The sequence below is a fragment of the Cebidichthys violaceus genome, unplaced genomic scaffold, assembly GCF_023349555.1.
Source record: "Cebidichthys violaceus isolate CVI_PGR_0920_01 unplaced genomic scaffold, fCebVio1.0.p SCAF_14, whole genome shotgun sequence".
Classification (NCBI taxonomy): domain Eukaryota; kingdom Metazoa; phylum Chordata; class Actinopteri; order Perciformes; family Stichaeidae; genus Cebidichthys; species Cebidichthys violaceus.
In genome coordinates this window covers 16084882-16227297 of record NW_027176307.1, presented here as the reverse complement: position 1 = coordinate 16227297, position 142416 = coordinate 16084882, and the positions used below count along the sequence as shown (strand labels likewise).

Sequence of the window (142416 nt, the reverse complement as noted above, 5' to 3'; positions counted from 1 at the left end):
AGTCATCCTGCAGACCTGGTCCTCATGTGAACCTAGTACTCCTGCAGACCTGGTCCTCCATAAGACCTGGTCCTCATGTAGTCCTGTAGTTTCAGTCTGATGATTCTTAAAATATATTTTTAGTTTCTGATGGTTCTACAGAACAGATTTTCATGTGGAGTCATCAGGACTCATGTGGACTCATCTAGATTCATGTGGACTCATGTGGACTCATGTGGACTACATGATGAACTTGTGAACTCTGATGAGCTTCCTCCTCTGAACTGAATTATCTGATAAATTGAACCCGGTGTTTTCTCGGTGGACTCTGATGACATCAGACTCTGATGAAGCAGCTCGTGCTCTGATTGGACGCCTCAGGAGAGCCGAGGGTTCGATTCCAAGTGAGACCAGAACCAGAGAGTTTAGGACTCATAATCAACATAATCCTATCTTTATACCTTTTATCTCTTGATGACCAGCTCAGATTGAGACGCTGTGTCTTTGATAAGTGAATTAAAGTGTTAACAGGAACATCTGGAGGTCAGTGTGTTGACAGTTATTATTATTAATATTAATATATATATTATACGTATGACATCGTTCAGACTGAGAGGTGATGATTCGCTCCGCTGACTTGCAGCGACGCCTCGTTTAAAAACTGTTGAGTCTCACGTTGAACTTGACCTCGTCTCCTCCGGCGGCGCCGACTCAGCGGCTTCTGGACCAGATCCAGAGGTCAGAGGCTGCTGGTCTCTGGAGATGAATTCAGCAGATTTGATTATTTTACATGATTCATATCAGATGATGTCACTATTAATGATGAACAATGTTTCTTTTTTTGACTCCATGAGATAAAGTCGTCATTTTCTGCATCGTCAGCATCTGATTTCATACATCCTCTCTGATGTGGACTTGGTGGGCCTCCTTGCTCTCTGATGTGGACTTGGTGGGCCTCCTTGCTCTCTGATGTGGACTTCCTGTCTGTCTGCAGGTCCGAGTGATGGTCCGGATCTGCTCGGTCCACAGCAGCGAGTCCTCAGAGTCCGTGTCCCTCCTCAAAGTGGACGGCAGGAATAAGCTGCTGACTCTCTGCGAGACACCATCCGGCGGACAAACCGCCGGCGCCCAGAGACGCTCCTCCACCTCGGGTCCCAAGACCTTCACCTTCGATGCCATCTTCTCCCATGATGCATCACAGGTGAGACGTGATCAACGGCACCTTTAATATTCACCTTCACGTTCCTCATGTAACCTAATGTAACGTTACATCACTACATATGTACATGACGTATTGTATCATGAGCGGAGGTATTGGATGTTATTGAATATAAAATAAAATAAAATAATATTTATGTTTTATGTCATGAGCTAACTTGACCTCAGGTTACCTAAAGTTTCATAATGTAACATAAGTTGAAGAGTAATCTTAATGTAACAGTGTACTAAAGTATCAGACCATTGATGGACAGTTAGTACACGACCTCCCTGTAAGGAGACGGTTCTGTGACGGGATTGGTGGATCTTAACTGGATCTGGCTCCTGATAGGCCGAGGTGTGTTCGGGGGCGGTGGCTGAGGTCATCCAGTCGGTGGTGAACGGAGCAGACGGCTGCATCTTCTGCTTCGGACACGCTCACCTGGGTAACTACACACACACACACACACACACACTTTTCTGAGTGTCACATGATTGTTGTGTTGACTCCACCCCCTCTCCACTAGGTAAGACCTACACCATGATTGGTCGAGACTGCTCCACCCAGAGTCTGGGCGTGGCTCCCACAGCCATCTCGTGGCTCTTTAAGGTGATCGAGGAGCGGAGGGAGAAGTCCGGAGCTCGCTTCTCCGTCAGAGCGTCCGCCGTGGAGATCTCCGGTCGGGAGGAGACGCTCACCGACCTCCTGGCTGGGCTCGCCTCCTCCTCCTCCTCCTCAGCGGGGGGACACCAGGAGGCCCCGGGCCCGGCGGTGTCCCTGAGAGAGGACCCTCTCTGTGGATCCCAGGTTAGAGAGAAACTCCTTCATCCTCCACTTCCTCTTAACTCATCTCTTTATTTCATTCCTTCACCTCTCAGGGGAGCGGCACACTGACGAGATTTTCAAAATAAAAGCAGGGTCAAACCGGATTAATGATCCGGTTTTCTCTTGTGTCACTGAGGATGTCTGGTATCAGACGACCATTAGACCGCTGTAATCATGTTTATTTGATAAAATGATAAAAAGCATAAATACATGCAGGAAGCAGCGTCCAGTGAAAACCAGATGTTTCTTATCTCCTCGCCTCCTTCCCTTCACTCCCTTCCTCCTGTCTGACCTCATCTTCACCTCCTGGGACTTATTCTCTGTCCAATTAGTCGTGACCTCCTTCCTTTTTACTCTTATATTCTGTTTTATCTCCCCAGAGCTTCTTCTGTCTCACACTTTTTATCTCCTTTCACTTCATTTTCTTTGCTTCTTTATCAAACCTCATTCTGTTCTCTTCTCTCACTTTCATCTTAATAAAATGTCAGTCATGTCGTTTTCTCGTTGAGACGTCTTTATGAATTCACAATGACGTCTTCATCTCACCTGCAGAGTGACATCTTTTTCTTCTTCTGCTCTGCAACTTAGCAGACTTTGGGCCAGACTTTACGGCCTTCAGAATGATGGTTTATGTGAATCTGACGGCGTCAAACCTCGAGTCTACAATCTCAAGTAGTGGTCAGGTTTACTAGCTCTAGCTCTAGCACTCAATAGCTCTAAAACTAGCACTAGCACTAGCTCTAGCTCTAGCACTAGCATTCAATAGCTCTAAAACTAGCACTAGCATTCAATAGCTCTAAAACTGGCACTAGCACTAGCACTAGCTCTAGCACTAGCACTAGCTCTAACACTAGCACTAGCATTCAATAGCTCTAAAACTAGCACTAGCTCTAGCTCTAGCACTAGCTCTAGCTCTTGCTCTAACACTAGCACTAGCATTCAATAGCTCTAAAACTAGCACTAGCTCTATCTCTAGCACTAGCATTCAATAGCTCTAAAACTATCTCTAGCACTAGCATTCAATAGCTCTAAAACTAGCACTAGCATTCAATAGCTCTAAAACTAGCACTAGCTCTAGCTCTAGCACTAGCACTAACACTAGCATTCAATAGCTCTAAAACTATCACTAGCACTAACATCGCACTAGCACTATAGTCACATAGCGTTAACTTAGCACTATAACTAGCGCGGCCACCTCCACTTCCCTCCGTCACATGTTGTCTCTGCCTAACAGTATTTTTATTATAATATTATTATTTGGTTCCCCTCTGGGTTCTCTTTGATCTCCTGATCGTCTCTCTCTCCATCAGCTGCAGAACCAGACGGAGCTGCGCGCGAACAATGCAGAGCGAGCAGCGTTTTTCCTGGACGCCGCCCTGACGGCGAGGAGGGGCAGCCGGGCGCCGAGCGACCAGGAGGCCCGGAGGAACTCTCACTTCCTGTTCACCCTGCACCTCAACCAGGAGAGGCCGGACAAAGGCAGCAAGGCAGCAGGTCAGTGTGTGTTTACCTGGTTATTAACTTATCTGATGTTATAGAGTATATATCTGGTTCTTCGGCTAAAAGTCAAAACTACAAGAATCCTGTGAAGATAAAAACTGAAAGAGGGAAGTCAACTATAACTCCCAGGATGCATTTCTCTAACACTGTAGTTTATCTTGACTCAATCACACATCCATCATCCTGCCGCCATAAATACTCACTACAACAAAGTCACTATTTCCTCCTGTTTGTTTGGTAGAAACTACAGATTTTAGTTTTTAAAGATTCACGTCTTCAGTGGGAACCAATGGGCTTGGAGCAGACAGACAAACACAGGAAGTCAGACCGTACCTAGTCAGGTTCCACCCACAGACATCATCCACAACCACAGACACCATCCACAACCACAGACATCATCCACAACCACAGACACCATCCACAACCACAGACATCATCCACAACCACAGACACCATCCACAACCACAGACATCATCCACAACCACAGACACCATCCACAACCACAGACATCATCCACAACCACAGACATCATCCACAACCACAGACACCATCCACAACCACAGACATCATCCACAACCACAGACACCATCCACAACCACAGACATCATCCACAACCACAGACACCATCCACAACCACAGACATCATCTACAACCACAGACATCATCCACAACCACAGACACCATCCACAACCACAGACACCATCTACAACCACAGACATCATCCACAACCACAGACACCATCCACAACCACAGACACACAATCTACATTTAGTGATGGTGCAGCCATTGTTAGCATTAGCATCTCTTCTTCTTTTAATTTGCTATTAATTTCCAAACACGTAGCTGCTAATTAGCGTCATTGGGAGCATTGACGAGCAGAGAGGCTACGCTAACGCCACCTCCGCCCACGTCTGCCTCTCACAGCAGAGCCATTTCCACAGTTATTAGTGTTTCACTGCGACTCTGTCCACAGCTGGAATAAATCTGCATAGCTAATGAGGCCCGAAGCCTCCGTGTCCTGCAGTGTTTATAGACCGGCGGGTATAAACTAAGCTGCTCTCAGCAGTTTGTAAATCTTGCCGATGCCGACGTAATGAAATGAACGAAGATAACAGAATGATACTAATCCGAGTATCTGATCTGAGCTGCAGAGGCGTCTGGAGGAAATGAAGAAGATGCAGGCTGAACTTTTATCAAACAACATATTTATACATGTTTGTGGTTAAAAAAAAATGTCTGACTTGAGACTCATGACATGACTGGGTAGCTTTAACTTGGAACTTGTCGGTCTTGACTTTAGACTCTGACATTGGGGCCTGCCAGTCTTGACTTGGGACTTGTTGGTCTTGAAATGATTGGTGTTCTTGGTCTGATTGTCATAAATGAATCAATTAATTGACCAGACCTTTCACCAGCCGATTTATTCCAGCACTAATAATCAGTTAAACAGGCTGTATTGTAGTTTGTCTTTTAAAAAACGTCCTCTGTGTCTCTCAGTGTCTGGTGGGAGTCGTCTTCACCTCCTGGATCTGGGAAGCTGTGAGACAGACATCAGCGGGACCAGAGAGGGCGGAGGAGGACAGTGTCTGTCTCTGTCTGCGCTGGGAAACGTCATCCTGGCCCTCGCCAATGGGGCCGAACACGTCCCCTACAGGTACCAGAGCTAAAAGACCCAACCGGTCACGTCCCCTATAGGTAATAGAGCTAAAAGACCCAACCGGTCTCGTTCCCTACAGGTACCAGAGCTAAAAGACCCAACCGGTCCCATTCCCTACAGGCACCATAGCTAAAAGACACAACCTGTCCCGTTCACTACAGGTACCAGAGCTAAAAGACCCAACCGGTCCCGTTCCCTACAGGTACCAGAGCTAAAAGACCCAACCGGTCACGTCCCCTACAGGTACCAGAGCTAAAAGACCCAACCGGTCCCGTTCCCTACAGGTACCAGAGCTAAAAGACCCAACCGGTCCCGTTCCCTACAGGCACCATAGCTAAAAGACACAACCTGTCCCGTTCACTACAGGTACCAGAGCTAAAAGACACAACCGGTCCCGTTCCCTACAGGTACCAGAGCTAAAAGACCCAACCGGTCACGTCCCCTACAGGTACCAGAGCTAAAAGACCCAACCGGTCCCGTTCACTACAGGTACCAGAGCTAAAAGACCCAACCGGTCACGTCCCCTACAGGTACCAGAGCTAAAAGACCCAACCGGTCACGTCCCCTACAGGTAATAGAGCTAAAAGACCCAACCGGTCCCGTTCCCTACAGGTACCAGAGCTAAAAGACACAACCGGTCACGTTCCCTACAGGCACCATAGCTAAAAGACACAACCGGTCCCGTTCGCTACAGTTACCGGAGCTAAAAGACACAACCGGTCCCGTTCCCTACAGCTACCAGAGCTAAAAGACCCAACCGGTCACGTCCCCTACAGGTAATAGAGGTAAAAGACCCAACCGTTCCCGTTCCCTACAGGTACCAGAGCTAAAAGACACAACCGGTCCCGTTCCCTACAGGCACCATAGCTAAAAGACACAACCGGTCCCGTTCGCTACAGGTACCGGAGCTAAAAGACACAACCGGTCACGTCCCCTACAGGTACCAGAGCTAAAAGACACAACCGGTCACGTCCTCTACAGGTACCAGAGCTAAAAGACACAATCAGTCACGTCCCCTACAGGTACCAGAGCTAAAAGACACAACCGGTCCCGTTCCCTACAGGCACCAGAGCTAAAAGACCCAACCGGTCACGTCCCCTACAGGTACCAGAGCTAAAAGACACAACCGGTCCCGTTCCCTACAGGTACCAGAGCTAAAAGACCCAACCGGTCACGTCCCCTACAGATACCAGAGCTAAAAGACACAACCGGTCTCGTTCCCTACAGGCACCATAGCTAAAAGACACAACCGGTCCCGTTCCCTACAGGCACCATAGCTAAAAGACACAACCGGTCCCGTTCGCTACAGGTACCGGAGCTAAAAGACACAACCGGTGACGTCCCCTACAGGTACCAGAGCTAAAAGACACAACCGGTGACGTCCCCTACAGGTACCAGAGCTAAAAGACCCAACCGGTCACGTCCCCTACAGGTAATAGAGGTAAAAGACCCAACCGTTCCCGTTCCCTACAGGTACCAGAGCTAAAAGACACAACCGGTCCCGTTCCCTACAGGCACCATAGCTAAAAGACACAACCGGTCCCGTTCGCTACAGGTACCGGAGCTAAAAGACACAACCGGTCACGTCCCCTACAGGTACCAGAGCTAAAAGACACAACCGGTCACGTCCTCTACAGGTACCAGAGCTAAAAGACACAACCAGTCACGTCCCCTACAGGTACCAGAGCTAAAAGACACAACCGGTCCCGTTCCCTACAGGTACCGGACCTAAAAGACACAACCGGACGAAATTTTTCTGTGTTCCATTTACCTCAGAAATCAGAAGTTGCAGATGGGAATGACGTCAAACCCAAAGGCAGTTTTCTCTAGCCAGGTTAGCCTTCATTAGATAATGAATGATTCCATCACCAACACGACTAAATAATAAAAGATAAATAGTTTTTCAGCTGAAAGAAGACGTTTGGAGGCTTAGTTATTCTTTATATATCTTCACATAAAGGGAGCTAAAGGGGAGGTACCAGAGCTAAAAGACCCAACCGGTCACGTCCCCTACAGGTACCAGAGCTAAAAGACCCAACCGGTCACGTCCCCTACAGGTAATAGAGCTAAAAGACCCAACCGGTCCCGTTCACTACAGGTACCAGAGCTAAAAGACCCAACCGGTCACGTCCCCTACAGGTACCAGAGCTAAAAGACCCAACCGGTCACGTCCCCTACAGGTAATAGAGCTAAAAGACCCAACCGGTCCCGTTCCCTACAGGTACCAGAGCTAAAAGACACAACCGGTCACGTTCCCTACAGGCACCATAGCTAAAAGACACAACCGGTCCCGTTCGCTACAGTTACCGGAGCTAAAAGACACAACCGGTCCCGTTCCCTACAGCTACCAGAGCTAAAAGACCCAACCGGTCACGTCCCCTACAGGTAATAGAGGTAAAAGACCCAACCGTTCCCGTTCCCTACAGGTACCAGAGCTAAAAGACACAACCGGTCCCGTTCCCTACAGGCACCATAGCTAAAAGACACAACCGGTCCCGTTCGCTACAGGTACCGGAGCTAAAAGACACAACCGGTCACGTCCCCTACAGGTACCAGAGCTAAAAGACACAACCGGTCACGTCCTCTACAGGTACCAGAGCTAAAAGACACAATCAGTCACGTCCCCTACAGGTACCAGAGCTAAAAGACACAACCGGTCCCGTTCCCTACAGGCACCAGAGCTAAAAGACCCAACCGGTCACGTCCCCTACAGGTACCAGAGCTAAAAGACACAACCGGTCCCGTTCCCTACAGGTACCAGAGCTAAAAGACCCAACCGGTCACGTCCCCTACAGATACCAGAGCTAAAAGACACAACCGGTCTCGTTCCCTACAGGCACCATAGCTAAAAGACACAACCGGTCCCGTTCCCTACAGGCACCATAGCTAAAAGACACAACCGGTCCCGTTCGCTACAGGTACCGGAGCTAAAAGACACAACCGGTGACGTCCCCTACAGGTACCAGAGCTAAAAGACACAACCGGTGACGTCCCCTACAGGTACCAGAGCTAAAAGACCCAACCGGTCACGTCCCCTACAGGTAATAGAGGTAAAAGACCCAACCGTTCCCGTTCCCTACAGGTACCAGAGCTAAAAGACACAACCGGTCCCGTTCCCTACAGGCACCATAGCTAAAAGACACAACCGGTCCCGTTCGCTACAGGTACCGGAGCTAAAAGACACAACCGGTCACGTCCCCTACAGGTACCAGAGCTAAAAGACACAACCGGTCACGTCCTCTACAGGTACCAGAGCTAAAAGACACAACCAGTCACGTCCCCTACAGGTACCAGAGCTAAAAGAGCCAACCGGTCACGTCCCCTACAGGTACCAGAGCTAAAAGACACAACCGGTCCCGTTCCCTACAGGCACCAGAGCTAAAAGACCCAACCGGTCACGTCCCCTACAGGTACCAGAGCTAAAAGACACAACCGGTCCCGTTCCCTACAGGTACCAGAGCTAAAAGACCCAACCGGTCACATCCCCTACAGGTATCAGAGCTAAAAGACACAACCGGTCACGTCCCCTACAGGTACCAGAGCTAAAAGACACAACGGTCACGTTCCCTACAAGCGCCATAGCTAAAAGACACAACCGGTCCCGTTCCCTACAGGTACCAGAGCTAAAAGACACAACCGGTCCCGTTCCCTACAGGCACCATAGCTAAAAGACACAACCGGTCCCGTTCCCTACAGGTACCAGAGCTAAAAGGCCCAACCGGTCACGTCCCCTACAGGTACCAGAGCTAAAAGACACAACCGGTCCCGTTCCCTACAGGCACCATAGCTAAAAGACACAACCGGTCCCGTTTGCTACAGGTACCGGAGCTAAAAGACCCAACCGGTCACGTCCCCTACAGGTACCAGAGCTAAAAGACCCAACTGCTCCCGTTCCCTACAGGTACCGGAGCTAAAAGACACAACCGGTCACGTTCCCTACAGGTACCAGAGCTAAAAGACACAACCGGTCCCGTTCCCTACAGGTACCGGAGCTAAAAGACACAACCGGTCCCGTTCCCTACAAGCACCATAGCTAAAAGACACAACCGGTCCCGTTCCCTACAGGTACCGGAGCTAAAAGACACAACCGGTCCCGTTCCCTACAGGTACCAGAGCTAAAAGACACAACCGGTCACATCCCCTACAGGTACCAGAGCTAAAAGACACAACCGGTCACATCCCCTACAGGTACCGGAGCTAAAAGACCCAACCGGTCACGTCCCCTACAGGTACCGGAGCTAAAAGACCCAACCGGTCCCGTTCCCTACAGGTACCGGAGCTAAAAGACCCAACCGGTCACGTCCCCTACAGGTACCGGAGCTAAAAGACCCAACCGGTCCCGTTCCCTACAGGTACCGGAGCTAAAAGACACAACCGGTCACGTTCCCTACAGGTACCAGAGCTAAAAGACACAACCGGTCCCGTTCCCTACAGGTACCGGAGCTAAAAGACCCAACCGGTCACGTCCCCTACAGGTACCGGAGCTAAAAGACACAACCGGTCCCGTTCCCTACAGGTACCAGAGCTAAAAGACACAACCGGTCCCGTTCCCTACAGGCACCATAGCTAAAAGACACAACCGGTCCCGTTCACTACAGGTACCGGAGCTAAAAGACCCAACCTGTCACGTCCCCTAAAGGTACCAGAGCTAAAAGACCCAACCGGTCCTGTTCCCTACAGGTACCGGAGCTAAAAGACACAACCGGTCACGTTCCCTACAGGTACCAGAGCTAAAAGACACAACCGGTCCCGTTCCCTACAGGTACCGGAGCTAAAAGACACAACCGGTCCCGTTCCCTACAAGCACCATAGCTAAAAGACACAACCGGTCCCGTTCCCTACAGGTACCGGAGCTAAAAGACCCAACCGGTCACGTCCCCTACAGGTACCAGAGCTAAAAGACCCAACCGGTCACGTCCCCTACAGGTACCAGGGCTAAAAGACACAACCGGTCCCGTTCCCTACAGGCACCATAGCTAAAAGACCCAACCGGTCACGTCCTCTACAGGTACCAGAGCTAAAAGACACAACCGGTCACGTCCCCTACAGGTACCAGAGCTAAAAGACACAACCGGTCCCGTTCCCTACAGGTACCGGAGCTAAAAGACCCAACCGGTCACATTCCCTACAGGTACCAGAGCTAAAAGACACAACCGGTCCCGTTCCCTACAGGTACCAGAGCTAAAAGACACAACCGGTCCCGTTCCCTACAGGTACCGGACCTAAAAGACACAACCGGACGAAATTTTTCTGTGTTCCATTTACCTCAGAAATCAGAAGTTGCAGATGGGAATGACGTCAAACCCAAAGGCAGTTTTCTCTAGCCAGGTTAGCCTTCATTAGATAATGAATGATTCCATCACCAACACGACTAAATAATAAAAGATAAATAGTTTTTCAGCTGAAAGAAGACGTTTGGAGGCTTAGTTATTCTTTATATATCTTCACATAAAGGGAGCTGATTCAAACATTCACTGATTCACATTGAATTTCCACCGATTCACAGCTTTGTTGTTGTGGTTAAAAGAAGCTTGGATTGCAGTATGTAGATTCCTTATATGATCCTTGTAGCTCTTCTTTTCAAAGGCAGGATTTCATCTACATTTCCCTCCATTTCTGACTACAGCTCACATGTGGCGTGAAGTTCAAAGTGGGCTTCATTAATGTGAAATGAGAGATCATTCCTATTCCCTTTTTTGCTTGTCGGTGCCCAACTGTTGCGTGGGGGTAATGAATGGTTTCTGGGATCCTGTGGGGGGGTTCTCAGGCCCGTCTTTGCTCTCTTTCCCCCTCTTTTCTTTTGGCTAACGATCGGTTTCTTGATGTATTATTCAGGGACAGTAAGCTCACCATGCTGCTCAGCGAATCCCTCGGAAACATCAACTGTCGAACCACCATGATCGCCCACATCTCCGACTCCCCGGCCAACTACATGGAGACGCTGACCACCGTGCAGCTGGCCTCCCGCATCCACCGCATGAGGAAGAAGAAGTCCAAGGTTCTTCGCCTTTCATTCGGGTTTCCTTTCTCAGTGCTAAGTGCAGGGTTAAAAGAGATGAGTGTTGGTTTGCTGATCAGGACACTTTATGTCTGTGGGGATTTTTAAAATTATTATTTTTCATTCATGGACATTTAGAAGATGAAAATGTTATTTTTCATGGTGCCAAAAATGAAACTGTAAAACAAAACAACAAGATACATATCAGAAATTTAAATTCTGAATAATAAATACTTTCATTCATTCATTCATCTTCGTCCGCTTATCCGGGATCGGGTCGCGGGGGCAACAGCTCCAGAATAATAAATACTGTTTCTTAGAATTCCCATATGAGGCTTTCCTTCTTCTATTTAATCCAAAATACTTAATTTGCCCCCTCAAAGGGAAATTTAAGAGAAGCAAGTTTGCAAACACAAATCCACATATAAAATAATCTAAAAATACAGATTGAGATAATGACATTGTGCACTAACTGTTGGGTGTAACTACAACAATATTATGTAAAACAAAGAGTCAAAAAGGTAATTTATAATTTACTCTGACTGTTCACAAGTCTGATGTTTTCTGTAATTAATTTTAATGAGGCGTAAAACATTTCACTGTGAACTAAACAATAGTTGAGTTCTTTGTCACATGGATACAAAATGTTGGCAAGAGATGTGGTGTGATGACCTTTTTCTTGTCTTGAAAAATGTAATATTTCATACGAGATGTTCGGAGTGATGTGACTCCCTGATTTCCTCGCTACCATACTGATGTTTCCATGGATACCAGATATGTTAAAATCACAGGGAAATGTGACATTTAAAAGAAACTGGAACCGTTGGTGACATTTTACAGTTTTGAAAAGCACATTTATAACATAAAAATCGAATTTAAAGGGAATATTTTTATTTATTTTTATTTATGGTCAGTCTCTGAATGAGTTTTATTTCCACGATGCTGGTGTTGAGAGAAACGTTCCAATCTATAATGTAAATCTGTGACGGGGTCGGAGAGTCACACGGTCATAATTCAGAGTTATTTCTTCTCTGATATGACAGATAATCAATATCACTGTTCCCATGGGGACGGCAGTGAGATGAAAGAGGCCCTCGCTCTCATTACTGGCTGTGTTTGTGTTTTATGGATTGAAACAAGCCATATGGTTACAAGCTTATATATCTCATTGACATGCATTTGTTTATTCAGCCCACAGTTTGAACTTCTAACCTCACAGTGTATCGACAACGTCCGCTCCGGGAATGGATTTGCCTTCAAGTAGTTCAGGCCTCTCTAGTATGTTAATCCTGTGTGATTTCCTTTTTCTATCCAGCAGAATTCCTCCAGCTCATCCGGAGGGGACAGTTCCTGCGAGGAAGGCCCGTCCCATCGACCTCCTCATCCTCGACCGTTCCACCCAAAGATCGTGGCCCTCGACCCCGACACGCCCCTGCTGCTGCTGTCCGGCGACCCGGACTACTCCTCCAGCAGCGAACACTCCTGCGACACCGTCATCTACATCGGACCCGGAGGGGTGGCCGTCTCGGACCGAGAACTCAGCGACAACGAGGGACCGCCTTCCTTCGTTCCCATCATCCCCTCGCTGACCAAAAAGTGGGTCAATGACGCACCCAGGTCCGATGGCAATCACTTAAAGTGCAACACGTTCGCAGAGCTTCAGGAGAGACTCGACTGCATCGACGGCAGCGAGGGTCCGGACGCGTTCGGCACGGAGGGTAAAGCAGCACAAGCAGCTGCGCTCAGAACTCAGACCGGAGCCACTAAACCCACCGAGGCAACATCTTCACCCAGATCGGATAAGATTCCCTCCCCCGGGTTCTCAGAAAGCACATCATGCACAAATAAACCCGATCAGGGACAATCCACATTCCCTTCAGCCGGTGGCCTCATGGACTCTTCCAAACGGACGAGTGCAGATGGGGAGAAACTCACTAACCCCTTTCATCCATGTGTGGTGAAACCTAGTGGGAGTTTTTCCCAGGACTTGGAGCCTGTGGTGAGAGAGAAGGTCTACCTCAGAGGAGGTGTTCCCAAGCCGTCAGCCTCTCCGCCCTTACCCAGGACATCCAGGGCAGCATCTCAGCCTCATGTTGTAGGTAGGACGCCCCCTGTGGGAATGAGTCAACAAGCACTGAGGCAAGGCCACCCCCTGGGGTCTCCTAACATGGAACGGGCCCAAAGTCTTCGGGCAGCTCTGTTCGGAGGACACCTTGACAGGGATTTTCTGAGGACTACTGTCACATTGCAGCAGCCCGTGGAGTTGAACGGGGAGGACGAGCTTGTGTTCACAGTCGTGGAGGAGCTTCCTCTCGGCCTCGTCCCAGACAACGGCCGCCCCTCCAACCTTCTCGGCTTCAACGGCGACCGCTCTACGCGGGGGTTGTCCTCCGGCTCTCGGCCTGTCAGCATCATTAGCAGTATTAACGACGAGTACGATGCTTACACGAGTCAACAAGGAGCTGTGGGACCCGGGGCCGACGTTGGCACCGACTGCCGGGAAGGGTTGTTTCCTCAAAATGGCGACAAACGGTCGGCTGTCGGCTCACGGAGTGAAGTGAGTGCTGATTCGGCTGAAGGCACTCATTCAACAAGCAGGCTTTACTTGAGGGACAAAGTCATTGCATCGGAGAATGCATCCATGCTAACCTCGCCAAGTATATTGCATAAACAGACGTTTTTGCAGCACGGCATGAAGAGCTCCCTGAATGACAGTGGCGTTGGTTTCTCAGAGCTGGACTGTGACCCTGCTACTCCAAACAAACCTTCTTTTACCAAGTGTCCTCCAGCCCCTGACTCCAGCAAAGCCTCTCTCGCGGTGAGAGCCAGTACTCTGAACATTTCTGCATCAGCCCAGATTCCATGTCCCGTCGCCCATTCCAGTCTTCCCAGGAAAAACAAGCCTACCTCATCTGCAGCTGTGGTCTGCAGCAGACAGGAAGAGAGACACGATGATGTCGTTTTGCTTCAGGGAAGCAGTCAGTTCGATCCCAGAGAGGTTGCGTTTCTCTCTGCAGGTAAGCCACCAAGAAGTGGCACGAGTAGTGTTTCCTCTAAGAGGCCCGGTGGGAACAGCAACAGCGTACCTCGGCTACCAAAGACGACGATGTCGTCTTCCGCTCAGGGGGTTGTGGATGGTTGTGAGAAGTCCAGCAGCAGGAGGGGAGATACTCTCATCAAGCTGCCACGACTCACCCGAGGTGCGACGACTCTAGGAACCGTTTCCGTTCCCCAGAGTTCAGAATCAAAATGGGGTCACAAGGGCGCTTCGGTGACGGGTACCCTGAGGTTCTCCTCCTTGGGGAAAAGGTTGAATGGGCAGAAAAGCAGTGTGATCTCTAGGTCTGGATCTGGAAACATCTCCCCTCCTGCTTCACCTGTTAGACAACTGAGCCAAGACCTAAAGTCTGCACTGTCTCCAAGTGCCTTAAAAACAAGCAGCGAGATTGGAAAGTTTTTATTCCCTAAAACATCAACCTCAGAAGAGGAATTCAACATCAGGCTGCGAGCAGATTCATTCAGCCACAGAACAGCTAATTTAAAAACCGAACACAGTTTCGCCAGGACATCTTCCAGCCTGAAGACACGAGGAAGCAAAGCGGAGTCTTCCAGGTACTACGGGAGTCTGATGTCTCAAGAGAGTCAAACTTTAGCTGGGTCCAAGCTTGAGCTGTCCAGGGAGAGCAATGCTGCTACTTTAGGGAGCAACAGCAGATCCAACAGATCGGTTCCAAGACTCGGGGTTCCGGCCTCCACCTCCACATCTGGTTCTTCCTCCCAAGTTTCTCCTGGCGTCTTTGCAACTCCAAGCAAACTGGGGCCGGTCAAAGGCAACAACAGCAGCTCTCGAGCAGCAACGTCTGGTGGTTCAAAGGTTCGTACTTTGTCCACCGGCAGTCCCAAGACCCCACCCTCCTCACCTAAACCTCTCGATCACTTAGCCGGACGCAACACCGGCCTCCCTCCAACTGGGAAGTCCCCGGCTCGGTCGGGAGCAGCAGCCAAGACAGGAAGAGGCACCGTCATGGGCACCAAGCAGGCCATCAGCAGGGCGGCTAACAGCCGAGTTAGCGAGTTAGCCACCGGTAGCCAAAGGAAGCAGCTCAACAGGGGATCCAGGGCAGAAACGGGAAGCGATGGGACGACCGGTTGCACCATCGGGTTGCCGAGCAACACGCTGCTACCGTCGCCTTACAGCAAGATCACGGCGCCTCGGAGGCCGCAGCGCCACAGCAGCGGGCACGGCAGCGGGCACGGCAGTGACAACAGCAGCATCCTCAGCGGAGAGCTGCCGCCCGCCATGGGCCGCACCGCCCTGTTCTGCCACAGCGGGGGCAGCAGTGGCTACGAGAGCGTGATCCGGGACAGCGAGACCACCGGCAGCACGTCTTCGGCGCACGACGACTCCGTGAGCGAGACCGGAGCGTCGTCGTCCTCCAATAGGAGCAGAGTTTCTAAATCGCCCAAAAAGAGAGGAAATGGTGAGTCCGCTTTGCACTCGTTCACTTCCCTCCTGTCCTGTTATTGCTTCAGAGCTCAGAATGTCTACAAATTAAGGCGCATCATTTGTGTACGTTTTGCTACAAATTCTGAATGAGAAGGTGTTGATTTAGGACACAAACGTGACCAGATACCATGACTCAGCAGTCTAAAGCTCTGCTTCCTTTAATGCACACTTGCAGCCTCACACCTTGTAAAAGTGACAACATTCGGATCAAAATCTACGGCCTTTTATCCTCTGGTTGGTTTTACACGGATGTGATCTGGACTTTTCACCACAATCAGCACAATATATTTTAATATTTTACAAGTTAATGTGCACATTTTTTTAGCATGATGGTTAAAGCTTCATCAGGATTTATCTAAAAATATCCACAAATCTGAAACTTTCACAGCAATGTGGACACTTAGTGGTTGTTAAATACATCTAGTTATGTTGTAGTACACATAGTAATGTGTATATATATATATATATATATCTATATCTATAGATATAGATATATATAGTATAGTATATGTATTTGTTGCTAGAGCACAGTAGCGTCTTTTATACAGTTTGTTTTTCTTTAGATAGATTAAAGACTGTATTTCTGTGGGCTTTAAAACAACAAACAGTTAATGTAGAGAATGTCAAAATGTATTTATTTATTTGTTTGTTTATTTTGCAGGGACAATGCACACCAACCAACAGTCACACTGTAAGTGAGCCAGAGTTATCCAGAGAGGCCAGTTTTCACCTGCTGTCCCCAGATAACATGATGTTTTATGTATTAAAGTTTCTCAATGTGTTGATTCAGAATGTGTAAGAGCCATGAAGCTCTTCTGGAAGCTACAGCATGTATATCATATACACATTAACATGTATATATGATTTACATTAACATGCTGTGTGCTGACTGGATGAAAGCGGCTGTTCAACATCATATTTTCATGAATGCTGAGCACATTGAAGCCTTCAGGTATTACATCTCTCTGATGTTTCACCGCATGCATCTCTCTGTCCGTCAGTTATCGTCACATCTACACATCTACACATTATGTGGGACGATGTCACCTTCCAGCAGCTGATTGTGATTCATGCAGCAGGTCAGATGTGATCCACCTCATGAATAATTCATGAAGCCGCTGAGATTCCCCGTGTACATAACCAACTCCAATTATCACCCACACACTCCCTCCTCACACAGAATGTTTTTAATAATCAGTAATGGCTTTTTGTTTGTGGTGCACGCTGTTGCTTCTGGTTTTCCTCTTCGCAGTCATGATGATGATGATGATAAAATTAATCTGTACAGCCGTTCTCTGACAGCCATGTGTTTAAAGTCATTAAGATAAGATGGAGGTTGAGTGCAGGATTTTTAAACGTTATCAGCAGCACAAATGTTTGTTGAAGGTTTTGCTCGTTATGAACTGACGGAGAAGATGAGGCTAATTATAAATAATGAGCTGTGTGGGCTGTCATTAAGATATCAAAAACTACATATAACACGACTTCATCTGTTGTGACTTCCTCCAGGTTTCCTGCGGCGCCGTCTGATCCCAGCTGCTCTCCCGGACGCCTCCTCTCTGGGCAGGAAGGTGGGGCGTCAGTGGGTGGACCTGCCCCCCCTGGGCGGTACCCTGAAGGAGCCCTTTGAAATAAAGGTGTACGAGATCGACGACGTGGAGCGCCTGCAGAGGAGGAGGGAGCTGGTGACGGGGTCAGAGGTGAGGAGGTCTCCATCTGCTCCGCTCTGTCTTCAGGAGAATAGTAAATAATGTCTCCTCTGTGCTGGTCCAGTCATCAGAACCAACAGTAAATAATGTCTGCTCTCTGCTGGTCCAGTCATCAGAACCAACAGTAAATAATGTCTGCTGTCTGCTGGTCTAGTCATCAGAACTAACAGCGAAACTTCTGCTTCGTCAACAAAAACTCACTTTTGAGAGTTTTGTTAATGTTTGCAGAGAAAATCTTTCAGAACATTTTTTATTGTGTTGTATTTGTTGTAAATGTAGAATGAAAGGAAGTATGTAAATCTGTTAACGCCTTGTTAACCTTCAGTGTGTTGATTTATTGTCTTTGTCTTTTGTCTGCAGCCGTTCCACAACGTTGAAAAGGTGAGTTCTTCTTTTAAAACAAATCTTAGTGATTTCTCTGAAAATATGAAGAATATCTTTCAATAAATCAGAAGATCAAACGTAGAAATAATCCCTTTACAAGTATTTATATTTATCTGAGGACCAAACATCTTTATTTGGAACAAAATGTTCAGTTCTAAATGAATAAACGAGTAATAATAAAATAAAAAGCCACATGAATAAATACTATAAAATATATAAATGAAGCAATAATATGTGAACAAACTCATTATTACACAAATGTATTTGATAGTTTTATAGGAGTTTCTTTTTATTCAATAATGTACTTTTTGTATCGGAGGTAGCAGGTGCCGAGCTTGCTATCTGTAGGGGTGCAGAGCACCTGATTGGCTGAGAGGTTAGGGGGCGGAAACCATAACGCTGTCATTAACAGTCATTTATATTACTGTAAACATAAAAAAGCTCTGACTTCTGGTGAATGTGTTTTTAATTTAATTTAATAATGAGCTTTATTGTGAAACGTCTTCATAATAAAGTTTTATCAATCTAAATGCAAACAACTAAATGTTCTCATGGATAAAAATAATACCTGCAGCATGAACAGAAAGGTGTCAGCGTTACCTGGTTCCTCCTCCTACACCTGTAAGTAGAGGCAACACTGATCCACCTCGGTGTCACCTGGTCCTCTTCAGTCCTTAATCCTCCTCCAGTTAGCAGATTAGCGCTCATGCAAATTTGACCTGCTAATTTGTATTTGCTGCTAATCAAACTCGGAGTGAAGCGGGTCAGCAGGCCCCCGTTCCTCCTGAGATCCTCTACAGACCAGCGGACGGTCTTCAGAGTCTAAAGGGGGACCTCAGCAGCTTGTGTTTGGTGTGTTGGGGGGTCCTCAGGGTCTGGTCTACTTCAACACCCGGCTGAGGATGCTGGAGAAGAGGCAGCAGCAGATCAGAGAGCTGAAGAGCAAACACGAGAGGCTGAAGGAGGAGCTGGAGGAGACCAAGACCCGACTGATGCTGGACCCCAGCAAGTGGAGCGGAGAGTGTGAGTACAGTCCTGTAGACCTGTATCGTGTTGACCTGAAGTCCTGTAGACCTGAAGTCCTGTAGTCTTGTATCCTGTAGTTCTGTGGCCCTGTGGTCCTGTAGTCCCGTGGTCCTGTGATCCTGAATTCCTATGGTTCTTTGGCCCTATGGTCCTGTATCCTGTGGTCCTGTATCCTGTAGTCCTGTATCCTGTAGTCCTGTAGTCCTGTAGTCCTGTATCCTGTAGTCCTGTATCCTGTGGTCATGTAGTCCTGTATCCTGTAGTTCCTTATAAAAAAATGTCAGTGTATCCCAGAATGCCCTGCCACGATCCCTTTTATTAAATGTTTTTAACACTAATCCATCTCTTCCTGTCTGTCCCCCTCCAGTCGACGTAGACCAGGATCTGGACCGGGAGTCCCAGGAGTACCTGGAGGCTCTGGCTCAGTCCACGGCAGAGCTGGAGTACTGCGTCAACCTCTGCAAGTCCCGCGTCATGATGGAGACCTGCTTCGACATGGCGGTGACGACGGCCGCTGCCGCCATGCAGGGAGGACAGCAGGAGGTGGAGGTGTGAGGGACCTGGTTCTGTCTCCTGTGTCTTCTGCAACGAAATTTCCCCATAGACCTCCATTAGAACCACTCGCGTGACTAACGACACTAACGACTCACGTGACTAAGAACACTAACGGCTCACAAGACTAACGACACTTATGACTCACTTGCCTAACAACATTAATGACTCGTGGCTAACGACAAAATGTCTTCCTTTTAGTTACACACGGGACATGAACAGCGGTCTCTGACTGTCCAGCTGTCCTCCATGTGTGGACTCTTTACACTGACCGTCTCATAATGACTCGGCTGGTTTCCGTTGGGACCAGTTAGTCAGACGGAGAGGGGCAGCGACCAGTCTTAGATGAGACTGTAGAACCAGGTCCATTATGGAGTCTGTAAGTCCACGAACAACGTTGTCTCAGTGATGCTGGTTCACTGACACGGCAGCTGATCGTCAGTTACTTCCCATTAAAGAGGAGGAGACAGCCTCTGCAGCCTGACGACTAAAGACATGATTCGTTGTCCCAGATGATGTCACAGAGACACTCTGACATCATAGGATCAGCTGACTGAACAACCCAACAGCTTCTTTCAGACGAAGTGAAACCTTCTGGAAACCCAGAAGAAGAACTGGTTTGTGGAGACGAACGCGTTGGGGACGACTGGTGGACGTCTTTCTGATGGACTCGTGGTCTTTTGTTGTCGTCCAATCACAGCGGAGGAACAAACTGCTCTGGAAGTGCCTTTTATATTTAGTATCTCGTTTAATACGTGAAGCTTTATTTTCCTTATTTATTAAGTTTTACGTTTTTTATGGTGCTGATGTTGAAAACAAACTTCTAATATATCCTTATGCAAAAAGATGACGTGACAGTTTATATGATAAATAACAAAAGAAAAGGAGAAGATTCATAATTCAGTTCTTTTATTGCAAACCGTTCGTCTTTTGGATTATTTTGATTCACTCCGAGTTTCACAATGAAATGATCAGAACGTCTTCAATTCAGAAACCATGAAAAAGAACAGAGGGACAAAAAGACAACGAGGTCAATTTCCTGTTTGACCAGAGTTACTCCTTTACCTTCTGAGAGCTGTCTCTATGTCTCTCTATGTCTCTTTGTCTCTCTCTCTCGATGTCTCTCTATGTTTTTGTCTCTGTCTCTCTTTGTCTCTCTCTCTGTCTCTCTTTGTGTCTCTCTCTCTCTGTCTCTCTCTCGATGTCTCTCTATGTTTTTGTCTCTCTGTCTCTCTTTGTCTCTCTCTGTGTCTCTCTTTGTCTCTCTCTCTGTCTCTCTTTGTGTCTCTCTTTGTCTCTCTCTCTGTCTCTCTTTGTGTCTCTCTTTGTCTCTCTCTCTGTCTCTCTTTGTCTCTCTCTTTGTCTATCTTTGTCTCTCTCTGTGTCTCTCTATGTCTCTCTCTCTCTTTGCGTGTCTCTCTCTCTGTCTCTCTCTGTCTCTCTTTTGTCTCGTTTGTCCACATTCAAACATTCTCAGGTTCTTTTTAAAGTCTCTGAATGGAAGGTTTTCTTCTTCTTTGAGTTTCATATTCAAGTCTTTGTTCGTTAAAGAAGAGAAAGACATCTGTTTATGTTTTAAAGTGATGAGACCTTTAATGATTGTTGATTTCTTTTGTTACTGTACAGTTTTCTAATTGTTTGTAAAGAGAAAAGTCCAACATGTTAAAGATCAGTTACACACAGTGTTTTTATTAATAATGTCTTCATCCAGGGAGACAACATGGACATACTGTATGAAACTATACACTTCCTGTTTACACTATTTTAATAAACTCAATAAGAAGAGATGATGTTGAACACTTGAATCTACTCAAACCTTTTATATTTATATATATATATATATATATATATATATATATATATATATATATATATATATATATATGTGTGTGTGTGTGTTTGTGTGTGTATATACACACACACACACACACACATATATATATATATGTGTGTGTGTGTTTGTGTGTGTATATATATATATATATATATATATATATATATATATACACACACAACGTGTGTATCAACGTCTCCATCTTAAAGAGAAGTGACTAATTAGACGCAGGAGAAAAACACTGAGCTTCAGTGAAAGTCTTCAGGACTTGCTGGTTTGGTGGATCTGAACTCTGGCTGAACTGTTCTGTCACCACTTTAAATAAAGTTTTGATCAAACAGGAAGTGAGGCGGTGCAGGTCTCCTCCCTGAAGGCTGTCATGCATCTATTGTTATTGTTATTGTTATAGCAGAGCTGCTGCTTCATAAACAGACCTGAAGATCTGAACCCTCAGGTTTGACTTCTTCGGTTCGGTTTCAACACTCTCAGGACGTCTCATCTCGTCTCACGTCCTCTCAGGACGTCTCATTGTGTCTTTATTATTAATCATATTAATATTCTTCACCTCATCTTGTCTTTTAAGACAAACTCTCAAACTGCTGCTCGGTTGTTCGTCTGTCTCTCTGCAGGAGACACATCTTCTGTGGTGCTTTGATCTCTCGTGTTTCCCTGCAGACTTCCTGTTTCCTCTCACTCTTCACTCTGCTGTCTGAGATCAGACGATGAAGACAATGAAGACGTCTCAGCCTTTGCTTCCTTCCTGCAGTCAGGATGGGAACTTCATAAAGACGATTCCTGCATGCAAAGTAGCTGCAAATCCTTCTGTTATTAACCCGTTATTAACCTGTTAAATAATCTGTTATTAACCCGTTATTAACCTGTTAAATAATCTGTTATTAACCCGTTATTAACCTGTTAAATAATCTGTTATTAACCCGTTATTAACCTGTTAAATAATCTGTTATTAACCCGTTATTAACCTGTTAAATAATCTGTTATTAACCCATTATTAACCTGTTAAATAATCTGTTATTAACCTTTTTTTACTTTTCAGGTGAGGCAGAGCCTCACCTGAAAAGTAAAAAACAATTAATGCTAAAATAAATTAAATATGAATATTTCTCTACTGATCTGTGCTATAAGTGTAATTTCTGTATGATTCCAATCATTTCAGTCATTTGTATAATCAGAACCTCTGAATGATGTCATGTCCTGTTCAAACAGAGGAGACAGTGAGGTGAGAAGTGACGTCTCCTCACACTGTGAATCCTCACTAACTGTTGAGTCTTTTTCTGTCTCATTGTTTGTCACCACTGTAATATCTGTAGACTCTTTTATTAGATCTCCTTTCTTTACATAGAATAATGTATTTCACGTCTGTGTAGAACATGTTTAGTGTTGATCTGACATTAAACCTCAGTGAAGAAGCACAGAGAGACAAACAGTACCTCTGACTCACTGAAGGGGGCGAGAGAGAGCCCACGGGTCGGGTTATGCTGTTCTGTCGGTGCTCTTCTTCTACACTTCTCTTCCTCTACACTTCTCTTCTTCTACACTTCTCTTCTTCTACACTTCTCTTCTTCTTCTACACTTCTCTTCTTCTACACTTCTCTTCTTCTCTTCTTCTTCTTATATTTTGCTTTGACCACAAACATGTAAGATTCTATATCTAAGCTTAAAACTGCTCAACAAACAGTGAAATATGAACAAATCAGCATCAGTTCATCGTCGGACAGTTAAAGTAACCTTTAATGTGTTTGTTCTTCTCTTTATACATCCTGGTTGTTACACAGATTATCACTGACACATAAAGACTACAAAGAGACAGAAAGACTACAAAGAGACAGAAAATAACTAGAGAGACACAAAAATACTACAAAGAGACACAGACAGACTACAAAGAGACACAAATAAACTTCAAAGAGACAGAAAGACTACAAAGAGATACAAATAAACTTCAAAGACACATAAAGACTACAAAGAGAGACAGAAAGACTACAAAGAGACAGAAAGACTACAAAGAGACAGAAAATAACTAGAGAGACACAAACATACTACAAAGAGACACAAATAAACTTCAAAGACACATAAAGACTACAAAGAGAGACAGAAAGACTACAAAGAGACAGAAAATAACTAGAGAGACACAAAAATACTACAAAGAGACACAGACAGACTACAAAGAGACACAAATAAACTTCAAAGAGACAGAAAGACTACAAAGAGACACAAATAAACTTCAAAGAGACAGAAAGACTACAAAGACACAAATAAACTTCAAAGAGATACATAAAGACTACAAAGAGACAGAAAATAACTAGAGAGACACAGAAATACTACAAAGAGACACAGAAAGACTATAAAGAGACACAAATAAACTTTAAAGGGATACATAAAGACTACAAAGAGACAGAAAATAACTAGAGAGACACAAAAAGACTACAAAGACAAAAAACTACAAAGAGACATATAAAGACTACAAAGAGACACAAAGAGGCTACAAAGAGACACAAAAAGACTACAAAGACAAATAAACTACAAAGAAACACAAAGAGACTACAAAGAGACATATAAAGACTACAAAGAGACAGAAAGACTACAAAGAGACAGAAAATAACTAGAGAGACACCAAAATACTACAAAGATACACAAATAAACTTCAAAGAGATACATAAAGACTGCAAAGAGACAGAAAATAACTAGAGACACAAAAATACTACAAAGAGACACAAATAAACTACAAAGAGACAGAAAACAAAAGAGTGATGAAACTTATCTTCCAGACCTCTTTGTCTAAAAGTACATCAGTAGTTCTGAATGTATTTATACTTATTATTTATATTATATTATATTTATGTCCCGTATTTCTGTGAGACGTCTCATCTGAACATATAAACTTTATAATCAATCATTATTTCACTTCATGAACTGAAGATCTTATTTTAGTCAAAGTCCTTCGTTCAACATGAAGTAAAAGTACAACATGTACTTAAAGTCAATGCAGCCCATTACATTTACTGAAGTACTAAACTCAAGTACTATCTGAGGTACTTTTCTTTAGTATTTTCATCTTCTGCTATTTTCTACTTCTCAGAGTGAATATTGTACTTTTACTGATAATGCTTGTGTACTTTTACTTCGATGGGATCGTAAGGGAACAGTGTGTGTTGTTCTGCAGGAACCTTCAGCGGGTTCTGCACAGAGCTTTGTTCCTCAGTGACAGAGGAGGAGGAGGAGGAGGAGGAGGAGGAGGTCACTGAACGCCTCCTTTGTGTCCTCCGGGTTCTGCAGCGAGGGGACGCAGCGATCCTCCCCGACAGCAGGCGGAGAATCCCGGCTTCATCACCACCGCGCCCCGCTGGAGGAGGAGGGAGAAGTTGAACCCACAGAGAGAATAGAGGAGGGGGGGGCAGAAGTCTGGATCTCCAGACGCATCATTGTCTCTGACAGGACCGGGATCGATCTGATCCGCATTAATCCCGGATCATGGATCTTCGGTCACACCTCGGATCCGCTGCCGACGTGTCGCGTCTCATCAGCGCGGAGAACTGCTACGAGCTTCTGACTAAAGCTAAGAGCGACGGCGCGGACGGCGTGAAGGACCGGGTCTACGGCTACATGAGCGACCACTACCTGGAGGTGCTGCGGACCCCCGCGGTGTACGGCCGGCTGACGGCCGAGGAGAGGGAGCGCATCCTGACCCGGAGGATGGAGGGGACGAAGGTGCTGGCGGTGGCCGAGAGCAGCGAGGGGAGCCGGGAGAGCAGCCCGGAGGACTCCACCCACCGGCGGGTGTTGTTCCTCCACCCGGAGACCCGGCGGTGGGAGGTGCTGACCAGCCTCCCGGAGGAGATCCCAGCTAGGGGCTCCGGGATGTGCACCCTGTACAACTACCTGTTCGTGGCGGGGGGGATCTCGGATCAGGACTTCTGCTCCAAAGCCTCAGACCGGGTCTCGTGCTCCAAAGCCTCGGACCGGGTCTTCTGCTTCAACCCGCGGACCGGCCTCTGGAGCCGGATCCGCCCGCTGACCCAGCCCCGCTGCCAGCTCAGACTGGTGTCCATGGACGGACACCTGTACGCGGTCGGAGGGGAGTGTCTGTTCACGGTGGAGCGCTACGACCCGCGCGCGGACCGGTGGACTCCGGTGGCCCCGCTGCCCAAAGGCTCCTTCGCCGTGGCGCACGAGGCGACGTCGTGCGGCGGCTCACTGTTCGTGTCCGGAGGCTCGCTCTTCTACCGGCTGCTCCGGTACGACTCCCGCCGGGACGAGTGGGAGGAGTGTCCGTTCAACGAGAGCCGGCGGCGGTCCTCCGACATGGTGGCGCTCCGCGGCCTCGTGTTCCGCTTCGACGTGGACCGGGAGCGCGCGGAGGTGAACGTGTACAAGTACAACACGGTGGTGAAGGTGTGGCACGGAGGCGCGTGCTTCGCGCTCCGCGACCCGCTGCCGTTTCGCTGCGCGGTGCTCGGGGACCGGATCTACTGCGTGAACCGGAGCCAGACGCTGCAGTTCGAGGTCCGGGAGGACCGGGAGGACTTCCTGCCGGAGGTGCTGCCGCCCCCCGCAGAGACCAGGGGGGCCCTGGTGCCCTTCGTCCTGTCTCTGAACCGGGACCCCTGATTCTTCCCGGACTCTCTGGTCCTGGTCTCAGACTTTCAATAACTGCTGTGCCTTTCCCCCATGCGGCTGTAGCAGCTGACCTGTTGTTTGTTTTTAATAGTTTTGTTGTTCAGAAGATGAAAACATCACTGTGATGTCACTGATAACTGATCATGAATCAAGTGATGTCATCGATGATATTGATAAAATGAAATATGATCTAAACAGCTGATGAAGATAGAAAGCTCCAGATCCTGAACGCACCTTTAGTGGGACAAAGGGAACTCTCTCTGGAGCTTTCAGACACATCTCGTGGTCTTCTCGTGGTCTTCTCGTTGTCATCTCGTGGTCTTCTCGTGGTCATCTCGTGGTCTTCTCGTGGTCTTCTCGTGGTCATCTCGTGGTCATCTCGTGGTCTTCTCGTGGTCTTCTCGTGGTCATCTCGTGGTCTTCTCGTGGTCATCTCGTGGTCTTCTCGTGGTCATCTCGTGGTCATCTCGTGGTCTTCTCGTGGTCATCTCGTGGTCTTCTCGTGGTCTTCTCGTGGTTCATGGTTTGAAACATAACACACACAAAGAAGAATGTCATCAAATCATCTGATTCATGTTCAAATAAAGAAAACTTTATTCAACTTCAAATGTTTCATTTATTGAACGTTTGGGATTAAAGGGACTTTAATGAACCAATGAGAACGCAGCATGTCACATGACCAGATGATGCTTCCAGCTGAAACAGACATACAAGGGATTCTGGGAGGTTTCTTTAATATTAAGCAGTGTTTCCACCGTTAATAATCAGAAATGATGTATTCAGATTTACTTCGTTAGAAATACTACAATGCAAGTATTATCTGTAAAGTACAAGTAGTTACTATGTTGTTGTTATAAATGTTTGTTCAATCAATAATAGTATTTCATGTAAAATGAATTATTAATATTTGTTTATTAGGAGAAGAATCAAATCAAAACAGTTTGAAGAAACAGGTCATAATGTAGATTCAATGTAGAAGAAGTTTAAAATATTACAAAACAAAGTTCTATGATTAAGAAAAAGTGGTAATATTTAACAAGAAGACGTTCTAAATGAAACGTTAACTGTAATACTTAAAGATTAAGAATATTAATTTATTTCAGGTCGTGATGCTGCAGAGAACCGTAGCAACCAATGAAGAGGAACCTGAAGCTCTGATGTTAAAACCTGTCACAGAGACACTGCAGTTCTTTAGTTCATGTTGTTCGTGGCCACTAGGGGGCAGAAGATCTTCACTCTGACTCCTCTTCACCGTCCTTTAACTATTATGAACAGAACAGTGACTCAACGAGTAGTTAAAGGACATAGAATCTATCTTTTCATCAGGAAACTAGAGCGCCTTCAAAATAAAGTGCTACCAGAGAAACGTTTGCTCAGACCCACTGAACAGTCCTGTGTGGTGTTCAGGGTACTAACCTGATCGTGGGGCATCAGGGAATTAAACTCATGAGTAGTATATAACCTCCAGCTTTGTTTTGATGAAACCTTTTGGACCTAAAGTCAGAGTTTTTAAATAGACACTGAACATTTATCTTTATCTTTTACCTCTTCATTAGAATCACAGAGTCAGAGAAGTTTAGAGAACAATTTAACATTTATTCTGTAATGTACAAAACGTGACCCATAGTATTACATTCATCAGGTTCAATGTTATCAACACAAACAGGAAGTTCAAACAAAAAGTACAAAATAAAATCATCAATCTCACAGTTTTAACGTTTCCTTCTCAGGTTGTTTCATTTCAACATGATCTAAAGAGAACAAAGTTTCACAATAAAAAAGATTAAAGAAATACAAAATAAAAGCTTTTTTTCTTTTTGTTTCATTTCTTACATTTGAAATCTCTCAGATTGAACTTGAACCATAGCTTGAAGCAAAACACATGATTTACAGATATGAGTCAGGTTTAGGACCTACAGAGACCAGCAGTCTTCAGACCCTGGTCTTTAGGTCTCAGGCCTCAGACCCAGGTCTTTGGGTCTCAGGCCTCAGACCCAGGTCTTTGGGTGTCAGGCCTCAGACCCTGGTCTTTGGGTCTCAGGCGTCAGACCTAGGTCTTTGGGTCTTAGGGAGGAAGGTTCTGGTCCTCACATGGTGAAGGACGAACCGTTTTCACTGGATCCGTCCACCGAGCGGCGGGTGGACACGTAGATCTCTGAGGTGACTCTGGAGAAGCGTCGCGGGGCGATGTACTTCTTCCCCAGACAACACAGGTCCAGGACGATCCTCCTGAAGTGGTTCCTGAACTTCACCCCGACGAAGGCGTACAGCACCGGGTTCAGGCAGCAGTGCAGGTAGGCGATGGTCTGTGTCACCGTCTTAGCCGTCTGCAGGACGTCCGACTCCTCGCAGGTCCGCTGCTGGAACATGTCGGCGGTCTCGTAGAGCAGCGTGAGGTTGTAGGGCAGGTGGCAGACCACGAACACCACTACCACGGCCAGAACCACCCGCACCGCCTTGTGCCGCTGGAAGTTCTTGGCCTTCAGCAGGGTGGCGACGACGGCGCTGTAGCAGAGGACCATGACGAGCAGCGGCAGGAAGAAGCCCACGGCCAGCTGGGTGCTGGGGACCGCCACCTTGGTCCTCCAGGCCGTGGCGTTGTCCACAAACTGGAACTCGCAGACATAATGTGGAGGTTCGGAGGTCAGGTTCATCTCCTCCTCCTCGTACATGAAGGCGTCCCTGCTGTGGGACGGCTCGTACCAGTTGTAGAAGTAAAAGGTGGGGACGGACAGCAGCAGCGCCGCGGACCAGACGACGGCGCAGATGAGACGGCTATAGGGCAGTGAGCGGCGCCCGAAGCTGCGGCGGGCCTGGACGATGGCGACGTAACGGTCGGCGCTGATGCAGGCGAGCAGCAGCATGCCGCCGTACAGGTTCACGCTGTAGGAGCCGCGCAGCAGCTTGCAGGCCACCGGCCCCATCGACCATGACGACAGCTCGTTGTAGACGATGAGAGGCAGCGACGCCACGAACAGCAGGTCTGCCACAGCCACGTTCAGCAGGTACACGTCCGTCATGGACTTGGTCCTCTTGTAGAAGGCGTAGGTGACGATCACCAGGCCATTGCCCACGAAGCCCAGGATGCAGATGATGGAGTGGACGTACGGGCCGACCACCAGCTCCACGCTGGTGTTCTTCTGGTGGGAACAAGGTCCAATCAGCTCGTAGTCGGAGTCGTTGTAGTCCACGTAGTAGTCGTAATCCGATTGGTTGGACATTTTGTCCTCCGAGTAGTTCATCTTGTTTCTCCTGTGAAGAACAGAGAGAGAACGGCAAACATTCAGTCGTCTGACATCAATGTTGCTTCTGTACAACTGAAATATTAGAAAAAGATTCAGAGAGCAACAGCTAAAGTCTACTGCTGACCACCAACATATCTGTGTAGTTAGTGTGGTTTTTACAGTTTAAATCAAGTTTGACTGCCGCTCATACTTTCAGGCACTACGTCTCTCAGAGCTACAGTGAACACATATAAAGCAGTAGTGTGTTCAGTGAACGGAGCAGCTTAGAAGCATTTAACGGTGAAAGTCACGGTGAGAGGAGGAGCTTCAGAAGCTCCGACGTCATTTAAGTCATTTAGTCTTCAGTGGAATGTAATGTGAAAAATATATTCTTATATCATGAAATGTTTTAAAAGATGTACAACTGAGAGGGAAAGTGAGGAACACAAACACTGACATAACACAGCAGTCCTATAGAAGTAGTTAATTAGTTTTATTGAACACAGCGTCGTGTTTCTCACGGCTGGTCACACACTCCCACTTCAGAGAGAGGAAGTGAAGACACAGTGTCTGACAAGTTTGAGACAGACCATAAAACCATCACTGATTCCCAGTTAACACACCTGGCATGTGTTTAGATAAGAACGATAGCCAGAGCACAGAACATCTACTCCCTGTCTATGATTATCCCAGGGCCTAAACTCATGTGTGCATAAAATGGTTTGGTATCTTGTACGATGTTGAACTTTTCACCACAGACACTGACTGAGGTGGCTGTGGTGCATCTTTCCCTTGCAAGCGAAATAAAATAGAACAGGACAACTTTGAATCATTTGAAGACTTCATTATTTTCTTTGAATTTGTGAACAAAACTCTTCTCCCGATTTATAATTAGAAGTTTTTCCAAAACAGTAACTCATGATGAGGATGAGGGCGGTGGACAGAACCGTGTGTAGACGTTGTTTAAAGAGAAAGACACACGACAACGGTAACGCAGCGGACATGTCCACACATATGAAGACACACCATCACAGTATGTCAGTGACGGGGGCCAAGCCACAACAACAACAACAACAACAACAACCACAACAACAACAACAACAACAAGGTATCATCGCGGCATTTAAGCGTTTGTGGCAGAATCAGACATTCTCCGTTGTGGAAAACAAAGGATTTCAAAATCTGGTGAAAGTGTTCTACGAATCCCCCTCACTCAGTATGAAGATCGTTCACTATGAAGAGGAAAACACTGACAGCTCACACAGTGGGGATTCAAAGTCCAGTGCTGTAGACACGCCCCCTCTGAGAGTCACACAGACAGGTGCTGTAGACACGCCCCCTCTGAGAGTCGCACAGACAGGTGCTGTAGACACGCCCCCTCTGAGAGTCACAGACAGGTGCTGAAAATAAACATCTTCAATATGTTTGATTTTATGTAAGACTAAAGCCCAAAGTTCTTTCTTCAAGTGTTCTTGGAGTTCTTTAATTAATAAATGTATAGCAGTTCATATTTGACTCCTCCCATTTTCTTTGCTGATCTGAAAATGATCCGTGAGGTTTGAGATCTGTTGCACCTCTAATATAATAAATAGTAATATTTAGTGACTGTTGATGGATGCAGGTCCTCATCTTCACATTTTAGAACAAAGTTTATGAATAATACATATCGTGTTGTAAATACACATTGCTAGCACTAATGTTAATTGCTAGCATACACATATTCCCAGCCTTGCATGTAAACTCAAATCAAAAATGTTTATTGGAGTTTAAATTCGAATTTGTCACAATAATGGACATTTTACAGCAGTTACACAACCATGGTCAGCAGGCTTGCTAGTAGCATTAGCTATTAGCAAAGGTTAATTGAAAGGGTAATGGGTATCATAAACGGTAAGTTAAGTAACGTAGACCAAGACCAGCAGTTCATGTGTTGCTGTCTTTATGTAACTGTAGCTGTAGCATGACATCATGGTGGAATTAGCATGCTAGCTAGGTAACTAGCCAGAAAAGTCTCCTGCTGTGATTGTAAAGATTCTCTGGTTACAGAAACGTGAGGGGTTGTGTCTTGTGTCTAGTATATATAACATAACATAACATAATATATAAAAACAGGTCCTGTAAAACCACAGTGTTGATTGTTACTGTGACTTCTTCTCTGGTTGGTAACTGAGGCAGCTAGCCGTCAGTTAGCCAGCGGGTTAACCTAGTGGGCTATTACTGCAGGTTAGTAGCGCAATGCTACCGGTTAGCTGACATGTTAGCGCTCGGCTAGCTGCCACAGAAGTTCACCACATCGTCACCGTTTGTCTGACCATCTTTTAAATCTTATTTTTTGACATATTTGAATTTACTTTGACTAAATAAAAAAAAAGGAAAAATAATTTGAAATATTTATTATTATTATTTTATGCTTTTTATTGGACAGACAAGAGAAAAAAGAGATGATGACCTCACCTATAGCTCAGCTGAAATAATATTAAATAATTATATATAGACTGACGGCCCTTATTCTTAATTATGATAAATATATATATATATATATATATTATACGCATTATATATACATTATATATATAATTATATACATACATACAGTATATATATCAATTATATATATATATATATATATATTAATAAAACAGCATTTAAGACCGTCTCAGGGTGAATCCTGCAGCTTCTTATAAAACCTGTTAAAGAGTCAGAATCTAAAGTATTTGTTCGTCAGACTCTTCAGGTTCCTTCAGGACTGGTTCTCACTCTGACTTTGTCTCACCTTGATGGAGTCAGATGTAGTAAAGCATAAAACAGAGATATGGAAATGATGTGAAAGTGGCACAAAAGAGCCCGTGTTTGATACGAGTGTTCCAGTTGTGGTTGAAGGAGGCGATGAGAGGGTGAATGTTTGTTCTCAGGTGTCTGAACACTGAGAGGAAGTCTGCAGAAAAACAGGTCAGCAGAGACGAGTGACCCAGATAAAGAGTTCCTCCTCTTCATGCTCATGGTTAACATCAGAGACGCGCTCTCTTTTTATTAGTTTCAATGTGCCATCTCTTCTATCAGAAGACAAAGACGAGATTCAAGTTCACAGGTGTGGAGCCTCACAGCTTGATGAGAGAAACGTTCATAAAAAGAAAAAGGAAATAAAATAAAAGCAGCTGAGAAAGAAACCTCACTTTATATATATAAATAAAAATAAATATATATATATATATATAAATAAATATAAATACATATTTATTAGTGCTGGGCAACGATTACAATGTTTAATCTTGATTAATCTCATTGTTATGCGCAAAGTTCAACAATGAATTCAAAAGTAGTGTATTGCTCACTTGTATTTTAAAGTACTGCTGTATGAACTAAAGTACAATAACATTTGGTTTGAATCACTTTAAACAGATCAGGTTCTTTTTAACAGCAGTATTCTTCACACAGTATCAGTTATATTTCTACTATCTGTGCTCAGTGTGTGACTTTATTTAAACGTTCCACTGCTGTGCAACATGAATACAATGTTCCACACGTTTCATCAGAATGTGTGTCTTCTGTCTTCATACAGTCAGAGCATGTGAACGCAGCTCCCACTGTTCATCAACATAATGCACCGTAACTCAGAGGTGACGACGGTTACCCGGTGATGTCCGGTAGTCTCCGGTGAGAGAGACGGTCGGTGCGCGTTGTGACTCCGTCTCTGTTGTAGTCCTCTCCTCTTCGTACGACTCGTGTATATAAATATATATACAAAACAACAATGCTAAATAAACAGAGAGAACTTAAAAGTTAAACTTAACCTCAATAATGTAATAAAATATCCTGACTGCTGTTTTTTTTTTTTTTTTACACTTTATTAATTTTGATTTGAAGACGTTTTTGCATTAAAAGATATTTCATCAGATGTTTACACACATTCAATAAGGATCTCTGTGACTCTAACGGACCAACCGACCGACCGACCGACTGACCAACCAATTTAGTTTAGTTTCTAAATCTTCTTTAATCTTATTTATTTCTCAAACACTCTACTTAATCGTGTTAATCAGCTGATCTCTGATCAGATTATTTGACTAATATTTTATATATTTTATATTATATAATATTTGTATGTATTATATAATATTTATAAAATTTGTATATATTATATAATATTTTTATGTGGAGCTTTAAGAGAGTGAATCCTGGTTTTCTTAAAGCGACAGTGACACAGACTCTGCTGAAACAGATTCACTCTTCACATTTAGGTTTTATTAAACGTGCTTTACAAAGAGAAGTATAAACGTTCTCACAAATACTACATTTAAAAAAACTTTATTGAACAAAAAGCTTTCCTATTTTAAGACTGGAGATAAAAGTGTTCCTCAAACACCTCGTTGTTCTGCTCTCCACTTCTTTTTGTCCTCTCTGACTTCCCGTATTTCAAATGTCAACAACAACAACAACAAATCTTCTTCTTCAGGTTCTAGTTCTTTAAATGTCACGTTTCAGTTTAACCTGCTGAGTCACCTGTTCAGGTACGACGTGTTTAAGGACTTCCTGTAAATCACAGTACTTCCTTAAACACCTGTGTACAGGCTGAGCTTTGTACTATATGTATACAGAAGTATTCAGTATCAGTACACATGTAGAAGTACACTGCATTCAGAATCCTACTGACTACTGACATATACAGTATACACATACATATATACATGTATACATGTATGTATATATATATATGTATATACTGTATATGTATATATATATACATACATATATACCTGTATAGAGAAGAAAAGTCAGTTGTGAGACATATTTTTTCACTTCTTTGCTTTTCTTTTATAAAATATTGATCATTTGTTTATCACTTTAGAATGACGTCATTGGTGTCCTTTCAAAATAAAATTCAGTCCACACAGGAAAACCATAGTTTATTCTTTGAAATCAGATTTAAAATGAAGTACTATGATGTAGTATGAAGTAGTATGATGTAGTATGACGTAGTATGACGTAGTATGAAGTAGTATGAAGTAGTATGATGTAGTATGAAGTAGCATGAAGTAGTATGTAGTATGACGTAGTACGGGATGTATCAGAAATATATTCTTAAATTCATAATTAATTATACTAAAAAGAAGCATAGAGTCAGTTTGTTCACTTCTTTTCTTTTATAAAATATTGCTCATTTGTTCTTTAAATGAAACAGTTTCATATAAAACTTGTCTCATCACAGTTCTTTACTTTATTTACCTGCTGCAGCAAACTAAAGAAATAAAAACGGTTCTGAAGAAAGTTGTTTCTTTTATTATTGTTTGTTTGCGTTGGTCTGATATGATTTCTTTAATTTTTGAGTCTTATTAGGGCCCGAGCACCGACGTAGTCGGAGCGGAGGACCTATTGTTATTCTAATGTTTTTTATTATTATTATTATTATTATTATTATTATCGTACCAGTTTCATCGCAAAAAGGAGGTGCTTGGGATACTGGGAATCTTTTGAAATTTGGCACAAAATTCAATCGTGGTGAAAATTCCAGTATTATTGTGGTGTCCAGCTGCGGCATGACATTTTGGCTCGATAGCGCCCCCTACAGAGTAGCCCCAACTTTGGGTTTCACCTAGCTGTATGAAATTTGGTAGGTATGTGAAACGTGATGGGACGCACAAAAAAGTCAAAAGGAGGTATATCCTAAACCAAACAGGAAGTCGGCCATTTTGAATTTTATGACGTTTTTGGACCGTTTCAAGGCGCCGTACTTTAACAAACTCCTCCTAGAGATTAAACCCGATTGCCTTCAGATTTGGTCAGTATGCTCTTGAGACCTTGGCAGTGAAACGATACTCAAAGATCAAAAAGTTATCGAACTATGTGTCCGTGGCGTGGCGGCAAAAAAACACCATTCGCCATGAAACAGGAAGTTGTTGTAACTCGGCTGTACATTGCCTAATCTGCTCCAAATTTCTCATATGTCATAACATCCTGACCCTGAACACATGTATATGACAATTTAGAATCATAGTAATAGCGCCACCTAGTGGCAACAGGAAGTCATAGGTTGTGTACTTTGACACCCTACTGCTCACAGATTAATCGGATCCCTCTCAAATTTTGTCACAAAAGCCTTAAGACCTTGATAATGCTTCATTGTGAAAATTGTAGGAAGTTGTCGAAGCATGGCGACGTGGCGGCTCTGCGAATTTCGATCCTTCGCCATGAACGAATAAACTGATGTAACTCGACTCCGCATCATCAGATCTTTACCAGATTTCACATGTTTCATTAAACTCCAGGCCTGAAGACATCTGCAAGCCAATTTTGAATCATAGTCATAGCGCCACCTACTGGCAACAGTAAGTAAAAGTCTTTATACTTTGGCTTGTTTCTCTTAGTTGGAAAATCAGATCAACATCAAATTTGTTCCACACAAATGTAAGAAGTTCATAATGCCAGTTCTCTAAGCTTTTGATGTTTTGTCGAACGCCGTTGCCGTGGTAACGCAGTCTTCGCCGTGAAAAACGATGGTCATTTGGAGAGGTTAAAAAAGCTCGAAACACAAGCAAACTTGACACACAGATCACAAGGCCAAAATGTAGTTCTATAATATGATTTTATTCAATCAGAGTGTTAAATCGGCTCAATAGCGCCCCCTACAAAATTTCGACGAAGCAGCCCTCGCAGTACGTTTCACATAGATTAACAAAATTTGGTAGGCACATGTATCACATGTGGACTTAAATAGAAGTCTCTTGGGGCCATGCCCTAAACCCAACCGGAAGTCAGCCATTTTGAATTTAGTCTGAATTTCTAGTGTCGTTTTTGCAATTTCCAGGCGCTCTACTTTAACGAACTCCTCCCAGGGAATTAATCAGATCAACTTAGAATTTGGTCAGAACAATCTAAAGACCTTTGTGATTAAAAGTTACTCAAAGCTTGTTGTTTCGTGAAATGCCGTTGCCGTGGCGATGCATTCCTCGCCATGAAAAACAAAGGTGTTTTTGAGGGGCTGAAAATACTCAAAACAAAATCAAACTTGTCACACACATTTAAAATCCTGAATGTAGTTATCTGATATGATTTTAATGCTTCAGAGTGGCAACTCGGCTCGATAGCGCCCCCTACAATATTTTGACGATGCAGCCCTCGCAGTACGTTTCACCTAGATGTATAACATTTGGTAAGCAGATGTATCACATGTGGATTTAAAAAAAAGTCTTAGGGGTCCATGCTCTAAACCCAACCGGAAGTCAGCCATTTCTAATTTTGTATGAATTTCTTGTGTATTTTTCCCATTTCCAGGTGCTGTACTACGAACTAGTCCTAGGTAATTAATCAGATCAGCTTAGAATTTGGTCAGAACAATCTAAAGACCTTTGTGATTAAAAGTTTAGAATTCATCAAACATGGACTTGGTGTAGCGGCCATTCTACATGGTTCGCCATCATCCATCAAGCTGTTGTAACTCAACTGTTCTTTGTCAAAACTGTCCCAAACTTGACATGCTTGATTACTGTCATGATTTTAGGACATCTGCATGCCAATATTAACTCATAGTCATAGCGCCACCTACTGGCAACCATGGACGTAAGCAGTATTCTATAATTACAGTGGCCCGAACACTGAACTTAATAAAAGGTTTTGTGGACACACCATGAGAAAAAGACTTCTCTGATCTAAATATGTGCAAACTAAGATGCTTGGAGAGCAAAAGCTAATCAACAGTGTTTTTCAAACCATGTCAGTGGGCATTAGTATAAATGATCTGTCTAGAGCTTCTACATGAGAATCAGGTTAAATGTTACAATGAATGCTTCACACTACAATTTAAAGTTACAGAAGAGCTTAAAATGAAAACAGTGTCAAATTAAAGTGTTCATGTAAAAACAAATGACACTGCTGTTCTGTTAACTTTCATGTAAGTCCAAATACAATCAGTAGGACACTGCAGGGAGTTGAACTCCATCCCAGTAACCTGACAGTCTGTTATGTTACAAATACTGAAGCACATTCACACGTTCATTTTCTTAATGATCTTAACAGGCTTACATTTATGATTGTATCGGAGGTACACTCAAAACATTTGAGGCTTAAGACCTGGCAACATGGTCTTGCTATGCTGCTGGTCGACGCAGGAAATATCATCTAACTTGTGCATGCAGTGTATGATGGTCACAGAAATGCATTGCCGCATCAACCAGAGTCCTGCCAGTACCCTCGACATGTGTGACGTTGCGAGGCCCCGATCAATGCTGCTTGCAGCTTTAATTGTTCTTATTGTTGTAATTGTTCTTATTGCTCTCATTGTTTTTATTGTTCTAATTGTTCCTATTGTTCTCATTGTTTTTATTGTTCTTATTGTTCTCATTGTTATAATTGTTCTCATTGTTTTTATTGTTCTAATTGTTCTTATTGTTCAAATTATTCTCATGGTTCTTATTGTTCTCATTGTTCTTATTGTTCTTATGGTTCTAATTGTTCTTATGGTTCTAGTTGTTCTTATGGTTCTAGTTGTTCCTCATCTAGTTTTACTTTGAGAGTCTGAACGAGTTTAAAGAAAAAACATCTCTAAACTTCACATCCTGTTGATTTTCAACATGAAAAGACACAAACTGACTGATGTTTTTATGATTATGTTTCATTATATAACATTTATATTTATATATTTATATAAAATGTATATTTATATAATATTTATATTTATATTAATATTATAATTCATGAACAAAGCAGCCGATTCAAACATTCCAGTGTGATACAAACAGAATCAAATGAACGTCTCAGAAACACATTTATAAACTTAAATATATTTATATATATATATATATATATATATATATATATATACACATGTATAAAGTATATATGTATATATATATTACTTCATGAGTAGATAGATCAAATAAAAACACAAGTGAAAGAAAGAAACAGAAAACTAGAAATAAAAAGCAGAACTCACAGTGATGAAGTTTCCCTCGACGCCCGTACAGATGATGAAGATAAAGATGATGAAGATAAAGATGATGAAGGTGATGATGATGAAGGTGATGATGAAGGTAGTGAGGCGGCTGTACGACATCGAACACTGAAACACTGCTGTTAAAAGGGAAATGTGTGTTTCTGAAACATCTCATTCAAGTCTTCCTCTTTCTCACACACACACACACACGCACACACACACACACACACACACACACGCACACACACGGTTCGACGTCTGACAAACAGGAAGTGATAAACGCTGATTCAGTAAACTTCACAAACACAGAGTCAAAGTGTTAAAGGTTTCTGGGTGAAATATAACATTTCATATGTATGCAGTATTACACTAAAACAAACTTTAAATTAATTAAAATTAGTTTTTTGAGGCGACCGATCAAAGAGAATGAAACGGCCTTCGTGTCTGAAACTTATGCAAATGTGTTTCTACAACAGTTTCACTTCACACATTTTGGGGTGAAAAAAAAATAATTACAATGCAGTCCTGATACATTTATCATTTAAATTGTAATATAAAACATGTAATACTGTTTAGTTAAATGTTTAAATCACATTTAATTGATTAAACGTTCTCTACGTACAGCAGTGACTTTAAAAGTTAAATCTCAAACACTGCATTTTTATTTAAATTTAAACTCATGAGTGGAAAATTATAACGCTGTTTATATTTTATTTATCCTCCACAGGCTTCATTCTTAATTCTTTCAGACGTTTTAAATAAAAAAATAAAAGATTAGAAACGTCACATTAAAGCTACGTTAACCCTTTAAGAACCTCACAGAGACATACAGGAAATAATTCAGCAGAAAACAAACTGAAAACAAATCCATTTATTATTAGAAGGAGTACAGACTTAAATACGGAGCAGAAGGAAGAGGTGCATGATGGGAGGCTCAGGCCACCTCCTCCATGTAGTCGGCTCCGTGACTCTGACTGAGCTGAGAGACGCTCAGGTCCTGAGTGCTTTCATCAAACTGTAGAACAAACAGCAACATGGTTTAAAGAGACAGTACACGCTGGAGAGAGAAAGCGGGAGGAAGTGGGAGAGAGCAGGGAGGAAGTGGGAGAGAGCAGGGAGGAAGTGAGAGAGAGCAGGAAGGAAGTGAGAGAGAGCAGGGAGGAAGTGGGAGAGAGCAGGGAGGAAGCGGGAGAGAGCAGGGAGGAAGCGGGAGGAAGAGGGAGAGAGCAGGGAGGAAGTGAGAGAGAGCAGGAAGGAAGTGGGAGAGAGCAGGGAGGAAGTGAGAGAGAGCAGGGAGGAAGCGGGAGGAAGTGGGAGAGAGCAGAAGGAAGTGGGAGAGAGCAGGGAGAAGCGGGAGAGAGCAGGAGGAAGTGGGAGAGAGCAGGGAGAAGCGGGAGAGAGCAGGGAGGAAGTGGGAGAGAGCAGGAGGAAGTGGGAGAGAGCAGGGAGAAGCGGGAGAGAGCAGGGAGGAAGTGGGAGAGAGCAGGAGGAAGTGGGAGAGAGCAGGGAGGAAGCGGGAGAGAGCAGGGAGGAAGCGGGAGGAAGTGGGAGATAGCAGGAGGAAGTGGGAGAGAGCAGGGAGGAAGCGGGAGAGAGCAGGGAGGAAGCGGGAGGAAGTGGGAGAGAGCAGGGAGGAAGTGAGAGAGAGCAGGAAGGAAGTGGGGGAAAGCAGGGAGGAAGTGAGAGAGAGCAGGGAGGAAGCGGGAGAGAGCAGGGAGGAAGCGGGAGGAAGCGGGAGAGAGAAGGGAGGAAGTGCAGGTGGTGGGAGAGAGCAGGGAGGTAGCTGGAGGAAGTGGGAGGAAGTGGGAGAGAGCAGGGAGGAAGCGGGAGGAAGTGGGAGAGAGCAGGAGGAAGTGGGAGAGAGCAGGGAGGAAGCGGGAGAGAGCAGGGAGGAAGCGGGAGGAAGTGGGAGAGAGCAGGGAGGAAGTGAGAGAGAGCAGGAAGGAAGTGGGAGAAAGCAGGGAGGAAGTGAGAGAGAGCAGGGAGGAAGCGGGAGGAAGTGGGAGAGAGCAGGAGGAAGTGGGAGGGAGCGGGAGGAAGTGGGAGAGAGCAGGGAGGAAGCGGGAGAGAGCAGGGAGGAAGCGGGAGAGAGCAGGGAGGAAGCGGGAGGAAGTGGGAGAGAGCGGGAGGAAGTGGGCTCACCTTGTCGCTGACGTCGGGTCCCTCGATGGAGATTTCCTCGATCTCCTCCCCGATACTGAGCTCGCTCTTCGAGAGGTCTGACCGATGGCTGCAACAAACACAACATCAATCTGTTCTGTTGAAGTCAGAGTCAGCAGCACATGAACACAAACCTCTGAATGTAAAAACCACAGAAGAAGAGTTAAACACACACACAGTCGGTCTCACCTGTTGAAGTCGTCGTCGTATTCGATGTCGTCATCTGTGAAACGTTTGAAAAAAAGAAACAATTTGAATCCCCAAAAAAGATCAAACGATGCAACTCTTTGCAGACGACACTCTTCTCTTACTAACAGAAACAAGTTCTTACAGTCGTGGTTATATTAAAAATGGCTCCCAGATGTAATTTAAACTCTATTTATAGTTTAAATTATTATATTTATGTGCTTATCCAGCTGTTGTTTTTGTTTTTGTCATAAATAGTTTCACACAGAACTCAAATATTAGGTCACGATGAAGCGGCCTAATATTTTTTTCTGATCGAGATTGATTTTTCGGAGCTTTTGCAGCGTGAATGAAGTCATGAAAGCAGATCAGATCCACTGCTTCCTTCTTACCTTTCACAATAAAAGCTGGAAAACGTAAAAATACAGAGAAGCATTTAAAGGCGATGTTTAACTGGTTTATTTTACTTGTTTTACGGCGTAAACAAACTTAGTTGTGGTGGTTTGAATCGTACCTAAATGCAGAGATCCGGTTTTATCATTGGGGGCCTTTGGGTCTCTGAACCCTCTGGAGGCTCCTGCAGGAGGAAACACAGCAACAAAGGGTTCATCCTGCTTCACTGATGCTTCATACACAGTGTATTCCTGCTCTCCAGAGGAGGAACCCTTCACATTGTAGTTTACCCTCAGGACAAACATTTTAGTTCGCCTGCTCTAGTGAGTCACTGTTGAAGCTAACGTTAGCTCCAACAGTCGCTAACAGTCACCAGATGATGCTTCTATGCTCATTTGCATATGGAAGACGTCATCGTGCATCGTTTGCGTGAAGCTTCGTGGTCGTGTTGTTGACTGAAATACAGTTTAACATTAACGTCACTGTTGAAGAGTTGAACTCTGACCGTTCCTGCTGTGGCTCTGCTCTGAGGTGCTGCTTCCTCCTCCTGGTCCAGGTCCTGGTCTTGGGGCCTCTGACAGGGACCCTGCTGGACTCCCTCTGGTCCCGGAGGACTCCACCTTCCTGGGGTACAGGATGAAGATGGAGGTCAAGAGGGACACCGACAAACAGACAAATGGATCTGAGTCCCCATCGAAGGACTTTTACTTTAATAAAAACACAATAAGCTTACTGTCATGTACACAGATTACTCCAATAAATACTGATCAATACTTTATTGTATGAGGTCATTTTAAAATGTTTACATACTAAATCCATTAACTCTTCATTTATTGTAATCTAGTAATACATTATAACATGTATTGATTAATTCAATATCAATGTTTTGTCTTATCCTGCTCTGACTTTTGGAACTACAGTTCCCATGATGCTTTGCTTGTTTCTATGTAGTCACAGTGAAAACTGTGTCCTTTATGGACGAACATCAGAGACGAACATGTGGAACGTGTGTTTGATGCCTGAAGCTCACCTGAGCTCAGAGAGACGATCCTCAGCAGGTAGGACAGACAGACTGAGACAGAGACAGAAAGAACAAAAAGACAGAGACAGAGAGACAAAGAGACAAAGACAATAAGGGACAATGATGATGAAAATCTCGTCCTCACTTTCCACAAACACGGTTTCTGTAGAAACTTCTTATGAGCGTCCTTACGTTCCAAATATGTTCCTCACGTTCTCTATAAAACGTTCTCACAGGACCAGGACCGTGTCCTCTCAGAGACACGGGACCAGGACCGTGTCCTCTCAGAGACAGAGGACCAGGGCCGTGTCCTCTCAGAGACACAGGACCGTGTCCTCTCAGAGACAGAGGACCGTGTCCTCACAGAGACATAGGACCGTGTCCACTCATGCAGAACCTGTCCGGTTCAAACGTGTCTCTCAGGGACAGTTGAGTGGAGCCGCTGACTGTTTGACCCACTTCCTCCTCAGAGATCATGAAACTTTGATGAGGTCCGACTCGGTTACACTCGTCCTCTGAGACGTCTCACTGATCTCCCACAAAGACAAACACGGTTTACATCACTCGGTCAGCTGAGCAGCTTTGGGTTCAACGCCCGATGACATCACACGTTAGCTGATGACATCACAGCTTATATCACATTGTTATTATAATAATAATACTGGTAATAAAAGGGGGATTCTGCATAATGAATACTTGTACTTGTTGCTGATAAATATTTTGAAACAGAGTATTGCATGTTGTAGTATTGCTACGCTTACTTCAGTATAGATCTGAGTACTACTACCAAACAGAAGTAGAAGTATTTAAATCCGTCTGATGAGTCCTGAAGACGTTAAGCGTTCAGACTACATCTGTCCAAACGTCATGTGGACGTAAACACTCACTCGCTCAGGCTTCTGTCTCTCCTCATGGGGGACGCAACCGGGACAGAGAGACACGCCTCCCTCAGGGGGACGTCACTGCAGGGTGAGGAGGGGGGACGCACAGGTAAGGGAAGGTAAGGAGGACAGGTAGAGAGGACAGGTAGGGAGGACAGGTAGAGAGGACAGAAGAACAGGTAGGGAGGACAGGTAGGGAGGACAGGTAGAGAGGACATAGGGAAAGGTAGTGAGGACAGGCGAAGACAGAGGGACAGGTAGTGAGGACAGGGAGGACAGGTGAGGGCAGGAAGGACAGGTAGAGAGGACAGGTGAGTACAGAAGGACAGGTAGGGAGGACAAGTGAGGACAGAAGGACAGGTAGAGAGGACAGGTGAGGACAGAAGGATGGGTAGGGAGAACAGGTGAGGACAGAAGGACAGGTAGGGAGGACAAGTGAGGACAGAAGGACAGGTAGAGAGGACAGGTAAGGACAGAAGGACAGGTAGGGAGGACAAGTGAGGACAGAAGGACAGGTAGAGAGGACAGGTGAGGACAGAAGGACGGGTAGGGAGAACAGGTGAGGACAGAAGGACAGGTAGGGAGGACAAGTGAGGACAGAAGGACAGGTAGAGAGGACAGGTAAGGACAGAAGGACAGGTAGGGAGAACAGGTGAGGACAGAAGGACAGGTAGGGAGGACAGGTGAGGACAGAAGGACAGGTAGGGAGGACAGGTGAGGTAGGTAGGACATAAGGAGACAGGAAGAGGCAGTACATGAGAAATATAAGGACATTAAAGACAAAGTAGGGACATCAAAAGATAGACATGACAGTGTAAGGACTGTAAAAAAGGGACAGGTAAGACAAGCTCAGAGGGACAGACAAGAAACAGGGATTTAATCTGCTGGAGCAGAGAGACGTTCATTTTAGAGTCATCATGCTAAGCTACGCTAACTAGCTGTGTTTCTAGTGTTCATGTTGAGACAGTCTGGTCAGACGTCATGTGACCTGGACTGATCCAATCACAGCTGACTACAGTGAGATGAGGTCCGGTGTTCCCTCAGGTGAGACAGGTGAGACAGGTGAGAAAGATAACATGTCCTCACCAGCCGTAGGTCCTCTGTGGTTTGGGCAGCGGGTCGTCAAAGAACGAATCCCCGTCCTCAGGGTCCTCCTCCACCTCCAGGTCCAGGTCTAGACGCTCCCTCTCAGGGCCCACCGAGGGGGTCCTGTTGTGGGACGCCTCACCGAGTCTGGCTCCAGTATGCTGGAGGTCTCCTTGACTCAGAGACACCACAGAGTCCAGGTCCTGAGATGTTATAAGGGAAGTACTGACATTAAACCTGTGATGTTATAAGAGAAGTACTGACATTAAACCTGTGATGTTATAAGAGAAGTACTGACATTAAACCTGTGATGTTATAAGTGAAGTACTGACATTAAACCTGTGATGTTATAAGAGAAGTACTGACATTAAACCTGTGATGTTATAAGAGAAGTACTGACATTAAACCTGTGATGTTATAAGTGAAGTACTGACATTAAACCTGTGATGTTATAAGAGAAGTACTGACATTAAACCTGTGATGTTATAAGAGAAGTACTGACATTAAACCTGTGATGTTATAAGAGAAGTACTGACATTAAACCTGTGATGTTATAAGAGAAGTACTGACATTAAACCTGTGATGTTATAAGAGAAGTACTGACATTAAACCTGTGATGTTATAAGAGAAGTACTGACATTAAACCTGTGATGTTATAAGAGAAGTACTGACATTAAACCTGTTACCTTGACTGCTGTCTGAGTCTGTCCTCCTTTATATCTGATGGGGATCTGTTCTTACAGGGACACAGCAACACCTCAGAGTCTAGTACCTTTATGTACTTTATGTACCTGAAGTACTCCACCTCAAAGTCTAGTATCTTTATGTACCTGAAGTACTCCACCTCACAGAGTCTAGTATCTTTATGTATTTTATGTACCTGAAGTACTCCACCTCAGAGTCTAGTACCTTTATGTACTTTATGTACCTGAAGTATTTCCGCCTCACAGTGTCTACTCTCTATGTACTTTCATGTACTTTATGTACCTGAAGTACTCACTGAGGATATATATAGAGATATACCTGTTGATATAAATCATAATATAGAGAAAGTTGATCAAATTCTTCTTCACTTTATTAAATACAGAAGTTCAAACATAATATCAGTTTATTACAAAACAACTAGCAACATGACGAATCATTTAAATGAATAAATAATAAAAACAAAAGCTTAGTTGTTTTAATGAAATGGTATTATTCATGTCTGAAGGGTTTTAAAAGACAATTTGTTTTGAAATGCTTCAAAAATTATGTAAATAATAATTTGTTATATTTAGTTGTTCATAATTAACTAATATCAAGTTCTACAGATGAATATTGAATATTGAATGAATTTGAACTTCTGTTTTCAATAAAGTGAAAAAAGATGAAAGGTTCATTAATCTGAGATTGGAAGCCTTTTGATTGCCTCTAAACGGCTCTCAACATGGCGACGGAGAGCCGGCGGCTCATAGCTAACGGTGCTAACGGGGCTATTGGAAGCATTTTGATTGCCTCGGCGTTGTTTTCTTCATCCTTAGTGACACACAGAGATCTTTCAGACCTTCTCCAGGTGAACTAAACTCACCTTACTGATGGAGCTGATCTTCTCCTCAGGAAGAGCACCTTCAGAGTCCTGAACCACCTGAAGGAAAGAAGGACGTCACATCAGTAAACATGAACTCATTGCTGAGGACAGTTTGAGCTCTTTAAATTCTGACTGCCTGTGAACTCACCACAGCTCTGCACTGGGAGAAGAGACGCTTGTAGAATCCCACAAACATCTGGAAGTCTACAGCTGAGAAACAAAGCACATGAAACTGAGAATTATACTACATGATCTTATATTATCATTACTCATATTAAACAGTGAGATATCTAAACATCAGATATGATTGACAGGAGGTGTAATCTTACTGGTGGAGAAGCTCTGGTCTACAGCTCTGAGCTCATCAGTGATGAAGTGCTCCAACATGTTCCTGCAGAACAAGTATTCAGTCATTTATATAATAATAATAATATATGTAATAATATATAATATCTACAATAATAGCTAATATATATAATAATATATATATTAACATATATTAATATATATATATTAATATATGTAATATATATATATAATATAATTATTGCTGGGCAACGATTACAATGTTTAATATTGATTAATCTCATTGTTATGCTCAAAGTTCAATAATGAATTCAAAAGTAGTGTATTGCTCACTTGTATTTTAAAGTACTGCTGTATGAACTAAATTACAATAACATTTGGTTTGAATCACTTTAAACAGATCAGGTTCTTTTTAACAGCAGTATTCTTCACACAGTATCAGTTATATTTCTACTATCTGTGCTCAGTGAGTGACTTTATTTAAACATTCCACTGCTGTGCAACATGAATACAATGTTCCACACGTTTCATCAACATGTGTGTCTTCTGTCTTCATACAGTCAGAGCATGTGAACGCAGCTCCCACTGTTCATCAACATAATGCACCGTAACTCAGAGGTGACGACGGTTACCCGGCGATGTCCGGTAGTCTCCGGTGAGAGACGGTCGGTGCGCGTTGTGACTCCGTCTCTGTTGTAGTCCTCTCCTCTTCATAGACTCGTGTGTTCTTCTGGTGACGGTGCGTCTGGAGGGAGGCTCCTACGTGACGTCATTCATGATCCTGAGAACGTTCCTCAGACCGACGTCTTCTCAACACTAGTCGTCCTGCAGTTTGTATCTCTCCACTTCTCTGTGGCGTCTGTTAGCTCGTCTTTAGTTTATCTCTACTTCTCCACACGCTGCATCAATGTAGTGATGAAGACTCCTCCACACGCTGCATCAACGTAGTGATGAAGACTCCTCCACACGCTGCATCAACGTAGTGATGAAGACTCCTCCACACGCTGCATCAACGTAGTGATGAAGACTCCTCCACACGCTGCATCAACGTAGTGATGAAGACTCCTCCACACGCTGCACCAACGTAGTGATGAAGACTCCTCCACACGCTGCATCAATGTAGTGATGAAGACTCCTCCACACGCTGCATCAACGTAGTGATGAAGACTCATCCACCGCTGGTTGGGTGATTTACTGACATCAACGGTTTGGATTTAATTTTAAAAATACTGCATTAATGCGATAAAATAATTGTCGGCGTTAATTAATGAATGCGTTAACACGATAATAACGCGTTAAGTTGCCCAGCACTAATAAATCTATATATAATAATATGTAATAATATATTATATATAATAAGAGTGGGTGTGCGTGTGTATGTGTGTGTTTGTGTAGATGTGTGTGTGTCCTACTTGTTCAGACTGGGGAACAGATCTGTGAAGACGTTCTTCAGATCTTCTCTTCTAACCGAGCCGCTCCCATCCTGAAGGACAACAACACATCAACCTCAACAGAGCAGGCTGTGATTGGCCAGAGACCAGTGACATCACACACACACACACACACCCACACACACACACACACACACACACACACACACACACACACAGGTGTGTGACGCTCACCTTGTCGTAGAAGTCAAACTTCTTCCGAGCGACTGAGATCTGTTTCTGAGACGGTTCCTACGAGAAGACATAAAAACATGACAAAAGAAGAAAACATTAAACAAGCAGAAAGTAGTAGTAGTACTAGTAGTAGTACTAGTAGCAGTAGTAGTAGCAGCAGTAGTAGTAGTAGTAGTAGTAGTAGTAGTAGTAGTAATAGTCGTATTAGTAGTATTAGTAGTCGTAGTAGTAATAGTAGTAGTAGTAGTAATAGTAATAGTAGTAATAGCAGTATTAGTAGTCGTAGTAGTAATAGTAATAGTAGTATTGGTAATATTAGTAGTAGTAGTTGTAGTAGTAGTAGTCATAGTAGCAATAGTAGTAGTAATAGTCGTAATAGTAGTATTAGTAGTCATAGTAGTAATAGTAAAAGTAGTAGTAACAGTAGTAGTGGTAGTAATAGTAGTAATAGTGGTAGTAGTAGTAGTAATAGTGGTAATAGTAGTAGATGTAGTAGTAACAGTAGTAGTGGTAGTAGTAGTAGTAGTAGTAATAGTGGTAGTAGTAGTAGTAATAGTGGTAATAGTAGTAGTTGTAGAAGTAACAGTAGTAGTACTGTGACTCTGAGCTTCAACAGTAGACACAGTGAGATCAACAGGAAACTAAAGCTGCAACTCTTCTATCTCTACTGACCCAGATCACAACACACACTGACAGACACAGAGACAAACAGACAGACAAACAGATTAATGTCCACATGTCTACACATCTTCACGTCCTCATGTCTCACCTCAGAGGGTTTGTGTCGTCCTCTCCTCACCAGCTCCAGCAGCAGAGGACAGTTCCTGTTCACTTCGGACTCTGACAGACCCAGATCTCTGCAGACCAGGTCCCGACTGTCCAGACTGTTGAGCTGTTTGGAGAACAGAGGACAGTGAGACAGAGACAAAGGACAATGAGACAGGGAGACAGAGAGAGAGACAGAGAGGCAGAGAGACAGAGACAGAGACAGAGAGACAGACAGAGACAGAGAGAGACAGACAGACAGACAGAGACAGAGAGAGATAGAGAGACAGAGGGCAGTGAGACAGAGGACAGTGAGACAGAGAGAGAGACAGAGGGCAGTGAGACAGAGGGCAGTGAGACAGAGGACAGTGAGACAGACAGACAGAGAGAGACAGAGAGACAGAGAGAGAGAGAGAGAGAGAGAGAGAGAGAGAGACAGAGAGACAGAGGGCAGTGAGACAGAGGACAGACCTTGACTCAGACTCTGGTCTCCTGGTCCTCAGACTCACCGAGTTGATCTCTGGCTGGAACACCGCCAGACTGAAGTCCAGACTGAAGACCTTCAGGAAGTCCACGATGAGACCGGCCACCAGACGTCCTGCAGAGAGACGACTCATAATTAATCTTTAATATCTATTTTATATTAACGTGAAAACATCTCCTTCAAACTACTGGATTTATTCAAGTTCATCACCAAAACTACATTTTACAGATTACACGTGAACACATCACGATAACGTTATAATATACCATCAGCCAGTACTCATGTTCACTGAGCAGAACCTGAAGGCATCATAATGTAAGTGAAGTGAACCTCCGTTGGTTAGTCGTTAGCGGTGCTGCTAACGTTACTAGCTCTCCTCCTGTTGGTTTAAACACTGATTGGTTGTTTACAATGAAACATGATCAGAGATCAGAGACTAGAAACACATTTTCTACTGAGTCAGTAAAACTTTATTTACACTCTGATGTTTAACGTTACACTGACCCTGCCCACTCTCAGCCGTCCAATCAGATGTGGAGGATTTGACTGACGATCTCATTCTACTGAGGCCTCATGTTTATTATTGATTAATCTATTGATGGTTTTCTCCATGAACCAATGAAACTAAATAAATATATTCTGTTCACCATCACGTTTCATACATGAAATATTAATATTAAAAAAGAAGATTCAACAAGTCAACGTCTTGCATGTTTGCTGTAAAGCAACAATATGTTTCTACCTTTAAATGATACCAGAGAAGAAGAAGTTGCTGCTGTTTGAAGGCTCACAGCTCCCCCATGTGGTGACAAACAGGAACTACAACTCAAAGTCTAGATTCTAGAATCTGGTTTAGAGGTGAACAATAAGCGACTCACCTTCTCTGCTGTTCAGACACTTCTTCAGGTTTTCGTTGATCAGAGGACTTTTGTTCTGAGAGAAACAGAAAATAAAGTTAAACATCAGGATGTGAATCTTCAATGACATGAGCGTCAATAAATATACATGAACGCCCACGTGGTTTCATATCAAACACTTGAGTCATGAAAAGTACTTCATTGAGATAAACGAGTCAGCTTGTTCCCGTTACGATGATGTCACCGTGACGTCATATATGATGTCACCGTGACGTCATATATGATGTCACCGTGACGTCATATATGATGTCACCGTGACGTCATATATGATGTCACCGTGACGTCATATATGATGTCACCGTGACGTCATATATGATGTCACCGTGACGTCATATATGATGTCACCGTGACGTCATATATGATGTCACCGTGACGTCATATATGACGTCATGATTCTATTGAACGACGATCAATCGTGATATTTAATTTATCTCCAAACAGAAACATGAACCTTCACCTCCAGCTTGTCCTGCTCCTCCATGGCCAGGAACACTGCTGCCCTCATCTCTGCCTGCAGGAGCAACGCGGACCAACCACCAACAAAGAAGAAGAAGGTGGAGGAGGAACATACTTTGTGAACTTCTGTCTGCAGTTCAGATCAGTTTAGTTTAACGATCAACAACCAACACACAAACTGTCATTACGTGTAGTTCACTCACATAATACTTCTTAAAATACCTTCAAGGAAACTTCTTCCAGTCCAGTAAAGTAAAACTTAAAGCTCTAAATAAATATAAATATAAATAAATATAAATAAATAAATATAAATATAAACAAATGTAAATAAATATCAATACATTCCTTTCTCCAGGCGGTCAGCAGTAGGTTAAAATCTTATTGTTTTGTTTCTATGATTTATAAAAAAAATGATGACTCATGAGAGAAGTACTCAGTAAAAGTACTAATACCACAGTGTAGAAATACTCTGAAGTACAAGTACAGTACAAAAGTATCCGCATCAAAGTATACTGAAAGTACCAAAAGTAAAAGTATTTATTATATAGAATAATATACATGAAATCATTGTATTATAATTATTGACGTGTTCGTTATTTACTTTATTATGGAGCCAAAGGCCCACAGTGTATCACGAGAACCTGAAAGTCAAACATTTAAAAATACATCAATGATTCCAAATACTAATAAGTGAATGAAAAGTGGTTTGGGTTGAACATCATTATGATTCAGTTCTGGAATTGTTTTGAATAAAATATTTATTCAAATGTTTCACTTTCAAATATATTTTGATATTTAAGGTCTGATATTTTACTTTCAGACTTTTGACCCTGATCTGGCGTGAGGGGCGTGGCATCGGCTGATAGGGCGTGGCATCCGCTGTGAGGGGCGTGGCATCATGAGTGACAGCATCACAAAGAAGGCTGAGGACCGTCCTCAAGGCAACGTGGTCACCGCGAGAATTCTGACTCAACACGTTCTCTACACCATATTCACGTGAACGCAGTAAAGAGACAAAGTTCTGTTTCAGACGCTACACGAATGGAAGTATAAGAGCAATAAACTATGCCAGATAGTGCCGTTCAACAACCACGCTTTAATGGTTCTGGTTCTTCCACCGGCCCGTCTCGCACGCACCGACGGGGAGGTGGAGCGTGAGTTTGTGCGAAACGAACCGAAAGATGTTGAACTACGCCTGGGCAGGGCGAAGCCAGAGGAGACTCTGGAGGTTTATTACTGCATTCACGTGAATATGGTCAGAATTCTCGCGGTGCCCACTCGAGGAAGGTCCTCAGCCTTCTTTGTGACGCTGTCACTCATGATGCCACGCCCCTCTCAGCTGATGCCACGCCCCTCACGCCAGATCAGAGACCAAAGTCTGAAAGTAAAATATCAGACCTCAATTATCAAAATATATATGAAAGTGAAAAATGAAAATAAATATTTTATTCAAAACAATTCCAGAACCGAATCATAATGATGTTCAACTTACTTTTATTTAGAATCATTGATCATGTATTTTTAAATGTTTAAGACTTTCAGGTTCTCGTGATAAACTGTGGGCCTGGATGTAGCTCGGTGCTAACCCGTTGAACTAACATTAGCCTAGCCTAGCATCGCTAGTTAATGGTGTTCCGGACCTTCAGCTTGTTGAGGACTCCGTTGTTCTCCAGGTTCTGGATCAGGAGGTCCCGCAGCTCGGTGTCGTCCTCTGTGGCCGACATGGTTAGCTGGAAGCTAACTGCTAACTGCTAACTGGGCAACAGAACCAAAACAAACCACCCGGAAGTGTCTTCTTCTACTGTTTTTATTCTCGTGTCTGAGAGCGAGACATCGCCACCTGCTGGACGGAGAGAGCAACGGACCAGAAACATGACGAGTGATTATTATTCTTAATATAATAAACTCAATGTGTGGATGATGTTCTATCTTTGTTATTGGAGCCACATATTACTGTGAAAGAAGCTCATCATGAATGTGTTGTTTTACACTTATTCATCATTTATGATAATTACCAATACGTTTTCTCAGTACAAAACGATGTAATTTGGCAAAAATTCTGTAGAAAATGCGAATGAATGATGTTTATGAATGCATCATCTATTATTACACGTATTAATTAAACGTTTTATTGTTCTATGTCTCTACTTTATAGATTAAAACATGGTTCAGGAAACCTGTAGAAATGATTTGATCATCATCATCATCAGAAACATGTTTATTAGACAACGAGAACAGAAAGAGAGGAGGAGGAAGGAGAGGTGAGAAGAGAAGAAGAAACAAAAAAGAAGAAGAGGAGAATCAAAGAAGAAGAAAAGAAGAAGAGGAGGAAGAGGAGGAAGGACCAGAAGAGATGGATGTGTGGGGAGAAGAAAGAGGGGGGGGCAGACAGACTGAGGAGGAGGAGGAGGAGGAGGAGGAACAGGAAGAAGAGGAGGAAGGAGCATCAGCAGCAGGACACACAGACACACAGACGGACTGTCGGAGGATCACGGAGCCTCCGCCGCCGCCTCTGAGCTGCTGCAGCCGGACACAGAAGCAGCAGACCCGGCCGCAGACACGGAGCCATGGCCTCTGAAGACAACCCATCCACGGCCTGCACCGGCTCCAGCCTGCTGCAGCCGGTCAGCGAGATCACCAACCTGCCGCTGGACCAGGTAAGATCCTCCACATCAGCCGAGCCGCGGATGCTCCGGGGCTCCGACACCGACCGGCCGCTGGGTCTCTGACACACCGAGATAAAAGCGACGTGCGCGGCAGCAAAAAACCAGTCTGAGAGCGAAACCGAGCGGATCAGAGCGACGACGGGTTTAAAATGGATGGAGGCCTCGAACACATACACAGACACACACACACACACACACACACACACACACACACACACACACACACACACACGCTCACAGACAGACACACACACACACACACACACACACACGCTCACAGACAGACACACACACGCTCACAGACAGACACACACACACACACACACACACACACACACACACACACACGCTCACAGACAGACAGACAGACAGACAGACAGACACACACACACACACACACACACACACACACACACACACACACACACACACAGTAAGGAAACTTAAACATTGTGTCGTCGGTGAGTCGAGATGGCAGCTGGGTGGTGGTGTGTCTGATGAAGATGATGAAGATGATGATGAAGAGCAGGAGGATAAATCAGAGATCAGCTGGTTGACTCTGAGGTCATGGTGCTCACAGAACCAAAGAATAATAATAATAATGATAATTATACATATATTAATACTAATAATAGTATTAACATGTAGTTAATAGAATCACAGTAATACAACCCAGCTCTGTGTAAACCATATATATCATGAAGTATGTGAAAGAAGAAGAAAATGACATTCATCAGATATTTGACTATTTGTAGGAGCTTGTTTCCAGACGTGATACATTTACTTCATTGATAGGATAACGTTTATAATGAAAGATTCTTAAATAATAGAATCAGTGACCCCTCACATTTGTCTGGTGAACAGCTGAACTACACTACTTTATAAATGGAGTACTTTTACATGAAAGTATCTGAATACCTCCTCCACACTGTAGACATAAAGTATCTGCTATATATTACATTACATTACAGTCATTTATCAGACGCTTTTATCCAAAGCGACTTACAATTCAGTATCTACACACCGTAGACGCAGCTACGGGAGACATTTTGGGGTTAAGTGTCTTGCTCAAGGACACATTGATATGAGACTAGTGGAGCAGGAGCGAACCACCGATCCTCTGATTGAAAGGCGGTCTCCACTTGGCCACACTCGTCTGTCGTTGAACTCGTCTGTCGTTGAAATCGTCTGTCGTTGAACTCGTCTGTCGTTGAACTCGTCTGTCGTTGAACTCGTCTGTAGTTGAAATCGTCTGTCGTTGAACTCGTCTGTCGTTGAAATCGTCTGTCGTTGAACTCGTCTGTCGTTGAAATCGTCTGTCGTTGAACTCGTCTGTTGTTGAAATCGTCTGTCGTTGAACTCGTCTGTAGTTGAAATCGTCTGTCGTTGAACTCGTCTGTAGTTGAACTCGTCTGTAGTTGAAATCGTCTGTCGTTGAACTCGTCTGTCGTTGAACTCGTCTGTCGTTGAAATCGTCTGTCGTTGAACTCGTCTGTCGTTGAAATCGTCTGTAGTTGAACTCGTCTGAACTCGTCTGTCGTTGAACTTGTCTGTAGTTGAACTCGTCTGAACTCGTCTGTAGTTGAACTCGTCTGAACTCGTCTGTCGTTGAACTCGTCTGTCGTTGAACTCGTCTGTCGTTGAACTCGTCTGTAGTTGAACTCGTCTGAACTCGTCTGTCGTTGAACTCGTCTGTAGTTGAACTCGTCTGTAGTTGAACTCGTCTGTCGCTGAACTCGTCTGTAGTTGAACTCGTCTGTCGTTGAACTCGTCTATTGTTTAACTCATCTGTTGTTCGTCTGTTGTTGAACTCATCCGACGTTGAACTCATCTAGTGTCCGTCTGTCGTTGAACTCGTCGGTCGTTGAACTCGTCGGTCGTTGAACTCGTCGGTCGTTGAACTCGTCTGTCGTTGAACTCGTCGGTCGTTGAACTCGTCTGTCGTTGAACTCGTCGGTTGTTGAACTCGTCGGTTGTTGAACTCGTCGGTTGTTGAACTTGTCTGTGTTGCTTCAGACAGCAGACGCAGGAGGAAACACTCTAATCGGTCAGTTTACACAACATTCATTATTAATTCACACCTATAAGCGTCACCTGTTTCACTTTACATCTGGATCAGATGTTACACTGCTGATACACAAACTCTCAGGAGTCACTGTGTCAGCAGTGTGTGTGGTTCTGTTAGCTGTTAGCTGTTAGCCACACACACAGTCCTCAACAATAACAAAGAACAAACTGTTTCCTCCTCTGTGTCTCTGGTCTCAGAGGATAATAATAATTACACTACCCTTCTCTCTGTCTGGCAGGTGAACTTTGTGGTGTGTCAGCTCTGTGCTTTGCTGTCGGCCTTCTGGTTTCGTCTTTTCCTTCATCCCAGTAAAACCAGTCCCTTCATCAGACACGTGGTGGCCACTTTACTGGGACTCTACTTCGCTCTCTTCTGCTTCGGCTGGTGAGACAGAAAAACAAATATTTGATTTAAAGATACAGACACAATCAGACAGTTATTGTTACATGAACAGTTTTAGATGTATTATTTCATGAGGTAGAGTACAGGGCAGTGGTGGAGAAAGTATTCAGATACTTTACTTCAGTAATAGTACTACTGCCACGCTGTAAAAATACTCTGCTTTGAAAATGTTACTTTAAGTAAAAGTATATCAGGAAAATTTTGTTAAAGGTGGAATGTAACTACGAACATTTACTCAAGTACTATACTTAAGTACAATTCAAGGTACTTGTACTTCTTGTATTTCCATTCTCTGCTACTTTATACTTACTACTCTCAGAGGTAAATATTGTACTTTTACTGCACTACATTTATCTGACAGCTTTATATATATATATATATATATATATATATATATATATATACCTGCTTACTTTGGTACTTTAAGTGTATTTTGATGCTGATACTATTGTACTTTTACGCAATAAACATTCTGAATGAGAACTCTTACTTTAATAATGTATTACTGTGGTATGTTTGATTGGTTCCCTGATGTTTGGTTGGTTCCCTGATGTTTGGTTGGTTCCCTGATGTTTGATTGGTTCCCTGATGTTTGGTTGGTTCCCTGATGTTTGGTTGGTTCCCTGATGTTTGGTTGGTTCCCTGATGTTTTGATGTTTGGTTTGTTCCCTGATGTTTGGTTTGTTCCCTGATATTTGATTGGATCCCTGGTGTTTGATTGGTTCCCTGACGTTTGGTTCCCTGTGTATTCAGGTACGCCCTTCACTTCCTACTTCAGAGTGGACTCACCTACGGCATCATGATCCTGACTGGAGTGGAACACATGCACAAGTGAGCTTCACAGAGTCCTCATGTGGTGTTAGTGGTTTAACAGAAACCCAGTGCGATGTTTGGAGGATCGGGTTCAGTGTCCAGGGCTTTCTACTGAATTTCATGGCCTTCTTCAGGAAGAAGACTGTCTCTGTTCAGAGATGGTCTCTGGTGTCAGACCTGAACATCCTCCTTGATCTTTACCTGGTCCTCCACTAAGTCCTGGTCCGTGATCTTTGACCCTGGTACTCCACTGAGTCCTTGTCCGTGACCAGTAGCAGCTGCACTGGAGCAGCTGCAGGTTTGGGGTCTTGCTCAGGGGCACCTCGGTGGTAGCAGTAAGGAACCAGTTCAGGGATCAAACCAGTGACCTTCAGTGGGTAGTTGTGGCTGTAATGGACTCTGCATTCTGTAGGGGGGGCGCTACCAGAACCTCATCTGGACCTGATGAAGGTTAACAAGGTTCTCTGTGTGTTTTCAGATACTGCCTCCTGGTGGCTCTCAGCTACCTGAGTCTGTGTCAGATCACTCGAGTCTACGTCTTCGACTACGGCATGTACTCCGCCGACTTCACAGGGTGAGAAACGCCTCCTGTCTGTCTGTCTGTCTGTCTGCTCGTCCACTCTGATGTCCCCATGGCTTCTGTCTGTTCTCTCTGCAGCCCCATGATGGTGATCACTCAGAAGATCACCAGTCTGGCCTTTGAGATCCACGACGGTGAGACAACGAGGATTTCAGAGTTGTTGGAAGGTTCATATTTAAAGCTTTTATTCATATATATATATATATATATATATATATATATATATTTGTGTTTTTCCTCGTACAGGGATGGCACGAAAAGAGGAAAGTCTGACTCCGGGACAGAAGATTTTGGCAATAAGGTTTGTTTGTAGTTTGTAGTTTCTCATTCACCTCCCAGTGTAGAAACCAGAGCCTTACTGGTCCTGGTCCTGGTCTGTGTGTGTGTCCACAGGAGGATGCCAAGTCTGCTGGAGTACTTCAGCTACAACTGTAACTTTATGGGGATCCTCGCCGGACCCACCAGCTCCTACAATGACTACATCGCCTTCATCGAGGGGGACCCCCGTCGCCATAGAGACCAGGAAGCCGACAGGAAGCTGAGGCAGAGCGAGCCCTCGCCAAACGTACGACACATAATGAAATAATATTATGACACAATACATTTAATTAGGACTGTTTCTGAGTTTCTAAATAGGATTTTATGACGATTAGGTCTCTGCTCCATAGACTCTCATCAATGGTTCCAGATGTTCTTCATGTTCAGGCTGGTTTAGTGGATTGGAAGCTAATCGTGGTCTATTTTTGGATAACAAGATATGTCTTCAGGGAGTGCAGTTAGTGACAGTGTGGGCTCCATGGTAACAGAAGTAGCAGCAGGGGGTGGGGCTTAGCAAAGGGTCAATTCTGATTGGATGCATGTAAAACTTGCTCAGCGCACACTCAAGCTACAAACTAAAATTCAGATTTCGTGGAGGAACAGTAACACATCATCTGCATAGCGACTGATTTTGTACAGTCTGAATGTCTTCAATGAAATGTTAAAGAGAGAGACAGAGAGAGAGAGACAGAGAGAGAGAGACACACAGACAGACAGACAGACAGAGAGGATGTTACTGTTCCCTTAAGTATAGTCAACTAGAACCAACATGTGTCTCCTCAGACCGAGGTCATCCGTAAAGTGGCCACCTCCTTCTTCTGCCTCCTGGTGTTCCTCTCAGTGTGTAAAGTTTTCCCCGTGGAGCGAAACATCGACGACGACTTCATCGCCAACATGCCGTTCTACGCCCAGGTGGTCTACCTGTACCTGTCCATGCTGACCACCAGACCCAAGTACTACTTCGTCTGGACGCTCGGTGAGTGTCTCACCTTTCTTCTTCTTCTTCTTCTTCTTCTTCTTCTAATCTATTGTTAACCTTGGACAGACTGTCTCACCTTTCTTCTTCTTGTCTATTGTTGACTTCAGCTGACGCCATCAACAACGCCGCTGGCTTTGGTTTTAATGGCTACGACATCGACGGCTCTCCTCGCTGGGACCTCATCTCCAACCTGAGGATCCTGAACATCGAGGTCTGGACTCTACTCGCCACATTTAACCTGAAGCTGCTCCGGATGTTTATTTCTACTAAACTGTTGATTTTCTCTGTTTCTCTTCCAGTTAGCCACCAGCTTCAAAGTGTTCCTCGACAACTGGAACATTCAGACAGCTCACTGGCTCAAAAGGTCTTAACGCATTCTGTTTCTATTAGTTTATAATGTTAATTATCTACAGTAGAACCACAGTGTGTTGGTCAGATGGACGGCAGTAAAAATCAGTAAAATATTTACCTCTTGAACTCTTGGTTTTCTTTTTAAAACCCTCCTTTTGTTTAACACTCATAGTTGTATCTCAACACTTATCTAATCTATAAGAGACAGCTAGCTTTAGGTTAATGCCTGAGGACGAGCACACTTGGAACACTTGTATTTTACTTTCTGTATTTGATTCAAACACATCACTCACAGTCACACAAGTCTCTGTGTGGACTGCTGCCTCTGCTGGTGGATCTGTAACAGGACGTTATTACCTCCACCTGCAGACACTATGAGTTGAACAATGGACTCATTATTCTGTCTGACCTCTGGTTGACAGGGTGTGTTACGAGCGATGTCCCTACCACCCGACGGCAGCCACCTTCATCCTGTCAGCCATGTGGCACGGAGCTTATCCGGGCTACTACCTCACCTTCCTCACCGGCATCGTCATCACGCTGGCTGCTAGAGCGGTGAGCTGTCCCTGCTAACTGCTAGCTCTTAGCTTGTAATGCTGCTACGTAACTGTTAGCTGTTAGCTCGTAATCGTGCTAGCTGACTGTTAGCTTGTACTCGTGCTAGCTGTTAGCTGGTGATGAGTCCACTAACTGTAACGTTTTAATCTCTCAGGTCCGACACAACGTTCGACCTCACTTCCTGCAGTCACCCGCCCACAAGCTGGTCTATGATGTCATCACGTGGGCAGCCACTCAGATCGCCATCTGCTACACAGTGGTGCCTTTTGTCCTTCTGTCCGTCGGTCCATCCATCAAGTTCTACAGGTCAGTAAGCAGTCAGATTTAAATCAGGTTTAACTTTGAGCTAGTCAGGTTTAAATCAGGTTTAACTTTGAGACAGTCAGGTTTAACTCTGGTTTAACTTTGAGCTATTCAGATTTAACTCAAGTTTAACTTTGAGCTAGTCAGGTCAGCTTTAGTCCATTGTTGAGGACACTTCACCTCATATAATCCTGTTTACTACAAACATACCTCAACACTGGGAAACTGTTCAGTGTGTAAAAACACTGAATCTCTTCCTTTAGCTGTTCGATGGGTTAAGTCGTGAGAATCGAGAACTCAGACGTGGTGTTATATCTGAACTCTCTTCACCATGTTCCCTCCTCCCTGCAGGTCCTGGTACTTCAGCCTCCACATTGGCTGCGTTCTGCTGGCCGTGGCTCTGCCGGTCAAACCGAGACATCTCCGCCTCAAAGACCTGCACAAGAACCTTCACCAGGAGCCGGTCCAGCACCACCCGGAGGCTACAGACAGCAACTGCAGCCAGAAGGAGAAAAACACATGAGACCAGAGGACAAGAGAAACAATCATGTCCAACATTTTATTTCCATAAACTTGTATAGAAAGAAGAGGAGGTGAACCACATCAAAAGGAACCTTTCCTCCTGTCTCGGTACTGAAACACGATGGTTCACGACAGCAAGTTTAAAATACTGTATTATTTGGATTCACAGGACGACGAAACCAACAAAAAACAGGCCCTGAATATTTGCAGGTCTGAGTTTGTAGGATACTTGATGTGGTTTGACTGCCGGGACTCAAACACAAGGTTATTTTTTGGGTTGGGTGGCAGCTTCAGGTTAATGTGCAATGATGGAAGATAGGGTATATATATACATATATACAGTACATATATATATATATGTATATATGTACTGTATATATATACATGGAGCAGCTGTCCTGAAGTGTCATGGCCGCCCTCTCCGGTCAGAAAGCTGCCGATTGAATGAATGAAAGGAGGAATAAATGAAAAGGATGAAGAGGAAAATGACTGAACGGACCATTTTAACGAGTACACGAATGAAAAGATAAAGTCCAGTAAAGAATCTCCACCACATTCTTCCCAGACCGTCTGACTCATCGTGTTATAATCTATTCAACCACAACTTCACAGTACTCATAGAATTTATAGTTTGGAGAAAAGTGCCAATGATTATTCCACTCAGTCGCCTTAGTTGTTCTGTCTTTTACAAGAAAAAGAAAAAGTGCTGCTTAGCAGGATAAGTATTAACTCTTTGTGGTGAGGGCGTTGTGTTTACATTTGTAGATGTCATGTTTTTTGTCACGTTGTTATTTATGTAAATTCAAAGACTTGTGTTTTGATGTAAGATGTGACGCCGCTTGAAGAAGATGAAAACGTCTCACGAGAGTTTAAGAAAAGTTAAAACTCCATGATGTGAAGTTAGAATACAGATCAGGTTCCTCTTAAATAAAAGCATCTCACAACAGCAGGAAGTGAACCCAACGTTCATCTGTTGGTTGCATGAAGGCGTTAGCTAATGTTTAGTTTAATAGCTGAACTGTTTGGTTTCAGGTTAGCTAACGGTTCAATTTAGCAGCTAAAATAAGCTGGTTTAGCGTAGCTGCTAACGCTGGTTTAGGGTTATTTAAAGGTTATCTAGGTGAGTTGTGAAGCTAAACAGACTGGTTCAGGTTAGCTAACTGTTTTAATGGTTAAATTGAACAGATATAATGGTTTAGATCAGCTTAGCTAACAGGGCAGTTACTAAAACAGTTTGGTAAAGCTAATGGTTGAGTTTAGAGGCTAAACCTTGGACGTATAGTAAGAACTAACTGGACCCAAAGATGGCGCCTATTCAGTCCGTTGAGAATTGCTGTTTCTAGCTTACCGGTTTACTTCCAGTGTTTCTCCCGCTGGCTCGTTGACTTTACAGTATTATAACCTTTTTTCAGCTTGACGAACGTTTGACATATATCCTATAAAACCTCCATGGATCAGAAGTTCTAATTAGAAAGAGTCATAATTGACTTTGCGGTTCGAGGTGTCCTCTCAACAGTTTTACAGACGTCTTGTTTTAATGGTGTTTTATGGGGAAATGCTTTTGGGCTGCAGGGGAATGTTTCATTGTAATAATGTGAGTGGTTACTGGCTTCTGATCCAGTTTTTGTTAAACATCCATGGTGTCAACACTTTGGTTTAACAGCCTAGTGAAAACAAACAACACTACAGCTTAGTTTGGCTAATGGGCAGTTTAGCAATGTTAGCATGGTTATGTGACCCAGATTAGCTGACTCTTGATTAGCTAAATCAACTGGTTCAGCTAGCAAATGGTTCATTTATGAGCTTTAACACTTTGGTTCAAGTTATGATTCAGTTGGGCTGAAAAACAGTTCAGTGTGGAGACTAAAACAGTTAGTTTTGGGGTTGGCTAACGCGTTCAGTGTCGAAGCTGAACCGGTTAGTGCCAGTTAGCTAACGGCTCAGTGTAGAAGCTGAACCGGTTAGCTCCAGTTAGCTAACGGCTCAGTGTAGAAGCTGAACCGGTTAGCTCCAGTGAGCTAACGGCTCAGTGTCGAAGCTGAACCGGTTAGTTCCAGTTAGCTAACGGCTCAGTGTCGAAGCTGAACCGGTTAGCTCCAGTTAGCTAACGGCTCAGTGTCGAAGCTGAACCGGTTAGCTCCAGTTAGCTAACAGTTCAGTTGAACTAAAGACAGTCCCAGGTTAGCTAACAGGACAGTTTGGTTCAGCTTGTCTCAGCTAAAGGTTCAGACTAGTAAATTCTTACTCCATTAATGTTTATAAAATGACGCATCATGCCATGTTAGCATGGTTATGTAGCATACCATGTTAGCATGGTTATGTAGCCTCCTGCCCATCTCTTTCTCCATGACGTGTTTCTAATCAGTGTTAAGTAGACGAGAGAACAAAAGACTTTCACGTTCAGTATATTTTTCACCACCAACTCGTTTATGTTCAGCGTGTCTCTTTTGGGCAGAATCAGTAAAAGCAGATTTGTTAACGTTCCCGTCTGTTCTCCTGTTTTATCACATTGTAAAAGCAACCTTGAGAACCTGGACGAGGATGTGACGACGTCACCGAGGAACATCGAGGCTTCGGCTCATTGTTTGAGACGAAACGTTCTTGAACCATCATGCCTGTAGGGTTGATATGGACGACATGTTTGTTTGGTTCTTTTGTAAAATTATGTGATTAAACCTTGGGATTTTTTTGACACTTGACGTTAAGTGTGTGTTGTTGATGTTTGAAAGGTTATCAGACTACCTGTAGAAGGTGATTAGTAACAGGAAGATAAGACCGCTCCTTCTTTATGCACTTTAAACCCTAATAAAGTGAACCAGGATGACACTCATGTTATGCTAATTCCTCAGAAGATTAGCTGGTTAAAGAATGTAAAAAGAACCATTAAAACCAAACGATTTAACAAATACATATCCAAATGATTTCATTTTAAAGCCCTGAAGAGAGACTAAAGGAGAGTAAAGGAGACTAGAGGAGAGTAAAGGAGAGTAACTGATCAGCTGATCGATGAAGAAAACAACTTGTTTCTGTTAAACAATGAACTGTCAACATCTTAACTATCTTCTCTTTTCTCTTTTTCAATAATTAACTAAATATGAAACTGAGGTGGGAAATTCATCACTAGATAATCTGACATTTCTCAAAATAAGATAAAAAATATAGTGACAAGATGATTGATGTGTGATGACAGAGTTATGTGCTGAAACTATTTCTGGGAAAAAAAAGATTTATTTGTGTATATTGTCATAAATATATATATTTTTAAATTAACATTTTAAATTGTCCAAAAAAACCTGCTGTAAAACAAAATAATGTAAACGGTCTTCTTATTGGTTGGACGATAAAATAAAACAAAACAAATAAAGAATATGAATATTTAACTGGATAAATATATCTGTATATGCATGTCATTAAATGTAGCAAACGTGATCTTTAATTATGTTTTACTGAAGAACACGTCACACCTGAAAACATCTTAGTCCAAAGAATAAGAAGGAAATAATGCATACATTAAATAAATACATGAACTAAAAGAATACATGAATGCATTAAAAATACAAACATGAATCAATAAAAGGGAAATTTAAATAAGAAAGTAAATAAATAGGGGAAATGTATTAAAAGGTGAATTAATAAAAAAGCAAATAAAAATCAATTCATGCCTACATTTATTTTTTTAATATTATTTTAGTACATTCAAATGGAGCATTTATTTATTTATGGAGTCATTCGCAGCTTCCGTCCTTCATAATAAAGCTGGTCGGATGTTTTAGTCGCTACTGCTAGCTCTGGAGTGGTCGCCGCATTTGCTTTTATTCTGACAGCAGCCAGCGGAAGTGCCGCTCTCGTTTTCGCGCTCTTGACTCCGCGGCGGGCTGTGGTTGGTTGTTTGTTCTGATCAAAGATGGCTGCTGTTGTTCTGGATGGAGAGTGAACACAGGCCGAGAGGACAAACCCGAGAACCGACGACCGGAACCGAGACCCGAACCTGAACCCGAACCCGGACCACTGGACCCGAACATTCTGATTCAGTTCTTCAGGTAAAACACGGTTCTGTTTCTTCTTCTTCTCTCGTTTCTAACCGGCAGCATCTTCTCTGATGTCATCGATCCATATTTGATTGACACTTGTCGCTGAATCGATCAGGACCATGAAACGAGAGGAACGTTACATGTTCGATATGTTTGATTATTGTGGATCAACACAGAGATGAATGTATAGATGATGACGTCATTAGTGGTTCTGGTTGGATGTCTCATTGTTCGTGTCTTCGGTAAATCAGCATGAAGGTTATTCAGGTTACTGCAGTGTTATAACACAGTTATTACCAACATATATGCAGTACTGATGTGTACTAATACCACACTGTTTGTGTACGTATATGTGGATTCATGTTTATGGAAAACAGGGCGTGGCCTCAATCAGACACACAGGCTAATGCTAATAACAATAAGTATGCTAATAATAATGCTAATAATGCTAATGCTAATTCTGTATGTGAATTTATCAAAGACAATAGAGTCTTATTATGGAGATAAATATATATATATATAAATATATATATATAAATATATATATATATATATATATATAAATATACAATATGAATAGGATTAACTAAGAACATACATGTACTTTAATGTAATGTGTTTATTCTTTTCAGTTAGAGATAAAAACAGAGAAGAAGAAGGAGGAGTTTGTCTTTGATGTCATATTTAAGTCATTACTATAATATCAGGATTATTGTCCTGTAATCATTTTTAAATGTATTTATTAATTTTTAAATATCGGTGTAACCATTTATTTACATGTTTATGTATATGTATTTATGTATTTTTATGTATTTATTGTTTTGATATTCTTTAGATTTAGATGTTGATTAAGATGAATATATTATATATATATATATATATATATATATATATATATATATATATATATATATATATATATATATATAGTATAAATTATAACTCTACATTAATATATTTAAATATTACGTTTCCACAAGAAAACATAAATATCAAGGAGCACAAAGTAAAATACATAAATGAAATAGATTAAATAAATATACTGTATATTTATATATTGATATATTTATATATTGATATATTATAAGAGAGAGTACTGTACTGAATGTACATCCTGTTCTAAAGAGGAGACACGATATAAACTGGTCTCAGTAATCTCTGTTACACCTGTAAAACAAGATGGCTGTGCTAGGAGACTGTTTCCACGGCAACAGTGAACCAACGTCAGTGGCTGAGTTCATTGAAGTGTTTTCATCAGTGTGTGTGTGTGTGTGTCTGTGTGTATGTACATATATATGTGTGTGTGTGTGTGTGTGTGTGTATATATGTGACCTTTGACCCTGGGTGTCACACTCTGTCCCGTCACTAGGGGCAGCAGTGAGAGATGGTAACCATGGATACCACCACCTCCATTAAGATGACCACTCTGGCGATTCAGAACCTGTTCAGCTACGTGGAGGAGGAGAACCTGAGCGCTCTGAGGACTCACCTGGACCGCTTCAAGGAGGTGGACGGACGCAGCGACGTACGTACCCTCACACTCGGGTCGCCGGGTACCACGAGTATACGCGTGTACTGTGTGTACTTATACTCTGTTGTACTCTGTTGTACTCAGAACGGTCAGACTCCTCTCATGCTGGCAGCAGAACAGGGGAGTCTGGAGATCATCCAGGAGCTGATCAGGAGAGGAGCTAATGTGAACCTGGACGATGTGGTGAGGAGATCATCACCTCCTCTTCCTCTCCCTCCTCCTCCTCATGATAACCTCCTCCTCTGTCTCCTCCTCCTCCTCATGATAACATCCTCCTCTGTCTCCTCCTCCTCCTCATGATAACCTCCTCCTTTGTCTCCTCCTCCTCCTCATGATAACTTCCTCCTCTGTCTCCTCCTCCTCCTCCTCCTCCTCCTCATGATAACTCCTCCTCTGTCTCCTCCTCCTCATGATAACGCCTCCTCTGTCTCCTCCTCATGATAACTCCTCCTCCTCATGATAACCTCCTCCTCTGTCTCCTCCTCATGATAACTTCCTCCTCTGTCTCCTCCTCCTCCTCATGATAACTCCTCCTCTGTCTCCGCCTCATGATAACTCCTCCTCCTCATGATAACCTCCTCCTCTGTGTCCTCCTCCTCCTCCTCATGATAACCTCCTCCTCTGTCTCCTCCTCCTCCTCATGATAACATCCTCCTCTGTCTCCTCCTCCTCCTCATGATAACCTCCTCCTTTGTCTCCTCCTCCTCCTCATGATAACTTCCTCCTCTGTCTCCTCCTCCTCCTCCTCCTCATGATAACTCCTCCTCTGTCTCCTCCTCCTCATGATAACGCCTCCTCTGTCTCCTCATGATAACTCCTCCTCCTCATGATAACCTCCTCCTCTGTCTCCTCCTCATGATAACTTCCTCCTCTGTCTCCTCCTCCTCCTCATGATAACTCCTCCTCTGTCTCCGCCTCATGATAACTCCTCATGATAACCTCCTCCTCTGTGTCCTCCTCCTCCTCATGATAACCTCCTCCTCTGTGTCCTCCTCCTCCTCATGATAACCTCCTCCTCTGTCTCCTCCTCCTCCTCATGATAACTCCTCCTCCTCATGATAACCTCCTTCTCTGTCTCCTCCTCCTCCTCATGATAACTTCCTCCTCTGTCTCCTCCTCCTCCTCATGATAACTCCTCCTCTGTCTCCGCCTCATGATAACTCCTCATGATAACCTCCTCCTCTGTGTCCTCCTCCTCCTCATGATAACCTCCTCCTCTGTGTCCTCCTCCTCCTCATGATAACCTCCTCCTCTGTCTCCTCCTCCTCCTCATGATAACTCCTCCTCCTCATGATAACTCCTCCTCTGTCTCCTCCTCCTCATGATAACGCCTCCTCTGTCTCCTCATGATAACTCCTCCTCTGTGTCCTCCTCCTCCTCATGATAACCTCCTCCTCTGTCTCCTCCTCCTCCTCATGATAACTCCTCCTCCTCATGATAACTCCTCCTCTGTCTCCTCCTCCTCATGATAACGCCTCCTCTGTCTCCTCCTCATGATAACTCCTCCTCCTCATGATAACCTCCTCCTCTGTCTCCTCCTCCTCCTCATGATAACTTCCTCCTCTGTCTCCTCCTCCTCCTCATAACTCCTCCTCATGATAACCTCCTCCTCTGTCTCCTCCTCCTCCTCATGATAACTTCCTCCTCTGTCTCCTCCTCCTCCTCATGATAACTCCTCCTCTGTCTCCGCCTCATGATAACTCCTCCTCCTCATGATAACCTCCTCCTCTGTGTCCTCCTCCTCCTCATGATAACCTCCTCCTCTGTGTCCTCCTCCTCCTCATGATAACCTCCTCCTCTGTCTCCTCCTCCTCCTCATGATAACTCCTCCTCATGATAACCTCCTTCTCTGTCTCCTCCTCCTCCTCATGATAACTTCCTCCTCTGTCTCCTCCTCCTCATGATAACCTCCTCCTCATGATAACTCCTCCTTCTCATAACTTCCTCCTCTGTCTCCTCCTCCTCATGATAACTCCTCCTTCTCATGATAACTTCCTCCTCTGTCTCCTCCTCCTCATGATAACCTCCTCCTCTGTCTCCTCCTCCTCCTCCTCATGATAACCTCCTCCTCATGATAACTTCGTCCTTTGTCTCCTCCTCCTCTTCATGATAACCTCCTCCTCCTCATGATAACTCCTCCTCCTCATGATAACTTCCTCCTCTGTCTCCTCCTCCTCTTCATGATAACCTCCTCCTCATGATAACCTCCTCCTCTGTCTCCTCCTCCTCCTCCTCATGATAACCTCCTCCTCATGATAACTCCTCCTCCTCATGATAACCTCCTCCTCTGTCTCCTCCCCCTCCTCATGATAACTCCTCCTCATGATAACCTTCTCTGTCTCCTCCTCCTCCTCCTCATGGTAGCTCCTCCTCTGTCTCCTCCTCATGATAACTTCCTCCTCCTCATGATAACCTCTTCTTCTGTCTCCTCCTCCTCCTCTTCTGTCTCCTCCTCCTCCTCATGATAACTCCTCCTCCTCATGATAACTTCCTCCTCTGTCTCCTCCTCCTCCTCTTCATGATAACCTCCTCCTCCTCCTCATGATAACTCCTCCTCCTCATGATAACCTCCTCCTCTGTCTCCTCCTCCTCTTCCTCATGATAACCTCCTCCTCCTCATGATGACTCCTCCTCCTCATGATAACCTCCTCCTCTGTCTCCTCCTCCTCTTCCTCATGATAACCTCCTCCTCCTCATGATAGCTCCTCCTCCTCATGATAACCTCCTCTTCTGTCTCCTCCTCCTCCTCCTCCTCCTCCTCTTCTGTTTCCTCCTCCTCCTCCTCTGTCTCCTCCTCCTCCTCCTCATGATAACCTCCTCCTCCTCATGATAACTCTTCCTCCTCATGATAACCTCCTCTTCTGTCTCCTCCTCCTCCTCATGATAACCTCCTCTTCTGTCCTCTCCTCCTCCTCATGATCACCTCCTCCTCTGTCTCCTCTTCCTCATGATAACCTCCTCCTCTGTCTCCTCCTCATGATAACCTCCTTCGTTGTCTCCTCCTCCTCCTCCTGATAGCTCCTCCTCTCTCTCCTCAGGACTGCTGGTCTGCTTTGATCTCAGCAGCTAAAGAAGGACACGTTGAGGTGGTGAAGGAGCTGCTGGAGAACAGCGCCTACATCGAGCACAGAGACATGGTGGGGCGGCGCCGCTAAGACTCATGGGACATGTAGTCCACAACAGGAAACACACATATTCAGTGTTTAGGGACAATGAAATGTTTTCTTTCTTAGTTTCTCGTGTTTACTTTCTCTCCTTAATGTCCTCCTTCAAGTCAAGTACATTCTATTTACTCAGCTCACTGAGGTAGAGAATAATAATAATAATCAATAGATGAACACATCAATGACCTACTGTGTGGTTCTGTTTCAGGGCGGCTGGACGGCTCTGACCTGGGCCTCTTATAAAGGCCGTGTGGAGGTGACCGAGCTGCTGCTGGAGAACGGAGCGAACCCGAACACTACAGGACAGGTAACACACTACACTACACTACACTACAGGTAACACACTACACTACAGGTAACACACTACACTACACTACAGGTAACACACTACACTACAGGTAACACACTACACTACAGGTAACACACTACACTACACTACAGGTAACACACTACACTACACTACACTACAGGTAACACACTACACTACACTACACTACAGGTAACACACTACACTACAGGTAATACACTACACTACACTACAGGTAACACACTACACTACAGGTAACACACTACACTACAGGTAACACACTACACTACACTACAGGTAACACACTACACTACAGGTAACACACTACACTACAGGTAACACACTACACTACACTACAGGTAACACACTACACTACAGGTAACACACTACACTACACTACACTACAGGTAACACACTACACTACAGGTAACACACTACACTACAGGTAACACACTACACTACAGGACAGGTAACATGCTAGCTAGCTAACTAGCCTGATGCTACATGAGTTAAATTTAATGAACAAATGCTTCATCTACACTCTTAGAAAGATAGAAAGAACATTGATATCACAGATAATCAGTCATTAACTGTCTCTCTCTCTCTCTCTCTCTCTCTGTCTCTCTCTGTCTCTCTCTGTCTCTGTCTCTCTCTGTGTGTCTCACTCTCTGTGTCTCTCTCTCTCTGTCTCTCTGTCTCTGTCTCTCTCTGTGTCTCTCTCTCTGTCTCTGTCTCTCTCTGTCTCTCTCGCTCTCACTCTCTGTGTGTGTCTCTCTCTCTCTGTCTCTCTGTCTGTCTCTCTCTCTCTCTCTCTCTCTCTCTCTGTCTCTGTCTGTCTCTCTCTGTCTCTCTGTCTCACAGCAGTACAGTGTGTATCCGATCATCTGGTCAGCAGGTCGAGGACACGCTGACATCGTCAAAGTTCTTCTGCGTGAAGGAGCCAAAGTCAACTGTTCAGACAAGGTGAGGACGACAACAACAACAACAACAACAACAATACTTGATAGATAATAGACAATCAATACGTTCCCTTTCTCTCTCTCTGTGTGTGTGTGTGTGTGTGTGTGTGTGTGTGTGTGTGTGTGTGTGTGTGTGTGAGACAGTATGGGACCACTCCTCTGATCTGGGCGTCCAGGAAAGGACACTTTGACTGTGTGATGCATCTTCTGGAGAACGGAGCGGACGTTGACCAGGAGGGAGCGGTAAGACAAGGAGTACTGTGTACTACTTTGTACTACTGTGTAGTACTGTGTAATACTGTGTACTACCGCTGCTGGAGGAATACTGTGTATAGATTCATGTGTCAAGGTCTATAAATAAATATATGTATACATATAATATAGTACTACGGTTCCCCTCAGAACTCCATGACGGCCCTCATCGTGGCGGTGAAGGGCGGCTACACTGAGGTGGTGAAGGAGCTGCTGAAGAGGAACCCTAACGTCAACATGACGGACAAAGACGGGAACACGGCGCTGATGATCGCTGCCAAGGAGGGCTACACTGAGATAGTCCAGGACCTGCTGGACGCAGGGACCTACGTCAACATCCCGGACCGGGTGAGACCGCGTACACTCTGGTGACCCTGAACGCACCACGGTGTTTGTGTTCATTCTGTGGGTCTGTTTTTACTCATCACTGTGTGTGTGTGTGTGTGTGTGTGTGTGTGTGTGTGTGTGTGTGTGTGTGTGTGTGTGTGTGTGTGTGTGTGTCTACACTACAGAGTGGGGACACGGTGCTGATCGGAGCAGTGAGGGGGGGTCATGTGGAGATCGTCAGAGCTCTGCTGCACAAATATGCCGACATCGACATCAGAGGACAGGTGAGACCATCATCATGATAATGAATATAATGAGTGAGCTGCTGACGTCTCACTCTGTCGTCTCTCTCTGACGTCTCTCTCTGATGTCTCACTCTGATGTCTCTCACTCTGACGTCTCTCTGACGTCTCACTCTGACATCTCACTCTGTCGTCTCACTCTGACGTCTCTCTCTGACGTCTCACTCTGACGTCTCATTCTGACGTCTCTCTGACGTCTCACTCTGTCGTCTCACTCTGTCGTATCTCTCTGATGTCTCACTCTGATGTCTCACTCTGACGTCTCTCTCTCTGATGTCTCTCTGATGTCTCTCTCTGGCGTCTCTCTCTGATGTCTCACTCTGACGTCTCTCTCTCTGATGTCTCTCTCTGATGTCTCACTCTGTCGTCTCTCTCTGATGTCTCACTCTGATGTCTCACTCTGACGTCTCACTCGGATGTCTCACTCGGATGTCTCTCTCAGACGTCTCACTCTGACGTCTCTCTGATGTGTCACTCTGACGTCTCACTCTGACGTCTCACTCTGACGTCTCTCTGATGTCTCACTCTGACGTCTCTCTCTGATGTCTCACTCTGACGTCTCACTCTGACGTCTCTCTCTGATGTCTCACTCTGACGTCTCTCTCTGATGTCTCACTCTGACGTCTCACTCTGACGTCTCTCTCTGATGTCTCACTCTGATGTCTCTCTCTGATGTCTCACTCTGACGTCTCACTCTGACGTCTCTCTGATGTCTCACTCTGATGTCTCACTCTGATGTCTCTCTCTGACGTCTCACTCTGATGTCTCTCTCTGACGTCTCACTCTGATGTCTTTCTCTGATGTCTCCAGGAGAATAAGACGGCTCTGTACTGGGCTGTGGAGAAAGGAAACGCCTCCATGGTGAGAGACATCCTGCAGTGTAACCCAGACACAGAGACCTGCACCAAGGTGAGACACACACACACACACACACACACACACACACACACACACACACACACACACACACACACACACACAGCTCAACACTCATAAAGGATCAACAGTGGGTGAGATCTCTGAGATCTCTGCAGACTGTCACAAACCTCACAAAGCTTCTGATCAGCTGATGATCGGTCTGATTGAGGACCACATCTGGAAGTGTCGACACATCTGTGTCACATGAGACAACTCAGTCGTATCATTAAGAACCTTTAGAGAAGCTAGCAGCACCCCGTGGGGCTACGGTGTTCCCCGAAGCTGCTGCAATATTACCATCACTCAGGAACTCCTTCGTGTTTGGAGGCCGACGTTGTGACCGTTGTGTCTCCTGTCTCCTGTGTCCTGTCTCCTGTCCCCTGTCTCAGGACGGAGAGACTCCTCTGATCAAAGCCACTAAGATGAGGAACATTGAGATCGTGGAGCTGCTGCTGGATAAAGGAGCCAAAGTGTCGGCCGTCGATAAGGTGAGAACTATCAAGACTCAACCAACAGAGAGCCTCTAATACCACACACAGCTACGAAGAGTGCGCTTCAAAATAAACGTCTTCCTGTTGGTAGTGATCCACAGTTTTACCTCTGTGCTTCCTGTTCTTCAGAAAGGAGACACGCCCCTCCACATCGCCATCCGTGGGCGGAGCCGCCGTCTGGCCGAGCTCCTCCTCAGGAACCCCAAAGATGGCCGCCTGCTGTACCGACCCAACAAGGGCGGAGAGACGCCCTACAACATCGACTGCAGCCACCAGAAGAGCATCCTCACGCAGATCTTTGGAGCGCGTACGCTTCTCCCTCATTATAGAAAGAAACACACACACACACACACACACACACACACACACACACACACACACACACACACACGTCAACATGTGTGTGTGTGTGTGTGTGTGTGTGTGTGTGTGTGTGTGTGTGTGTGTGTGTGTGTGTGTATAACACACCTGTCCCCCCCTGCAGGTCACCTGTCCCCCACAGAGACAGATGGAGACATGTTGGGTTATGATCTGTACAGCTCTGCTCTGGCCGACATCCTGAGTGAGCCCACCATGCAGCCCCCCATCTGTGTGGGTCTGTACGCCCAGTGGGGCAGCGGCAAGTCCTTCCTGCTGAAGAAGCTGGAGGGTGAGTCCTCACACACACACGCATGCACACGCACACACACACGCACGCACGCACGCACACACAGAGTATAGATGCGTGTTAATGTTCCTCCTCTTCCTCCTCAGATGAGATGAAGACGTTTGCCGGTCAGCAGATAGAGCCGTTGTTCCAGTTCTCCTGGCTCGTGGTGGTTCTGTCTCTGCTGCTCTGCGGCTCCGTCGCCGTCGTCCTCGGCTTCACCGTCGACCCCAAACTCTCCATGGCCGTCTCCCTGAGCCTGCTGGCTCTGCTCTACGTCTTCTTCGGTGAGGACACGGATAGTCCTGCTGCACTCCGTCTCAGTGGTGGTGCATTAATACAGGTTTTCTTCTTCAGTGGTGGTGCATTAATACAGGTTTTCTTCTTCAGTGGTGGTCCATTAATACAGGTTTTCTTCTTCAGTGGTGGTGCATTAATACAGGCTTTCTTCTTCAGTGGTGGTGCATTAATACAGGTTTTCTTCTTCAGTGGTGGTGCATTAATACAGGTTTTCTTCTTCAGTGGTGGTGCATTAATACAGGTTTTCTTCTTCAGTGGTGGTGCATTAATACAGGCTTTCTTCTTCAGTGGTGGTGCATTAATACAGGCTTTCTTCTTCAGTGGTGGTGCATTAATACAGGCTTTCTTCTTCAGTGGTGGTGCATTAATACAGGCTTTCTTCTTCAGTGGTGGTGCATTAATACAGGCTTTCTTCTTCAGTGGTGGTGCATTAATACAGGCTTTCTTCTTCAGTGGTGGTGCATTAATACGGGCTTTCTTCTTCAGTGGTGGTGCATTGATACGGGCTTTCTTTAGTGGTGGTGCATTAATACAGGCTTTCTTCTTCAGTGGTGGTGTACTTCGGCGGGCGTCGGGAGGGCGAGAGCTGGAACTGGGCGTGGCTGCTCAGCACCCGTCTTGCCCGTCATATCGGGTATCTGGAGCTGCTGCTGAGGCTGATGTTTGTGAACCCACCGGAGCTGCCGGAGCAGAGTACCAGAGCTCTGCCTGTCAGGTAACACCGCTCCCCTGTCAGCGCCTGAGAAGACACCCTCAGGGGGGAAAGAGTTTAATGAACTGTATAAATAAAGTTGATTCAAACGTAATGTCCCCAGAAGATAACACATGGTACGGACCGTTGACCGGTCGTGTTGGTGTTGACGACATCATCGGAGGAAGTGATGTCACGATGATGTCGTCACATGTCCCCTCAGGTTCCTGTTCACAGACTACAACCGGCTGTCGAGCGTCGGTGGAGAGACGTCGATGGCCGAGATGATCGCTACGCTGTCTGACGCCTGCGAGAGAGAGTTTGGCTTCATGGCTACTCGTCTGTTCAGAGTGTTCAAGACGGAGGAGACGCAGGGTACACACACACACACACACACACACACACACACACACACACACACTCTCACCCCCCCTCTACTTCACCTCTCCTCCTCTCGTCTCCTCAGGAAACAGGAAGTGGAAGAAGACGTGCTGCGTCCCGTCGTTCATCCTCTTCGCTGTGGTTCTGGTCTGCCTGCTGAGCGGCGTGGCTCTGCTGTCCGTGTTCAAGGTGGACGGGGAGAACCGCACGGTGAACGCCGTGCTGATCGCCGTGGGCGGCGTGGTGGGTCTGGCTCTGCTGCTCAACTGCCGGACCTGGTGGAGGGTGACGGACTCGGTGCTGAACTCTCAGAGGAAGAGGCTCCACGGAGCCGCCAACAGGATGCACAAGCTGAAGAGTGAGGGCTTCATGAAGGTGAGGCCTCACATCTCTGACACACACACATATATGTACACACACACACACACACACACACACACACACACACACACGCGTGTGTGTGTGTGTGTGTGTGTGTGTGTGTGTGTGTGTGTGTGTGTGTGTGTGTGTGTGTGTGTGTGTGTGTGTGTGTGTGTGTACTGTGACGTGACGTGTGGCGTCGTCCTGCAGGTGCTGAAGACTGAGGTGGAGCTGATGGCGAGGATGGCGAAGACCATCGACAGCTTCACTCAGCATCAGACCAGACTGACTGTGGTCATCGACGGACTGGACTCATGTGAACAAGACAAAGTGCTACAGATGCTGGACACGGTGAGACTCCTCCTCCTCCTCCTCCTCCTCTACCTCTTCTTCCTCCTCCTCTACCTCTTCTTCCTTCTCTACCTCCTCCTCCTCTACCTCTTCTTCCTCCTCCTCCTCTACCTCTTCCTCTACCTCTTCTTCCTCCTCCTCCTCCTCCTCCTCCTCTACCTCTTCTTCCTCCTCCTCTACCTCTTCTTCCTTCTCTACCTCCTCCTCCTCTACCTCTTCTTCCTCCTCCTCTACCTCTTCTTCCTTCTCTACCTCCTCCTCCTCTACCTCTTCTTCCTCCTCCTCCTCTACCTCTTCCTCTACCTCTTCTACCTCCTCCTCCTCTTCTTCCTCCTCCTCCTCTACCTCTACTTCCTCCTCCTCTACCTCTTCTTCCTCCTCCTCCTCTACCTCTACTTCCTCCTCCTCTACCTCTTCTTCCTCCTCCTCCTCCTCCTCCTCCTCCTCCTCCTCCTCCATCATGAGCTTAGTTTTAGGATCCTCTACCAGCAGCATGTGGAGGTTGTGTGAGGACGTGACTACTTCCTGGAGGATAGACCGATCCAGTAGATGGTCTGACGTGGTCTCTGGTCTAACGTGGTCTCTGCTGGTCCCCCTCAGGTCCGGGTCCTGTTCTCTAAAGGCCCCTTCATCTCCATCTTTGCCAGCGACCCTCACATCATCATCAAGGCCATCAACCAGAACCTGAGCAGCGTGCTGAGAGACTCCAACATCAACGGTCACGACTACATGAGGAACATCGTCCACCTGCCCGTCTTCCTGAACAGCAGAGGACTGTCCTCCGCCAGGAAGATGTGCAGCATGGCACCTAGCAACGGGGACACAGACGGTACCCGGGGAGACGGGGGGGGGGGGGGGGGGGGGGGCATCACTCAGATCTGATGTCATGAAGAACAGATGATGTCACAGTAGAGACACCTATAACACTCTGTCTCTCTCTCTCTCTCTCTCTCTCTCTCTCTCTCTCTCTCTCTCTCTCTCTCTCTCTCTCTTGTCTCTCTCTCTCTCTGTCTCTCTCTCTCTCTCTCTTTGTCTCTCTCTCTCTCTGTCTCTCTCTCTCTCTCTCTTTGTCTCTCTCTCTCTCTGTCTCTCTCTTCGTCTCTGTCTCTCTCTCTCTCTCTGTCTCTCTTTGTCTCTCTCTCTGTCTCTCTCTCCGTCTCTGTCTCTGTCTCTCTGTCTACAGGTTGGCATGAGGAGTTAGACAGGAAACTGTCTCAGCACAGTTTGGGAGAATTAACCAAGTTTGGCAGCAAGACGACGTTGAACCGCAGGGTGAGTGTGTGTGTGTGTGTGTGTGTGTGTGTGTGTGTGTGTGTGTGTGTGTGTGTGTGTGTGTGTGTGAGTGTGTGTGTGTGTGTTTCCTCACGTTCATATTCGTATGTGAAACTACTACAGTAGTTGTGTAGTACTTCAGATCACCTGATGTGGTCATGTGACCGTGTGTTCAGGACACGTACCGGAGGAGACAGGTGCAGCGCTCGGTGACCCGTCAGATGTCCTTCGACCTGACGAAGCTGATGGTGACGGAGGACTGGTTCAGTGACATCAGCCCTCAGACCATGAGGAGGCTGCTCAACATCGTGTCCGTCACGGGACGCCTGCTCAGAGCCAATCAGATCGGCTTCAACTGGGACCGCCTGGCGTCCTGGATCAACCTGACGGAGCAGTGGCCCTACAGGACGTCCTGGCTCATCCTGTACCTGGAGGAGACCGACGGAGTCCCAGACCAGGCCACGCTCAAGACCATCTATGAGAGGTCAGAGGGAACCTGTGTGAGGCGGTGTGTGTGTGACTGTGTGTGAGTGAGTGTGAGTGTGTGTGTGTGTGTGTGTGTGTGTGTGTGTGTGTGTGTGAGAGAGAGAGAGAGAGAGAGAGAGAGAGAGAGAGAGAGAGAGAGAGAGAGAGAGAGAGAGAGAGAGAGAGAGAGAGAGAGTGTGTGTGTGTGTGTGTGTGTGTGTGTGTGTGAGAGTGAGTGAGAGTGTGAGAGAGTGAGAGTGAGTGTGAGAGTGAGTGAGTGTGTGTGTGTGAGAGAGAGAGTGAGAGTGAGTGAGTGTGTGTGTGTGAGAGAGTGAGAGTGAGTGCCTCTGATTGGACGAGTCCCACAGAGAGACGTGGTCCCCTGTCAGTAGTACAGAGGAGTGTCTTCTTCTTCTCCTCCTCTCAGAGTGTGTAGGAACATCCCCACCACCAAAGACGTGGAGCCTCTGCTGGAGATCGATGGAGACGCTCGTAGCTTCGAAGTCTTCTTGTCCTCACGGACCCCCGTCCTCACATCCAGAGACATCCGGACCTTCCTGCCCTGCACCGTTAACCTGGACCCCAAACTGAGGGAGATCATAGCAGGTATGTCCAGATGTTTTCTATGATCCAGATGTTCTCTCTGATCCAGATGTTCTCTCTGATCCAGATATTCTCTCTGATCCAGATGTTCTCTCTCTCTCTGATCCAGATGTTCTCTCTGATCCAGATGTTTTCTCTGATCCAGATGTTCTCTCTGATCCAGATATTCTCTCTGATCCAGATGTTCTCTCTCTCTGATCCAGATGTTCTCTCTGATCCAGATGTTCTCTCTCCCTGATCCAGATGTTCGTGCTGCCCGTGACCAGATGAATGTGGGCGTGGTCCCATACCCCCCCGTCCCCCTGCAGGAGGCCCAGCCCCGCCCCTCCTCCATGTACAGCCAGGTGTCGTGTTCTCCCTCCGCCTCCTTCATCGGCCCCTTTAACCCTCCTCCAGTGGGGGGGGGAGGGGGCGTGGCCTCCCCGACCCCCCCCAGCAGCTACTACAGCGGCATGGCCGGACCGCAGCACCCCTTCTACAACAGGGTGAGTCCAGGCTCGCCCACACCTGCTCATGTCACTCACAGGGTCTCCTCACCTGATTGGTTGAGTGGAAGGTAAAGCTGTGATGTCACAGCTTCCTGTTCACCTGGTTCACCTTCGATCATTTCTGTTTCTATCATTTGTTTTTATTTGCTTCCTTCTTGTTGTTTGAGGTCCAATCATTTTGATTTTCTGCCCCCCCCCCTCAGCCATATTTCCCCCATCACCTTTACCAGCTGCCTCGCCCCCTCATGGCCTCCACCTACCCATCACACCTCCACCCACGTGCTCCACCCAAACACTCCTTCAGCCGGGACGTCCCAGCCGTGAGTACGACACCGAGTACGGAGGACCGACGGCGCCTCGTTCAGACAAACTGGAATCAATTAATCAAGTTCATTAAAGAGATGAATGAGAAACATTCAGCTGTTCTATTTTAAAATAACAGAATTAAATAGAATCTAACAAAGGCTGGTTTATTTATTTATTTATTCCAAAGACTAATAATTAATTATTGTATAATTATTGTTATTAATTGATAGAAGCCCATTGACACCAGATTAAAACTAAAGATATAAAATACTTTTAATCACTTTAATGATTACTGTCATTAAACGTCTTGTTTATTTATTTTGATTATGACGCATGACTTATTTCCTGTTATTTTAAAAACCTTCCCAGCATCACCTGCTTTTTGTTCTTCTTCTTCTACTACTGTTGACGACGGCGGGCTCCACCCTCTCGTTTCTTCTTCTGTGGTTTGTGGGGCTGCGTAGCATTCAGGGACGTTAAAAAACCTGTTCTTTAAATCGACGGGTTGATTCCTTTCTTCTTCTGATGATCTGAAAGTGAAATCAGTCAGAAGTCATTTTCATCTTTTTCCAGATGTTTCATTCCTCACCTGTCTGTCTGTCTGTCTGTCTGTCTGCAGTATAAGGTTTCATCTTTGAAAAGGAAGCAGGTATTGAACTCTCCCTAACTCCTTCCTTCCTTCCTTCCTTCCTTCCTTCCTTCCTTCCTTCCCTGCCTGATCAGATTAACTCCCTCTGCCCACCACAACTCCCAGCATGCACCTTGCCTGGACTAGCCTGTAGCCTCAGTAGAGTAGCTGGTTTTATAAACAAAGCGTTCCTTTGAGAAACAGAAACACGTTTTACTACATTTACTAAATAAAATAGTTATTAAACATAAAGTTATTAGTGTTTCAATGATTTAATACCAATAATACGCTTCATTGTCTGGTTTATTACCTGGTAATAACATCACTAATGTCCTCATAGAAATGGCACTTCCTGTGTGTTTGTGTCCCGGGAATCGAACCTGCGTGTGTGTTGCGTTCAGGGTCCGTCCTCCTCGTCCGTCCTCCTCAGCTCCATGACGACGGAGGCCGTCTGTGAGCGCGTGCGGCTGATCGACGGCATCGACCAGAGCATGACGGGACAGTACGGCGCCACCATCAGGAAGGTGAGGGGGCGGGGCCTCGGCCCGCGTGGTCATCAGGGAGGAGGAGCAGGAGCGGTCACGTGACACTAAAAGGTGTTTGTTCTGGTTTCCAGGCCAACGTCAACGGAAGAGTTCTGTCTCAGTGCAACATCGACGAGCTGAAGAAGGAGATGAGCATGAACTTTGGAGACTGGCAGCTGTTCAGAGCCACGGTGAGTCATCGTCACATGTTAGCCTGTTAGCCTACATGCTAACCAGCTGTTAGCTGTGTAATATTGTAACAGATGTAAATATTGAGAGTTCAGTGAGAGACTGTCCAGGTGTGGTGTCACCTGTCTCCTGCAGGTGCTGGACTTGCGTCACATAGAGAGTCAGGTGCTGCACGAGGAAGCTGCCAGCGAGCAAGGCAGCGCGGTGGGCCGTCCCACCGAGGCGGGGCGGCGAGCGTCGGCTCCGTCCCACGGAGGAGCGGACGCGTCTCCGATGTACAGCTTCAACCTGAGCTTTGAGGAGCTGAGCACTGTGGGACTGGACGAGGCCCAGAGACAGGGGGCCACGCAGTGGATGGTAGATGTCAACATTCAGTACCATGCTGCTCACTGTCATCTGATCCTATGCTATCTTATATTTAATATGTTTCATTTTTATTCATTCATTCATTTTTTATCTTATACTATTTCACCTCATTATTGATTTTTACATTTTTATTTTATTACCTTATATCATAAAAACATTTTATACATTTTTTATTTTATTTATTTATTATGTTATCTTATATTATTACATTTTGTATTTTAACAAAACAAATTACATTTTAATTTATATTTTATTTTATTTTATTGTATTTTATTTTATTTTATCTTATACTATTTCATCTTATATTATTAATTTTAAAATTTTAATAAAAACATTTTATAATTTTTTTATTTTCTCATTTTATTTCATCTTGTTATATTTACTTATTTTAATAAGTAATCCCTGAGGCTCCTCCCACCAGAGGAACACTGTCTCATGCAGACATCACGTCTCCTTCAGTCCCAACAATAGAGCTCTTCTTCTGTGGTGTCTGTCCTCAGGGGGGCGCTCACCGCACCGCCAGCATGACCAGTCTGAACTCCCAGGAGTCCTCCAACGACATCTCCCGGCTGACGGACCGGCAGCAGGACGAGTACCGCGACGCCTACCAGGAGTACATCGCCCAGATGGCTCAGGTGGAAATGGGCGGCGCCGGCGAGAGGCCCATCCAACCGCAGCCGGGTCAGTTCATGACATCATCAACGGAGGACAAGAGCAAAGATGGCGGCGGCGAGCAGGACGGACGCAAGTCCTTCAACAAGAGGAGCGGCGGCGGTAAACCGGCGGCAGACAACGCCGACTTCACCTCCAACGGCGATGCCCTGGACCCCATCACGGAGGAGGACGAGAAGGGGGACCACGGGTCCTGCAAGTCCTCCATGACCCGCAAGACCTCGGCCGAGAAAGGGGCGGGGCTCTTCCAGGGCGACCTGAAGACGAAGGCCGGCGGCGGACCGCGCTACCAGAAGCTGACCAGCGACGACGACGAGGAGTCGGAGGAGTCCGACAACGCTCCTCTGCTGCTGAAAGATGGAAAGAAGGCGGTCGACCCAAAGCCTCCCGGCGGCTCGCTGGCGCTGAAGGCGAAGGACTACCTGTCGGACGCCATGTTGGACAAGAAGGACTCGTCGGACTCCGGCGTGCGGTCCAACGAGAGCTCGCCCAACCACTCACTGCAGGACGAGGAGGCCGACCTGTCTCAGCTGGAGAGGGCCGACCTCATCGAGCTGGACGACGACAGGAAGAGAGGACTTCCCAGCAGCCTCAGCGGCCTCCAGGACCCGGCTGTCGCCCGCATGTCCATCTGCTCCGAGGACCAGTGCAGCAGCCCAGAGGAGAGCTGGACCTCCTCCAGGTCCTTCAACCTGAACCGCACGCCGAGCAACGTCACGCTCAACAACAACACCACCAACGCCCAGCAGGGAAACAGGCCCCGCCCACCCGCAGAGGTCTCCACCTCCACCACCACCTCCTCCTTTAACCCCACCTCCTCCTCCAGTGATGTCATCCTCTCCCCGAGCTCCTCCTCCTCCTCCACCTCCACCTCCACCAGGCCGGGTCCCAACAACGAGAACGTCCGAGTGGTTCACCTCAAGAGGGGCCTGAAACCCGGAGACCCGCCAGAGATCTGCACCGTGTCCTCCGACACCGTCGCCTTCGGCGAGGAGCGGGAGAGCATCCTGTGACATCATAGTGACCTCATCGTGACATCATAGTGACCTCATCGTGACCCGTGATCAGAGAGCACTGAGGGTCCACCAGGAGCCTCTCCACCCTCTGAACCAATCAGGACGTTTAAAGTTAAATCACGACTCGTTTAAAAATAGCACCGGTATGAATACTAGTACCTTTAAAGAGACACGACACCGGTATGACTACTAGTACCTTTAAAGAGACACGACACCGGTATGAATACTAGTACTTAGTACTAGTAGCTAATTGCTAAGCTAATCGCTCATACAACATGTGGAAAAATCAACTAAACTCGTAGACCTTTATATTATAGTTCATTCCCATCATGCCGGCAGCACGGAGCAGTGCTGCTTATAAAGGAGCTAACGGCTAGCGTATGGCTAGCTAACGGCTAGCTAACGGCTAGCGTTACAGTTCTGTTGCGTTTAAGCTCCAAACAGTGTCTGTCTATCACGTGTGTCTAATCTGGTAAAAAGAATAAATCCATATAACAGATATTATAATAGATACAAACGAGTCGTTAAAACAACGTTTAAATGTTTGTGAGGAGGAGGAGGAGGAGGAGGAGGAGGAGGAGGAGGAGGAGGAGGAGGAGGAGCGTCTGCTGGTGGACGGTAGTTTAGTAGTTCAGCTGGTCTCAGGAGGAGCTCTGCATGTTGTTGTTGTTGTTGTTGTTGTTGTTGTGATCCGTCCAGATGAACTCTGGTGAAACGAAGCTAAAGAAGTGAAACTTAAAACTCGACAGAAGATGAAGAGATTTTACAGAAACAATAAACGGGTTTATTTCTTCAGATTTATAGTACAATATTAATATTAACAGTAATTAATACTGTTAATATTAATAGTATTAATTACTGTTAATATTAATTAATATGAATATTATTTAATGATATTGATAATAATAATTATAGTTTGAGATGTTTTCTTATTCTGAGTGAATATTAATGTTCATTATGAATCTCATGTTTTTAACTAATACATTTAATAATATTTAGAATGTTGATATTCTAGACTTTTTTATTTTAACTGAGAGCCAAAAGAATAAAATCAGAGGCTTTTATTCTGAAGCTTGGATCAACAGGAAGACGATTTTAAAATGAAATAGTCGTCTGATCTTATTTCAGTGAACAGAATAATATATATATATATATATATATATATATATATATATATTTAGTGAAGATTTAAATACAAAGTAAATTAATTTAATAAATATTTAACAATAAATAACGGATCAATAAGTGAATTAATGTTAATAACTTTAAATTAATGCAGAATATAAACAGACCTGAGATCTGTTCTGTGGAGCATGTTGATGTTTCCTCAGTGCTCTTCATCATCTTCATCAGTGAATCTGTGGTGAACTCAAAGAAATAAAATCTGTCAGTTGATCGTTGATTCTTTGACTCTTTTATTGATCCGGTTAAAACAGAGACTAACTAACCAGAGACTGACTAACCAGAGACTAACCAGAGACTGACTAACCAGGGAATGACTAACCAGAGACTAACTAACCAGAGATTAACTAACCAGAGACTGACTAACCAGAGACTAACCAGGAAATGACTAACCAGAGACTAACTAACCAGGAAATGGCTAACCAGAGACTAACTAACCAGAGACTGACTAACCAGGGAATGACTAACCAGAGACTAACTAACCAGAGACTGACTAACCAGGGAATGACTAAACAGAGACTAACTAACCATAGACTGACTAACCAGAGACTAGCTAACCAGAGACTGACTAACCAGGGAATGACTTAACAGAGACTAACTAACCATAGACTGACTAACCAGAGAATAACCAACCAGAGACTGACTAACCAGAGACTAACTAACCAGAGACTGATTAACCAGGGAATGACTAACCAGAGACTGACTAACCAGGGAATGACTAACCAGAGACTAACTAACCCAAAGAAGTCCGCTCTTAAAGCTACAGCAGCAGTTTACTCACCGTGTGAACAGGACCACCTGAACTCTGGAAACAATCTAAATACACACCTTGAAAACTACAAACCTCTCTACGTCATGTTTTTATGTTTGTTAAATTCTCAGTAGTGATAACTAAATGATGCTTATTATACATATTACAAACAAAACACTTTAAAAACTCTACAAAAATCATTTAAATGACTCATTTGCTTTTTCTGGTATTTTGGTCAGACACATATTACATGCTGAGTACCGTGTACTGTGTGGTATTAGTTATAAATGTACGTTGGTACATAGAGGGTGATACGCTGTACCTGGAGGGACTTAGGACCCAGGGGAATGAAGGGGAATAATGGAACATGGAGGGAGTCTACCTGCATGTGGAGTTCTGCTAATAAAGAGATAAGATGTTTATTTAAAAACACAACAATATGTATTTTAATATTGTCACGGTCCTGTAACGAGACGTGTGTGTGTGTGTGTGTGTGTGTGTAGGTTTGTGTGTGCGTGTGTGTAGGTGTGTCTGTGTGTAGGTGTGTGTGTAGGTGTGTGTCTGTGTGTCTGTGTAGGTGTGTGTGTGTGTGTGTGTGTGTGTGTGTGTGTGTGTGTGTGTGTGTGTGCGTGTCTGTATGTGTAGGTGTGTGCGTGTGTGTGTAGGTGTGTGTGTGTGTGTGTGTGTAGGTGTGTGTGTCTGTGTGTGTGTGTGTGTGTGTCTGTGTGTGTGTGTGTGTGTGTGTGTGTGTGTAGGTGTGTGTGTGTGTGTGTGTGTGTGTGTGTGTGTGTGTCTGTGTGTGTGTAGGTGTGTGTGTGTGTAGGTGTGTGTCTGTGTAGGTGTGTGTGTGTGTGTAGGTGTGTGTGTGTGTCTGTGTAGGTGTGTGTGTGTGTGTGTAGGTGTGTGTGTGTGTCTGTAGGTGTGTGTGTGTGTAGGTGTGTGTCAGCAGACAGACATGGTGCTGCCTTTGGTTTACAGTTGGTGGGCGGAGCTACTCGTGGTGCCAGTTGTACTTGTATTGTTTCAGTTGATCTTGTACACTGAGGTGGTGTTTTCTGCTGGAACGCCGCTCCTTGTCTTTGCTTCTCAGACGTCGTGCTCCAGCCTCTCTGAGGTCTAATGTGAGGCGTGAGAACTCCTGCCGGGTCATGGGGGCCGAGATCAACAGCGGGGTCTCCGTCGATCTCGGAGGCAGACTTCAGGGTCCGTTTAGGTGGTGGCCGTTCGGCTTGCGTAGCTTAGCATTAGCTAACATTAACCGGTCGGTGTCCGATAGGCTGTAGCGTTTACAAACGTTTGTCGTGTCTCATTAAACTTTGGCGAGTCGTCGTTGCTCTCATGAGTGAAACGTTCATATTTAAGAGAAGTTACTGTGAAAACTTCTACGACATCAGGATGAACACTAAGAAGAAGCTTTGGTGTGAGACTGGGATTACATGTGCCTCACATAGGTTAACATATCAGTGTGTGTACACACACACACACACTCTTCAGTAGGATTTCTTAATGAACGGCTCCATCTAGTGCCACAAACACAGAATCACATCATTATAAATCTCTTCATCCTCACACGAGACTGAAGGAGGACTCCTGACATACAAGCTGAGGGGAGAATTCACGCTGAGCTGACCCACCAGTCAGTGACCTCCTCCTCCTCCTCCTCCTCCTCCTCCTCCTATCCTGTCCTTCTCTCCTCCTCCTCCTCTCCTCTCTCCTCCCTCCCCTCCTCCTCTCCTCTCCTCTCCTCTCACCTCTCCTCCTCCTCCTCCTCAGCAGTTGAAAACAGACTGAGCTCTCATTCGTTGCCCCAGTGACCTCCTGACCCCTGGAGACTCAGCGTTGCATTGTGGGTAATGTAAACGTCTCCCTCACGGACTCGTGGACTTTGAGGCTCCTGTGAAGTCTGAGGGTTCAGTTCTGTCTGTCACCTCATCGAGTGTTTGAGTCTTTCCTCATGTTGAGTCCTTCATGAATCCTTTCCTCAAGTCAGCATAGGATGCAGACTTAGCCTGAGGGAATTACCCACAAGTCATTGCAACGTGACGTTAACCAGGTAACCGGTGGACGGCTCAGTGCGTTCAGCCGGTCTTATTAAACATTTAAACATGAAATCACACATTTATTCATCAAATATTTCATTTTGTCATCGAAGATGTTTTAACATAAATGAGTAAAAGATGAGATGACCTCATCTTATGAGAAGACGTTCAAATCAGAGTACAAAGTATGAAATAAATACTCACAAGTACACATCTTATTTGTTGTCGTCATGGTAACGTGATATGTCACCATTTGAAGTCCTCAGTCTCTACAGTGGGTCCCTGAGGGTTCAGGGTTCAGGGGGGACACTGGGATTTGGCCGTAGTCTTCATAAATCTATGACGCTGTAGTGACACAGACAGGCCTACATGTACCAGCATGCACTGCACCACTTCCTCGTCATCACTGGTCCCACTGAGCATGCTCAGTAGCGCTTCCCTTAGCCCCGCCTCCCAGTCTCCTTCTCGTTGGAAAATATGATTCAACGTTTACAGTTAGTGATTTTAAACAGGAAGTTCAGACTCACTGTGACATCACTGGTGATGTCACAGTGAGGGGGAGCTGTGACTTTATTATATTTCATTGTTTGAATATTAATCTTCTCTCGTTTAATTAAACTGAACTTTGAAAACAACTTTTGAGCAAACCGGGGTCGGAGGAAGACCATGCAACGAGACCGAGAGCTCCAGAATAGAGACGGTTCAGACCGCTGACACAGACCAGCAGCTTTCAGTCGCCTCACATGAGCTTCTTCAGCACGTCGTAGGATCCTACGGTCAGATGAAAGTATGGATGTACTTCTACACACGTAGTACTCTGGTTTGAAGTATACAGTGAAATGATCTTCGAGGAGGACCCCGTGTCGCGGGTGAAAGCTCCGGAACGGACGCGTTTAAAACGCCAGTCTGTGATTGGTGGAGGCTGCGCCGTACCGGCCCTTTAAGGATCAGTTCACACGGTCACTCTTTCATTCATTTATTCATATTGCACAAAAATAATGAGCAACAAATAAACAGACGTGTGTCAACGTCAGGAAAAACAAACTCACAATATGAACACACAACTCTGGTCCTGGTCCAACTACTTCCTGTCTGTACACTCCTTTAAAACAACAGTGAGGCGGTGAAGCAAGGCAGGCTGGGACTCGAACCCTCGCATGCTCTCAAGTCACAAATCATGACGTCATCGTCAGTCACGACGAAAAGAAGGAGGAGAAGAAGAAGGAGAAGAAGAAGGATGAGTAGAAGAAGAAGGATGAGTAGAAGAAGGAGGATGAGAAGAAGAAGGAGGATGAGAAGAAGAAGGAGGATAAGAAGAAGAAGAAGAAGAAGAAGCACAGTTGGATCCTTTGATGTACTAACATACTGGACAGTACAAAGATGAGGTCTGTTCGGTTCTGTAAATATAAAACAAAGGGCTGCTGGGTTAGGGGGTTCTTCCTCAGACCTGGCAACCCGACATGTGAAATAAAGAGGGACTCAAAGGAGTCACGTAAAGAGTCCTGCAGCGGTAGTCCTGGTCCGGGTCCAGGGGGGGTAAATAAAGAGGAGTGTCCTGATAGTAGAGTTCATTAGAATGCATAGTTCTGGTTCTGGTTCAGACCCGAGCAACAGAAAACTAAATCCATAAAACCCTGTAGAGGTGATTTCATTCATTTGTTTGCAGAAGGACCACAGTGAGTCCAGGTACCGGGTCTCCTCAAGTCCAGACCCCCCCCCCCCCACGCATCAGACCCGGTCCCTGACTGGCTCTGGAGCTCCAGACCCAGACCCGGTCCCTGGTCAGTACGTGAACACCAGGTCCGAGAAGTTGGCCTCCAGCCAGCTTCCCGCGATCATCTCGCTGAGCTCCGGGGTGCAGTAGTCCGGGAAGTCGAAGTGGGACCCGAGGCTGCTGCTGCACGAGTCCAGGTCTTTGTCCACCAGGGACAGGCTCAGGTTGGCCGAGCAGGACGACGAGCTCCACGGCTCCGAGGAGGAGGAGCAGGAGGAGGCGTGGTGGTGGAAGAAGCCGGCCAGCAGACTCTCCTCCGCGGGGAGGTCGTCCAGGTCCTCCGAGGACGAGGACCGGGACGAGGAGGCCGGTGATAAGGAGGCCGGGTATGAGGAGGTGCTGCTCCTCTGCCGGGTGATGTTCTTGAAGCTGTAGAAGAGCCGACCGGAGCTCGGACTCGAGCCGGGCGGCGTCTGGGAGAAACAGTAGCCGATGGGCTGATCCTCCTCCTCGGCTTTAAACTCCCGCTCCTCCTCCTCGGAGTCCTCCTCCTCCTCCTCGTCGTCGGTGAACTCCCGTTTAACGAGCAGCTTGCCGGCCTTGGAGCTGCCGGTGCTCGGCCTGCTGCTCTTACACTTGGAGAGCTTCTTCGCGGCCGCAGCGTGGCTTTTGTTACCGGTTCTAACGGACGTCTTCTCCGGGGATTGACTGGACGGTTTCCCCGGAGGAAACGCACAGCAGCCGTCCGTCTTGGGCTTCTTCTTGGGCCGGTACTTGTAGTCCGGATAGTCGGCCATGTGCTTGAGTCGGAGCCGCTCCGCCTCCCGGATGAACGGGATCTTCTCGGTGTCTCTCAGCGTCTTCCAGCGCTTCCCGAGCCGCTTGGAGATCTCCGCGTTGTGCATGTCGGGTGACTGCTCCATGATCTTCCTCCTCTCGATCTTGGACCACACCATGAAGGCGTTCATGGGTCTCTTGATGTGACCCGTAGCAGTTTTACACCAGTCCGGCTTCTTCAGCGGAGCGGAGCAGCGCGTCGAGGCCGCCAGCAGCTCGCTCTCCTCCGGGTCGGTCCTGTTGATCCTCGCTCCGCCATGTTGGGTCTGCTGAACCATGGTGGCGGTTCTGGGGCAAGAGAGACCCCGCGACGGACTCGCACGCGAAACTTTCTCCACTTTGTCCCGTTTTACTTCAGCTCCGTCAACACCGACAGCAGCATCTCTCTGTTCAAACTTCCAAACCGGAGCCTTATTAACCGGCTGATGATGCGAGTGACGTCACCGACCTCAACCAATCACCGCTCTTCTTCTCCAAAAAAACCTTCCCGCCTCCGCAGCGCTCTCAGCCAATCACAGCTCTCCTCGCGTCCGTCGTTCGGCCGTTACTTCATTCGATTTAAATTAATAAATGATCACAGTGAAAGACCTGTGTTTACTGTGTTTCTATTGGTGTCTATTAAACCACATGATCTGTGTTTACTGTGTTTCTATTGGTGTCTATTAAACCACATGATCTGTGTTTACTGTGTTTCTATTGGTGTCTATTAAACCACATGATCTGTGTTTACTGTGTTTCTATTGGTGTCTATTAAACCACATGATCTGTGTTTACTGTGTTTCTATTGGTGTCTATTAAGCCACATGATCTGTGTTTACTGTGTTTCTATTGGTGTCTATTAAACCACATGATCTGTGTTTACTGTGTTTCTATAGGTGTCTATTAAACCACATGATCTGTGTTTACTGTGTTTCTATTGGTGTCTATTAAACCACATGATGGATGTTTACTGTGTTTCTATTGGTGTCTATTAAACCATAGATCTATGTTTACTGTGTTTCTATTGGTGTCTATTAAACCACATGATCTGTGTTTACTGTGTTTCTATCGGTGTCTATTAAACCACATGATCTGTGTTTACTGTGTTTCTATCGGTGTCTATTAAACCACATGATCTGTGTTTACTGTGTTTCTATCGGTGTCTATTAAACCACATGATCTGTGTTTACTGTGTTTCTATTGGTGTCTATTAAACCACAGGATGGATGTTTACTGTGTTTCTATTGGTGTCTATTAAACCACAGGATGGATGTTTACTGTGTTTCTATTGGTGTCTATTAAACCACAAGATGGATGTTTACTGTGTTTCTATTGGTGTCTATTAAACCACATGATCTGTGTTTACTGTGTTTCTATTGGTGTCTATTAAACCACAGGATGGATGTTTACTGTGTTTCTATTGGTGTCTATTAAACCACAGGATGGATGTTTACTGTGTTTCTATTGGTGTCTATTAAACCACAAGATGGATGTTTACTGTGTTTCTATTGGTGTCTATTAAACCACATGATCTGTGTTTACTGTGTTTCTATAGGTGTCTATTAAACCACATGATCTGTGTTTACTGTGTTTCTATTGGTGTCTATTAAACCACATGATGGATGTTTACTGTGTTTCTATTGGTGTCTATTAAACCATAGATCTATGTTTATTGTGTTTCTATTGGTGTCTATTAAACCACATGATCTGTGTTTACTGTGTTTCTATCGGTGTCTATTAAACCACATGATCTGTGTTTACTGTGTTTCTATCGGTGTCTATTAAACCACATGATCTGTGTTTACTGTGTTTCTATCGGTGTCTATTAAACCACATGATCTGTGTTTACTGTGTTTCTATTGGTGTCTATGAAACCACATGATCTGTGTTTACTGTGTTTCTATTGGTGTCTATTAAACCACAGGATGGATGTTTACTGTGTTTCTATTGGTGTCTATTAAACCACATGATCTGTGTTTACTGTGTTTCTATTGGTGTCTATTAAACCACAAGATGGATGTTTACTGTGTTTCTATTGGTGTCTATTAAACCACAGGATGGATGTTTACTGTGTTTCTATTGGTGTCTATTAAACCACATGATCTGTGTTTACTGTGTTTCTATTGGTGTCTATTAAACCACAGGATCAAAGGAAACACGTTTGATGTTTCTTACTTCCTCCATGTTTTATTTCAGTCTGTGTGGACATAAAATATTAAATATTGTTTATATCCACTTTTCATAATCTGTTTGTATCGAACACAGACAATGAACAGAATAAATATTAATAATAATAATACCATTAAATGCATAAATAAAACAAAATGTCCTCAGATTTCCAGGAATCTGTGGACATTTTGTTTTTTAAAGGATTCCAGGAACTCTCTAGGATTTAAGTGTTTAAGTGTTTTTTGGTCATTCAAGGATAATTGAGTCCTCAAAGTCCTCAAGGAGACCACGAGGAGAACACGAGTGTCCTTTAGGACGTTCAAGGAATCCTTGAGGACGGTTTCCTAGAGATCAGGAGTCATTAAACGAGGTTCCAGGTTTACATGTTTTATTATCACATATTTACTTTACTGTTTTTATACTCTTACTCTATTCTATTACATCCTATTGCTGTACAACATGTAATATAATATATTATATTATATTACATTACATTACATTGTACAGACATACTCAATTGTTCAACACGCCACAGAGAAAGTAAAGCCTCAAACGTCTCTGCTGCTGGATGACCTCTACCATTGAAATGAATGAGGAGGCTGTGTGTGTGTGTGTGTGTGTGTGTGTGTGTGTGTGTGTGTGTGTGTGGTTCATTCTCTTTGTGATGTGAAGAAGTCTCTTTAAGCCACAGAAACAGTGACGTTTAAAAGGAAGCGTTGAACTCTTATCTAACCATCAAGTCTCTTCAGTCAAATCCTTGCACACAAGCAGGCGGATGGATACGACAAAAAATAGTTCCAACGTTCATCTCCACAGAAGCTTCTCTGGCAGTAAAATGAGATTTTTACATGTGAAAACAAACTACTGTTGATGTTGACTATTGATTAGACTGTGTGTGTGTGTGTGTGTGTGTGTGTGTGTGTGTGTGTGTGTGTGTGTGTGTGTGAGTGTGTGTGTGTGAGTATGTGTGTGTGTGTGTGTGTGTGTGTGTGTGTGTGTGTGTGTGTGTGGTACCATCCATTCACATAGATGAGCTGAGCCGTTACTCAGGAATGTGGCTGTTGTTCTCTGAGCTGTCAGAGGTGAAAGTAAAGTAAATAAATAAGTAAAAGCATATTCAGGCTGGATGTAACAAACACAAGAGACTACAAATCCATCTGACATGAAATCAAACAAAGACGAGGGAATGAATGAAATGACAGACGGTAACAGCGGAGAGTCGTCTGCATACAGGTGAACGGATTCAGTGATTAAAAGAGCAAAGATAAAGCAGAGCCATGAGGCATTCTGGGTAATTTAACACAAATGAGTCATCACAGTGTGAATATGCAAATATCTCCATTCCACCAACAATGTTTTACATATATATTTTAAATACATATATTAAACAATACTCTGAATTGTATATCAGAGATCTCTCTCACTCTCATTTTTAGAACATCTTACTAAAAAGTGCAGATTTACTGACTTTTATGACGTAATAATCAACCAATATGTTGAGGGGTTTTTGCCATGAAGGGATTTAGTTTTTCTAGATGTTGAACTCATTTCTTGAGACCAGATTTCAGTGAAATATCTGCAAACTTGAGCAACAAACAACAGAACTCAAAAGTGACTTCTTGACAACTTTTAGCCATTTTCATAGGAAAAAAATCCTGATTACCTCAAATCCAAAATACAGATTTAAAAGAAACATTTTCCATATTTAAAAGATACAATGAGGAACATATTACCCCGTATATTATCCATGTATATTATACGTATTACTATTCTGTTTTCAGATACTTTTAGGATGTTTTTCACTGTGAGGAAATCATAGAGGGAAGTTACTCTGGATTAGAGAACAGGTTCACATCAGTCATCAGTCACCAGTGTGTTTGTATGTTATTCTGTTTATAGCATTAATATACTATATTAATATATATATATAATATAATATAATATAATATATAATTTCAGGTGATTATACACAAACGAAAACACAGTTATGAGTATTTATACATTACATTTCTGATTATAGATCCGACATAATGAACACTGGAGCTTTAAGTTATATTACGGCCATTTAGCAGACGCTTTTATCCAAAGCGACTTTCAATTCAGTATCTATCTACACACCGTAGACGCAGCTACAAGAGTGAAGTGTCTTGCTCAAGGACACATTGACATGAGACTAGTGGACCCTCTGCCGACCCTCTGATTGAAAGGTGGCCCTGCTCTCCACTTAGCCACGGTCACCCTGTTGGATTAGAATATGAAGAGACTTCAACGATGCAGCTCCAGTTTTGCAAACAAAAGGATGTTTAAAATCAATAAAGATACGCGATACAGAAGAGAATAGAATGTAAACAATACAATAGAACAAAGTGTGTCAAAGTAGAACTAAGGGAAGAAATAAAAAGGAAATGTATCATATGATCCAGATGTTTAATGAGGATTTCTTCTGATCACAACGGCAGATATCATAAAGTTTGTATCAATAAGTATCAATGATCAATACTGTCCTTCATCTGTCCAACCAACTCCACCATCTCTGTGTCACACAGGTCCTGTTAATACGGAGGAGAATAGGTTGACTGATTAATGGAATGAATGATTGATGGAAACAGACTTCAGTAAACAGTCTATGAACCATCCCGACCCCTTAGGTGGTCTGGGACCGGTCTACTTTCTGTTCCCAGAGTCAGAACTAAACATGGAGAAGCAGCGTTCAGTTCTTCTGCTCCACATATCTGGAACAAAGTCCCAGAAAGCTGCAGGTCTGCAGAGACCCTCAGCTCCTTTAGATCCAGACTGAAGACTTTTCTGTTTGCTGCCTTTGATTGAACCAGATTCAAGGATATTAATCAATTTCTGCATTTTACTTCTGTATTTTATTTCTTAAACTGCACTGCAACTATTATTCTGTTTTTAGCTTTTTAGTGTTTTAATGACTGTTTTTAATGTTTCAATGAATGTTGTTAATTGTTTTTAAATCTTTTCTTGTGCATTATGTTTTGATGCTTTTAATGGTTTTATGTGAAGCACTTTGAATTGCCTTGTTGTTGAAATGTTCTATACATGCCTAATGACATCTTCACTAGCACGTTCTACGTTAACGTTCAGCTCCTCACTGCTAGTTTTAGAGCCGCTAAAACGGAAAATAAAACTTATTTTGTTGTCTTTACGAGCATCTGTTAATGGAGGAATCAGCTGTAACTAAGCAACAAATCTACTTCCTATTTACACCGGCCCCCCATGCCCAGTACGTGAATAGTCACGTGATATCCGTTGGACGGAGATAATTTTCATTTTTAAACAGAAACATATTAGTGTGAAGGAGCCTCAGTAGATTTCTTCTTCCTGTAGAAAAGCAGACTCCTCACACATGTAAATCTGACCTCAGAGCTCTTTTCACATTCATAATGCTCTCATTAACATACCGACACACTGACCTGAGATCAGATAGGAGACACATCCATCAGATGAATGAAGGAAACACTGGAAACATGTCTGAGCAGGAAGTCAGTGGACGTTGACTGCTTCCAGACGCAGTAATGTCCATAATGTTAATCATCAGTACATATTAAGTGAAAGTACTAAAAACACACTGTAGGAATCCTCTGCTCCAGTAAAAGTACTAATACCATGAAATAAAACTACTCTGCTCCAGTAAAAGTACTAATACCATGAAGTAAAACTACTCTGCTACAGTAAAAGTACTAACACCATGAAATAAAACTATTCTGCTACAGTAAAAGTACTAATACCATGAAGTAAAACTACTCTGCTACAGTAAAAGTACTAATACCATGAAGTAAAACTACTCTGCTACAGTAAAAGCACTAATACCATGAAATAAAACTACTCTGCTACAGTAAAAGTACTAATACCACAAAGTAAAACTACTCTGCTACAGTAAAAGCACTAATACCATGAAGTAAAACTACTCTGCTACAGTAAAAGTACTAATACCATGAAGTAAAACTACTCTGCTACAGTAAAAGCACTAATACCATGAAATAAAACTACTCTGCTACAGTAAAAGTACTAATACCACAAAGTAAAACTACTCTGCTACAGTAAAAGCACTAATACCATGAAGTAAAACTACTCTGCTACAGTAAAAGCACTAATACCATGAAGTAAAACTACTCCGCTACAGTAAAAGTACTAATACCACAATGTAAAAACATGTGAAGAAGCTGAACATCTGTTAGAGAACATGTGAAGAAGCTGAACAGCTGTCAGAGAACATGTGAAGAAGCTGAACATCTGTCAGAGAACACCTAAAGAAACTGAACAGCTGTCAGAGAACACGTGAAGAAGCTGAACATCTGTCAGAGAACACGTGAAGAAGCTGAACAGCTGTCAGAGAACATGTGAAGAAGCTGAACATCTGTCAGAGAACACGTGAAGAAGCTGAACAGCTGTCAGAGAACACGTGAAGAAGCTGAACATCTGTCAGAGAACACGTGAAGAAGCTGAACAGCTGTCAGAGAACACGTGAAGAAGCTGAACAGCTGTCAGAGAACATGTGAAGAAGCTGAACATCTGTCAGAGAACACGTGAAGAAGCTGAACAGCTGTCAGAGAACATGTGAAGAAGCTGAACATCTGTCAGAGAACACGTGAAGAAACTGAACATCTGTCAGAGAACACCTAAAGAAACTGAACAGCTGTCAGAGAACATGTGAAGAAGCTGAACATCTGTCAGAGAACACCTGAAGAAACTGAACAGCTGTCAGAGAACATGTGAAGAAGCTGAACATCTGTCAGAGAACACGTGAAGAAGCTGAACATCTGTCAGAGAACACGTGAAGAAGCTGAACATCTGTCAGAGAACACGTGAAGAAGCTGAACATCTGTCAGAGAACACGTGAAGAAGCTGAACAGCTGTCAGAGAACACGTGAAGAAGCTGAACATCTGTCAGAGAACACGTGAAGAAGCTGAACAGCTGTCAGAGAACACGTGAAGAAGCTGAACATCTGTCAGAGAACACGTGAAGAAGCTGAACAGCTGTCAGAGAACACGTGAAGAAGCTGAACAGCTGTCAGAGAACACGTGAAGAAGCTGAACATCTGTCAGAGAACACGTGAAGAAGCTGAACATCTGTCAGAGAACACGTGAAGAAGCTGAACATCTGTCAGAGAACACGTGAAGAAGCTGAACATCTGTCAGAGAACATGTGAAGAAGCTGAACATCTGTCAGAGAACATGTGAAGTGATCCAGTCGAAGCTGTTCAGGATATTTAAGTTTTTTTCTGCAGCAACTTTGAGTTCACAACAAGGTGAGATAATCCCTGTGTGTGTGTGTGTGTGTGTGTGTGTGTGTGTGTGTGATTGTGTGTGTGTGTGTGTGTGTGTGTGTGTGTGTGATGCATTCATGTGTAGAGCAGCAGGGAAGCAGCTCAGATGTTATCAGCTGCAGCTCGCATATGAAAAGACTCACAGCTGATTGGCTGACACAGTGTGTGTGTGTGTGTGTGTGTGTGTGTGTGTGTGTGTGTGTGTGTGTGTGTGTGTGTGTGTGTGTGTGTGTGTGTGTTTTGGGAGGATGAAGTCACTTACATGAGTCACTATAAAGTGAAGTCATCTTTATGATGATGTCACTCTGCTGATCTTCATGGTTGTTTTATTGATCCTCATCCTCCTTCATCCTGGAACAAACGTTCCTGAACAGATGAAAAACACGACAGGTAACATCTGTACAGATGTTTGATCTTTACTAGCAGCTGTTCACTTAAATTCTTCACTTCATCATCATCATCCTGCTGTCTTCATGAGGAGGAAGCAGCTGTTATTGGAGTGGTTAGTGAGCAGAGCGTCCAGCGGAGGTATTGGACCTACGGAGACGTCCGGAGTCACGGTTAGAGGCTGTGAGGACGACGGACACAAAGAGGACTTTCCTTTTCTTATTAAAGCTGGTTTTGTTCACACATAAACTGTAAAGGAACAAAAGCATAAAGGCTCTCCAGCAGAGACTTCAGCCTCCAGCAGAGCTACGAGTGAGAAGGAAACTGAGGAAACAAGTTTCTTGTTTTCAGTTGAACTCCTCCAGGTTCCTGATGGAGGAACATGGAAGGTGAGCTCCAGTTGAGAGGAGCCACACCTTCAACTGTCCTCAGGTGTGTTTACTGAAGACCTCATGGGGCTCTGACCTGTGACCTGTGAAAGGAGCTGTACACACATCTGGTGAGTGGGAGGTCACATGGTTCAATCTGGTTTTGGGATGTTTTGACGCATGAAGTCAAGAACTAAAAGTGTAAAATGAACCTCTAAATATTAAGATAGAGATGATGAGTATTGTTGATGAAGAGGGATAACATCACAACTTTAATATTGACTTGTTAGGACTTTATTTAGACTGACGACATCATTCTGGTGTTAACTATAAATACAACTACAGAACACATCAGATGTAATGTGAACGCTAACCAGGAACCACATTCACAATAATCACACCAAACATTCTCTGCTTCTCTTCATATTTGTCATCATGTCTGCGCCCCCCCCCATTAGTGGTGCTCTGATGGAGAAGCCTGGTAAGCGGGGGGGGCCTTGAATTTGAGTTGCCACGGCAACCAACCTGGTCATGCATTTTGAATGATCATTGAAATTCAACACCAGATACATGATGACACATATGTATTTTTATGTGTACAGCTATCTCTCTCTATATATACATGTGTGTATATATATATATATATATATATATATATATATATGTATACATTATTATTTTATATTGTATCATATTATATTATATTGATTGAAGAGGTTTAAACTGTAATCTTATTCCTCTACTTCTTCTTCTTCCTCTTCTTTTTCTTCCTCTTCTTCTTCTTCTTCTTCTTCTTCCTCTTCTTCTTCTTCTTCTTCTTCTGATGGAAACACGACTCCACCAGCTTCTGTCTCCAGTTTCTCTGAGACTTTTCTCCTCTGATGCTTCACTTAATGCATCGCCATCAAAAGGGTCATGTGACCCCTTTCAGAGACATGCTGGGAGAGTCGCCTCTCCCCCTCCTCCCTCACCAGTGGGGGAGTCCACCCCCGAGCAGCAATTTATTTTGTAGACCCTCTGTCTGTTTGTCTGTCTGTCTGTGTATCTGTCTGTCTGTGCATCTGTCTGTCTGTCCAACAGTAGGGACAAACCTGTCGTCCAGTCAACAACTTCTCTGTCTCCTTTCTGTGATTGGAGGAAGTGTTTGTTATTGTTAATCTAACCTGTGACAGCTTATAACACTTTACAGGTTGTGTTTTTGTCTGCAGTATAATCTGTATAATACGAGCAGACATCTGGAACAATATTACGTTTATGGACCGAAAACATGCTGTATGCAGACGACACCGTTATATCTCTCACAGATTTATTAATAAAGGAGAGGAGCTAACGTCTCACGATGACGGGAACAGCATCACTCCTCATATATGTGTATATATATATATATATATATATATATATATATATATATATATATATATATATATATATATATATATATATATATATATAGGACATACTGGGTCCAATAAACTTAGTTATCTTAGTTATCTTAGCTTTAGCTTCAAGGTGACTACCAGGTAGCTTGTCAGCTAACGAGATACAATATGAATCATACTTGTCGGATTTTATTCTCTCTTGATTGAACTATGCTAACAGTTTCCCCCTGCTTCCAGTGTTTGTGCTAAGCTAGGCGAAACACATTTGTTTAGGACACACAGAGATAAAACAAGGTGTTCATCTGAAACATCAGAGCACAAGAGCATTTAGTAAAAGAGCTCCTCCTCCTCCTCCTCCTCCTCCTTCTTCTTCTTCTTCTTCTTCTTCTTCTTCTTCTTCTTCTTCTTCTGCGTATTAAAATCCTTGACACATTAAAAGCACATTCAGACAACAATGTGCCACCAGACTCTCTCCGTTGTCTCTAAATAATCACAAAGGTGTCTGTTTGAATAAGACAGAGGACGTTGAGTGATCGGCTCTGACGGCCTCCAAACAGAAGCTGTCAAAGCTGAAACGGCTCCCGGAGGTTTCCAGATGATTCGGGCGGTCTGAATCCATCTCTGCTGTAATTAACCAGCAACATGCAGCGACCGCAACCACCATACAAAGAGGGGAAATATAATCAATATCCTGCTACTGAGCGGAGATGAGATGGAATATTTTTGGAGGCGCAAATTAGGAGGCGACATGTCAGTTTTAAGTGGCGGAGAAAAAGGGAGGGGGGGAGGGGGGATTTAAATAAATCAAACCAAACTGACACATGAATGTAAGACAGGAGGAGTTCTTTAGGGCAACAAGATGTTCCTCCTTTCATGTTATTGTAACTGTTTTGGTAAAATAATATTTTAGGGTCTGTCTCAGGTAAAACCAGCGCCTTACCGAGGGTACAGACTAGGGACGGACTAGGGTTTAACTGGGCCTAGACCAGGGTTTATCTGGGGCCAGACCAGGGTTTATCTGGGGCCAGACCAGGGTTTAACTGAGGACCAGGGTTTAACTGGGGACAGACCAGGGTTTAACTGGGCCTAGACCAGGGTTTAACTGGGCCTAGAACAGGGTTTAACTGGGGCCAGACCAGGGTTTAACTAAGGACAGACCAGGTTTTAAGATTCAGGCTCAGATGTTTGTAAAGCTATCGGACCCTGTCCTATATTTCCATGTAATATAAAATGAGCGTGTGATCTCTCCTCTAGCGCCACCATCAGGTCTCCCGTCTTACTGGTTCTGGTTCATATCTAAATGTCCTGACTGGATGTGAAGCTCAGTCTGAGAGCAGAGCAGCTGTTTCTTCTAAAGACACAAACAGAGACCAAGCTGTCGGACCCCTCCCCCTCTGCTTTACCATCACTATCTCTCTGTGGGACCCTCTCCATTATAGTGAAAGGGGGGAGGGGGAGGCTGGGGATTTAGGCCAAAGGAGCTGTCCTTCCTCCTCCTCCTCCTCCTCCTCCTCCCTGAGGAGGTCCACCATCCAGAGACACTCTGAATAAACACAAACATTAGAGAACGTTTGTGTGTTAAAGCTTGTTTACATAAAGTGTTGATATTAATAAAACATGCTCAGTGAGATGATATCAACACAGTTCTTCATAATTAATAATAATAATAATAATAACATTAAACGTTTTTAAAACAGATCAGGATCAGCAGACGTGAACACGTTACTGATGTTGTTATATTTATTTATTCATTATGAAAAGGAGAACATGTGTCTGATGAAGAACAGTTCTAAAGAAACATCTTCATGTGAAGTTTCTAAAAACGCAAATCTGAAAAGAATTTAAATTTCAAAATGAAATGAAAATAAACTTTGTTTGTTTCTAATATCACTGCTGTGATTGTTAAAGGAGAAGAAACAGATAAGGAGGAGAAGGAGGAAGAGGAGGAGGAGGAGGAGGAAGAAGAGGAGGAGGAGAAGCTGCAGTCTTTTCTTTATCTTGGACTCTGTTTGAGTGTTTCTGCTGGAGGCGTCTTCACCTCTGAGGGTTACCGGCTCACTGATCAGCACCGACGGGGGGGGGGGGGGGGGCAGATGGGGTCTGATGAATCCTGAAAAGGAGGAATTGAAACCCGGAGAAGTTGCCAAGCGGCCGGCTGTAATTATCACCGCGCCTTCGGGTTCATTGTCAATTAGAGTGGCGGTTAGGACGAGGGACAGCTGTGGCAGATGGTGAGGGTCCAGAGAGAGACAGGGAGGAGGAGGAGGGAGGAGGAGGAGGGAGGAGGAAGGAGGAGGAGGATGGAGGGGAGAAGGTCTCTTAGGGTTTCCTCTGCATCACACTGAAATTTCCTCCTCCTCTTCCTCCTCCTCCTCTTCCTCCTACCTCATTAAAATTGGTAGTACTACAGTGTAAAAATCAAGTAAAAGTACAAAAGTATTAGCATTAGAATACACTATAAGTACCACAGTAGAAGTACTCATTATGCAGAGTTGGATGATATAAATCTGTAGTTTTAATTTATGAATAAATATATAAATATACTGCATCTATATTTAAATAAAGAGCTTCATTTTACTGTTAGACGACCAGCATCGAGTCTCAAAATGTTTTAAAACTTCATTAAGTTCCTCTTTTTGTATTTAAGATCTTTGGCTCCGCCCACTGAGGATTGTCTTAGCCAATCAGAATGCTCGATGTTTGAGCCTCCAGGCAGCAAAACAATGGAGAACTAAGAAAAGCTTGAAGCAGTGAAAAAACACTCAGCAGATCAGGAGTGTGTGTGTGTGTGTGTGTGTGTGTGTCTGTGTGTGTGTGTGTGTGTGTTGAGCTCCATCTGCTGAGTGAAGGGCCACTACTCGGGGTCTAAGGTCACCGTTTCCAATAAAAGCCATTAGCGAAGCTGACATGCTGCCTTGCTGACAGGCTGCAGTCGGCCAGGCAGCCCGGTCGTCATGACGCCAGCAGCGTGACAAGCTCCACCTTCATCTTCATCATCATCATCATCATCATCATCCTCGACCATGACAGACTTTGTGTCTTTTGAATTTGAAGTTTACTTTCTTTAAAGTTTAAACCAATAAGATGAATGAGTCGTTGTTTGTATTGATCTTTTCATGGGATTTGTTGACAAAAATAAATAAATATATATATATATTAATATTAAGGTTGAACCTCTGAAATATATAATAAACAGAAGTAGATTTGCCTCTCGAGGGAGTTCCTCCACTAAAGCTGAGTGTTTATTATCAGTGTTGCTGGGTGGTCCTTTGGGATACTTCGTCGGATGGGTGGAAACATTTCGTAACATTTTTTTTGGTTTTCCTTCAACACAAATGTTGGCTCCATTCCTGTAAATCTTTTTGATTTATCTGACTCTGAGTTCAGCAGCTCGACCGACTCGAGGTCGAGCTGCTGAACTCAGAGTCTGAACCTTCGATGTCGCTGAATAAATTTCATTAATTCAGTTCAATTTTGTGTTATTGAGGTGAACATTCAGCTCCTTTATCTCAGAAACACACATGTGGACCCTGAATGAACGTGTTAATGATCCTCATTGAGTTCATTAAGAGTCTATTCAGGAGCAGCATCGTGTTCATTATTTTAATTTGTCCTCCCCCTCTTCAGACGGCCTCGTTATTAAACATTCTCCCTGCACCAATAAAATAAATGAATGAACTAATTGTAAAATAATAACACGTGTGACATACTGCTGTCTGCTGGTCTGGTGTTTGTTAGCTCACCGCCCCCTCGCCCCGGTTCGGTGTAATTACACATTCACAGAGTCATTTATAATGGGGAGGAGCAGCCGAGCGTTTATTAGTCACGTGGCTCGTCATCCATCGAAGACGCCGCCTGAGCTCCGCTCAATATAACAAAAGACAAATAATAAAGTTTAAGAGCTTTGTTATGTTCTGGAAGTCCGTAGATAATTAGTTTAAGTAATTAGCATTAGCAGCTAAATTCAAAGGAATGAAATGTATTGATTTGCAGTGATCCTGCAAACATCCTGTTCCTGCACGTTGGTAGTCAAGGTTTGGTGGTAAAATACTGTATTTGCCAGGCTAACCGTTGACATGCTAGTTAGCCTTGAACATGCTAATGCTAGTCGGCTATGGCTAGCTCGCTGTCAGTTAGCTGATCATAAATGAAAGCCACGCCTCTGTTGTGGAGTTTACACTTCTGTTTATTAGTAATCTAGCTAATTTACTAGAGTATCATTTCACACCGTTTATTAAAGAGCATCTTATACTATGGCATAACAATTTATTTGACAGCTAAGAAGCTACGATAGCTTCCTCCATCTTGCTCCAGAGTTTTTCTTTGGTCAACGGAACAAATTCAAAGTTGAATTTCATCCAAAAGATTCACACGGATTTACTTTGCAGATTGCAGTGATCGCATTGATTTATTCGTAAACGTAAACCATTAGAATTGTGAAGTCTACAAACCAGTTAGAGCACCTGAGCAGTGCTGGTTATCAAATTCAACTCTCTGATAAAGTTTACTGTCAGTACTTGAAACCAGAATGAAATATCTTCAATAATTCTGCTGAGGATTTACATGTTGTTCTCTTCATTCAACAAAAAAAGGTCAAACCTCTACCAAACAATGGCACCATGTATTAATATGTATTAATAAAAGCCGCGGTCCAACAATTGATCCTTGGGGAACCCCTAATTTTTACCCACAAGTTCTGTTCCTTTGAATAAAAAGGAGAACAGGACCTGATGGACCAGTTGAATCTCTGAGTCTTTAAATGAAATTATCACAGTTTATAGAGAAGTTAAAGAAAAGTAAGAAAAGACAGAGATAGTGAAGGAAGGTAAAAAGAAAGAAAGCAGGACAGATATCAAACTGATTTTATATATATATATATATATATATATATATATATATATATATATATATATATGTAAAAGTAGTGAAGGAATAAGCAACGAATGGGTGCTCAGTGACTCCTCGTCTGTTTGAGGCTGTGAAATTGGATTCTGGGTTCTTGATCTTCCAGCCAACAGCAGCAGCAGCCAGGGTCGGACTCTGGGGCCCCCCCAGAGGTCCCGGGCTCTTTAACCTGATTATAGGGCCGACGGCCGCTGACAAACAGAAGAGATTCATCAGAAAAGGAGGTGTGGAGGAGCGGTGATAAAGCAGCAGGCAGCTGCAGCCGCCGACTCTGCAGAGCCTCAATGCAGAGATTAGCATGAGAAAGCAGAGGGGAGCAAACACAGCGAGAGAAAAGAGAGAAAGAAAACACACCAGCATGAAGAAGTCTGAATATGATTTCACTCGTTTGTTCTGTTTGAGCGGCAGACAGCTGAGAGAAAACAACAGGGTCCTAAAATACCCCATTTCGGAGCCACTTTTTACCCATAAATGTATATTTACATGTTTGTTGGGCGGTTGTGAAGTCCGGTTTCACATTTAGACAGAGCGCTCCCGATGACCAGAGGGTTTCCCAGCCAGCCTCGGGAGCTGGCATGTGTCTATGGGATCTGTGGTGGACGAGTATCAAATGTAGTTTTCAGGCTTAAAATAAGTGTTTTTTTGGTCCTGGTGTGATCTTTCAGCCGGCTCCCATCCAAACGTAGCAATACGTACGAAAAATAAAACGCCATCATTCTTAGATATCAAACAAAATGATCTTGTTTGTTATCGACGTATTCAGGAACAAAGACGTATAAAGAAAAGCTCACACAGGACGGGTCGGAGGTGGATGAGTCCAACAGAGATCAAATAGTTTTCTATGAAGAGAGAAGTTTATTTTGAAAAAACTGTATTCATGTAACAAGAGGGAATTGACATGTGTTGCTGGACTTTTGTTGGAAAAAGAAGGAAAAATGAGGAGAAACTTTAGGTAAGAAGTCCTATGAACTGTTGTGTGAGGATAGGTTGTCTTTAAAACAGACGACAGAATCACTTTTGGAAGATAAACATTGCTCTCAGAGTGTACATTTAATATTTCTGGAGGTGAAGTGAAGTCTTTAACAGCAGACGGGACGAGGAGCGTTTTGCTGATAACGATGTGTTGGACTTCATCCAAACAGCAGGCTGGAACAGTTTCTGTGATAATGGATGAAGCGGACGGACAGAAGCATCACCAACATCTGTCCTCACACACTCTGATGGGAGTTTTAACCACACGGAGGACGACCTGCAGATTCCAACAATCTGTTCCATCTGCTCTGCCATCAAACCATCAAACCATCAAACCCCGATCAGCCGAACCACACCATCACGTGTTTCTATCTGTCAGGAGACAGAAGCATGTTTCAGTCTCTGCAACGAACCCACAACCTGGAGGTTACTCCCAGTCCGACAGAAACAGAACTTACAGCTCCTCCAGCGGCAGTCCATCATCCAACAGCCGTGCATTGGGCAGCAGGAAGCTCTGCGTACAATTAATCCACACAGCAAGACTCATTACACATCCAATATTAGCATGAGGAATTATGGGTGAGTTATGTAAACAGATGTCATGAACAGGGATATTAACTAAACAGAGATTAAAACCGTGTTTTATACCAGGCTGTAATGTTTATTTCTGCTGTAAATGTGTTCATCTTAAGGGTCCGTTTGATGAACTGCAGTTAGGGAATTTAACCTGTAATGCTTTTTTCCTCACGATCTTCCCAGAAGTTTCTCTGGCAGGTTTTTGTCTCTTTTAAAAGTTGTCTCAGTGTAAACCGTCCCATCGATCTGTTGTTTCCTTTATTAACCAGCTGCAGCCGTGTTCTTGTTTATTCATCCCTGCTGCCTGCAGGACTGGAACTATTGATCCGTGTCTATTTATTCAGCGGCCACCGTCACATTCTGACTGCTTATATACAAACTGACATTGTGGTGAATCACACTCACTACTTGCAGCTTTGAAATGCTGTGAGAGTGATTTTGTTTAAGTCCTCAGTTCACACTGAGCTGCTGCTCATCCACAATGATGATGTCATCATTTTACCGTCCGATCGACCCGTCGGGCCGCAGAGACCTGAGATGACCGGATTGATTTTTTTCTGTCGGGCTGCAGAGCTGAAAAGAACGAAGGTGAGACCACGTCCAACCTGAGACCAGACTCGGAGGCCCTGACGAGTCACTTCCTGTCTCTGGCATCTCATAAAGAACCTGCTGACTGATGGTCCGGTGTGTTTAAAGGACTGATTGATTGAAGGTTCTGGGTTCTTGTTTTAAAGTCAACATCTGTGCCACAACTTTACAAAACTGGCTTTGATTTGATAGGAATCTAAAACAACAGACTTTCCAGCCTCTTAATTCTAAAATTAATCTTTTTTAACAACTAATAGTTTTTATTTTCCAGTCTGTTATAAAGGTCAAACTCAGAAGCTAAACTGATCGACCAATCAGCTTCCGGCTTGTTGTTGAGGATGGATGTGCTGACTTTTAAGCTCCTCACACACCTCTCGGGGCATCTCCCTGTCGATCTAAGAGCTGCACAGGTGCACCCTGGGATCCGAGGTCCGGTCTCAATCATCAGCAAAGACGCGACATCAAAGAATTTTAAACGGGCCAATCAGATTGCTAGACCGAGGTCCGCTTCAGGAAACGAGGATCTGCATGAAAACCTCTTCCATCCTGGCTGCTGCTTGGAAATGTTTTATTTAGTTGTATTCATGATTTCATTCTCTCGTATCTATCATGTTGTATTTGATCGTTTTATTTATTTATTGGTATCTGTTCTCTTGGTTTTATTATTTAGACTTTGTCGGATGTTTTACTGTGAAGCACTTTGGAACTAAAGTCTCTCTGACTGGTGAACACAGAAAGCGGTTAACATTCGAGTCGAGTCGGTAAAAGTCTGAGGAGCTTTAAGCTCTCTCTCTGTAATGTAACTGTCTCCTCGTTCTGCCATCCAATAAATAACTTTTCCACTGACCTTTTTTAAATTAACGACATCATATAAAATATCACTTAATCTGGCATTTTCCACTTTTATTGCAGCCGTCATATATCTGTCATCACAGCTGCTGCTGCTGTCGTCCATCTGAATACTGTGTGTGTATATGTGTGTGTGTGTGTGTGTGTGTGTGTGTGTGTGTTAATGTCAGTTTATCAGCACAGCGTCGTAAAGCTTGACTGCAGACATACGACAGACAGAAAATATCTCCCATCAGACCTCTGTGCGTGACTGTAACCTGGACATTTGAAAGAGTTTTACTGCCTCACTTAAAAATAAAAACTTCCTCTGTGGTTTTCATTTCTTTCAGTCGCTCGTCTCAGGAGTTTTTTTGTTATCCGCTTCGTGTTCTCACAGAATATTTAAAATGATCAGAACGAAACAGGAACAGCTCTGTTAGAAAATGTAAATGTATAAAAATATATTTTTTCTCTTTCAGATTACGTCACACGTTTTAAACATCAGATTTGACTTCAAATAAATATGTTTGTTAGGTTTAGAGTAAAAATGCGTCAACGATGAGAAAATATGCTTCCTTGGAAACGTAAATGAGGAACGTGGTTTTTATACGTTTCATATGAGCCTCGCGTCACGATGGTCTCCTTGTTGACCATCAGCTGAGGATTGTGGCTATTGAAGTTAACTTAACTTACCACCTTACCTTAACTTAACTTAACACCTTAACTTAACTTAACTTACCACCTTACCTTACCTTAACACCTTAACTTAACTTACCTTAACTTAACTTACCACCTTACCTTAACTTACCTTAACTTAACTTACCACCTTACCTTACCTTAACTTAATACTTTAACTTAACTTGCCTTAACTTAACACCTTAACTTAACTTAACACCTTAACTTAACTTACCTTAACTTAACACCTTAACTTAACTTAACACCTTACCTTAATTTAACTTACCATACCTTACCATAACACACCATAACTTACCATACCTTAACTTAACTTAACTTAACTTAACACCTTACCTAAACTTACCATAACTTACCATAACTTACCATCCCTTAGCATCAGAGCAGGTAAACCACAGGTGTAATACCTTTAATGATGGTTCTATTTACTGGAAATGTTTAACCTGCTCTGACATGAAGACACACAGTCTTGATGAACACGTCTGTACTCGTCTTCAGACCAACAGCTGAGGTTCACACCTGTTTGTCCCTCGTTAAACTCCACACCTGTGTGAGTCACGGAGGAGCTGCTGATGTCATCATGACTCACTGATGATGTCATCATGACTCGCTGATGATGTCAGGAAGAGACACGTCAAACAGGAAGAACGTTTACCTCCTCGTTCCTCAGGGTTTCCATTGTAGAGATAAATGAAGGAGTAAACAATTAAAAGGAGACACAAACTAAATGAAAAGAAACGGATTATCAATCAACCTTTTAGAGAGGAACTTTCTATTAATCACCTTTTTTTGTTCTGCGACGGAGAGATTACAAGGATAACTTGTTGTAATAAAAGTTGTAATTCCGTGAGAAAAAGATAGAATTGTAATTTTACCAATATTGCAACTTTTGTGGTATAACTACCTCATAATCTCAAAAGATTCTAAAGTTTTCATATTAAATTATGACGTAACCTTATTACATGTTATTTTTAAATCTAGATGATCTTGACTTTATTATGAAAATCCCTGATGTCAATTCTGCACAACAATAAAAAAACAATCTACACAACAATAAATCTGCATGAATTCATGAATCAGATTTAGATTTAGTTTCTCTCTTATTATAAAAACAAAACCAATAAAACCTGGAGCGTCTCAGTGAGACAGTCGATGAAAATAAACAAAGAAATAAATAAAATAATATATATGTAATAATATATATTTAGTAAAATAATTTGGTAAAATCAACAAAAACGCCAGTCTGTAAAAATGTGTTTTAAGAAGTGATTTAAAAGAGATTACTGATGCTGAGAGCCTTATCTCATCAGGCTATCTCCTTTGTCCTCCACAAATTACTATATTGACAGTATTTATATATTGTAGTTAGCTGTCTTTGTCCTCCATACAGGCTGGTCGAAGTGGAGTCTTTCCTCTCTTTAGATGAATCCTTCTGTTGGCTGAGAGCTGAACTCGTCTTCGCTCCATCACATCAAAGCGAGGACGCCTCGTTTCGCTGAGTGGAGACACATTTAATAAGAAGCTGTCTTCTGCGTTTGCAGAGTTTAATGAGCTCCTCCAGGCTCCTCCAACATGAATAATGGATTCTTTATTCTATTTCAGAGCCAAGAAAATGGCTTCCGTCTTCTGGATGGAACATGTTCTCCTTCAGGAGCTGGACCCCAGACCTTCAGGAGCTGGAACCCGGACCTTCAGGAGCTGGACCCCAGACCTTTAGGAGCTGGAACCCAGACTTTCAGGAGCTGGTGTCACACCTGTATGTCAAGTTGGGTTTTTGTCCTGTCTCCACGTTTGTTTTGTGACTTCCTGTTTTATTTTGGAAATTAACTCTCCTCTCGTTTCAGGTTCCTTGCCCTTCCTCATGTGTCACCAGTCTGATTGTCTTCCCTGATTCCTGATTGTCTCCACCTGCTCCCCCACTTCCCTCATGTGTACTTATAGTCTGCGTCTCCCCTTGTCCTGTGCCAGTGTGTCATGTCCTTTTGCCTTGCACACCCACCTCATGATATCAGCAAATCCAAGCCTGAGTATTGTCTATCCCGTTCTTGTTTCTCGTTTCTTGTTTCTAGTTTCTTCTGTAAGAGCGACCTTGTTTTGCCTTTTGCCATTTTGATCATCCAGCTCTTTGAGTAGAATCAGAGCTTTTTTATTTGTAGCATTATACCTTCCTTGCGAAGTGATTTTTGGTTTGGCTTTTGCCGTTTTTACTTTACTGCTCTTTGAGTTAAATCAGAGTTTTTTTAGTTCTGCTTTGTGAGTTTGTTTTCCTGCCTCGCTAAAAGAGGTTTTGTTTCCAGGGATTTTCCTGAGTCTTTTTGTTGTAAATAAAAGATCGTCAGTTGAACCTTAACACCTGCGTCCGAGTCGTCATCCAGAGTTCCCTCTGTGACAGCTGGACCCCAGTCCTTTAGGAGCTGGACCCCAGTCCTTTAGGAGCTGGAACCTGGACCTTCAGGAGCTGGAACCCAGACCTTCAGGAGCTGGACCCCAGACCTTCAGGAGCTGGAACCTGGACCTTCAGGAGCTGGACCCCAGACCTTTAGGAGCTGGCCCCGGACCTTCAGGAGCTGGACCCCAGACCTTTAGGAGCTGGAACCTGTACCTTCAGAAGCTGGACCAGAGCAGCTCAAGAAGCTCAACAACAAAATTATTGGTCTGGATTCAGGAACAGTTTTTACAAACCATTAATTTGTCAAATTTGCATTTTAATTGAAAACATCAGGTTCTTCAAGATACAAATTAAAGCGTAGTTACCTTTTTTAATGTTTTTTTTTTTTTTTTTTTTTTTTTTTTAATAAACAAAAAATATTTGGTACATGGTGAAATTCAGAAACATTTGAAATTTTTAGTTGTTGATTTGAACCCACATTCACAGTCTTCACATTCTCTCCTGTGTGGCGTACCTTAAGCGGGAATCGAACGTGCGTCCCTGTGTTGGTGATTGACGTCTTTGACCACTGGTCCATTTTCTGGTGCAGACTGACTCCAAGAACCAGAGACAGAAAGAAGATCAGACTGAAGCTTTAGAAAGTTCAGTTTCATAAGATTTTACAGACTAAAACCCTGATCTGATGTTCTCTACAGCTGCTCTACGGGTTCTTAACATTGTTGTTATGTTATTATTTCAACACAAACATGTTTTTTCTGGTCTTAACCAAGTAGTTGTTTCCTAAACCTAACCAGTCATGTCACAACGTCAATCACGTAGCGCAGTTTGTTCCTGTAAGCGTGATACGAAGCTGATATGACAAGTATTCATGATATGTGGTTCAGAAACATTGACGTTCAACGTATCCGTGTTTGCAGAAACATACAATGCCAATATCTTTTCTGATGTCAGAGTTGAGTGAAAACAGACGTCCTGATGCTGTTTGTCTGCAGCTTTTTTTCTGATTTTAGGACCTCTAGTGGTGGCTGCTTGAAAATACATCTCTGAGATACATTAACACACACACACTCATGAGTGTGCAGTGATTAATATTGATACGGTGATCCTGTTTGATCACCTGCTTTAAGTGACAACAGACGCTCAACATGTCACAACTAATCTGTCAGGCTGATATTTATCATTTATTAATGCAGGACGCTCTTAAATAAATGATCTCCAGCCTCCTCTTCTTCTTTTAAACTTTGTTAACTGTGTCGAGTGTGTCGGCTGTTTTTGATGATTTTGGAGCAGAAAGTGTTAAAAGCACTATTTTTATCTCCCTAAGAAGAATCTCTTCGTCAATTAAAAAATGTCAATCCCTGTGAACTCATTGCTGCACTCTGTCTCTCTCTCTCTGTCTCTGTCTCTCTCTGTCTATCTGTCTCTGTCTCTGTCTCTCTCTCTGTCTCTCTCTCTCTCTCTCTCTCTCTCTCTCTCTCTCTCTCTCTCTCTCTCTCTCTCTCTCTCTCTCTCTCTCTCTGTCTGTCTCTCTTTACATCTCCAGACACTGCAGACCTGGGTGAGCGAGGGGCGAGCAGCCGAGTGTGACGAAGAAATAAACTGAAGAAGAGGAGAGAGAGAGATGAGTGTATGTTCTGCATACAGATCGACTGTCTGTAAGAAGGCATGGAGAGATATTCTGCCTGTTGATTGGCCGGCTCCCTGGTGGCATCACACATTAAGATAACAACAGCACACACACACACACACACACACTGTTTAGACTAAAATCTAAATGTACCAGTTTGTGCTGATTATGTTACAACAAACACGTTCTGTGTTTTGGGGTTAAATGTGGCTCACGATAATTTACTGACAAACAGGAATAATGAGAGCAGACAAAACACACTCCGTGTTCTGCTGACTCTGCATTTCCCAGGATGATAATAACAGTAACAGGCGTCTCGAGTCCTCCGCCCGCTCAGAGCACTGCATTGAGTCCAAGGTGAGGCGGATCAATGGCAGCAGTCTGAGCAGCGATGCAGACGGATGAGGACTCATCGTTGACCTTTAGCTGATAATGAGATGCTCATGAGTCGCTCTGCAGAGGAGGTTCGCTGAAACCACCTCCATCTTTTACCAGCAAAAACAGCAAGACTGAGCTGAATGACTGGATACGTCCATTTAATCTGTAAAGAGTCCTGAAACAAACAACGTCAAACACTTCATTTCCTGCATTCTGCTCAATGTTTCTGCGTCTAGTTTAAGGTGGAAAAGTCTGAATTAATATGAAGGAAAATGCTAAATTCAGATGCCAAATAATGGCACATAATGCAGTAAGTCTCGGGGGAACAAACTGATTTCATTGGCTGATATTGATGATGTCACAAAATGTTACCTCATAAAAACATAAAGAGACACAAAGTGATTAATTAAAAACCTCATAATGTATTCAAATTCACTCATTTATCCTTTAATTATTTGGGTGAATTTGCACCTTTATTGAAACATTAATGTTCTTTTAAGGTACAAATGTAAAGGGCACATAGTGTAGATTTTGTAGATGTAATAAACTGTAAGTATTTAAAAACTTGACTGTATCACAAGAAGAAGAAGAAGCTCAGAATCAGTGAGACATAAAGACAAGAAGAGGGTTGCACTGGTTGAACTGGTTGAACTGGTTGCACTGGTTGCACTGGTTGAACTGGTTGCACTGGTTGCACTGGTTGCACTGGTTGAACTGGTTGCACTGGTTGAACTGGTTACACTGGTTGAACTGGTTGCACTGGTTGCACTGGCTGTACTGGTTGAACTGGTTGAACTGGTTGAACTGGTTGTATTGGTTGAACTGGTTGCACTGGTTGAACTGGTTGCACTGGTTGCACTGGTTGAACTGGTTGAACTGGTTGTATTGGTTGAACTGGTTGAACTGGTTGAACTGGTTGCACTGGTTGCACTGGTGTGTGTTGGGGGTTGGACAATAGCTTAAATAGCAGAACAAGATGGATTTGATCTCATTAGACGAGGCAGGCCGAGCTTTAATTTCCTCTCCGTGCTTCGTCTTTATTAACGTCAGACAACCGGTCGATGATCAAAAACCAGTCTGAGGGGACGAAGAGGGTCGGGCTCAAGGACACAGTGTGGGAGTAGAACCTACGGCTCGGCTGTATTCTGACATGTTTAAAAGCCACTCAGGCAGCAGAAGACACAAAGAGATCTGATACTGGTTTCTCCTTCATTGTCAGGAATTGAACCTGCGGCGCCCAGACCACTAGACCACATGGACCGATCCACACAGGGTTTCTGTGATCCATCAGTGATGTCACAATGTCTCTATGAGTCCTGATTGAATCTTGCATTGCTCCAATAGCTACGTCTTCAACCGACACCGAGGACGCACACACACACACACACACACACACACACACACACACACACACACACACACACACACACACACATTGTGTCATATTGTATCATATCGTATCATATTGTACCATATTGTATCATATTGTATCATATTGTATCTCATTGTATCATATTGTATCATATCGTATCATATTGTACCATATTGTATCATATCGTATCATATTGTATCATATTGTATCATATTGTATCTTATTGTATCATATTGTATCATATTGTATCATATCGTATCATATCGTATCATATCGTATCTCATTGTATCATATTGTATCATATCGTATCATATCGTACCATATTGTATCATATTGTATCATATCGTATCATATCGTATCATATCGTATCATATTGTATCATATTGTATCATATCGTATCATATCGTATCATATTGTATCTCATTGTATCATATTGTATCATATCGTATCATATTGTATCATATTGTATCATATTGTATCATATCGTATCATATTGTACCATATTGTATCTCATTGTATCATATTGTATCTCATTGTATCATATTGTATCATATCGTATCATATTGTACCATATTGTATCATATTGTATCATATTGTATCTCATTGTATCATATTGTATCATATTGTATCATATCGTATCATATTGTATCATATTGTATCTCATTGTATCATATTGTATCATATCGTATCATATCGTACCATATTGTATCTCATTGTATCATATCGTATCATATCGTATCATATCGTATCATATTGTATCATATTGTATCATATTGTATCATATCGTATCATATCGTATCTCATTGTATCATATTGTATCATATCATATCATATTGTATCTTACCTTTATCGTCTCTTACCTTTCTTGTTTGGTGTAGTATCTTATATCTCATCTTAATTCAAAGTGTTGAAGCTCTCAGGTGGATTGTGTCTACGTCTATACATATGTTCTACATTATTTGGGAGTCGTTCACTTTAGTCGGCCCAGCTGTAACCTGTTGCTGATGAATTAAAGTCACAAACAATGGTTTTCAAAATGTCTCCTTTTGTCTCTGACTTTGTGTTTTTCTCTGTTTTTTGTCGTTTTCTGAGACGTTTAAAATAAACAATGAACCGCTGAAAGTGACAATGAGCTGAACAAGTCATATGATGTCATTGCCACACAGCATTATGGGATGTTTTTATCATCTGTGTTCATAGCTTGTGTTTAAAAGTATTAACGACCATCAGACTGTCACTATATGTTTTATTTCTACTCTGTTGAACACGGATCAGAAACTCAAACTCCTCTCTGTGTCCGGAGCTTCAGAGTTTGGACGCCGCTCTCTTCTGATTGGCCGGAGCAGCAGCGATGGCGGCCGTGGGTCGACCAAAGAGCCTGAGCCGGCTGACTCCTCCGTCCGGGCTGATGGTGAGACGAACGTGACTGACGGGTGAGCTGAGGGTGAGCTCGGCCTCGCTGTAGAGATGTCTGTGATGAGGACGAAGCTGCAGCACAGTGAGGAAGACAGGAAGTAGTTCAACACACAAACCGTCATCACCTGATCACATAATATACAAGATATATATATATATATATATATATATATATATATATGTATATATATATATATATATATATATATATATATATATATATATATATATGTATATTTTATGAAAGCTGATAAACTAAACTTTGATTCTAACAATATACAACATTTAGCTAAACTGTTATGTTCGAGCTTTCTTCTATTTAAATGACATCGTAATGTAAATATTAAATATCACCAGAAGAAGTTGACTTCAGTCAAAAGTTCAAATTATCTCACACTATCACATGTTTGTTGTCAAAAAGAGACCATTACTTTCTTAAATTATTTGCAGCGTCCAATAAATATGAAGAATTCTACATCCAGACGTCCACATGCTGAATTAATGCTGACTCATCGAGTACATCTGCAAATATGTTTTTATCAGATGTTACCATCAGTAAATCCACTCAATTCAAATATATTTCCAATATTTGCAACAGTGGGTAACATTAGTCAACAGAATCCAACATAATAAATCCATCATGAACAGAAGAATATGGCTAATATGACTAAAATGAATAAAACATATGTGTACCTTTAAAATACACCAATTATTGTATTCTTTTTTAGATCTTTTTCACAATTAAGCAACAAACTGCTATTTTTATGTTGGAGACATTCTGTAGTTTATGATTCTTGGAGTTGGGCTCAAATAATTCAAAGCTGTGGATTTTGATTTGAATCCCCCGAAATGATAAAAAAACTATATTTTCCTCGTCGCTGAGAGTTTTGTTGTCCGTAAAGTTTTCTGAGGGAAGAGGAGATGTTTCCAGTTCTGTAAGTTTTGGTTGGCTGGCGGCCAGCTTGGCAAACAACAGAGCTTTTTTACAGTGTGAGTGAGATTCAACTTGAGCAGAGCGAGTCTCCGTCTGCACAGTGAGCTCTGTATTTACACAAACCCCTCTGGTACATGTCTGAAGAGCTCTGGAGATTCATTTTTTACGGATATTACGTACTTTCTGAGGGGGGAGAAGGACCTGCCATTTCCCAGAATTCCACCTGGTGCTGATGCACTGAGCTTCCTCCTCAGGGGTCAAAGAACAAACGTCAATCCTGCAAGAGTCAGGGAAGTTACCTGGATGGAAACACGCAGGTAAATGTATTCTGCTCATGAAGAAAGGTTGAACAAAAAGAAAGCAGCAGATGAGGAGCGTGTGGACCTTTGAAGTGGTTGGTGTCCACCTCGACGCTGCTGATGAGTCCAGGATGACCGAGACCAAACACCGCCCACTCCCAACCGGGGACCTGCAGGATCCCTCGCTGGTCCACCTGCAGGACAGGGAGACGTTTTTAAAGAAGATTCAGGGGTCAGATTGAAATGGGTGATAGTTTAGACAGTGAGGACATTTTGGGGGAAACTAAGGAGGATTTTGGAAAGTGAATATACACGTTTGGGAAATGTGAGGACATTTTAGAAAGAAAGATCCTTCTTAGAAAGCGAGTGAGTTTGTGTTTAAACCTTCAGGTCTTTGGGTCTGTCCAGTCTGCGGGCCGTTTCCCAGCCGTCGGCCATGTTGGCAGCTCGGCCGGGACCTGAAACACAACACGCCAGTGTCACCAGTTCACCAGTGTAACCACTGTAACCAGTGTCACCGGTTCACCAGGTTCACCGGTTCACCGATTCACCAGTGTCACCAGTTGACCGGTTCACCAGTGTCACCAGTTCACCAGTGTAACCAGTCTTCCCACAGACAGCAGGTGAACCGCAGTGAGCAAACCTGAGTTAACATAACGTCATAAATAAGAAATACAACTTCATTTCCAGTGTTACCAACAGTAAACATAAAATTAGATGCACAAATTATTTGTGTTGATTCCAACCAATCATGTTGCGTGGATGTCCAAAGTGGGCGTCACTGTAACCGAGGCAGACTCCCCCATTGGTCAGAGCCACCAGGTCAACATCCTGATGGGGGGAGACAGACGACCAGTCTCTCTGCCCAACACCGTACACCCGCAGTCTGGCTATCCCTCCATCTGATGAGATAAGAACACACTGCACAGGTTTATTATTATCATTATTATTTGATTATGTGTGTGTGTGTATTTGTGTGTGTGTACCTGGGTGCATGTTGAGGCGCAGGTGTGTGACTCTGTGGTTGAAGTTGACCTTGAAATAGTTATGGCAGCAGTCTGAGTATCCAGGCTTCAGCTCCGACACACACACCAGCTCAGGCCACGCCTCCGAGCCCAGCTGTCAATCAAACCACACGACAGCCATGAATTGTGCGGTCAATGACACGTCTAAAACTGACTCTAGAGGGGAACATAGAGCATCATATGACTCTAGAAGGGAACATAGAGCATCACATGACTCCAGAGGAGACCGTAGAGCATCATGTGACTCTAGAGGGGAACGTAGAGCATCACATGACTCTAGAGGAGACCGTAGAGCATCAAATGACTCTAGAGAGGAACGTAGAGCATCATATGACTCTAGAGGGGAACGTAGAGCATCACATGACTCTAGAGGAGACCGTAGAGCATCATATGACTCTAGAAGGGAACATAGAGCATCACATGACTCCAGAGGAGACCGTAGAGCATCATATGACTCTAGAGGGGAACGTAGAGCATCACATGACTCTAGAGGAGACCGTAGAGCATCATATGACTCTAGAAGGGAACATAGAGCATCACATGACTCCAGAGGAGACCGTAGAGCATCATATGACTCTAGAGGGGAACGTAGACCATCACATGACTCTAGAGGAGACCGTAGAGCATCATATGACTCTAGAGAGGAACATAGAGCATCATATGACTCTAGAGGGGAACGTAGAGCATCATATGACTCTAGAGGAGACCGTAGAGCATCAAATGACTCTAGAGAGGAACGTAGAGCATCATATGACTCTAGAGGGGAACGTAGAGCATCACATGACTCTAGAGGAGACCGTAGAGCATCATATGACTCTAGAAGGGAACAGAGCATTACATGACTCCAGAGGAGACCGTAGAGCATCAAATGACTCTAGAGAGGAACGTAGAGCATCATATGACTCTAGAGGGGAACATAGAGCATCACATGACTCTAGAGGAGACCGTAGAGCATCATATGACTCTAGAGAGGAACATAGAGCATCATATGACTCTAGAGGGAAACGTAGAGCATCATATGACTCTAGAGGGGAACGTAGGGCATCATATGACTCTAGAGGGGAACGTAGAGCATCATATGACTCTAGAGGAGACTGTAGAGCATCATATGACTCTAGAGAGGAACATAGAGTATCATATGACTCTAGAGGGGAACGTAGAGCATCATATGACTCTAGAGGGGAACGTAGAGCGTCATGTGACTCCAGAGGAGACCGTAGAGCGTTATATGACTCTAGAGGGGAACGTAAAGCGTTATGTGACTCTAGAGGGGAACGTAGAGCGTTATGTGACTCTAGAGGAGACCGTAGAGCATCATATGACTCTAGAGGGGAACGTAGAGCGTTATGTGACTCCAGAGGAGACCGTAGATTGTCATGTGACTCCAGAGGAGACCGTAGAGCGTTATATGACTCTAGAGGGGAACGTAGATCGTCATGTGACTCTAGAGGGGAACGTAGAGCGTCATGTGACTCTAGAGGGGAACGTAGATCGTCACGTGACTCTAGATGGGAACGTAGAGCGTCATAGTTGGAAGGTTATGGCCGCTGAACAGGCGTTGGTATTTGACGAGTTTTGAGTGAGAATGCGTTGACACGTCACACATCAGTGTTACCTTGGCGACAGCAGTCAGCTGACCGTTGGAGGCGGCCATGCCGGTTCGGTCTCCCTCCAGGGTGAAGGGGGGAGGTTTGTCTGGTGAAGAACAGGTCAGTGTTAGTTCAAGACAGGACAGTCCCATACAACAGCTCTGCCACAACATCTATCTCCATGAAGAGCATTATCTTCACTCTTTGGTCACTTTGTCAGAAATGTTTCAGTCCCATATGTTTCCAAATGAGTCACAGCGGTGGTGTTGTAGCTGACTGCTGCATATCGTTGGCCATCTTGTCATTGCTGTTTGTGTTTCCATGTTTTCTTTCATTGTGGTTTGCTTCCTAGTGGACACATCAGATTAAACCAAAGCAAATACAAACAGTTTGCTTTCACACAGCCCAACGACTCAGCTTTACAAAAGACAAGGACCATTAAGTCTCTATTTGTGCACCTTTTAAAGTGTTTAACAAACAAAATAACTCAATTTTGTTCTGTGTGCACATACCAATAGATTCAGTCACATATGAATTGTAAAATATAAATTTCATGTAAATGAAGTTTCTTTGGTACTGACGGCATTTAAACTGCAGGAGAAAGTTTGTGGTAAAGTTTATCTTTCTCATTAAGTAACAAAAAGAGTCTCATCGTTTAGTCTAATGAGGATCAGAGGAGCTGGTACCCAGACAGCCGGCCTGGATGGAGACGGAGGGTGAGTGGTTTCCAGTGAAGAAGGACGTGTCGACATCGAGGCCGTAGATCAGTCCTGGTACTCCCAGCTGGACGATGCACCAGTCATGACCTCCACAACGAGTTAGAGAGAAGAAGAGAACTCAGACGGAACAAACAGATACATCGATGTATGAGCACAGAGTCCATGGATGCTGTAGGTCATGTTGCATTTAATATCAAAGAGAAAGATCGATATCAGTTCATTGCAGACATATTTACTGATGAGTCAGCTGATCAGTAAGTGTCACAGATTCAGTTTGAGGACATTTAGAGTCTCCGTTACACAGTTTGTCCTCCAGAGAGCGCTGTCTCGTCTCTTAAAGAGACCAAAGAAAGAGACATATTTATCTGATGTGTTACATCAGATAAATATGTCTCTTTATAAATCGATATAGTCACATATGGATTTATTTTACATTTGCATTATATATATTAATGTAAAACAATGCTGTAAATAGATGTTTATTTTAAAGAATATATAAACTGTGAGCATCATAAAGTTTTTAACATAATTGTCCAAACTGAAATGTAAACACTGAGTTGTGATACTAACCCGTCGTCCTCTTCCTCCTCGTCTCCCATCCATCCATCCACTTTCCAAACTGAGTGAAGGCCGAAGCGCTGAATGTCGGCGTCTCTCTCTGGACAAACACACAGTCGTCACATGAATATTCACATACCAGCACGTCACAGTCTGCTGATGATCTCTGTAATCAGTCACACATTCACTGTCCTGCTACCACAAATACTCTCTACAGCAGCAACTGTGGATTCATCCGCCGCTGAAAATAGTCCCCAACAAAGTCCCTGTTTCCTCCTGTTATTTTGATGAAGACTACAGTGAGTCAATGATGAAACTATAGATTTGTGTTTGTAAAGAGTGACGCGTCCTTTAGGAATCAATGGGCTTGGAGCTGAGAGACAAAGACAAAATAAAAGAACTTTTTCTTTCAATCATAATAATTGTGTAGCCACCAGGGACTGATGAGTAGTCAATAACTGATTTAACTCGCCACCCAAAACAACAGGACATATAAACCCAGGCATAGTCACAGGCAGCTCATTCTAGTACGAAGACGTGTGACGTGTGACAACTCCAACAGTTTTTAGACTGTAGTCAGAGCCTCGAAATGCCGCTCACATCTTCAGCTCTGCATAGTTGAGGTCAGCAGTTGTAGCCTTTGGTTCTCCATGAACATTCCTGATGTGTTCAGGTAGAGTCCAGACTGTGGGAGACTGCTGCACCGAGACAACTGGGAGCCTTTTGCACAAGGCCATCGGCGTGCGTCAGCCGCTGTTTTCTAACAGATTTCCCTCATTTGACGCTGCTTTTTGTAGACCTGAGCCAAAGCTCGTGGGATTTAAGGTTTCAAGGAAGCTGTAACTGTTCTGGTGTGTTATGATTTCTCTTGCATGTTGCCTTCAGTAAACAGTGTGCCGTTGGAAAAGTACTGGCATACCATTTTAGGGATAGGTACTTACCACTGAACAACAGCAGCATACCACTCCATGATAGGTACCTACCACTGAACAACAGTAACATACCATCGGCCACTTTTTGATCTCGGTGTTACTGGTCTGAGGTTATCCTCATGAGTTCAGTTAAGCCGGTCATTAAAGATTTTATGATTTTATTTGTTTTCTTCTAAACATGCAGTACATTGTGAGTTTTGTGATAATAAGTAATAAGTAATACAAATGTCCCTTTATTATTTGTCTTGAGAACATGTATTAAACTGCAACAATTATGTGTTAAATGTCTGTTGTTATTCTTTTATTTGTTGGGAATTAATGCAAAAGTATTGGGTTGTACAACCCTTTGTAAATAAACGGTAACATTCTGACATATACCGTAAAATCACCGTAAAACATAACACATAAACACATAACGTAATCCAGTATACGATAAGATACCGTAAAAGTAAATTACGGCAACTTCACCGTAAAAAAAACTGCCAGTAAGTTACCGTTACTTTACGGGGAAATTGTTTAGAGTGTTCAGTTGATGTCATGAACTGAAGTGCTCGTGAAATAAAAAAACAACCTCCTGCTCTCCCTCCTAGTGTCTTCATTCATGATCTTGGAAGAGAAGATGGTTCTCCTGCGTTAGTGTTGTGGTAAAGGAGCCTAACTGTGGCTTTAATATGTGCAGCTGAAGTCAAACCTGAAGTTGTACCTTCAGCAGGTTGGCAGCAGGAGCGAACCATTCGTCTGTAGCAAAAATAACCTGGAAGAGCAAAACACAACACGCTTTATTTCAATAACAACCAAAAGATGAAAATATGGACAATTCAGCTACAGGAATCCAAATATTAAAGGAATAGTTCTCCATGGTGGGATGAAGGCTCATTCCCTCTCATGTTGGATTCAGATTAGTGCAGATTGATAACACTCTCATATCTGTACAGTAAGAATAAAGCTACAGCCAGTTAGCTTAGCTTAGCACGAGGATTAGCAACATGTGGCCCGACCTCTGGGTCTGGACCCACTGGACTAAAAGTTCAAACTAGCTCCACCTTGAACATGCTGCTCTAACATCGATGCATAGACATAAACAGCTGCATATTAAGTATATTCATATGTTTGTGATTAGCATGTGCACACATCTGGAATAAATGCCTTTAGGTACCGGTGGTTGTTGATAATATTATTATTATATTATTAATATAAGATACAACTTTATTGTCTTGCATCACTCGCTCCGAACAATAAACAGAATATCATAAAAATAAGAAACCAACCATCAGAAGACAGGACACATATGTGTGCATGTATTCAGTGAATCGATCCATCTGAGTGTATTTCTGCAGCTCCGTTACAGTGACTCACCTTCCCACCGACCGCCTCACTGGCCAGATCGTTGGACTGCAGGAAGTCCGGCTCTGCTGCTGCCTTCACTGCTGCTCTCCTCTCTGCCATGGTCACACTCTACTGGAGCTTCCACTGAAACACCAAGAGAAATGTTGAAGCAGCTGAAGGACAAAGTTCACCGGCTGTTTATTTAGACAGAGTGAGGGGTCACTGACTTCATGCACCAGCAGCCTCGTCTGTTTTAGGAGGTTTGTTCTTTAGTGAACATGTAAGGCTGATTGTTGGCATTCATCCTTGATGAACCAGTAGAACAATTGGAGAATGAAAAAGACAGACAGGTAGCAGCTGGTACTGAATGGACTCAGGTGAGGACTGAGAGAACACCAGGGCCTAACTCTCTAACTCTCTAACCCAGAGTTCAGGATTAGTTAACTCAGAGTTCAGGGTTTCTAATCATGACTAAATTAGTTATATGAGTTTTTAACTATGGATCAGGTCCATTTTTAAATGAGTTTGAACCCTTTGACGGTTGCTAAATGTCCTGTGGGATTTAGTAAAACAAAGCCAGTGTTGTAGAAACACTCGTAGGATGAAGACAAAATGATTTAATCTAAGCTGTCAAACCACTTCTGACATTCTCTTCATGTTTCACTGATGTGAGCTCAGATTAAAATCTAAATGATGTTGAGTTTCAACCAGTAAAACTTACAAATTATTTTCAAATCACTGTTATTTATCTCAGATAGACGTTATTAAGAATATTTATTTTATATGTATTTGTCATTAGATGATTAATTAGCAGCTTCTAGTGGACAGATAATGGAACTACACCATCTGTCGGGACTTTGACCAGGTGTCTATGATTTGGTGTTATAGAGGAAAAGTACAAAGCAGTGAAGTACAAGTGAGAAACAACAGCATGAATCATCTACAGGTGAGGGAGAGGAATGAGGAAATACAAACACCTCTGATAGGCTGACATCTACCACCTGTTGGACTGGCTCTGATGTCACACTGGTTTTATTTCTTCCTTGGACTCTGAAGTGATGAGGGTGTGACTGCGTCCTCAGATCAAATGGACACAGACACCAGGACTGACAGGAGGACATGAGCAGCTTCTTCTCTCCAGTGTTTCCTCCTCACATGAAGGAGGAACGTGTCTGTAAACTGACCTGAAGTGAGTTCAGCAGGTGAGAATCCTACCAGAGGAATCTGTACATGTTTGATCATCAGGATCACTTTGATCACTACGTGTTGTTTCTGTCTTTAACTGGAGAATAGAACGACGTTTCAAAAGATGTATTTGTTATATGCAGTAGGATTCACTTCCCTTTTACACACCAGATATCTGCACCGAGATTAAACGGTCAAAGGTTGGTTAGAAAGGGTGAAAGGAGGACAGAAGGAGGGGGGAGTCATACGTGTGCGTCGGTGTCTGGTACATTTCCTTTGCAAAAGAGGAAGGCGCTTCGTTTTATGCTATTACCTTATAGGGAGCTGTTTTAGGTCAACTGAGCGCGGGCGGTAAGACGGAACTGAGCACTACAATTGTCAAAGCAGTATCACAATAATTATAAGACATGATTATGAAAATGTTTCCTGTCACAATGTACAGCAGGATTATTATTCTTTCATCACATGATTTTAAAATGTAAGAATTGTACTATTATGAAACGATATCTTTTGTATCTTGACAGAGAGGACAGATGGAGACACCTATCGAGGTCTTCAAGAGAACTTTGGAGGATTTAGGAGCCGAGGAGTTTAAAGAATTCAAGTGGTACCTGAAGGAGGAGGTCCTAGAAGGCTTCCCAGCAATCCCAGAATGTCAACTGGAGAATGCAGACCGGACGGACACAGTGGATCAGATGGTCGAGAACTACAGCATAAACACTATTGAAGTGATCCGGAATGTTTTAAAGGAGATAAATAGGAATGATCTAGTGGAGAAATTACCAGAACCTGAAGGTAAGTCATGGTATCATGACGATCAAAGTGGCATTTTACAAAGACTTCAACAAACATTAGCAAAGCAAGCAATGTCTCAATTTTAACAACAGAGACTCATGTCTTGTGTTGCACCTTGGCTTATAGACCAAGCTACCAAACAAAAAAATAAAATGTCTCATAGAAGAAGAAGATAAGATAATCCTTTATTAGTCCCGCAGTGGGGAAATTCAAAGATCACAGCAGCAAAGTGGACAGTGCAAACAAGATACAGAGTAAAAAACAAGAGCAACAAGTAATATAAATAAGTAATAAACAGTAAGAATATCAACTAAGTAAAAAAGTACAAAAGTACAAAAAATCCACAGTAACTAAATATAACTAAAGAACTAAAATATGATATATACAGACAGAGTATTTTGCTTCACAGTGTAGTTATTGCACAGATGTTTTGTGTTGTTAGTGTTGTGTGGTCTACTGGCTGCACAGCTGGTTGTGTAGCCTGACAGCAGCAGGAAGGAAGGACCTGCAACACCTCTCCTCCACACACCGGGGGTGAATCAGCCAGTGGCTGAAGGAGCTGCACAAAGCAACAATACAATCAGCACACTGGTGTGACTGTAAGATACTGCTTGGACGTCATTAATTCTCTCTGTAATAAAGTAATAAACCTTCTGGTTATTTGGAGAGCACAGAGTTCATGGACACATGAAGCACAACATGTCAGTTGATGTTAAATGACACTAAGTCATTTTACAATCGTTACCTGTTCAGAGCCTTTAGTTATCAAATGAGATGAATAGATTTCATTCATATAGAAATATGTACACTTGTTAGAAATGACTCACATTCACTGAAACAACCCCTCATTGATTTTTATCTTTGTTTTATTCATGCAGAGATTCTTACTGAGTGCCAGCGTGAACTCAAATCCAACTTTCAAAAGAAGTTCCAGTGTGTGTTTGAGGGAAACGCTAAAGCAGGAAACAAAACCCTTCTGAACCAGATCTACACAGAGCTCTACATTACAGAGGGAGGGACTGCAGAGGTCAATGATGAACATGAGGTCAGACAGATTGAAACAGCATCCAGGAAACCACACAGACCAGAAACAACCATCAGACAAGAAGACATCTTTAAAGCCTCACCTGGAAGAGAGGAACCAATCAGAACAGTGATGACAACGGGAGTGGCTGGCATTGGGAAAACAGTCTTAACACAGAAGTTCACTCTGGACTGGGCTGAAGACAAAGACCACCAGGACATACAGTTCACATTTCCATTCACTTTCAGAGAGCTCAATGTGCTGAAAGAGAAGAAGTTCAGCTTGGTGGAACTTGTTCATCACTTCTTCAGTGAAACCAAAGAAGCAGGAATCTGCAGGTTTGAAAAGTTCCTGGTTCTGTTCATCTTTGACGGTCTGGATGAGTGTCGACTTCCTCTGGACTTCCACAACACTGAGATCCTGACTGATGTTACAGAGTCCACCTCAGTGGATGTGCTGCTGACAAACCTCTTCAGGGGGAAACTGCTTCCCTCTGCTCGCCTCTGGATAACCACACGACCTGCAGCAGCCAATCAGATCCCTCGTGAGTGTTTCGACATGGTGACAGAGGTCAGAGGGTTCAATGACCCACAGAAGGAGGAGTACTTCAGGAAGAGATTCAGAGATGAGGAGCAGGCCAGCAGGATCATCTCCCACATCAAGACCTCACAAAGCATTCACATCATGTGCCACATCCCAGTCTTCTGCTGGATCACTGCTACAGTTCTGGAGGAGGTGTTGAAGACCAGAGAGGGAGGAGAGCTGCCCAATACCCTGACTGAGATGTACATCCACTTCCTGGTGGTTCAGTCCAAACTGAAGAAGGTCAAGTATGATGGAGGAGCTGAGACAGATCCACACTGGAGTCCAGAGAGCAGGAAGATGACTGAGTCTCTGGGAAAACTGGCTTTTGATCAGCTGCAGAAAGGCAACCTGATCTTCTATGAATCCGACCTGACAGAGTGTGGCATCGATATCAGAGCAGCCTCAGTGTACTCAGGAGTGTTCACACAGATCTTTAGAGAGGAGAGAGGACTGTACCAGGACAAGGTGTTCTGCTTCGTCCACCTGAGTGTTCAGGAGTTTCTGGCTGCTCTTCATGTCCATCTGACCTTCATCAACTCTGGAGTCAACCTGCTGTCAGAAGAACAAACAACCTCCTGGAGGTCTAAAGTCTTCAGAAACAAATCTAAACTAACACATGTCTACCAGAGTGCTGTGGACAAGGCCTTACAGAGTCCAAATGGACACCTGGACTTGTTCCTCTGCTTCCTCCTGGGTCTTTCGCTGGAGACCAATCAGACTCTCCTACGAGGTCTGCTGACACAGACAGGAAGTAGCTCACAGACCAATCAGGAAACAGTCCAATACATCAAGAAGAAGATCAGTGAGAATGTGTCTCCAGAGAAAAGCATCAATCTGTTCCACTGTCTGAATGAACTGAATGATCGTTCTCTAGTGGAGGAGATCCAACAATCCCTGAGTTCAGGACGTCTCTCCACAGATAAACTGTCTCCTGCTCAGTGGTCAGCTCTGGTCTTCGTCTTACTGTCATCAGAAAAAGATCTGGACGTGTTTGACCTGAAGAAATACTCTGCTTCAGAGGAGGCTCTTCTGAGGCTGCTGCCAGTGGTCAAAGCCTCCAACAAAGCTCTGTAGGTGGATACACTACAGATACATTACCATTACTAAATATGTTTGATATTTTACTTTGATTAAACATTTTGTTTGTATTAATCCCTGTTCCTTCCCTAGGCTGAGAGACTGTAACCTCTCACATAGAAGCTGTAAAGCTCTGTCCTCCGTCCTCAGCTCCCAGTCCTCTAGTCTGAAAGAGCTGGACTTGAGTGACAACAACCTGAAGGACAAAGGAGTGAAGCTGCTTTCTGCTGGACTGGAGAGTCCAGACTGTACACTTGAAACTCTCAGGTGAGGATCAGGTGATTTACTACAAACATGAAGAAGTGGTCTAAGTGTCTGATCTATGAAGTTCATGGTGGTGTTACCAACATGTGACTGTGGGATAACAATGTCTACTAGTGTCTCTGCTTATATGCATTTGTAAATCATGGTGTAAAGTGAACGGTGAACTGGTCACTATCCTGCTCGGGATCAAAGTGTTGGACGGCTCATCAGACCAACATGAACATCCTTTGGTCCTCCTGCTTTCAGGGAACCAAGACGGTTTAAGTCGTGCTTTTAGTTTGTTAGATCAATCTACTACACTGGAATAACTTATTTCACTGGAATCATGGTTTTAAAATGTCAGTGACAGGATGTTCACTAAATGTCTGTTTACTAAAGAAGATGAAACCAAAATGAAAGCCACTCATGTTGATGATGAAAATAATGATTCATTGTGTATCGATATAATAAACTCTGTGTGTTGTTTTGTGTGTTTACAGTCTGTCAGGCTGTAAGATCACAGAGGAAGGCTGTTCTTCTCTGGGCTCAGCTCTGAAGTCAAACCCGTCCCATCTGAGAAAACTGGATCTGAGTAGAAACAACCTGAAGGATTCAGGAGTGAAGCTGCTGTGTGACCTTCTGGAGAGTCCAAACTGCAGACTGGAGACTCTGAGGTCAGTGAGGGGGTCCGAGTCAGTCCGTGCTGGTTCAGCAGTGTTGTTAATAAAACACAGGCCTCCTTTTTCTCCCTTCAAGACCAAATAATCAGAGATTTTACCATCGAGTGCAGTTCCTCTGATGTTTCTTTTCTTTCATTTCTCCACCAACAATAAAATAAATGCTGACAAAGCAAAGCCAAGCAAGTCTTTAGAAGTCGTGGGATTTCACAGTAGAGTAAAGAAGGTAGTTGGTTTTTGTTTTCCTGTGATCTTTTTTGCATCTACTGTTATTTCCTCGAATGCATGCTCACAACATGAATGTGACGTGATCATGAAGCAGATTAGTTGCTTCATACGAGGACTATGAAGCTGGCTAACTCAAAGAACCAACAATTATTTAAATTAAAACTTGATCCTTAACTTTTGTTGTGTTCCTCCTGACAGGGTGGTTAACAGGTTGATCACTAAGAAACACAAACAATGTGAGTATTGACAGAATGTCCCCATTCAAGCTATTCTGCATTAAAATCTGATCTTAATGAGCCTCATCGTAACAAAAAGTATTTTTCAATTCTGTTAGTGCTGTTTGTTGAATTTTGTCTGCTAATGTTTCTCTTTCTCTTCTTCTCTCCATCAGGTGACGCCGACGGCAAACTGGATGTGAAAACTAATGTGCCCGACAAAGAGGTGAGGGAGCAGCAGTTTATTGATTGAGGTTTTCCTGCTGAGTGAATGTAGTTATTGTGTACCAGGGGAACAGAGGGCAGAGAACTGTGTTGTTACTTGATTTCTATTGAAAGAACTAACTTTGTGCTTTCTTAATTCCAGGTTCCAGTAGACGGGGTCCCGGCAGAGGACGGGGTCCCGGCAGTGGACGGGGTCCCGGCAGAGGTCGGGGTCCCGGCAGAGGACGGGGTCCCGGCAGTGGACGGGGTCCCGGCAGAGGTCGGGGTCCCGGCAGTGGACGGGGTCCCGGCAGAGGTCGGGGTCCCGGCAGTGCACGGGATCCCGGCAGAGGTCGGGGTCCCGGCAGAGGACGGGGTCCCGGCAGTGCACGGGGTCCCGGCAGAGGTCGGGGTCCCGGCAGTGCACGGGGTCCGGGCAGAGGTCGGGGTCCCGGCAGTGGACGGGGTCCCGGCAGTGGACGGGGTCCCGGCAGAGGTCCCCGCCGGGACCCCGGCAGTGGACGGGGTCCCGGCAGAGGTCGGGGTCCCGGCAGTGGACGGGGTCCCGGCAGAGCACGGGCTCCCGGCAGTGGACGGGGTCCCGGCAGAGGTCGAGGTCCCGGCAGTGGACGAGGTCCCGGCAGAGGAAGGGGTCCCGGCAGTGGACGGGGTCCCGGCAGAGGTCGGGGTCCCGGCAGTGCACGGGATCCCGGCAGAGGTCGGGGTCCCGGCAGAGGACGGGATCCCGGCAGTGCACGGGGTCCCGGCAGAGGTCGGGGTCCCGGCAGTGCACGGGGTCCCGGCAGAGGTCGGGGTCCCGGCAGTGGACGGGGTCCCGGCAGTGGACGGGGTCCCGGCAGAGGTCCCCGCCGGGACCCCGGCAGTGGACGGGGTCCCGGCAGAGGTCGGGGTCCCGGCAGTGGACGGGGTCCCGGCAGAGCACGGGCTCCCGGCAGTGGACGGGGTCCCGGCAGAGGTCGAGGTCCCGGCAGTGGACGAGGTCCCGGCAGAGGAAGGGGTCCCGGCAGTGGACGGGGTCCCGGCAGAGGACGGGGCAGCTATACAGGTGTTCTTAGTTCGGATTCCATTTATCAACAGAGTGTCTGATCCTGTCCTGAACCAGCTGCTGGATGAACTTCTTGAGCACAAAGTGATTACTGACGCTGAAATGGAGACGGCCAGAACAAAACACAGAGCAGATAAAGCACGAGACGTGATTGACACGGTAAGAAGAAAGGGACCTGAAGCCTGCTCAGTTCTGATCACTGCTCTCAGTGAGGTGGACTCGTGTCTTTACACAGCGCTGAGACAAAGCTCACGATCGCCATGGCCGGGTTTGACAACACGGAGCGCCATGGCATCATTTGCCGCTCCAACAGTCCATGGGCTTCACCCCTGCACATTGCACCAAAGCCCGGCGACAGGTGCAGAGATTATCGCCGGCTCAACGAGGCAACGATCCCGGACCGCTATCCGGTTCCACACATTCACGACTTGTCTGCCCGCTTGTCGGGTAGCGTTGTGTTTTCTAACGTGGACCTTGTACGAGGTTACTATCAAGTGCCCGTTCATCCGCTGGACATTCCCAAGACAGTGCTGCTCACTCCGTTCAGCCTGTTTGAGGATGCTGTTTGGCCTCAAAAAAAACCCAACTGATATTATGGAGGAAGAGGAGGAGGCTCTTTAACGAAGTGACCACATCTGGACTGAGGAGTAACGTAGAGACGCCGTATACGTCTCTGGTAGAGACCTCTCAATCAGCGTGTAGCCCCGCCCCTAAAGCATCCCCTGCTTTATGGTGTGTTTGACTCTAAATGGAGCATAATGTACTAAATGAACATCATGCTGTATTGAAGAAGACTGTAAACTAAAGATTGAGACCATAAACTCATGTTTACAATGTTTACTGAGGGAATAAATCAAGAGAGAAGTAGAATCATTTTAGACTAGACTTCTATACAACCAGAGGAGTCGCCCCCTGGTGGACAAGAGAGAGAATGCAGCTTTAACACATGAAGCATCGGCTTCACTTTTCAGAACCGGAGGTTGGCGCCTGGTGTAAGCTCACTTTCCAGGTGCTAGCATCATGCTAACTCAACCTCTGCGAGCAAGCAATGCTACAGTGTGTAAAACAGGTACAACTACAGGAAGAAGTGTGTGCGTTTCAGGTTTCATGTGCCCTCTGCATCATCATCCTCATCATCGCCCCACTGGAGAACAAACGGCATCAAACGTCCATCATCGTCTCGTCTTCATTGTCGTTTCATTGTACAGCAAAGATTCAGACACAGCTGATGTGATGAAGTCCTGATCTGCTCATTAACTGGAGTCACCTGGTGCGTCAGGTGTCCTCATTAGATGTCCAGAAACAGGACAGACAGCTCTGCTGTAGTTTGATTGATCAGTCAGGAAGCAAAAGAAAAGATCAAACACAAACCACCAAATATCACATTTTATAAACTTTTCACTTCATTTTTCTCTCTTTTATTTACTTTGAGCTCTCTTTTATTTGGTGACATAACAGCTTTCAGCAACACGGGGGATTCAAAACTTCACAAAATATGTAAGACACACTATTATTCAAAACCATGACATTTTACTTTGAATGTTCACGGCCCTCAGAGGATACACCGTGGTGAAATTGGTGACTCTGGCGAAAAACTTCCACTTTGTTTTGTTTACTGTCAGAGTTCACCCAGGAGACCGGTGTTCAAGTCACTGTTGAGTTATTTTAAGTTCTGCTACTTAAAGGGAACAATGACAACGTTTACATGCACACTTATATTCCAAATATGACAATATTTTGAATTTGTTATGGATCATTTAAACATCATGTTCTGAATTATTGTGAATGGATCATGTTGAGAGTAAAACATGTGATATATTGTTCAGGTTCTAGGATCACTCTTTATCTGCAATGCAGCATCAGGCCTGACTTAAACATTGTTCTGAACTTTGTAAAACTAAATGTAACAAATAAATACAGAGATATAAATGAACTGAATTGTTATTAATTATCAAGATAATAAATCGTACACAAACCATTTTAACTGAGCAACGAATGTGTCAAAACTTAAATGTGTATTAAGTATATAAAAATAGAACTGAATTGAATAGATGCCCCGTTGTCACTGATATCAGCTGTCAGTATTGGTTTAAATATTTAAATCAATATCTGTGGATTCCTGCCTACTTTTTAAGGAGAACTTCTGTGTTTCTGCAAAGTTATCAGCTGTCTCAAGATCACCTTGCTGATGACAGAAACAGAGAAGTGTGATGGAAGAGGAAGGAAAAGCTGCACACTTTTGTTTCCTCACACTTGTTTCTTAATGCTAAATATATAATTCTAAATATGTGAACGCATGGAAGGAAGGAAGTAAGATCAGTGTTACAATTTACACGAAGAAAGAAACAAAGATAAAAACAAGGACATCAAGGCTGAACAAAGTGATACAAAAATAAACAGAACTGTTGTGGATTAAATGTTCGACTGGAGCCGCAAACCAACAGAAAACGGTAATTTCATTCACTTTGCCTTTTATTGAAGTGATCGTATCATTTCCACGGTTCTATATATAAAAAGAAAGAATAGAGATTACAACATTTGATGTATAATAAAAATAAAGAAGTCAGTCTTTCAATCTTAACAAACAAATCAAATATAAACTAAACTGCATGACAATATGCATAAATATGCTATGCTACAAATACTCACATTGGAATCAGACCAACAGACACATGGAAATTTGACCAAACACCCATCTCAGGATACAAAAGGGAAGGCCTCTATTTATAGTGTGGTGCCTCCTGTAGGAAGGAGGGCAAACTACATGCAGTTTCTAACAAGAACTATATATGGTACTCCGGTGGGTCATAAACTCTACTGCCATCCAGTGTCATCAACACGTCAGCCAATCAGGAGTCAGATGAAGGCATTCAAATGTGAGTCTTATGAGCTGTTGTACAGCTGGATGAATGAGATACAGTCGTATATATTTAGGTTACATGTCAATGAGGGAAAAGCACCAATAATAATGTAGTAGTATAAAAAAATACATCTATAGAAAATACCCATAAATAAATCATCATTGGTCCAAACCGGCCAATCAGAGCCGACTTGGAAAATTCTTTGTCTGTTTGTTTTGACCCAATCCCACATAAACTGTCCTGCTGCATCAAATGTAGATTAATCCACCGCTGAAAATAGTCCCTAGATTATAATATTAATATAATACTAATAATAATAGAAGTTCTCTATCAGAGGACCAATGTAACATGATATCAGGGAGGATCTTCCTGGTGGTCTGATTCACAGGAACACACAGTGGTAAAGTTTAGACTCTTTGTGGTTATTAGCTCACGTCCTCCAAACACAGTCACGGTCTCTGCTGCAGACCGATCGGACGTTTGAACCAGAAACAGTTGAGTCGACACATTTAAACTAAGTTAGGATGGAGCCAAAGATGTCCTGATGCTTCATGTTACTGCTGGCTGGTAAGACGTGAACTTTATATGTTACTGAGTGTTCTCTTGTTTTTATTTGTTTATATTTCAGTTTTTAACATCAAACTGATGAAACTGCACTTTTATTATGTTCTCTCTTTTTGTTTTTCTGTTTTAGTACGTGAGGTCTATTTTAATTAAGTTTTCATACTAAAACACTCGCACTAAATCAAGGTCTTTATTCCTAAACTCACTGCGTTGTGTTTCTCCAGGTGCTGTGAGTCAACGTGTGATCTATTCAGGTCCAGTTTGTGGTGTTAAAGGATCCACAGTGACCCTCCTCTGAACCTTCACACCACTGAGTCCTTTGGTGCCAGAACCATGGAGTTTGTCAGAGTAACACTCCGACTGTGTACGACAACACATTACGAAACAACTCGTTATCGTTACCTGTTAGACACGGAGGGAAACTGTTCTTTACAGATCTCAGATTTAAAGGAGGAAGACGATGCAACTCTTCACTTCAGAATGGAAGGGAATAATCCAAGAGCACATTTTACTGGCCGAACAGGAGTGAAAGTCACAGTCGTTGGTAAGATCATCATCTGATAATGCTATCAAAAATAATAAAGGCAATAATATTAATACTCATTTATAGTTAGCCAGGCTCTCTTTAGCAGGACGGTCCTGTTCATATTCACACTCGTACTCTTATTGATTGTGCTTATCAGTTCTTTTTGATTATATTGTGAGAAAAAAAAGAATGAATGAATAAAACTGCTTTCAATCATTTAGATGGGACTCAAATGAAGATCAGAAGCTCAGAGACAGGTGAAGCCGTCACACTGACCTGCACTACAAAGTGCATTTTCTACCAACTGGAGGTCACCTGGTTCAGAGATGGCCACGCCCTCCCGTACACTGGCCCCTCCCTCCACCTCTGCACTCTGACCGCAGAGGATTCTGGGAACTACACCTGTGGTTTGAAGAACAACGTCGGCACACTCTCCCAGGTCTACAGTCTGAATGTGGAGGCTGGAGAGGAAGGTTTGTTTCTCTGTGGTAACTTTGCTCTCAAAGTGCATCAGATCGACGCATTAAAGTCTGAAATTTAGACGACGAGATGTTTACAAAGTCAATGAGTAATAAGGATGTCACAACGTCACACAGTCCAATCGCTTACTTCCTATTTCTGTTTCACAGGAACCAAAAGTGTTCATACACTGCTGGCTGTCTGACTGGTTCTCATCAGTCTGCACACTGTGCTCATCATCATAGTGGCATCCATCGTCATCAGAAGGTAACTTCACCTACAAAAACTAATACACTCTGTCGTTCCCTACGTTGTAACACCGTCACTCTCTAGTTCCCTACGTTGTAACACCGTCACGCTCTCGTTCCCTACATTGTAACACCGTCACGCTCTCGTTCCCTACATTGTAACACCGTCACGCTCTCGTTCCCTACATTACATTACATTACAGTCATTTAGCAGACGCTTTTATCCAAAGCGACTTACAATTCAGTATGTACCTACACACCGTAGACGCAGCTACGGGAGACATTTTGGGGTTAAGTGTCTTGCTCAAGGACACATTGATGTGAGACTAGTAGAGCAGGAGCCGGGGATCAAACCACCGACCCTCTGATTGAAAGGCGGCCCTGCTCTCCACTTAGCCACCGTCACGCTCTCTTTCCCTTCGTTGTAACACCGTCACTCTCTCGTTCCCTACGTTGTAACACCGTAACTCTCTCGTTCCCTACATTGTAACACGACACTCTCTAGTTCCCTACGTTGTAACACCGTCACGCTCTCGTTCCCTATATTGTAACACTGTCACACTCTCGTTCCCTACATTGTAACACCGTTACTCTCTCGTTCCCTACGTTGTAACACCGACACTCTCTCGTTCCCTTCTTTGCAACACCGACACTCTCTCGTTCTCTACGTTAGAACACCGTCACTCTCTAGTTCCCTATGTTGTAACACCGTCACTCTCTCGTTCCCTACGTTGTAACACCGTCACGCTCTCTTTCCCTACGTTGTAACACTGACACTTTCTAGTTCCCTACATTGTAACACCGTCACTCTCTCGTTCCCTACATTGTAACACCGTCACTCTCTCGTTCCCTACATTGTAACACAGTCACTCTCTAGTTCCCTACGTTGTAACATCTGCACTCTCTCGTTCCCTACGTTGTAACTCCGTCACTCTCTCGTTCCCTACGTTGTAACACCGTCACTCTCTCGTTCCCTATGTTGTAACACCGACACTCTCTCGTTCCCTTCTTTGCAACACCGACACTCTCTCGTTCTCTACTTTAGAACACCGTCACTCTCTAGTTCCCTATGTTGTAACACCGTCACTCTCTCTTTCCCTACGTTGTAACACTGACACTTTCTAGTTCCCTACATTGTAACACCGTCACTCTCTTGTTCCCTATGTTGTAACTCCGTCACTCTCTCGTTCCCTACGTTGTAACATCGTCACTCTCTCGTTCCCTACGTTGTAACATCGTCACTCTCTCGTTCCCTACGTTGTAACATCGTCACTCTCTCGTTCCCTACGTTGTAACATCGTCACTCTCTCGTTCCCTACGTGGTAACACCGTCACTCTCTAGTTCCCTATGTTGTAACACCGTCACTCTCTAGTTCCCTATGTTGTAACACCGTCACTCTCTAGTTCCCTATGTTGTAACACCGTCACTCTCTAGTTCCCTATGTTGTAACACCGTCACTCTCTCGTTCCCTACGTTGTAACATCGTCACATATACACACCATTATATATAAACTCATTCTGTCGTAGAAATCGATCCTGTGCTTATAAACAGGACACAGTTTATTAGAGAGGTAACAGACTACAGAGAGAACACACCTCTACAGTGATGATTCCTGTGTGTCTTTATTAGTTACTAGTATTATTAGTTACTAGTATTAAGTACAGTGATCATGTGAACAGACACAAACTATCAAAAGTCTCTCCAGCTGTTAAAGCCGACTGACATCTGATCAGCTGTGATCAGAAACAGACGTCGCTTCACATGACGCTTCAGAGGAAAGGACGTCTCATATCTCTTTAAACATATTTCCTTGTTTCCTCTCTCCTCGCATGGTTTCCTTACGTCTCTTAATGCATCCCTGATGGGAGGGACTAAGACGCAAGGAAAGGACGCAAGTGAGGGAAACGAGGATGCAATTAAGAGACTTGGGATGTACCCTGTGTCAGAGACGTCACACATCAGATGGTGTAGTTCTACCACCTGTCCACCAGGTGGCACCATCTGACATCAATGAACTACAGATCAGCATCATCAGCGGCTGTCACTTATTCTCTGATGAACAGCAGGACAGAGTGAACCAGTCGTTATCGGAGCTGAAGATCATCAGCACGGCTGGAAGGTCCTCTAGATGTTCATTTGTATGTGACTGATGTTGTTAGTGGATGGAGTCACGTTTGTTTTTGTTCTTCTGGGAACTTTAAAAGTCAAGATGTGACGCACACGTCATGTTTAGGTCAGTTATGGTCACATGGGAAGACAACTACTTTCTTCATCAACCTTCATGTTGTGATCAAAGTTCTGTGTTGAATGACTTACAAGGAGAAAACGGTAAATGTTGTTCATGTTTCTCTGATCTGAAGAGGTTTTATTCAATATGTATTTCAAAGGATGTTTAATCAGACTGTCTCTTCACGGAGTATGTTATCAGAACATCTTCATGTTGTCATCATTATATTATAAATGTCATCATATCATTCCATGTATTGAATTCAATCAGCTAAAGCTTCTGTACTTTTTATTTCACTGTTTAAATGTAATTAATTGTTCGTGGTCCGATGACAACATGAGATGTGAGAGTTCTCCCTCCTAAAACAGAGAAACTCGAGTCCAGTCCCTAACGCTCCATCTCCTGCACCAGCTGCGGTTCCTTCCTCCCCGTAGAGGTGATGTTCCTGGTCCCTGGAGCCGGTCTGTGAGACCAGGACTCAGCACACGTCGGTCCCCTCCTTTACCTGCTGCCTGGCTCAAAGTACAGCTGACCCCCTGTCCTCGTGGGTGGTGGGCACCCCGTAGTTCTTTGGGGTCCTGCCCGGCCGGGCCCCGTGTGTCGAGGCCTGACCACCAGATGCTGACCGGCGAGGTCCCCCTCCAGGTCTGGCTCTAGAAGGGGGCCCTGGTTCCCCTGGTTCCCCTGGTTCCCCTGGTTCCCCTTGTCCTGGCGAGGTGCTGCAGCTCCTTTTTACAGGTTCAGGATAAAAAACATATTTCCATGTGTGTGTGTGTGTACTGAGATACTTCTTTTGTATATAACTTGAACAGTTCTGAAAATACATGACAAGTACATTGTCTTTGATTTAAGATATTATCTATTTATTTAAGTATCAGTACACAAGTAGTATCAGCTTCATGTTAAAGTATCAGCAGTAAAAGTACACAAGTAGTATCAGCTTCATGTTAAAGTATCAGCAGTAAAAGTACACAAGTAGTATCAGCTTCATGTTAAAGTATCAGTAGTAAAAGTACACAAGTAGTATCAGCTTCATGTTAAAGTATCAGTAGTAAAAGTACACAAGTAGTATCAGCTTCATGTTAAAGTATCGGCAGTAAAAGTACACAAGTAGTATCAGCTTCATGTTAAAGTATCGGCAGTAAAAGTACACAAGTAGTATCAGCTTCATGTTAAAGTATCAGCAGTAAAAGTACACAATTATCAGCTTCATGTAGTTAAAGTACCAGTACTCAGTAAAACATTACTAAGATGATTAATAAAGACTCTCACATGAGTATTGAAGTACGTGGTGTTGCAGCTGTTGGCCCCGCCCACAGACAGGTGTCAAAGATGCTCTATGTTTGAGAAGATGGAGCACTCAGTCGATCACCAGGAAAAAGTACAAGCACTAGTGGAATATGATATATAAGTACTTTTACACAAATACTGTCCTGTGTAGTATACATTTGTGCTACTTGTACTTTACTTGAGTATTCATATTTTCTGCCACTTCCTCTTTTTACTGTACTACATCTCAGAGGTAAATATTGTACTTTTTACTTTGTACTTAGTGTGGTAAAGGATCTGAATACTTCTACACCACTCAAGTGCAGTTCTTGATAAAATATACTTTAAATGTTACTTTTCTTTTGAAGAAAATGCTTTTCAAAATAAAACCGGTGTTTAAACTTGAAAGAAAGGAACTTCCTGGACTTTCCGCTCATTCGTCACACTTTGGTTCCTGGAAACAGCAGCGGAGTGAGAGCTCCTCGTGGCTCCGCCCCGCTCAGGTGGCAGCAGCAGCAGCAGGACGGAGGAATGTGACGGGTCTGTCGGTGCTCCAGGCCTCTCCTCTGCGGATCAAATCACAGACATGAAGCCTCGTAACTTCTCCTGGAGTTTGATTCAGATCTGAGGAAACACTTGCGCTATGAGGAGCGGTGAGGAGCGGTGAGGAGCGGACCCCGGAGAGGATCTTTGCTGGATGTTTGTGACTCTTTGGACGACGTGAGGTCGGTCCAGGTGTGGCCGCTCTACCTGAGGCTGCGGGGCTTCAACTGCACATTATCTATTCAGTGTTAACGTGCACCGAGACGCTCCGTGTTGTCGGCAGATCAACATGCCGGAGCTCATCAGTGTGACCGAGTTCATCGAGGAGACTAATGAGGACTACAAAGCTCCAACCACCTCCAGCTTCACCACCCGGATGTCCCACTGCAGGAACACAGTGGCAGCTCTGGAGGAGGTCCGAACACACACACACACACACACACACACACAGTGTTTCTGTGAGTATTAGTGAAGGTAAAGTGTTTCTGTGAATATTAGTGAAGGTAAAGTGAGTTCCTGTGAGTATTAGTGAAGGTAAAGTGTTTCTGCGAGTATTAGTAAAGGTAAAGTGAGTTTCTGTGAGTATTAGTGAAGGTAAAGTGAGTTTCTGTGAGTATTAGTGAAGATAAAGTGTTTCTGTGAGTATTAGTGAAGGTAAAGTGAGTTCCTGTGAGTATTAGTGAAGGTAAAGTGAGTTTCTGCGAGTATTAGTGAAGGTAAAGTGAGTTCCTGTGAGTATTAGTGAAGGTAAAGTGAGTTCCTGTGAGTATTAGTGAAGGTAAAGTGTTTCTGTGAGTATTAGTGAAGGTAAAGTGAGTTTCTGTGAGTATTAGTGAAGGTAAAGTGTTTCTGTGAGTATTAGTGAAGGTAAAGTGAGTTTCTGTGAGTATTAGTGAAGGTAAAGTGAGTATCTGCGAGTATTAGTGAAGGTAAAGTGTTACTGTGAGTATTAGTGAAGGTAAAGTGAGTTTCTGCGAGTATTAGTGAAGGTAAAGTGAGTTTCTGTGAGTATTAGTGAAGGTAAAGTGAGTTTCTGCGAGTATTAGTGAAGGTAAAGTGTGTTTCTGTGAGTATTAGTGAAGGTAAAATTAGTTTCTGCGAGTATTAGTGAAGGTAAAGTGAGTTTCTGCAATTATTAGTGAAGGTAAAGTGAGTTTCTGTGACTTCTTCACATTTCCAGGCAGTAGAAGTGTGTTTTTCAGTGAAAAGAGGAACAGAGAGAAACACTTCCTGGTGGTGAAACAGTTGAATCTTCTGCTGCTCAACATTTTGTAAGAGTTCAGAGCTGCTTCTCTGTTTCACAACACAGCGATGATCGTGCACGTTTGTTAACTGAACGGATATGAGGAACTCAGTGAGAGGTCGAAGGTCGCTAAAGACAAGACTGAGCATATGATCGATGAATGAACACATGATGTCCTCCTCTTCTTCCTCCTCCTCTTTCTACTCTTCCTCTTTCTCCTCCTCTTCCTCCTCCTCCTCCTCATGGTGGTCAAACCGTCAGTCTCCTGTTTCATTCTGATTCAAAGTGACAGCCTCTGATCTGTGGACTCTGAACTTCTCTCTTCTTCTTCTTTGATCAGCTGATCAGAGAAGCTTCTGGAGACTCGTTTACATGCAGCGACGTGATTGGACAGAATCTTCTGTCGGGTTTTTGCATTTAAATTCCTGAAGTTTTGTCTGAAACATTGAATTCAAATTCATTTATTTAACTGTTGTTGAAGCTTTAAATCTCTTCTGGTTTGTTGTTATTTTGTTCATATTTTATGAACTTGGAGGTTATGTTAATACAGGAGGCCTTTGACCTCTCACTGTCTGTTCCACTTCAGTTTAACACAAAATCACATTTGACATCTTCTTCACATCGTACATTGTTTTGTTGGTTTGTTCTCATCAGTTGAGTCTCAAGTCTCAGATTGTCTTTGAATGCATCGCAAAGAAGAAGCTAGTCTGTGAAGAAAAGATCAAATATAACTTTATTAATCCAGAAGAATGTTCTTTTATTACAGATTACAGCAGAAGACAAACTAAAACGGTAGAATAAACAATATAATAACAAGTATTAAGTGTAGAAGAAGTCGTTGAATAGAAGACGTAAAATAAAAGAGCAGAAGACGTGATGGAAACTAAAATAGAGCGAGATATTCAGAAAGTTATGTTGCTCAGAGAAAGAAAATGTTCACACCTTCATCATCATCATCATCATCATCATCATCATGTTTAAAGATGTCTATCATTCAAACTAAACTAAAGAGTTCAGTTTCTGCAGACTGAAAGTCAGGAAGTGAGTTTGGAAACTGATGTTTGAATGTTGTGAAGAAACACTGAACTCTGCTGGTCCTGACTCTGTTGGTCCTGACTCTGTTGGTCCTGACTCTGATGGTCCTGATTCTGTTGGTCCTGACTCTGTTGGTCCTGACTCTGCTGGTCCTGACTCTGTTAGTCCTGACTCTGCTGGTCCTGACTCTGCTGGTCTTGACTCTGCTGGTCCTGACTCTGCTGGTCCTGACTCTGCTGGTCCTGACTCTGCTGGCCCTGACTCTGTTGGTCCTGACTCTGCTGGTCCTGACTCTGCTGGCCCTGACTCTGTTGGTCCTGACTCTGCTGGTCCTGACTCTGTTGGTCTTGACTCTGCTGGTCCTGACTTTGTTGGTCCTGACTCTGCTGGTCTTGACTCTGCTGGTCCTGACTCTGTCTGTCCCCCTTCAGGCTCTGGACGTGGACCGATCAGTTCTGTACAAGATCAAGAAGTCGGTGAAGTCCATCAACACATCTGGTCTCGGTGAGTGACTCAGTTTCACCTCAGTAGGTTCTAAAAATACCAAACGTCTCAACAGTCTGCTGGTAACGCTGTCCAATCAGAGACAAACCGTGTGTGTGTATGTATGTGTATATATATATATATATATATATATATATGTATGTATGTATGTATGTATGTATGTATGTATGTATGTATGTATGTATGTATGTATGTATGTATGTATATATGTGTGTGTGTGTGTGTGTGTGTGTGTGTGTGTGTGTGTGTGTGTGTGTGTGTGAGGTGAGACTCCACCTGTCTGAACACAAACCAGCAGTGGAGAGAGACCAGAAGACCAGCAGAAGCTCAGCGAGGTCTGAAGGAGGAGCGCTCCCTTCGTCAGTGGGAGTGTGCTGGTTTGTGTTCAGACAGGTGGAGACTCACCTCCACACATTCCTGTCATACCACCGTCCCGTCCCAGCATGCCGAGGGAGAGAGGAGAGAATCATGAAGGAACATGTTTGTGTTGATCTGAAGAAGAAGAAACGTGATGAGAAAATGTTCCTTTATTATCCAGAATATATATATATATTATATAATATATATTATATATATTAATATATAATATATATATATATATAATATATATATATTATATATATATATATTATATATATATATATATATATATATATATATATATATATATATATTGATTTAAATCAAATTTGATGTTTATGTTTTATGTCAACTTAATGACTGATTATAATCAAACACTCTTCTCATTATAATGTGATCAAATATTACCTAAAGATCTATTTCTATACACTTAAACATTAAAGTTAAAAACATTAACAACAAAACATAATTAATAATATTAATATTATGAATTATTATATTTCAAAGTTCAGGAGCAGAGAAAGTAAACGTCTCCCTTCATTAATAACAAAATAATAATAATAATAACAACAACACTTATTAGTAGTAGTATTGTTTGTATTATTTATGAATTATTTATTATTAATGATATAATATTTAGTATTAGTAATAGTACTTATTATAATTATAATAGTATTAACAATAATAATAGTATTATTAATAATGGTGATGATGATAATAATCACCATTTATTAATAACCATAATATTAATAATACATTCATAATAATAGTTATGAACAATGTTAACAATATAAATAACAATAATTAGATTTATTTATATTCATTATAATAGCAATAATAATAAGTATAATAATGATGATGATAATTTATGAATAACAATATTAGTAATAATAATAATAATTGATTGATCATTATTGTTATTACAAATATTATTATTACTAATAATATTAGTAATAATAATACTAGTAATAATAATATTAGTAATAATAATACTTTTAATAATAATAATTGATGAATAATAATACAAGTAATAATAATAACCATGTTGAAGGACCTGCTGTCTCCGGTCCCTCATGGTCTCTTCTCTGGTTCCAGCTCATGTGGACCACGAGGACCAGTATGTCCAGTCCATGGAGAAGTTCGGAGACTGCGTCTGCAGGGAGGACGCCGAGGTCGGCTCGGCCTTCCTCAAGTTCTCCGTCTTCACCAGAGAGCTGACGGCTCTCTTCAAGAACCTGGTGAGGGTCCGACGTCACGGCTCCGTCCGGCTTCAGGGCTTCCTCTGCGCTCTAACGTCACTTCCTGTGTTTCAGCTGCAGAACATGAACAACATCATCACCTTCCCTCTGGACAGCCTGCTGAAGGGAGACCTGAAGGGAGTCAAAGGGGTGAGTGTCCGTCAGACAACGGGAGGGACGGTGGCCCTGAGGGCTCAACACGTCCTCATCTTCACGTTTTCCCCAGAAGGAAACCTCCGGTTCTTTAAAGTTCTCCAATCTATCTTCAATACAGCATGATGTTCATTTAGAGTCAAAAGAATTAAAATCATGACAATGATTTACATTATTAAATCTGGAACCATCAAGAATGACTTCATCATGAATAGTTTCACATGAATTCAATGTTTGAATTGATGACTGGACTAATCAATGCTGTAAAGAAACTAAAGTGATCAGATAAACGTAGAGAAGTAGGAAGTGTAATAAATGTGTAATAAAGGAGTTCACCTCTTAGTTATCTCCTCTACGGGTCAAAGTCTCTGTGTTGTTGTGAATGAATGCTGCGATGTGATTGGTCGGTCTGACGGTGACGTCACTTCCTCTTTCAGGACCTGAAGAAGCCGTTCGACAAATCCTGGAAGGATTATGAGACCAAACTGTAAGAACACAAAGAATGGAGTCTCTGATGAAGACCTGTGGTGTTTTCAGCTCATTTAAAGCGGAGGAGAGTCGTTCACGTGAATCAGTGGAGATGTTTCTAGCGTTGCGTCTTTGTGCCGCTGTTTGTGTTTCACCTCCAGAGCGAAGATCGAGAAGGAGAAGAGGGAGCACGCCAAGCAGCACGGCATGATCCGCACCGAGTTCAGCGGAGGAGAGATCGCCGAGGAGATGGAGAAGGAGAGGCAGCTCTTCCAGCTGCAGATGTGCGAGGTGAAGATGAAGATCACGACGAGGATGAAGATCTCCGGCGGCTTCGAGCGTCGAGGATTTTAACTTGGTCTGGTTTCTCTCCTCAGTATCTGCTGAAGGTGAACGAGATCAAAGTGAAGAAAGGCGTCGACTTCCTCCAGAACCTCGTCAAGTATTTCCACGCTCAGTGCAAGTACGTCTACAGGAACCTCCAGACCATACAGTGACCTCATATATGACAATAATTATATTCAATAATCAGTACAATCATGATATATAATCATTGCTCTCAGCTGAGCAGGACTCTCCACCTCCTTCTCTTCAGTTTCTTCCAGGACGGACTGAACGCTGTGGAGAGTCTCAAACCGTCTGTCGACAAACTGACGACGGAGCTGACGGCGGTGAGGACGGAGTACTGAGGACACGTACTAGTACCACAAATACAAGTACTGCTTTCAAAGAGGACGACATGTACCTCTGAGATGTAGTACAGTATACAGTACAATATGTACCTCTGAGATGTAGTACAGTATATAGTACAACATGTACCTCTGAGATGTAGTACAGTATACAGTACAATATGTACCTCTGAGATGTAGTACAGTATACAGTACAACATGTACCTCTGAGATGTAGTACAGTATACAGTACAACATGTACCTCTGAGATGTAGTACAGTATAAAGTACAACATGTACCTCTGAGATGTAGTACAGTATACAGTACAACATGTACCTCTGAGATGTAGTACAGTATAAAGTACAATGTAAATCTACTCGGTTAATTTTCACCAATCAAAAGTACATAAAATACCTGAAACAGCACAGCGGTCACAGTATCTTGTGTTTAATGAGCATTAGTTTGCGTCTCTTCTTCTGTGGTGTTCAGATTAAGCAGACTCAGGACGGGGAGAGGAAACAGCTGACTCAGCTCCGAGACGTCCTGAAGGCGTCTCTGCAGTCCGAGCAGAAGGAGGTGAGAGACTCTGTGTACATTTGTACTTTTAGATACCTTGGAGGACCTCCGCAGGG

The 142416-nt window shown here is 43.8% G+C and overlaps 10 protein-coding genes across 18 annotated transcripts in view; 6 read left to right on the top strand and 4 right to left on the bottom strand.

The window, feature by feature from the left end:
- LOC137871430 (kinesin-like protein KIF26A) overlaps nt 1-21076 on the top strand; it is a 32393-nt gene extending 11317 nt beyond the window's left edge. The window contains exons 7-18 of the mRNA XM_068709240.1: nt 974-1180; nt 1529-1622; nt 1704-1984; nt 3313-3496; nt 5000-5156; nt 10995-11157; nt 12476-12975; nt 13072-15638; nt 17174-17364; nt 17734-17754; nt 18630-18780; nt 19151-21076. Coding sequence (XP_068565341.1) covers nt 974-1180; nt 1529-1622; nt 1704-1984; nt 3313-3496; nt 5000-5156; nt 10995-11157; nt 12476-12975; nt 13072-15638; nt 17174-17364; nt 17734-17754; nt 18630-18780; nt 19151-19338 — 4704 coding nt within the window. The 3' untranslated portion in view covers nt 19339-21076. The remainder of the gene's footprint in view (nt 1-973; nt 1181-1528; nt 1623-1703; nt 1985-3312; nt 3497-4999; nt 5157-10994; nt 11158-12475; nt 12976-13071; nt 15639-17173; nt 17365-17733; nt 17755-18629; nt 18781-19150) is intronic.
- Nucleotides 21077-24476: 3400 nt separating this feature from the next.
- On the top strand, nt 24477-26362 carry LOC137871366 (kelch repeat and BTB domain-containing protein 11-like). The gene has a single exon (XM_068709167.1). It carries the CDS (start codon nt 24656-24658, stop codon nt 25790-25792), a length of 1137 nt encoding a protein of 378 aa, XP_068565268.1. The 5' UTR covers nt 24477-24655; the 3' UTR covers nt 25793-26362.
- Nucleotides 26363-27407: 1045 nt separating this feature from the next.
- ccr6a (chemokine (C-C motif) receptor 6a) lies at nt 27408-38345 on the bottom strand. Its single transcript, XM_068708319.1, has 2 exons — nt 37952-38345; nt 27408-29053 (listed from the first exon to the last, which is right to left on the bottom strand). Exon 2 carries the CDS (start codon nt 29041-29043, stop codon nt 27889-27891), a length of 1155 nt encoding a protein of 384 aa, XP_068564420.1. The 5' UTR covers nt 29044-29053; nt 37952-38345; the 3' UTR covers nt 27408-27888.
- A 462-nt stretch (nt 38346-38807) lies between these two features.
- On the bottom strand, nt 38808-51605 carry cep43 (centrosomal protein 43). 3 transcript variants are annotated; one of them, XM_068709163.1, is made up of 18 exons: nt 51439-51605; nt 49800-49853; nt 49304-49358; nt 48451-48539; nt 47946-48068; nt 47177-47233; nt 46964-47034; nt 45575-45636; nt 45394-45455; nt 45246-45302; nt 43679-43881; nt 42599-42673; nt 41721-41762; nt 41196-41314; nt 40812-40874; nt 40301-40334; nt 40094-40181; nt 38808-38966 (listed from the first exon to the last, which is right to left on the bottom strand). In XM_068709163.1, the coding sequence occupies exons 1-18, from the start codon at nt 51520-51522 to the stop codon at nt 38886-38888; spliced, it is 1419 nt and encodes a 472-aa protein (XP_068565264.1). In that variant the 5' UTR covers nt 51523-51605; the 3' UTR covers nt 38808-38885. The 3 variants fall into 3 exon arrangements, with proteins under 3 accessions (XP_068565264.1, XP_068565265.1, XP_068565266.1); XM_068709164.1 differs by lacking the exon at nt 42599-42673 and having other exon boundaries at nt 51439-51604; XM_068709165.1 differs by lacking the exons at nt 41721-41762; nt 42599-42673 and having other exon boundaries at nt 51439-51604.
- Nucleotides 51606-52284: 679 nt separating this feature from the next.
- On the top strand, nt 52285-62057 carry mboat2b (membrane bound O-acyltransferase domain containing 2b). 2 transcript variants are annotated; one of them, XM_068709162.1, is made up of 13 exons: nt 52285-52455; nt 54771-54916; nt 55688-55765; nt 56226-56321; nt 56406-56461; nt 56574-56628; nt 56721-56892; nt 57429-57621; nt 57732-57835; nt 57924-57988; nt 58398-58530; nt 58688-58839; nt 59188-62057. In XM_068709162.1, exons 1-13 carry the CDS (start codon nt 52366-52368, stop codon nt 59357-59359), a joined length of 1512 nt encoding a protein of 503 aa, XP_068565263.1. In that variant the 5' UTR covers nt 52285-52365; the 3' UTR covers nt 59360-62057. The 2 variants fall into 2 exon arrangements, with proteins under 2 accessions (XP_068565263.1, XP_068565262.1); XM_068709161.1 differs by having other exon boundaries at nt 56406-56494.
- A 1191-nt stretch (nt 62058-63248) lies between these two features.
- Nucleotides 63249-82293, top strand: kidins220b (kinase D-interacting substrate 220b). 6 transcript variants are annotated; one of them, XM_068709158.1, is made up of 29 exons: nt 63249-63398; nt 64759-64914; nt 65005-65103; nt 67959-68057; nt 68293-68391; nt 69253-69354; nt 69495-69593; nt 69753-69950; nt 70115-70213; nt 71042-71140; nt 71539-71637; nt 71770-71947; nt 72125-72289; nt 72394-72573; nt 73136-73301; nt 73501-73652; nt 73744-74033; nt 74229-74369; nt 74970-75198; nt 75553-75641; nt 75818-76125; nt 76534-76712; nt 76953-77194; nt 77401-77517; nt 78123-78152; nt 78533-78655; nt 78748-78846; nt 78980-79201; nt 79711-82293. In XM_068709158.1, exons 2-29 carry the CDS (start codon nt 64774-64776, stop codon nt 80893-80895), a joined length of 5229 nt encoding a protein of 1742 aa, XP_068565259.1. In that variant the 5' UTR covers nt 63249-63398; nt 64759-64773; the 3' UTR covers nt 80896-82293. The 6 variants fall into 6 exon arrangements, 3 of the variants coding, with proteins under 3 accessions (XP_068565259.1, XP_068565260.1, XP_068565261.1); XM_068709159.1 differs by lacking the exon at nt 78123-78152; XR_011102797.1 differs by lacking the exons at nt 78980-79201; nt 79711-82293 and having other exon boundaries at nt 78472-78655; nt 78748-78834.
- Nucleotides 82294-85842: 3549 nt separating this feature from the next.
- On the bottom strand, nt 85843-87825 carry sox11b (SRY-box transcription factor 11b). Its single transcript, XM_068709157.1, has one exon. The coding sequence runs from the start codon at nt 87697-87699 to the stop codon at nt 86653-86655; it is 1047 nt and encodes a 348-aa protein (XP_068565258.1). The 5' UTR covers nt 87700-87825; the 3' UTR covers nt 85843-86652.
- Nucleotides 87826-112548: 24723 nt separating this feature from the next.
- Nucleotides 112549-120254, bottom strand: allc (allantoicase). Its single transcript, XM_068709156.1, has 11 exons — nt 120148-120254; nt 119495-119545; nt 117872-117959; nt 117269-117388; nt 116609-116688; nt 114955-115087; nt 114715-114870; nt 114353-114426; nt 114054-114162; nt 113850-113968; nt 112549-112807 (listed from the first exon to the last, which is right to left on the bottom strand). The coding sequence occupies exons 1-11, from the start codon at nt 120235-120237 to the stop codon at nt 112625-112627; spliced, it is 1203 nt and encodes a 400-aa protein (XP_068565257.1). The 5' UTR covers nt 120238-120254; the 3' UTR covers nt 112549-112624.
- A 919-nt stretch (nt 120255-121173) lies between these two features.
- Nucleotides 121174-128006, top strand: LOC137871427 (NLR family CARD domain-containing protein 3-like). The gene is made up of 9 exons (XM_068709239.1): nt 121174-121306; nt 121827-122097; nt 122976-124776; nt 124877-125050; nt 125527-125700; nt 126130-126167; nt 126323-126372; nt 126514-127575; nt 127665-128006. The coding sequence occupies exons 2-9, from the start codon at nt 121836-121838 to the stop codon at nt 128004-128006; spliced, it is 3903 nt and encodes a 1300-aa protein (XP_068565340.1). The 5' UTR covers nt 121174-121306; nt 121827-121835.
- Nucleotides 128007-136041: 8035 nt separating this feature from the next.
- The window catches only part of asap2b (ArfGAP with SH3 domain, ankyrin repeat and PH domain 2b), a 22253-nt gene continuing 15878 nt past the window's right edge, over nt 136042-142416 (top strand). The window contains exons 1-9 of the mRNA XM_068709155.1: nt 136042-136530; nt 138825-138897; nt 140353-140495; nt 140571-140645; nt 141086-141135; nt 141278-141407; nt 141494-141579; nt 141712-141787; nt 142274-142360. Coding sequence (XP_068565256.1) covers nt 136405-136530; nt 138825-138897; nt 140353-140495; nt 140571-140645; nt 141086-141135; nt 141278-141407; nt 141494-141579; nt 141712-141787; nt 142274-142360 — 846 coding nt within the window. The 5' untranslated portion in view covers nt 136042-136404. The remainder of the gene's footprint in view (nt 136531-138824; nt 138898-140352; nt 140496-140570; nt 140646-141085; nt 141136-141277; nt 141408-141493; nt 141580-141711; nt 141788-142273; nt 142361-142416) is intronic.

Bases quoted from the DNA above. Each gene is read 5' to 3' on its own strand.
- sox11b (XM_068709157.1), bottom strand. From the start codon at position 87,699: ATGGTTCAGCAGACCCAACATGGCGGAGCGAGGATCAACAGGACCGAC.
- LOC137871427 (XM_068709239.1), top strand. From the start codon at position 121,836: ATGGAGACACCTATCGAGGTCTTCAAGAGAACTTTGGAGGATTTAGGA. The intron at 125,701-126,129 runs GTCAGTGAGGGG...TCCTCCTGACAG, and splicing joins TGCAGACTGGAGACTCTGAG to GGTGGTTAACAGGTTGATCA. The intron at 126,168-126,322 runs GTGAGTATTGAC...TCTCTCCATCAG, and splicing joins CACTAAGAAACACAAACAAT to GTGACGCCGACGGCAAACTG.
- LOC137871366 (XM_068709167.1), top strand. From the start codon at position 24,656: ATGGATCTTCGGTCACACCTCGGATCCGCTGCCGACGTGTCGCGTCTC.
- cep43 (XM_068709163.1), bottom strand. From the start codon at position 51,522: ATGTCGGCCACAGAGGACGACACCGAGCTGCGGGACCTCCTGATCCAG. The intron at 49,854-51,438 runs GTCCGGAACACC...TTGCTCCTGCAG, and splicing joins GAGTCCTCAACAAGCTGAAG to GCAGAGATGAGGGCAGCAGT. The intron at 43,882-45,245 runs GTGAGTTTAGTT...ATAACATCTCAG, and splicing joins AGATCAGCTCCATCAGTAAG to GACCTGGACTCTGTGGTGTC.
- kidins220b (XM_068709158.1), top strand. From the start codon at position 64,774: ATGGTAACCATGGATACCACCACCTCCATTAAGATGACCACTCTGGCG. The intron at 69,951-70,114 runs GTGAGACCGCGT...TCTACACTACAG, and splicing joins ACGTCAACATCCCGGACCGG to AGTGGGGACACGGTGCTGAT. The intron at 78,153-78,532 runs GTATTGAACTCT...TGTTGCGTTCAG, and splicing joins CATCTTTGAAAAGGAAGCAG to GGTCCGTCCTCCTCGTCCGT.
- mboat2b (XM_068709161.1), top strand. From the start codon at position 52,366: ATGGCCTCTGAAGACAACCCATCCACGGCCTGCACCGGCTCCAGCCTG. The intron at 57,836-57,923 runs GTCTGGACTCTA...TTTCTCTTCCAG, and splicing joins TGAGGATCCTGAACATCGAG to TTAGCCACCAGCTTCAAAGT. The intron at 57,989-58,397 runs GTCTTAACGCAT...TCTGGTTGACAG, and splicing joins ACAGCTCACTGGCTCAAAAG to GGTGTGTTACGAGCGATGTC.
- ccr6a (XM_068708319.1), bottom strand. From the start codon at position 29,043: ATGAACTACTCGGAGGACAAAATGTCCAACCAATCGGATTACGACTAC.
- allc (XM_068709156.1), bottom strand. From the start codon at position 120,237: ATGGCAGAGAGGAGAGCAGCAGTGAAGGCAGCAGCAGAGCCGGACTTC. The intron at 117,960-119,494 runs GTACAACTTCAG...GTGTTTGTCCAG, and splicing joins CTGCTGCCAACCTGCTGAAG to AGAGAGACGCCGACATTCAG. The intron at 114,163-114,352 runs GTTTAAACACAA...CCTGTCCTGCAG, and splicing joins ACAGACCCAAAGACCTGAAG to GTGGACCAGCGAGGGATCCT.